At 35.3% G+C, this 105,695-nt stretch overlaps 1 protein-coding gene and 1 long non-coding RNA gene across 6 annotated transcripts; both read right to left on the bottom strand.

Moving 5' to 3' along the window:
* Positions 1-21,204: 21,204 nt before the first annotated feature.
* On the bottom strand, positions 21,205-103,496 carry LOC129260952 (rho guanine nucleotide exchange factor 18-like). 5 transcript variants are annotated; one of them, XM_054898965.2, is made up of 26 exons: positions 102,916-103,075; positions 94,277-94,334; positions 92,540-92,613; positions 86,851-86,909; positions 84,131-84,184; positions 76,839-76,895; positions 71,774-71,918; positions 70,377-70,428; positions 65,082-65,134; positions 64,215-64,388; positions 55,161-55,286; positions 54,728-54,845; positions 54,217-54,278; positions 53,757-53,879; positions 53,268-53,432; positions 51,953-52,136; positions 50,911-51,000; positions 41,432-41,538; positions 38,375-38,453; positions 35,311-35,463; positions 32,377-32,672; positions 31,709-31,787; positions 29,986-30,059; positions 29,699-29,733; positions 27,860-28,082; positions 21,205-27,223 (listed from the first exon to the last, which is right to left on the bottom strand). In XM_054898965.2, exons 1-26 carry the CDS (start codon positions 103,000-103,002, stop codon positions 26,666-26,668), a joined length of 3,285 nt encoding a protein of 1,094 aa, XP_054754940.2. In that variant the 5' UTR covers positions 103,003-103,075; the 3' UTR covers positions 21,205-26,665. The 5 variants fall into 5 exon arrangements, with proteins under 5 accessions (XP_054754940.2, XP_054754939.2, XP_063970580.1 ...); XM_054898964.2 differs by lacking the exon at positions 102,916-103,075 and adding an exon at positions 95,516-97,049; XM_064114510.1 differs by lacking the exon at positions 84,131-84,184 and having other exon boundaries at positions 102,916-103,496.
* On the bottom strand, positions 45,215-48,586 carry LOC135157726 (uncharacterized). Its single transcript, XR_010296703.1, has 3 exons — positions 48,005-48,586; positions 47,293-47,439; positions 45,215-46,660 (listed from the first exon to the last, which is right to left on the bottom strand). It is a non-coding gene; the product is annotated as an uncharacterized LOC135157726 (long non-coding RNA).
* Positions 103,497-105,695: the final 2,199 nt, after the last annotated feature.

Genomic DNA, 105,695 nt, shown 5'->3' with positions numbered 1-105,695 from the left:
TGCAAGGCCTCTCTTATGACACCTAACTCCGCCACCGTAAGTCTCTTTTCAACCAAACTTGGATGGTAGATGTACTTAGGCTACTTGCATGTTATGCTGCAGTCGGAGGTCACATGGTAAGGTCAAAGGACATTTTCAGGTCAACATTAAAGTTTACGTGCAAGACTCTTATGACAAGTGTTATTCCATCCCAGTCATTTCACAATGAAGTTTCGATACAATTCTGTTGCGTGCCCTCGCAAATCACGATATTTCTGGTTATTTTCATAAGTGGGCGAGACAAAATCGCTTTTGCCTTGTTTGTCTGTTATAGTGAATGGAAACTGTTGCTTATAAATGTTGTGATATATCATGCAATTATGTTAAAATTTGTTTAAACATACGCTATGTAATTTCAACAGTTTATTATAGATTTTTTAATGAATAATGAATAGTCAACATGAAAATTTATCCTTGAAGATAGAGGAGTTTTGGCTGGTATTTCATCCACTGGGGAATTCCCCTGCACTAGGCCTATAGGTTCAACGAGCCTAAAACATTTCCCATAGATTTGTTTGTTAAAATGGCACTTTTAAAAAAATTCATTAAAAATAAGGATGAAATTCGGGGGTCAGTTTGTACTACCAGTGGATAGGATATATATCTGACAATCCATATCTGACCAGAAAAGGGTCCCTCGACTGGCTCATTTAAAAAATACATCCGCATTTATACATGTAAAGGCATCTCCTGAGGGATCAAATTCATCACCTGAAACAGTAAAACAGCCGTTATCCTTATCCACCAGTCAAAATATAGTTCCAAACTTGCTGATATTTTGTCCCAATTTGGGAAAAGGAAGTTCAGGAATTACCAAAAATAGAATCAGTGTTAGATGGACAATCATATTAATACACTTTGTCAATCAGCCACATCAAAAAAAAAATTGAGAATGGGTTGGCTCGAATGAATATCTGTAGCCTTCCCGTTGTTAATAGGCCTGTGTGAACTTTATTATATGACATATGACCGTTTCTTTATAAAATAGTTGTTGTTTTTTCTTTCATATCTGTACACTCAATTTATCACAAAGAAATTCATTAAAGGAGAATGAAACTCTTGGAGCAAGTTAGCTTTTGTGAAAGCAGTAAAATCAAAGAATAAGATCAACAAAAGTTTGAGTAAAATAGGACTAGCAATAGAAGAGTTATGAGCATTTGAATGTCGAGATCATTAATGCTATGGAGATCCTCCCATTGGCAATGCGACCAAGATCTATGATGTCACAGATGAACAACTCTCCCCTTTTGGACACTGAAAATATACCCCAAAACATCTCTTTTTGCTCATTCTAATCATATGACAAACAATTCATCAATGATATAATGTTGTGAAACCTCTGTACTTGTCCTCTCATAAAGAGAACACCTCACCTTGTGATAGACTCTATAAAAGTGAGAATATAAGTGAAATAAGTACTAAAGTAATGAGGGAGTTGTACGTGTGTGACATCACAGATCTTGGTCGCATTGCCAATTGGAGCAACTACATGGCATTAGTGATCTCAATATTCAAATGCTCATAACTTTCTTATTATTCATTCAATCTTCCTCAAACTTTCAACAATATGTTTCTTTGATTTTTCTCATTGATATGGATTCAGCTGGTTTCAAGGGTTTCATTCTCCTTTAAATATACAGTTAAGGCCTGAAGTTTACATGCACCCAGGTAATTCAAAGAAAAGTTGACATCATAAAATTTACTGTATCTTAGAAAATATTTGTGCTATGACGAATTTGATATCAAACAAATGAGTATGTTATGCCCCTTCATCACATTGCTTTGTCATCAGGAGCCGAAAAATATTTAGCTGTTATTTTTTCCCTTAAAATCTACATATTTGAGACAAATTAAAAATAAAAACTTGACAAAAACATTTCATATTTGTGCTAGTTACTTCTCAACACAAACATTTCAGATTACATTTTTTTGTTCAGTGGTGAAATATCATGATAGAAAATGTAATATAAATCATAGATTTGACATTTATATATTTCTTTGAAACAATGTTTGAAAATATAATAACAAATAATAGAATAAATTGGGCACGAATATTACTTTTTTTCTTCAAAGAAAATTCCACCTGAAATATAGTTTAATCCCAACGGCATCCCAATCCTGTGAAAGAGCTTGATATGCTCTTTCATTTGATACCAAATTCGTCATGGTAGTATTTATATTTCTAAAGATATAGTAAATTTTACGATGTTTGGCAAACGAACAAATTTTACTGAATTCCATGGGTGTTTGTAAACTTATATATTTTGAACATGCTGTATTGTCTATCAATTTTGTATTTGACTGTTTAAGTATTATAATCTTAAATTGTCATGATGTATATGCAACAAATTTCCATTTCAACTTTTCACAAGGACAATAATTATATTATGACACTTTATAAACATACAGTTGAGGCCAGAAGTTTACATACACCCAGAAAATTTGACACTTGCCAAACTATTTACTGTTTCTTATACAAATATTTGTGCTATCATGACGAATTTGATATTAAACAAATGAGTATGTCATGCCCCTTAATCACATTGCTTTGTCATCAGGAGCTGAAAAATATTAAGGTGTCATTTTATTTCCCCAAATCTTCATATTTTAGACAAATTAAAAATAAAAACTTGAAAAAAACATTTCATATTTGTGCTAGTTGCTTCTCAACAAAAACATTTCAGATTTCACTTTTTTGTGCAGTGGTGACATTTCATGATAGAAAATGTAATATAAATCATAGGTTTGACATTTATATATTTCCATGAAACGATGTTTGAAAATATACTACTGTAACAAACAATAGAATACATTTAGCACGAATATTCCTTTTTTTTCTTCAAAGAAAATTCCACCGGAAATAAACTTTTATCCCAACGGTATCCCTATTGTGTGAAAGAGCTTAATACGCTCTTTCATTTGATACCAAATTAGTCATGGTAGTATTTATATTTCTGAAGATATAGTAAATTTTACGATGTTTGGCAAACGAACAAATTTCACTGACTTTCATAGGTGTATGTAAACTTTGGCCTCAACTGTATGTATCAATGACTTGATCAATTTGTCTGGTGTACACAGTAAAAATTGTGTTAAAAATTTTATACAATGCTGTGTACAATATGTTTAATTCTTTGTAAAAATAAATATTTGAAAATATCTTTGTTGTTTAAGATTTTAAACACTTGTTTAAACTATTAAACAACTACTGTTAAGTTCATAGAGTAAACAGCATTGTATATGTTTAATTTTAAATAGCATTTCTATTGTGTACTATTTCTTTTATAAATGTAGGGCAAGAAAACAATATTATACTCTTAACTTAAATGAGGTTTGAAGTTTAATATCTCTTGTAATTTCCGCTTTCCAAACATAAGTGGTGATAATAAAATTAATGTGATACTTGTCATATTGTAAATAATCAATAAACTAAGAAACTGAATTACAAATTTTATTTGGATTATGATACATTTTTATTTGCCTTTACATGTACAGTATATATTCCATATTCATTGTTTCACTATCCATTTTTTTGTTGCAATGTCTCCATCACCTCTCTGTTTTTTACGGCCCCAACGACAACCCCCTTTTTCTCTATCTGTCCATTTTATATATCACATCTCTTACATTCTTTGTTTTACCTCTGACTTTTTTCTCTAAATTCTTTTTTCTCCCCTCTCCCCGTGGGGCGTAGATTGGTGGCCAGGGAGGGGCAAGAGCAAAAAATGTCCCGGTCATATCATGGAATGAACAGGATGTTTTTTTTAGGGCGAAGCTCAATGCGTGATAAGTTCAAAAAATTAGGGGCGCGCGCAGCAAAATGTAGCTTGATATAAGTCCCGAGCGAGTGAAGCAAGCAAGAAAAAAATCACCTTTCCATGAAAGTCTAATTTTGACATGGTATGCAGAAAATAACACATCTAACATCTTCCTTTCCTTTCATTTTTTTCTTTTTTGTTCTCGGTTGTAGAACTTAGGGGGGGGCCAGTGCTATGCGGATCCCGGGTGCGGATCAGGTTCAGGGCAATGGTGGCAACAGGATTTTTAACCTAGGGGGAGGCAAAAGAACAAAACACAAATATTTTTCCCATTTTACAAAATGGAACGAGAAGCACGAGCTAATTTTTGTTTTAATGTAGGCCCTACTGACTTTAAAATGGACCTGTTAACCCTCAATCTCCCGGGGTATTCTGATTCTTGTCATTCCCGGGGGGGGGGGGGGCATTATGGCCCCCCCTTAAGATCTCAGCCGTGGATAGCGCGATCACAACGAAAATTTGCATGATGGTAGAGAATGACGTAATCTATGCAGTTGCATTGGTAAATTTCACTGAATTCATATATTTTTATTTTATATGAATTAATTATGCTAATTTATTCATGAAATCATACTTTTTGCTCTGATTCACTAAATAAAGCTCCTAGTATGCTATTTTTTGGTGAAAATATTCTTTATAGCATTCCTAACAATTGTGAATGAAAAAAATTCTGGTACCAAGACCGATATCTTATGTATTTTATTGTTTTTTTAAATTTCTTATGTATTTCTTTGTTTTTTTACTTTTTGTTTTTTATTGTTTTTTCAATGGAAATCGTTCCAGACTTAATTCTAATCATAAACAAGGCAAAATTAATTAAGTTTGATCATTAAAAGTAGAAATAATGATACATTTATGAATTTTGGCCAAATACACAATTTGCATTGGATTTGTACATGAAATCACGTTTATGAGCAATTTTGGGTCTGACATGCACTTACATAATGTTGCGTAATGTCGTAACCGCGTACCCGGGCGTCACAAATTTGGTCTCAAAATTTGCGCGAGACTTGAAAGTAAAAAGTCAGTGAGCGGCGAGGTCAAAAAATTTTGCGCAGCAGATATATCGCAAAAATTGTCGAGGGGGGGGGGCCATAATGCCCCCCCCCCCCCCGGGAGAATTAGGGTTAAGGACTAGTAGTTGTTTACATTGGGCCTGCATTGGGTGATGAAGTTGATATCTCACCAAATAAATGATACGAACGCAAAACGCGAGCTGAAAATATCCTGAGATGATAACTGGACGTTCTAACCACTTTTTGTAATCATAGGGCCTAAATGGATGACTATCTAATTGTATCCCCGAACAGAGTTCGGAGGATACTATGGATTTGGCCTCGTCGCGCCGCCGCTGCAGAGATTTCTTGTGAGCGCTCTACCAGCTTCATTTCTTCTCCGATTATCTTCATATTTGGCATGAAGGTCGAGTATGGTATAGCAAAGCCGCCTATTGATTTTGGTGTGGGCAGAGACATCGTTGCCATGGTAACAAGAGTATTTGTGGAAATAGCAGAGATGTCCTTGTGAGTGCTCTACCAGCTGCATTTCTTCTCCGGTCATCTTCAAATGTGGCATGAAGGTCCATTATGGTAAAGCAAAGCCACCTATTGATTTTGGTGTGGGCAGAGACATCGTTGCCATGGTAACAAGATTTTTTGTGGAATAGCAGAGATGTCCTTTTGAGCGCTCTACCAGCTGCATTTCTTCTCAGATCATCTTCAAATGTGGCATGAAGGTCCATTATGGTAAAGCAAAGCCGCCTATTGATTTTGGTGTGGGCGGAGACTAGTCTGCTGGGCAAACCCTTCACTCGAGTTAAGGGTCTGAATGTGCAGCCTACTCATGCCTTGTTTACTGAAGGCCCTCTCAGTTTTGTATGTGCTAGTCTTTGCGTGGAGGCACACTTGTTGATCAAAGTTCCAATCAGGGTCTGTGCCTGCAGACTAGGCGGAGACATCGTTGCCATGGTAACAAGAGTTTTTGTGGAATAGCAGAGATGTACTTGTGAGCACTTTACCAGCTGCATTTCTTTTCCGATCATTTTCAAATGCGGCATGAAGGTCCTGATATGATAACTGGATGTTCTAACCACTTTTTGTAATCATAGGGCCTGATTTCGCTTTTGTGCCCCCTGACCCACATGCCGTTCCCGCATTTCTTTGCATGTTCATGTACTGTAATTTTTTATTCTAATGTAATGTGTATGTACTTTTTGTATTGGTCAAATAAATAATAATATGGTAAAGCAAAGCCGCCTATTGATTTTTGGTGTGGGTGGAGACATCGTTGCCATGGTAACAAGTTTTTGTGGAAATAGCAGAGATGTCCTTGTGAGTGCTCTACGAGCTGCATTTCTTCTCCGATCATCTTCAAATGTGGCATGAAGGTCCATTTTAATAAAGCAAAGCCGCCTATTGATGTTGGTGTGGGCAGAGACAACGTTGCAATGGTAACAAAGTTTATGTGGAATAGCAGAGATGTCCTTGTGAGTGCTCTACCAGCTGCATTTCTTCTCCGACCATCTTCAAATGTGGCATGAAGGACCATTATGGTAAAGCAAAGCCGTCTAATGATTTTGATGTGGGCGGAGATGTTGTTGCCATGGTAACAAGAGTTTTTATGGAAATAGCAGAGATGTCCTTGAAAGCGCTCTACCAGCTGCATTTCTTCTCAGATCATCTTCAAATGTGGCATGACGGTCTATTATCGTAAAGCAAAGCCGCTTGTCGGTTTTGGTGTGGGCGGAAACGTCATTGCCATGGTAACAAGAGTTTTTATGGAAATAGCAGAGATGTCCTTGTGAGCGCTCTACCAGCTGCATTTCTTCTCCGATCATCTTCATATGTGGCATGACGGTCCATTATGGTAAAGCAAAGCCGCCTATCGATTTTGGTGTGGGCGGAGACATGGTCGCCATGGTAACCATATTTTGGTGGAATATTTGGTAAAACGTGTAACTTCTGCTTTTTTTCCAGTTTTTATAACAGTTGGCACGCAGAAGCAATATTAAAAGGTAAAGCGAATATGCCTATCATTTTTTGTGGTGGGGGGGGGGGGGTCTTTATTGCCATGGTGCGTGAGTGTTACCAATAACTTTGACAATCCAATGTATCATTGGTCATTGTTGCCATGATAATTGTATTTATTTCTGTGTGAGCTCTATATATCGCAATGACGGATGACGGTTGGGTTCGGGGGATACATGTGCTCGGCCATGCGACCCGCCGAGCATCTCTAGTTTAACAATTGATGCGTAGGGCGAGCTGAAATTTTTTGATATCCTGAGATGATTACTGGACGTTCTAAGCACTTTTTGTAATCATAATTGGATGCGAGGGCGTAGCGCGAGCTGAAAATTGTTGATTTCTGAAAAATATGAATATGCAGGATGTGTATATCTCGCTAAAAACGAATAATGACAACTTTAATCGCGAAAAGCATATTGACTTGAACAGATAATTTACTTATCTCATTCAACGGTTAATGCGAGCGCGTAGTGCGAACGAAATTGTTAATTTTATAATTATAATGACCTGAAAGATTTATGTTAGTGAAAAAAATTGTTGGGAACTAACAGTGAATGGATGAGAAGATTTTCAAAATTTAGCACTTTGCAGCTTTAGTAGGATGTTTATGACAACATTTACCCCGTGCCTCCCCCTTGGTGCCGCCACTGGTCTGGGGCGGAGCTCCGGAACCTTGTGATATTTTTAAACATTGCAGATGGCCACTTTTTTGTTCAAGTCGCGGGTACATAGACAACACATATGAACTTCAACAAAGTATCGGATAACAAGTGGAACGCCTCTGTCACAGGGGCCGCGGAACCGGGGGGGGGGGGGCTGGGGGGGGGGCTTCAGTCTCGCCTGCCTTATGCGATTAGATATAGCAGCAGTGCTGAATTTGAAAACAGCTATTAAATAATTATTCACAAAAGAAAACACTCATATGATAATAAAATACTCATATGATAATAAAATACTATGTCCACTGACCAAACATGACCATTGACAAGACGTGCAAAACAATAATTCATACTTGATTACCCTTATGTCTATATGTGTCCTGAACTACATGTGTAGATCCATACACTTTCTAAGTCATGCCAATTCAACAAATACCCCCAACACGGCCAAAGTTCATTGACCCTAAATGACCTTTGATATTAGTCATGTGACCTAAAACACTCACAAGATATTCAGGGATACATGGTTACTCTTATGTCCCAAGTTTCATGAAATAGATCTATAAAATTTCAAAGTTATGATGACAATTCAACAAATACCCCCAATATGGTCATAGTTTATTGACCCTAAGTGACCTTTGACCTTGGTCATGTGACCTGAAACTCGGGCAGAATGTTAAGTAGTACTTGATTACCCTTATGTTCAAGTTTCATGATCTAGGTCCATATACTTTCGAAGTTATGATATTTCAAAAACTTAACTTCGATATTGATTCCCCCAACATGGTCTAAGTTCATTGACCCTAAATGACCTTTGACCTTGGTCATGTGACCTGAAACTCGGGCAGAATGTTCAGTAATACTTGACTGCCCTTATGTCCAGGTTTCATGAACTAGGTCCATATACTTATGGACCCAGTTTTGATGACATTTCAAAAACTTAACCTTGGTTAAGATTTCAATGTCGACGACGCCGCCGTCGGAAAAGCGGCGCCTATGCATGCGAGACAATAAACAATATATTTTGAAGCAGCACAACAAAGCAATGTGGTAAAATTTGTAAAGTAGGCATTGGAAATTTAGTCAAAGTAAACATAGAGAGGCTTTTAACGGTAAATCTAGCCAGCGTCAAGCTCTACTTCGGTAACCTAGGACATAATATAGGGAGATATAACTAACCCTTGGCTAAGGATTTTTTTTGTCCTGATTGCGACCATTATTGCATAAAATTAGCAAGCTTGTAATAGACGCCATCCAACTTTCTTCCCGGTCTTTATATTTTTCAATCCTCGGCAGCCCGGTCGTGCTCTTATAAGTTTTTTCTTGTCCCTTTTTCTTCATATTCTGATTTTCCAATTCAGCTTTTGGCTCTGCTTTTATATCCGGTTTCTTGTGCCTCTTTCATTTTGCCGCAATTCTTGCCCGTGCCATTGAGTCATATATTTTCATTTTATATCTCTCTCTTGCTAATCATGCCAATTTATCAGTATTTCAGGAAATTTTGTACTTCCTCACATGTTTTTTCCTTCCTTTTCCCGCTTTCCTTCTATTTTCCCGATTTATGTTCTTTCTTTCCCTTTCTTTTCACTTTTTCCCTTTCTCTTTCACCCTTTCCCCCCTTTTCTGTCTTTCTTTCCCTATTCCTTTCTCCTTTTTTCTCGTTTTTTTTTAATTTTTCCGGTGAAATCCGCCAGGGGGGCAGTTTGCCCCCCTACATTGGCGGCGGAGCAGAGGATTATCTTTTGTGTTTGGGGGGGGGGGGGGACGCGTATTGTTGCGTCCCGGCCCTGTTACACCCACAAATGTAATAATCGCCCACAAATGTAATAACACTTTACCCACAAATGTAATAACGCCCACAAATGTAATAACACTTTACTCACAAATGTAATAATTTCACCCACAAATGTAATAATGCACTTTACCCACAAATGTAATAATTTTTGATCGCCCACAAATGTAATAATGACTTTACCCACAAATGTAATAAATTTGAAGGGATTTTTGGCGAATCCGTTCTAAACTAAAATCCTATAGTAATACGTTCATATAGCTAATATAACACAAAAGTGCAAAGTCTTTTTTCCAGACCCGGTTAATTCCAAAATTATAATATAAGTCCAAAGTCTTTTTCCAGACCCGGTTGTTTCAAAACTGATAGGACACAGTTCGTATCAGTGAATAATAGCAATTCGACTACTCTACCAATTACGTGTGGTGTCCCCCAGGGTAGCCTGCTAGGCCCACTTCTCTTCATTACTTACATCAATGATATTAAAAATACATCAAATTTACTTTCATTTATACTTTTTGCTGATGACTCCAATATTTTCTTTTCCCACGATGATATTAATCAACTCGTTAGAATCGTAAATTTTGAACTAACAAATGTTACAGATTGGATCAAGGCCAACAAACTTTCGCTTAATCACCAGAAGACAAACTACATGCTTTTCAGTAATAAAATCAATACTCTACCTGACAGTATTTTCTTTGACAATTTCGTTCTTAATAATGTTTCCACTACAAGATTCTTGGGTGTCCTTATTGACGACAAATTTTCCTGGAAGCCTCATATCGATAGTATATGTAAAACAATTTCTAGAAACATTGGAATTATCAATAAACTCAAACATTTTCTCCCTTCCCGCACTTTGTTAACATTATATTACACCCTTATTCTACCATATATTAATTATGGAATTATTGCCTGGGGATGTGCAATACAAACACAACTAAATAGAATATTACTTCTCCAGAAAAAAGCTCTAAGAATAATTTTTCAAACACACTTTAGATCACATACTGATATCTTATTTTTTGAAAATAACATTCTTAAAGTAAGTGACATATATCTTTTCGAACTTAGTCAATTTATGTTCAAATTAAGCAAGGACGACCTCCCCGCCATTTTCTCTAATATGTTCCGTAAAAATGCATCCGTACACTGCTACCCAACAAGGCAACGACAATATTATCATCTTCCTTTAACAAGAACTCTATTTGCAAAGAATTCATTTGTCTTCTCCGGGCCTGCCTACTGGAACTCTCTGCCTCAAGATTTCAAAGAATCCCCCAACGTAAATATTTTTAAACGCAAACTGAAAAAAATGTTAATTCTGCAATACTCGCTGCAAACAGGTCAAGCTGTGAACAACTAATTTAATTATACTCGACTTTTGTGTACATGCGCCCATATTATGTACACAAGTCATGTATATTATTTGTTTTATTTTTTCTTCTTAAAATTGCAATTAGCCAAAGTACCTGCTCCTGCTGCCCGCCTTCTTCTTTCTTTCTACTTACTGTACTGCACCCCTCTTTCCCTCCTGTCTTCTCCCCCCCTCTTATAATATTGTAAAACTTAATATTCTCTCACACAATCCATCAGTTACGTTTTTGTCAAGTGCATAAAATTGTTTGTATTTATTTTTAAACAAAGTTATTATTTAGACCCAATATTTATTTGTTGTAATTTTGTAATGGAACTAAGAAAGGGGCTTGCCTCTTGTACAAGCTTTGCTTTTTTCGGCAAGTCCCTCCGTTTTACTTTAAATACAAATGTCATTTGAGATATCTTTATTTACTGAATTATGTTCCTTAAATTTATGAATATGTTATATAAATTATATTTTGTCTGGTAGTATTTTTGACCTTGCTATGTTATGTTCATCATATTATGTACAATTGTAAAACGGAAATAAATAAATCAAATCAAAATCAAAAATAAAGTCCAAAGTCTTTTTTCCAGACCCGGTTGTTTCAAAATTATAATAAAAGAAGTCCAAAGTCTTTTTACCAGACCCGGTTATTAAAAAAGTTATAATATAAGTCCAAACTAAGATACGATAATGATATTCCAGTGGAATAAAAATGAAAATCGAATTTAGTCTTTTCTCCAGACCCAGTTAATTAAAACTGGTGGAATAAATGTCTTTGTTGTTATTTTAACTTATACGGCGCGTATTGTAACCATATGCGCTAAGAGTAAAGTGAGAATCAAGCATAGTCTTTTCTCCAGACCCGGTAACTAGAAACTAAATCCCTATGGTAATGCATTCATATAGCACAAAAGTGCAAAGTCTTTTTTCCAGACCCGGTTAATTAAAAAATTATAATATAAGTCCAAAGTCTTTTTTCCAGACCCGGTTGTTTAAAAAAAATCATAATATAAGTCCAAAGTCTTTTTCCAGACCCGGTTGTTTCAAAAATTATAATATAAGTCCAAACTAAGATTCGATAATGATATTCCAGTGGAATAAAATTAAGAATCGAGCTTATTCTTTTCTCCAGACCCAGTTAATTAAAACTGGTGGAATAAATGTCTTTGTTGTTGTTTTAACTTATACGGCGCGTATTTTGAATATATGCGCTAAGAGTAAATTGAGAATCAAGCAGTCTTTTCTCCAGACCCGGTTACTTAAAACTAAAAACTAAACCCTTTACGCACAAATGTAATAATTTCACCCACAAATGTAATAATGCACTCTACCCACAAATGTAATAATTTTTGATCGCCCACAAATGTAATAATGACTTTACCCACAAATGTTATAAATTTGAAGGGATTTTGGGCTAATCTGTTTTAAACTGAAACCCTATAGTAATGCGTTCATATAGTGCAAAGTCAGTCTTTTTTCCCCAGACCTGGTTATATAAACATTTAAACAATCTTCCAAATAAAGATCCCAAAATCAATTCTTCTTAATGTTGAATAACATAGAAGTTTAGCGTAGTCTTTCCTCCAGACCCAAATATTTCAAATAGCAAATAAAAAATAATAAATAATAATTATAAAAAAAACAAAGACCCCACGATCTTGTTAATGTTAAACAAAATGTAAATATAGCATAGTCTTTCCTCCACACCCAGTTATAAAATAATCATTCAAAAACAAAACAACAACAACCGAAAACAGACGCCGCAATCTTTTCAACATTGAATAGCATCGAAATATGGTGTAGTCTTTGTTCCAACCCCGGTTATTTCAAAATAGCAAATCATAAAACAATATTAACAAAAACCCCACAATCTCATTGATGTTGAATAACTTTAAAATACAACCTAGTCTTTCTTCATGACCCAGTTATTTTAAAATAACAAATCATAAAAAGATATATAATAATAATAAAACAAAGGCCCCACAATTTTATTGATGTTGAATAATATGGAAATATAGCGTAGTCTTCCCTCCAGACCCACTTATTTCAAAATTACAAATCATTTTTAAAGAGTCAACAAGTAACAAAGACCCCCAATACCTTATGAATTTTAAATAACATGGAAATATAGCGTAGTCTTTCATCCAGACCCATATCTTTCAAATAACAAATGATGAATAATAATAATAGATTAATAATAATAAAAAAACAAACGAATTAGGCCCAAGATCCTATTTATGTTGAATAACATGGAAATATAGCGTAGTCTTTCCTCCAGACCCAGTTATAAAATTTATTAAAAACACAACAACAAAACAAAGACCCTGCAATCTTATCAACCTTGAATAGCATGGAAATATGGTGTAGTCTTTGCTCCAGACCCAGTTATTTCAAAATGGGAAATTATAAGAAACAATAAAAACAAACAATATTAACAAAGACCTCACAATATCATTGATGTAGAATAACGTTGTGGTTGTTGTTGTTGTTGTTATCTTGGGTTTTAAGGCACGTATCATTCAGATATGAATATTTACGCCTATGATTAATTTGTCTTTTTTGTGGTATGCGTTATCACAGGGTTTTTTATAGTTTGGAAGATGCTGGGGTCTAAGTTTTAAGATTAATATTTCGCTTAATTTGTATTTTTAAGAGAACAGGGTGTGGGGTAAAGACAACACTCTAAACCCAAGCATTTTAACTGGGTTTAATTTTGAAGATTGGTCTTAGCTTTGATTTTTTTTGTTTATCGTTTAAATAACCGGGTCTAGATGAAAGACTAAGCATAATCATCATCATCATCCGTTTAAGTACAGTCCACCAGGACTGTACACAAGAATAAGGATATGACAAAGTATTATGTTTTTAAGATTGTTTAAATTATTTTATAAATGACTGGTTCTGGAATAAAGACAATGCTCTAAACATGTGCTTTTCCACATGGTCTTAATTTGGAGGATTGTTGGTTCTTAGATTCGTTGTTGGGGGTTGGGTTTTATTGCTTTTTTATTCTTGAAATAAGTGTGTCTGGAGGAAAGTCTACAATCGATCTTTATGTTATTCAAACAGTTATTAGATTATTGGGTATTCGTTTTAGAATATTTGTAAAAACTATTTTATTTTTTCAAATAATAACCAAGTCTGGAGAAAGGATGTTTGCTTTACCCATGCATTATTACAATGTTTTGTAGGGGTCTTAGTATTATAAAGACATATTTTTTTACTGGGTTAACTTTTGAAGATTGGTCTTAGCTTTGAAGTTTTTTTATTTCATTTTTTAAATAACCGGGTCTGGAGGAAAGAGTACGTTTAAAAACTTGTGTTATTTCACAAGAGTAAGAATATGATAGGGTCTTACGTTAGAAGATTTGTTTTCGTAATTTTTTTAATGTCTGGAATAAAGACAACGCTCGAAACCTCTTTTTAAAACAGGTTCTTAGGTTGAAGGATTGTTTGGTCTAAGATTTTGATTTTTTTTTATTAATATTATTAGCGTTATTTTGAAGAAAAAAATTACTGGGTCTGGCTGAAAGACTATGCTAATGGGGTCTTTATACTGTTTTTGTTGTATTGTTATTTATAATTTTGGAATAACAGGGTTTGGAGAAAAGACTTAGCTCGATTTTCATTTTTATTCCACTGGAATATCATTATGGTATTTTATTTTGGACTAAATAACCGGGTCTTGAAAAAAGCTTTTTTAATTATATTATAATTTTTGAAATAACCAGGGTCTGGAAAAATGTCTTTAGGCTTATATTATGATTTTTGAAACAACCGGGTCTGGAAAAAAGACTTTGGACTTATATTATAATATTTGAATTAACCGGGTCTGGAAAAAAGACTTTGCACTTTTGTGCTATATGAATGCATTACTATAGGGTTTTAGTTTTTAATAACTGGGTCTGGAAAAAAGACTACACCTGATTCTCAATTTACTCTTAGCGCATATATTCTCAATTTGCGCCGTATAAGTTAAATCAACAACAAAGACATCAATTCCACCAGTTTTAATTAACTGGGTCTGGAGAAAAGACTAAACTTGATTTTCATTTTTATTCCACTGGAATATCATTATCGTATCTTAGTTTGGACTTATATTATAATTTTTGAAATAACCGGGTCTGGAAAAAGTCTTAAGGCTTATATTATGATTTTTGAAACTACCGGGTCTGGAAAAAAGACTTTGGACTTATATTATAATATTTGAATTAACCGGGTCTGGAAAAAAGACTTTGCACTTTTGTGCTATATGAATGCATTACTATAGGGTTTTAGTTTTTAGTTTTAAATAACTGGGTCTGGAGAAAAGACTAGGCTTGATTCTCAATTTACTCTTAGCGCATATATTCTCAATTTGCGCCGTATAAGTTAAAACAACAACAAAGACATCAATTCCACCAGTTTTAATTAACTGGGTCTGGAGAAAAGACTAAACTTGATTTTCATTTTTATTCCACTGGAATATCATTATCGTATCTTAGTTTGGACTTATATTATCATTTTTTAAATAACCGGGTCTGGAAAAAAGACTGGACTTATATTATAATTTTTTAAACAACCAGGTCTGGAAAAAAAGACTTTGGACTTATATTATAATATTTGAATTAACCGGGTCTGGAAAAAAGACTGCACTTTTGTGCTATATGAATGCATTACTATAGGGTTTTAGTTTTTAATAACTGGGTCTGGAAAAAAGACTACACTTGATTCTCAATTTACTCTTAGCGCATATATTCTCAATTTGCGCCGTATAAGTTAAAACAACAACAAAGACATCAATTCCACCAGTTTTAATTAACTGGGTCTGGAGAAAAGACTAAACTTGATTTTCATTTTTATTCCACTGGAATATCATTATCGTATCTTAGTTTGGACTTATATTATAATTTTTGAAATAACCGGGTCTGGAAAAAGTCTTAAGGCTTATATTATGATTTTTGAAACTACCGGGTCTGGAAAAAAGACTTTGGACTTATATTATAATATTTGAATTAACCGGGTCTGGAAAAAAGACTTTGCACTTTTGTGCTATATGAATGCATTACTATAGGGTTTTAGTTTTTAGTTTTAAATAACTGGGTCTGGAGAAAAGACTAGGCTTGATTCTCAATTTACTCTTAGCGCATATATTCTCAATTTGCGCCGTATAAGTTAAAACAACAACAAAGACATCAATTCCACCAGTTTTAATTAACTGGGTCTGGAGAAAAGACTAAACTTGATTTTCATTTTTATTCCACTGGAATATCATTATCGTATCTTAGTTTGGACTTATATTATCATTTTTTAAATAACCGGGTCTGGAAAAAAGACTGGACTTATATTATAATTTTTGAAACAACCGGGTCTGGAAAAAAAGACTTTGGACTTATATTATAATTTTTTAAACAACAGGGTCTGGAAAAAAGACTTTGGAGTTATATTACAATTTTTGAATTAACCGGGTCTGGAAAAAAGACTTTGCACTTTTGTGCTATATTAGCTATATGAACGTATTACTATAGGATTTTAGTTTAGAACGGATTCGCCAAAAATCCCTTCAAATTTATTACATTTGTGGGTAAAGTCATTATTACATTTGTGGGCGATCAAAAATTATTACATTTGTGGGTAAAGTGCATTATTACATTTGTGGGTGAAATTATTACATTTGTGGGTAAAGTGTTATTACATTTGTGGGCGTTATTACATTTGTGGGTAAAGTGTTATTACATTTGTGGGCGTTATTACATTTGTGGGTGCAACACCCCCCCCCCCAAACCTGCCGTCTTCGCTCCGAGGGGTCTCCTAGCATCCAAATTGGTCGATACAAAACATAAAGAAGATCGATTTTGAACGGATTTTCGGGTCTCTCGCCCCATCCGCGATCTGGCAAAAATTGAACAAAATACGTATTTCCAAAAACTGTCCCCAAACCTGTCGTCTTTGCTTGAAGGGGTATTCTAGCATCTGAATGAGTCAATATACAAAATATAAAGACGATTGATTTCGAGCGGATTTTGGGGTCTCTCGCCCCACCCTCGACCTGGCCAAATTGGCCAAAATATGAGCAAAATAAGTATTTTCCAATATTGCCCCCAAAATCCCCCAAAACCAGCAACCTTTGTTCCGAGGGGTCTTCTAGCATCTGAATGGGTCAATATACAAAATATAAAGAAGAACGATTTCGAACGGATTTTCGGGTCTCTTGCCCCACTTGCGACCTGGCCAAAATTTGAGCAAAATAATTATTTTCCAAAATTGCCCACAACCCCCCCCCCCCCTCACAAAAAAAAAACCCAGCTGTCTTCGCTCCGAGGGGCCTTCTAGCATCCAAATGGGTTAATATTTAAAAAATAAAGAAGATCGATTTCGAATCGATTTTCGGGTCTCTCCCCCACCCTCGACCTGGCCAAATTGGCCAAAATTGAGCAAAATAAGTATTTTCCAAAATTGCCCCCAAACCAGCCCATTTCGCTCCAAGGGGTCTTCTAGCATCCAAATGGGTTAATATTAAAAAAATATAGAAGATCGATTTCGAACGGATTTTCATGTCTCTCGCCCCACCCCCTACCTGGCCAAAATTTGAGCAAAATAAGTATTTTTCAAAATTGCCCCCGAACCCAAACCTGCCGTCTTCGCTCCGAAAAATAGTTAATAGATGGATTGTAAATTGTTAGGCCATGGCAGCCATTTTTACGCAATCTTGGATTTTCAGGTGTCCTGGAGTGCTTATGTTCACTCTTTCCTTTTACCCCCTATACACCATTGAAAACAAGTCTTGTATGCACCGATAAAAGGTCTAGGGTAGATAAAGAGTCAGTTATGTTAATTTTCAGTGAATGGTGGCCATCTTAGACGCCATCTTGAAAATAACCATTTACCCTGATGCGGATTTTGGTAGATTTTAGTATGTTATTCCTGAGATTAAATAGTACCAAAAACAGTTGACAAACATTTTTGTTACAGGTTTTGGGGTTCAAATTAGAGCAAAAAAGGGTGTAGAATGGCGGCCATATTGTTTTTGCCAATTTGAGGATTTTAACATAACAAGTGGAACGCCTCTGGCAGTCTCGCCTGCATTACGCAATTTAATATAGCAGCAGTGCTAACTTTGAAAACTACTATAAAATAATCATTCACAAAAACATCATTCATATAATGACATAATACCACATTCATTGACCATAAATGACATTTGAACGGAGACTAAAGACTGTCAACTACACCCATGTCCACATTTCATTCACTCTATCCATAAACTTTCAAAGTTATTATGGCACTTCAACAATTACCCCAACATGGCCTAAGTTTATTGACCTTAACTGACCTTTGACTTGGTTTTGTGACCTGAAACTCACAGGGGATGTTCAGTGATGCTTGATTACTCTTATATCCCAAGTTTTATGAACTAGATCCATAAACTTTCAGAGTTAGGATGGTAATTCAACAAATACCCCCAACACAGCCAAAGTTCATTGACCTTTAATGACCTTTGACCATGGTCATGTGACCTGAAACTCGTACAGGATGTTCAGTGATACTTGATTACTCTTATGTCCAAGTTTTATGAACTAGATCCATAAACTTTCAGAGTTAGGATGGTAATTTAACAAATACCCCCAACACGGCCAAAGTTCATTGACCTTAAATGACCATTGACCATGGTCATGTGACCTGAAACTCGTACAGGATGTTCAGTGATACTTGATTACTCTTATGTCCAAGTTTCATGGACTAGATCCATAACTTTTCAAAGTTATGATAGTAATTCAACAAATACCCCCAACTTGACCAAAGTTCATTGACCCTAAATGACCTTTGACCTTGGTCACGTGACCTGAAACTCGAGCAGGATGTTCACTAATACTTGATTAACCTTATGCCCAAGTTTCATGAACTAGGTCTATATACTTTCTAAGTTATGATGTCATTTCAAAAACTTAACCTTCGGTTAAGATTTTGAAAATAATTTTCCCAACATGGTCTAAGTTCATTGACCCTAAATGACCTTTGACCTTGGTCATGTGAGCTGAACCTCAGGCAGGATGTTCAGTAATACTTGATCAACCTTATGTCCAAGTTTCATGAACTAGGTCCATATACTTTCTAAGTTATGATGTCATTTCAAAAACTTAACCTTAGGTTAAGATTTGATGTTGACGCCGCCGCCGCCGTCGCCGTCGGAAAAGCGGCGCCTATAGTCTCGCTCTGCTATGCAGGCGAGACAAAAATCAAGGTTGGCAAACAGCATATTTGGACTCAGCGCCCTCAAATTCGGCTAAAACACTCTCAATTCAGCATAAACATGATTTGCCTAAGGCAGTCTACTTTTCTCAAATCTGGACCTGACTACTTTAGATCTTACAGAAAAAATGTCCAATGCTTTTGAAAATAAAAAAATTATGATTGGACTTTTTTTAGACCTTTCGAAAGCCTTTGACTGTATGGATTTTAATTAAGAAATTATATTTTTATGGCTTCCGGGGTATTGCAAATGACTTAATCAGTCAATATTTATCTAACAGGAAACAGTTTGTTAGCATTGGAAATTTTACTTCTTCTAGCAATGCAATTTTCATAGGCATTCCCCAAGGTTCAAATCTCGGCCCTCTTCTCTTTCTGTTATATGTGAATGATTTACCGAATTCTAGTGATATATTAACTTATATTTTATTCGCAGATGACACAAGCCTTTTTGTTTCTGATGATAATCTAGTAAGAGCATCCAATTGCATCAACATTGAGTTACGAAAAGTTCATTCTTGGTTTTTTGCAAACAAAATTACTAAATTTTGATAAAACAAATTCAATAATTTTCAAAACAAAAAATAAATGCCTGGATTTAAGTCAAATTAAAATATATATTGACGATAATGAAATACAAATGACAGAATCTGTAAAATTTCTTGGTGTGAAATTGGACAATAAATTAACTTGGAAAGATCGTGTAGATGAAATTTCTCGTAAGATATCCTGTGTCATAGGAATATTAAGTAGAATTAAACATATATTACCAACGTCAGTTCTCCTGAAATTATATAATGCTATGATCTTGCCACAGTTGAGCTATTGTAACATCATATGGGGAAATTGTCCAAAATACTTATTACAGAGGTTATACTTGTTGCAGAAACGTGCTATTAGAATAATAACAAAGTCACCATACCTTGCCCATACAAACATAATTTTTAAAAATCTCAATATCTTAACAATATTTGACCTGAATGTTTACTGCGTTGCCATATTTATGTATCAGTATTTTAAAAATGTTTTGCCTGAATGTTTATTTTTCAAAGTGTTGTCAATAGATATGCAACAAGACACTATAATGTCTAATATATGGTCTCAACTCGAAATTTGGTTTTCTCGTAACAATTTGAATATCAAAATTTCAAACCAGAATAAACTATTCGGTTTTTACGGAAACAACAATGGTGCTCTTAATTATATTTTTATAATCGTTAGAAAAGAAATTTTTGCAGCAAAATGCAAACACTGTCTTCCAGTTTTCGACCATATTTTGTCTGAAATAAAATCTTATTATGGTATGGAAAAGTATATATATAAAACAAATCTGAAAGAGAAGAAATTCATAAAAAGGTGGTCATCTTTTACTTTATTACATTAAGTATATCAGATATCATTCTAAAATACACACACACATATATATATATATATATATATATATATATATATATATATATTTTGTATGGATTTTTTCTTTCCTTTGCACTTTGATTTTGCTTTTTGTATACAAATGTTACGACAATTTCATGGAATATTGTATTGTACATATTCAAATTGTGTGTCATATACTGTGTTAATTATTTAATCATGTATTGTCAAAAAATATGTATTATAGTGATTTCAATAAAGGACCCCTGTGGAAGGGTTTAAAAAAAAAAAAAAAAAAAAAAAAAAGACACTATAATGATCTATACTTGCCAAAGTACCGATATGATTTTTCTCGTTCCATTATTAATTACAAAGGACCTATGATTTGGAATAATTTGAAATCAGAACAGAAATCTTGCCAGTCAATGTCTCTTTTTAAAAGACAATACAATTCATCTCTTATTAATCAATCGTTCATTCAATAGACTTTCAGTTGCCTGTTTGCACTTTTTGGAATTGGTGTTTACTTAATTTATTTGTGTTATTTTAGGGGACTAGCCTTGATAGGCCTTCGGCCTTTGCTGGTCCCCTGCATCCGGTACATGTATGTTGTGCTTTCATTTGTTGTAATTGTTATCTATAAAATTGTATTTTGCTCTATTATCCCTTGCCTCTATGATATTTTTTAAATATTGTTTTATCATGTTAAATGTATGATTTTATTTTGGATGCTAATAAAAGGCCATATCGGCCAATCAATCAATCAATCTTCACCACTATCATCATCATCATCATCACCACCACCACTATACTATCATCATCACCATCAATACCAAAATCCTCACCAGAACAATCATCAAATGTCCAGATATACGTTTTCTGAATAAAATTCATGACGAAGATTTTTTTCCTTATCTATCTGATTTTATTGCTCAAGTGGCATTCTGTGTGGGAGATCTTTAAAGGAAATAGAATAAAAACATCTTGATTGAGGCTTACATTACCAGAATAATAACAAAGAATATGAGCAAGAACTTCATAAAGTAAACAGGTAATAATTTACACAAAAAATATAAACAGAATACAAATAGTGGCAAAACCAATATCCATCATCCTGTCATTTTATGATGGTATTCTGGTGCCCCATCTTACAAAGATCAACCTCAACTAGGGAAAGCTTATTCAGGAAATGTACATGCTAACCCTTTAGAAATGAAGAGAAGCACATTGAATTTTAAAGACAATGATTCATGTCTGATAAATATATATTTAGAAAAAAACACTTAACAAACATGCATTTTAGATGTTGGGCTTGCTAGCTTTAGCTTTCCATAGTCGTGGTTGATTGGATTAATCACAACACTTTGTAAAACGGGACCCTGGCTCAAGTGTCATGTACTGATGATGTTGGACACACAGACAATATTGAAGGAAATTGGTGCTGGTTGCCTAGGTTATGAGGGCTTAGGCAGATGGATAAACCTAGTTAGATGATGATAAAATAAATAAAGTGAATACAGAGATAATCAAGGATTTTCAAAGGAATTGTTAGCAAGGTAAAGAAGCTGAATCTTCATTTGTAACCCCCTCCTTTAAAAAAATATCCTTTATATTAATTCATGAAGTAATTATTGGAATGTCTTCTAAACAGCACATTTTTAACCTAGCTCATTTCTGAATGGGTGAAAATAAAAACATTTTCAGGAAAATGCTGTCATTCTTGAGACTCCTATACTCCTCAGTCAGATCTGGCAACTTTCATTGGGTTTAATCGGCTGAGATGTACAGGAGTCTTGCTTGACTGTTACTATGGTAACAGTTCAATTATAGAAACTTGTCAGTGCGGAAACCTTTCATGAAATGGTTCAAGGATGTAGGTGTTTAAAATCGATGTTTAAAATAAAAACATGTACCGGTAATTGAATTCTCTATGAAAAAGAAACATTTCAAAATGATGGGAGTACAAAGTATTTTCCTTTGAAGAAGGAATGTTATGAATGTCTGTTTGATGAAAATTACAGCCCAGTGTTGAAACTCTCACAGGTGGGTGTTTCATAAAGCTGTTCCTAAGTAGCTAGTGACTTAAAGAACGACTGGTGATCGTGTCCTGTGGTAAATGACATTCACCAGATTTTCATAGGCATTGATTTAGTACCTAGGAAAGGGTCACCAGTCAATCATAAAGGACATTGTAGCTCGTTACTTTACATGTACATGTAGCTTTATGAAACACCCACCAGGTAAAATAAATTTTGAATACCAAACTTAATCTTAATTTAATATCACCATCATGAAGAACTTATCTTGTGTATTCAGGAGCTGTTTCACACAGGGTTAAAGTGTACTTGACATCATACATGAGCATCAACGTGCACATAACTCCCATTGATGAATATGCAGTGAACATTATCAGTCCAATGGGGTGATAGAATATGCATCACACAGGATTGAAGCAGACTGCAAAGTTACACTTCATTTTTTTTTGTGAAACCAACTCTTTGTTGCATCTGCTATAAAGGTCAGAGATCTTTTGGTTAAGAATACAGCAAAACAAGTCTATATATATGATTTCTATACTTGGACCTGACAAACATGGAATGCTCATAATTTCAGTTACAAAACAAGGAATATATTAAGAATGCAAGTGCAAAGGGCCAAAACATCATATGATTTGTGGAATATTCTTTGTAAAGGAATAAGATATTGATATATCTTTGATGGTTTGTGTGTAAGGTAGATAGAAGGAGCACACATTGAACACGTTTCCTTTAAATCGATAGATAATCTTGATTTTTGGCGTCAAGCCAGCTCTCTAATAAAATAATCACTCTACAAATTTTTAAAGGGTAATAATCAGGTTGCATCTTTTAAATAACTTTACACTATACAATTCAGAGAAAAGGTGCTCTATTCACATAGTGATTAGTAAATTTTTGTACAAAATATCAATACATGTACACCTTGTCCCGTTTACATCAAAGAAACGACTAGTATACACATACTAGACACATACTAGAGTGAATGAATAATGTACATTTCTTACGCATACGTGAAGTGATTCATTTATACAGAAGGTGGTGTTGGCAATTGGTATGGCTTGTGGTATTTTTAAACATGATAAACATTTTTAAAGAGTGCCTTGTAGTTTTTACAACATTGATATAAAACAAAAATAATTCTGCAATTCACATGATAATGCTTTAAATAACCAAATTACGTTATGAGTTCAATTCACAGTGAAGCATATAATCATTGGCCTGAAATCATTCATTGTTGATCTTTTTATCATCACTATGATCCTTGCAAAATATTTGCAAGGAAACCTACCATTGATATTAAAAATATGTACTTCAATATGGTTTCTGGTGATATGTCAGTATAATCTCACTCAATCTTACCAATCATCATATAAAAATCCTAATAGTAATGTGAGAGTAATGATACCAGGTCCTGGTAGCATAAAGCTTTGTGATTAATTGTGGTACTGATTTCTATGATTGATTGCATAGATTATTGTGTATGATCAATCATAGAAATTAGCCTCATGACTAATCACTATGCTTCAATACATGACCCATATAATCTTGTGCAACAGATGACAGATATTCTGCTCCATAAATGATATGAAGTATAAAAATACATTGATATGTAGCATGTTGGTCTCATATCATATCCCTACGTCTGTAGAGACATCAAAGGAATAGCAAGTCAATGAAAATGACAAGACAATATTTCTTCATCAGACATGATAGATACATAGCATTGTGTGTATGGCACAGAGTGAATGATGTACAATAGTCTTAGGAGGAGTAAAAAGAATACAGAGAGAATACATCTTTGGACCATGATATATAGCTGATGACCTTTTTCTACCATGAATTCACAATGTGTATGATACAGTGGATTGAAAAAAAAACTAGAATTGTGTTTAAAATCATTTGGCATTCTTAGAGAGAGGGGGAGAGAGAGAGAGGGAGAGATAGGGGAACTGAGATAGCTAAATGAGCATATACTACAAGTAATAACACTGTACATAAATCCTCCATGCCCATCTTTGATAACCACATTTTTCAGAACACCTCAGTATATTATTTCAACTTCACCCCATGAATTATCTCTTATAAGGCCTGAGGCCTATTGCATAAAAGTTATTATATCCTGTGTAGTGATTGGTTCAAATGGCATCATGTGACCAAATATAATCTATGCTGTTGAAAAAAAATGCCCATGAAGAAAATTTACTATGCCATGACATCAATAATGGATAAGTGCACTATTCCATCATTGAGGTCACACATAATGTGCTGTCTTGGATGCACCGGTGAGTGTCATCTGAAGGAAAAGTAGGTCAGTCAGCAAAACTAATCAGGATTTGTGCAGCGCATGATGTGATCTATATTTTGCTTTAAATTGTGAATGATCCACAAGGACTAGCTTACCAAGATCGTTCAAACTTATTGAAAGTAGGATATAAAACAAATGTACCAGCCATTTTTTCTGAAAGTATAGAGGGAATTATTCATCAATTGCATGGACTGGCAATATAAATAGGAATTGCTAGACCAACCTCAAATAATTCCTCGAAAGCCTGGTATATTTGTATACTAATATTACTATTATGGTAACTCTGCCATCCTATGCTAATTTCAACATAATCCTTGATTCTGATTGGCTGTTGAGCATCATTATCATGGTAATTACCATTGGATGACAAAGTTACTATGTAAGTTAACATTTATACAAGATGACCAAGGGGGGATGTAAGTGTGACAACTGGATGTCAGTTGTATGCTGGTTATAACATATCACTATATCCCGCTCATGAGATATACTCTAAAGCTTATTAGTAAAATTTCGCTCATCAACGTACTGAGCTTTCAGCGGCACCAGCATATGGCAAGCCCTTTTAAAATTTTTTCCCATTCCTTGTTATAAAAAACCTCAATTCTTGATATCAAGAAATCGGAATAAATGTTTACAGCCCTTGCCATGTGCCACATCGCTGAAAGCCCTGTATGTCAAAGTGAAAATGCACTACTAATAAGATTATTTGTCACAAATTGTGCCCATGAGCAGTTTACCTGTTTATCAGTGACTACTGAATGCTCTAATTCCCACAGATTTGTTTATACAGGGCCCACCTGATTCCAGTATGCAATGGATTAAGAGTGACTTTAAATCAGACTTACTCAATTGGAAATGCCCCCTTTACAATGACAGAACCAATCTTCACCTATTACTTGATACCTCTGCTGATGAGTGTCATTTTCATGAGTTGTTTTCCCTTGGTGGTTTATCATAGAAATTTAAAATATACATGTAGTCTTGTGTAGACCAGTCAGCTCACCGATTCCCTTTCTATTGAATTCATTCATGATTCAACATTTGGAATGTCAGATTCAAACATTATCTTTCAGATTGGGAGCAAATAGCAATTAGGGGATAATTGGCAAATGGGAGTAGTATATGCATGATGCAATTTAATATGAAATATGTGAGGAATTAAACCACATGAAATCCGATGACTACAAGGTGATTAATAAAAAATATTGATCCATGCACCAATTTGTACGATACAAAACAACTGAACAGAAAAATGTGGTCTTTTCATATAAAGAATATGACCCTGTTGCTGTTGAATTGTTTGGAATGATTTGAATTCTCATATTTTCTGATATCTATTGCAAGAGAAAGAGATGAACACATGACAGGGAATTAGACTGAAAACAGTCACCAGAAGATTTATAGTCAGAATATCTCACTGATTATTCACACTCCATATGCTTTTAATCACTTGTTTTTTCATGATTTCATTTGAGAGAATACATGTCTGAAAATAATTAACAAGATGAAACATTCAAAAGGATATTGAAGGTGATATACTTAGGCATTATGATAGCTGAAGAGTATAAAAAGGAATACAGTCAGGATACCAACAATATCAAAAGTGGATTTTTTTCTAAATAATCTGTTTTCAAGTTAATGTATTTCAAATGCTCCACAAACACTTATATGTCAAAGGTTGGTAGAGATGATCGGGTGTGTGAATAATTGCAAAAATAGAAAAAATTGTTCCATACACTAAGAAAATATTCAATATCTTACAATGCTGTATGCTTGTAATAAAACATGATGATGTAGTTTAATAGTTGCAAATTGTGAACTGATTTCTAATCCAGCTACTGCTCTGCAGTAAATAGAGTTTAAAGTACTTCTTAAAATGAGGTCCAAGATATTCCAGAATAACAATAATCTTACAAAACAGTTTAGTCCAATCAACTCCATCTCAGCAAGACTTTCACAATATTTCACTGACCGATGCTTTGGATTCAACAATGCATAAAATATCCATCCTCTCAACATCAAAAGAAGATCACATCTGAATCTGACGTTGGCTGCGGCTGAGCATTCGCATTTTTGTTTGGTTTCGACGACGTTGCCGAAAGGGATTCCAGTTTCTTTGGCAGCATTTGTTGGACGACAGCGCTATTGGTACTGGCCAGGCTGTTGGATAGTTTTAACGGTAGTTTCTGCCTGACCTGACCAGAGGTGTTAATCTGATTGGTGGTACTAAGCAGGTGCTGCGGAACATTCCTACGAATAATCGACGATGATGACGTGACTGTTCTATCGCCCTCTTCAGTTCTCCTGGGGCTAGTCTTGGGAGAGGAGTTATAAGCATTCATCTTATCTTGTAGTAGGGGAGAAGGGGCAGAGTTCTTCCTAGCCATGTCCTTGTTTTTATCTCCTTCTTGTGTAATGTAGAGATGATTGTTGGATGGGATCATATCTCCGTATGCTATCCTGGTTAAGTTATGATCATTGACTCTTGGACTACTCTCTGAATGCCTCATCCCTGCATGGTTTGTCTTTCCTGACAAATGCAATGGTGATGATCTTCCTGGCTTCTCACCATTTGCCTAAAGAATGAAGGGAGTACAAACATCATCATCAAGTAACAATCAACACAGAGATGCAGAGTTCATAGATCAGCTATGCGTGGGATTTTTTGTGACTTTGTGTGAGTTCACAGGCATTGTGTATAGCATATGGGGATAGGCCCTGATACATGCGTAAGTCTCATGCATGATGCAAGCTAGAGGCTTGGCATGTCTGTTCATATTGTAAGACAAAGTCAATAGTTCACTAACAAAAGGCCGTAACTAAAGCATGATTTTCTACACATCACATTTATCACGTCTTGCTATAAATGACAAGATTCACGAAGACAACGTCCTGGGCCATAAAGATAGCTGAATCCAAGTCACCATGGTCCCAGTTTATCACCAATGATATATATTTATTTGCCTACTATTATGACAGGGTCTTCATCATCCCAACAAGATCTAAATACATGTAAGTACACAAATATAAATCATAATCATTAATGACAACCTCAAGAAGTGGATGTGGATGGTGGTCATCTGCTCTCACCATGTGATCGGTGAAACAGAGTACTCTCTCTTTTTCTTCATAAATTCTTTATAACAATCACTACATACAACAGAGTAAAATGTACTACTTGGCAACAAGTGACTGATGTTTCAGCAACTTACCTTTGCCTTCTCTGTTGCTGCAACCTCTGTAACTCGTTCATTGGTTGTATTGACCAGTCCTCTGTTGATAGACCCCCTAGTGTCCTGGCCAGCAGGATCCATTCTGATTATGGGTGGACTATCACGCATCTTCTCCATGGGAGACGGACCGGAAGTGCTGATGGTTGGAGTGCTGTTGAATGCCTCAAGTTTATGTTGGGCTTCAAGCAGTTGAGTCTTCAAGCTAACCAGGAGATACAACAACAGTATCAATCAAAACATGGTGTTTAAGTGAAAACCAGATGGGGATTCTGAGAGGGATCAAGGGAGCAATGGTGAGAGCGATGTGTAGTGTCAAGCTGATAGAAAGGAAGAAGACTAAGGTTTTGATGTAGATGTTGGGTTTGGATGAGATGGAGGATCAGATGGTGAAGGCCAACAAAGTGGTATAGGCATGTATTGAGGAGGGATGTTGATCATGTTCTGAGAAGGGTGGCTGCTCAAATTTGAGGTGGCTGGTCAGAGGGGAAGGGGGTGACCAAAGAAGACATGGAAGAAGCAAGTGATGGATGAGAGTACATGTAGGAGTGTTGGGTTGAGGGAGGATGTACCTAAAGCCCATGCAGCGCACGCTATGTGATCCGATACGACATTATTTTTTAATAAATCGCATTTGCATTAAATATTAAAGTTCCAAGAAGCAAAATTATTTTATTTGAAGTTTGGCATAATATTAGGAAAAATAAAATTGTAATTTTGCTTTGGGGCAAGCCCTTTGGTCAGAGTAAAGTCCAAAGTCGGCTTTGCAGCCGATGATGACGTCATTACGATTTGGAATTAAATTTGCATTTATTTCTACAGGGAGGCTCGAACTGGACTGAATTTTGATTTCAGTAGTCCTACCACTATTCTGAACTCTGATCGCTAAGATTTTATTGGTTGGAATGTTCATATCAAATTTTATACAATTTCTTTGAAATTCAGATTGAAATGAATCGCATAGTGCGCTGAGCTTTTGATAGAATAAGGTGAAGGAAGGGTTGAGGATGATTTCTGTGAGTCAGGGACTAAACTAGATTTTAAAACCAGGGGGGCCGTTTCATAAAGCTGTTTGGAACTTAAGAGCTACTTTAAGAACGACTGATGATCCTTTCTTACGCGCTAAACCATCGCCAATTAACATTTTGGTATATACCATTTACCACAGGAAACGATCACCAGTCATTCTTAAAGTCGCTCTCTCATCTTACGAACAGCTTTATGAAACACCCACCTGGATTACTACTACTACACGTACAACTTCTACAATCAATCAAGTTTGGCCATATTCACTCCAAAGGGGGGGGGGGGGCTGTCCTTCATTAGATATTAAATGCTTGCATAGACACCAGTGTCTATTCACAGTGAGTCGATTGAGGAATGTTCTCCTCGATAAAAAAATAGCTCTTGAAGAATAATAATGAGATAGAATATCACATACTGCAGTTATTTCAGTTATTGTAGGGATAGGTTAGTAGAGGAATACAGATAAAAGAGGAAGAGAGGGAAAGAAAGCTGCAATACCTGGAGACTAAGGGATTGTGGGGAAAATTGCAGGATATTACAACGCTCACGTGGTGTAACCAAAAACATCTTTTAAATGCAACTGAATTAATTTTGGTAAAGGTAAGATCTCTACATTTCGTATATCAAATATGTTACACTTTGTAAATCAACTGACCAATGAAGGTTTAACAGTTCTGAGAAACTATTTTGTATATTTGAATATAAATTATTGCATGTTAAATAACTAAAGAACAAGATGAGGCCAACTGACAGGGTTTATATAAACAGTATAATAAAGGAATTTATTTTACTTACGTTTGGAAGGCAGTATCCTGATTGACCGTTATTTTCTAATAAGAAAACATAGAAACATTGTTTTTATCATTCCACTTTCTTCTTTCTTTGACCACAACCAAATTACATTAACATAAACATCTTTTTAGAATAATAAATGTTATGACTGTTTTTAATTATCATCACCATGAAAAAAAAAATTCCAAGTCTATTTATAGATTAATGAATAAAATTCGATCATAAATACATCAAACATGATGCAAACTTCACAGCAACATTTTTTGTGAAACACCCCGTGAGCTACTTACCAATAGAGAGTTGAGATGTTCTAGTATCTGCGTAGCAGCATCAACATGTTCCAAGGCTGATGGATTATCACAGACTATAATACAATTAAGATTTTAAGAAGAATTAAACAGGGTTTAGTGCATCAACAAAGTTTGACTGTGAATGTTTATATTAAAGCTTCAGCTAGATTAAGTACATGTATTAATCCTGAATTCTTATTCACAAGATTAAAGTACCATTAAAGTTCCACAAAAACATACATCTTGAACATAATTATGAGAAGATGACAAAAAATACATAGTTGTAGTGTTTTACAAAGAAATACAATATCGTGAAATATGAGAAACCTATTAAAAAGCAAAGCTTGTAGACATATAGATTCCCAGAAGAAAATAATCAAGGATTAAAAACTCCTAACACAATGAAGCGAGATAAATCAAATGTAGAAAAATAATACATTATAAAGAGTTCTACATGATAGTCACTCGAGCAAGGCGCTTACCCACTAGCGTACGATTGTAAAAGAAATATTTTCAGCCTACATTTAAAAGAACATAAAGAGGGCGCCTCAATTATATGGGTGTCTAAATTATTCCAAAAGGAAGGCCCTGTAAAAGTAAATAATTTTAGGGCAAGAACAGTGCGCACTGGGGAAATGTGGAAATTGTGTACTTGTCGAGTTGGGTAGGAATGGATTTCTTGATTTTGAACAAGCAAATCAGAGAATACACTCGGTAATTCCTGTCTATTAAGTTGATACATAAATATACCAACAAAATAATGATATAAATCGGTTACTTTCAATAACTTGTTTGAATAAAATAGCGGATTAGTATGAGCCAGAAAGTCAGAAGAAATTATCCTCACGGCTCTTTTTTGAATTTTAAGTATGGATTCAAGTTTTGTCTTTGAGGCATTTCCCCAGGCTAAAATTCCATTATTCAGATATGGTAACATTAGAGTAGAATACAATAATTTCAAAATGTGAGGTTTAAGTTTATTAATTACTCCAAGATTTCTTGAGAGCAATTTACAAAGGTGATCAATGTGAACTTTCCATGATAATTTACAATCAATAAAGATACCAAGAAATTTTGTTGATTCAATTTGTTCTAAAACATTACCATTCATATAAACAAACCTGGCAATGTGTGTAATGAGTTGCTAAAAACCATATAATGTGTCTATTTAAAATTTAGGGATAACTTATTAGCTTGTATCCAATCACATACAGAGCATAATTCAACATTTACTCTTTCAAGAAGGATTTGAGGATTGCTGTGTGTAAAAAATAAGCTCGTGTCATCTGCGAAAAGAAGAAATGATAATAAAGAGGATGAGTATTGGAAATCATTGATGTATAAAATAAATAGCAATGGACCCAAAAGGGAACCCTGAGGCACGCCACATGCACTGTGCTGTATTTCAGAATTGGAGTTATTAATGACTACAAATTGAGTTCTGTTTATAAGGTAACTTCTGTACCACTCCAAGGCCTTTCCACAAATTCCATAATGAGAAAGTTTGTATAAAAGTATTTCATGGTTGATCGTGTCAAAGGCCTTGGAGAAGTCCAGAAAAATAAATGATGAAAAATAAATGATGATCCCGATGGTGATAATAATGGTGATCATGATGATAATAATGAAGATGATGGTGATGGTCATGATGATGATGATGATGGTGATGATGGTGATGATGATGATGATGAAGATGATGATGATGGTGATGATGTCCACTTACTTTTCTCTACAGCATCTGCTGATATTGGGCCCTCTGGTAAATCAGGTTTCTCTTTCTCAAGAATGGCTGAAGGAAGTTCCTGTTGGAGAGATAAGAATGTAAACAAATTTTAGCATGCTTAGCTAGCAGGGTTGTCACGATAATAATGATACAGTGAATTGTACACAGCAGATTGCAAGTCCCTATACACTAAAGGTAGAGGAAGAGTATGAAAGCAAAAAATAGCTTAGAAATGAGATGATTGCATGAAACAACAGAGCAGTACAAAATCAAACTAATAAGAGAGAGAGAGGGAAGAGAGAGAGAAAGAGGAAATAGGAATTGTATTGAGGAATAAAAATGAAAGCCGCATATGGATAGAAGTAAAGCTAATCGTACCCACAATTATCATCAAGAATTTAGTGAGGTAAAAACAGAGAACGAAGAGATGTGATGATGACTCAGGAGTGTTTCACAAAGAGTCAAATGTGACTTAAGAGTCATGCATACATGTAAATGCCAATACATGGTTGATAATTATGTAACGTCCAATCTTATTGATTAATATGTAGTAGTGCGCATCCTCAGCATGATTTGACCAATGGGGTGATGCTTTTTATTACTGCACGCAACTTGGAATTAAGTGAGGCTCTAAAGTGAAGTTTCTGTGAACCCCCTGGATATCTTACCACTCCACCCGTGAGCGTGAATGCTCTCCTTCTATTGACATCACTGCCTCTATTCCTGCCTACCGGTAAAGAAGCTTCCCTGACAGGTCTATGACCTGGACTAGGTAGAGGTGATATCAAATCACTAGGAGTCCGCTTATCCTCCGTCTCTTCTTCTTGCTCTCTCTCGTCAGCTTCAGAAGGAGAGCTAAAGTTAGCAAGCTGTTCAGAGGCAGTACCGGTTAGGTTCGGGAAGCTGCTGCTTCTGGTATTGGCCTCTGCTGGGATTACAGCTAAACGCTTCTTATTTGAGTTGCCTGGGATAAAAATCAATCCAAAACAAAATGCTACATGACAACAAGTGGAATGCCTCTGGCCGTCTCACCTGCATCACGCGATTCAATATAGCAGCAGTGCTGATTTTGAAAACTACTATAACTCGCACAAGATGTTCAGTGATACTTGGTTACTCTTATTTCCACGTTTTATGAACTAGACCAATACACTTATAGAGATATGATGGCAATTCAACAAATACCCCCAACGTGGCCAAAGTTCTTTGACCTTACATGACCTTTGACCTTGATCATGTGACCTGAAACTCGCACAGGATGTTCAGTGATACTTGATTACTATTATGTCCAAGTTTTATGAACTAGACCAACACACTTTCAAATTTATGGCTGTAATTCAACAAATACCCCAATTTGGCCAAAGTTCATTGACCCTAAATGACCTTTGACCTTGATCATGTGACCTGAAACTTGCACAGGATGTTCAGTAATACTTGATTACTATTATGTTAAAGTTTCATGAATCAGATCCATAAACTTTCAAAGTTATGATGGTAATTCAACAGATACCCCCAATTCGGCCAAAGTTCATTGACCCTAAATGACCTTTGACCTTGGTCATGTGACGTGAAACTCATGCAGGATGTTCAGTGATACTTGATTAACCTTATGTATAAGTTTCATGAACTAGGTCCATATATTTTCTAAGTTATGATGACATTTCAAAAACTTAACCTTAGGTTAAGATTTTGATGTTGATTCCCCCAACATGGTCTAAGTTCATTGACCCTAAATGACCTTTGACCTTGGTCATGTGACATGAAACTCAGGCAGGATGTTCAGTAATACTTGATTAACCTTATGGCCAAGTTTCATGAACTAGGTCCATATACTTTCTAAGTTATGCTGTCATTTCAAAAACTTAACCTCAGGTTAAGATTTGGTGTTGACGCCGCCGTCGCCGCCGCCGCCGCCGCCGCCGCCGCCGCCGCCGCCGCCGCCGCCGCCGCCGCCGCCGCCGCCGCCGCCGTCGCCGTCGGAAAAGCGGCGCCTATAGTCTCACTCTGCTATGCAGGTGAGACAAAAAGGAAACTCAATGACTTCATTAATGTAAGTACTACATAGACAAAGAATACTTCTTTATTTGGATTATAAAACCAGAATGAAAAAAGGTACTTTCAAGGAGCAAACATCAGACCAGTTGTCAAGCCAAAGACTGACTGACCAACATTAATGAATGAAACAATCTCAACGTGAACAAACGTAAGGATATACATTAAAATAATGATAAAAAACTTGAATTGAAATTACATGCAGACTCAAAGCACCAAATAATCTATGGCCTTTTATTCCCATGCATCCAAAACTTTATAACACAACAAATTTGCATCATGATTCTCAACAATTCTCCAGTTCTACATTTACTTCATCAAAACATCAAATTCTTAATCAAAAATAAAATTTTCACCTGGACTACAAATACGTTTTTCTAGATCAGGTAAAAATAATCAATCATAAAGATTAAGAAGGGTATGATTTTTCTACAAGAACACTCAATTAAAGGGATCATCTGGGCTGAAAATATTTATATCTAAATAAATAGAGTAAAATTTACAGAGCAAAATGCTGAAAGTTTCATCAAATTCGGATAACAAATAATGAAGTAATTGAATTTTAAAGTTTCTCAATATTTTGTGAAAACAGTTATATGCACATCGTCATGAATATTAGGTGGGCTGATGATGTCACATCCCCACTTTCCCTTTTTTTATGTTATTACATGAAATCATGTTTCATTTTTTCATACATGTGTAAATGATGTGTCTCCATTATGATGAAATAAGTTGTGACAATAAATAACTAATGCACTTAATCAGTTGTCAATCCAATTGTTTTAGTTCTTGGTAGAAATTTTTTGAATAAACCTAATTTCATATAATAAAATACAAAAGAACAAGTGGGGATATGACATCATCAGCCCACCTAATGAATATTCATAAAGGCAGACCTAGAACTGTTTCACCAGAATAATGCAAATCTTTAAAATTCAATAACTTTGTTATTTGTTATCCAATTTTGATCAAATTTTCAGCATTTTGCTTTGTGAATTTTACTCTATTTATTGAGAAATAAATATCTCCAGTCTGGACCATCCCTTTAAAATAATAATTTGGTACAATAAAATCTTGTATGAAACATTCAACATTTCCACTACCAGTAATACATTGCTAAATTGGTTAAAGAATATTATTGCAAACATTCATGCAAAAATTGAAAATAAGTTTTATTTTGTGAGTAAATACATTTGTGCATGTGCCTCTTGAGTGATGAAAATGATTTTTATTTGAATGATTTTATATTCAGTTTGTAGTTGGAAATAATGACAGGAAACTTCTTAAATATTAAGATTTGGGTAGTTAAATCTTTCCTTACATTATCATCAATCATTTCATTGCATTAATTATTAAGTATTACACATCTAGTTTTTTAAGAAAATGTTTACTTTAGTGCAGGTGATTAGGATCATAGTGAGAGTTAAAACAAGTTAAGACACAGAACTGTGCCAAGCAGAAAGGCATTAGCAAGGGAAAAGGATTTAGCTATGGGATTCCCTTGCTAACGTCCTTGTGCCATTTACACAACATTAGGACATTCATCTCACCATTCTGTGCACTGTCAAAGCCGCTGAACGTTTCTGCTCTTCTGGGGAGAGAGGAAGCAGTGCCAGCACTGCTCACCATCTCACCTACGCTACTCGCACTCCGACTTACTCGGACACTACCACCACTGTAGACTGACCGGGTCAGTAGGTCAACTAAAACCATCACCATGGAAACAAGACAACAGAAGGGAAGGAGAGGGAGAGATATATATATGTTTATGAACAATTCACCCATGCAATAGTCAAGGTCATCAAACTTCTATATACCAATTTATAAAACCAATACTTTCCTACCAAAGAAAATTCACTTTAAAAAAAGGGCGCAAAAATTCTTCAGAGTAAAACTAATATGGGGCAATATAACAAAGGCTTGCAGTCAATGTCTAAATGGCCATGGTCAACAGCATTATTGCATGTTCATTCTTTTACATACAGACCAGAAATAAATGAGATCTATTCTTTATAAATGAAATCAATCACAAACCTTTGTGATACAGGACCCATGTGTTGAGTGGGAGTTACAACAGCAGTTATTATAAAATGAGGGATTCCAATAGTTAGCAAATGTGAGTGATATATTCAAGCCATTTGCAACAGAATATTCATGTTTCAGAATTCATGATGTGATTTTTGTGCATAGGATATATATAAAAAGTAAATTATAATTTGTTAAAGTTAGAAATAAACTTAACATGTTTATTATATATATGTTACTCACCTTGTTTGCCAATCTTTTATTTTTTCAAGAATAAAAATTGAAATGCACCGTTCTTAAGAAACATGCAAAGTGGATTTTTTTATAAATTTGCTGATGACCTTCTTACAAAAATCCTTAAAACATAAAAATATTGGCAAATAAATAAATACTCCCTTCTAAATCCCAAAGAAAGTATATATAACTGAAAGCTGTTTCATGCTGTCATGCAAAATAATAATATTAAGAAGAAGAAGGAGGAGGGAGAGGGGAGGAGAGGAGGGAGAGGAATATGGGGGGATGAAGAGGGAGGTGAAGAAGAAGAGGAGGAGGAAAAAGAAGAATGGAGATGGAGAAGAAGAAGGAGAAGAAGAAGAGGAGGAGGAGGAGGAGGAAAAAGAAGAATAGTGATGGAGAAGAAGAAATTTTCTAATGATGTTTGAGGAATGAGGAAATAATGAAAGAAAAAAAGTGGGCAGAGTAAGAATTGGAGACTGAGAGTGTTGCACAAACTTGCAATCAATTTATAGTCAATCTTATGTCCTACAGTCAATCATAAGTCTTGACATTGACTTCACTATGGCTACTGGTTGCTTGTCTGCTTCTAACAGAAGGTATAAAATGATAAACCTCAATAAAGATAGATTAATGTGTCAATTGAATATTCACAAGTGGTATTCATTAATGATTGCAAATAAGTATCCCACAACAGCCCTTAAAGAAAAATTAGATATGTGCTGGTGAGAAAGAGAAAAAGATGAAAGAAGTACTGTTTTATGGACAGGTAAAGAAAGACGACAATATAAAAACAGTGAGATAAGGGATAAAAAAATAAAACAAGTAAAGAAAGAAGAAAGGATGGTAACAAGGCAAACGCCAAGCGTTGTCTCGCCTGCATATTGCAGTCATGAAGAGACTGCATGTCAAAACTACATGTATGCTATATGACTTAGATGGACCTCTGTTACGAGTTTGGCGATCCCACCTCGAAGCTATAGAAAGTTATTGTGTGTACAACACAGCAGTGCCAGTCATGGAAAGTTCATTGACCTTTGACCTTAATCAAATTCAACTCACATTCGAACTTGACCTGCACCTTCAAGAGATGGACCTCTTGTTTGAATTTGGCAATCCTACCTCGAAGATATAAAAAGCTATTATGTGTACAACACAGAACAGTGCCAGTCATGGAAAGTTCATTGACCTTTGACCTTAATCAAATTCAACTCACATTCGAACTTGACCTGCACCTTCAAAAGATGGACCTCTTGTATGAATTTGGCAATCCTAACTCGAAGAAAGTTATTGTGTGTACAGCACAGCACAGTGCCAGTCATGGAAAGTTCATTGACCTTTGACCTTATTCAAATTCGGCTCACATTTGAACTTGACCTGCACCTTCAAGAGATGGACCTCTGTAATGAATTTGGCGATCTCACCTCGAAGCTATAGAAAGTTATTGTGTGTACAACACAGCACAGTGCCAGTCATGGAAAGTTCATTGACCTTTGACCTTATTCAAATTCGACTCATATTCGAAATTGACCTGTATCTTCAAGAGATGGACGTCTGTTATGAATTTGGCGATCTCACCTCGAAGCTATAGAAAGTTATTGTGTGTACAACACAGCACAGTGCCAGTCATGGAAAGTTCATTGACCTTTGACCTTTGACCTTATTCAAATTCGACTCATATTCGAACTTGACCTGTGCCTTCAGGAGATGGACCTCTGGTATGAATTTGGTGATCCCACCTCGAAGATATAGAAAGTTATTATGTGTACAACACAGCACAGTGCCAGTCATGGAAAGTTCATTGACCTTTGACCTTATTCAAATTCGACTCATATTCGAACTTGACCTGTGCCTTCAGGAGATGGACCTCTGGTATGAATTTGGTGATCCCACCTCGAAGATATAGAAAGTTATTATGTGTACAACACAGCACAGTGCCAGTCATGGAAAGTTCATTGACCTTTGACCTTATTCAAATTCGAACTTGACCTGTGCTTTTAGGAGATGGACCTCTGGTATGAATTTGGTGATCCCACCTCCAAGCTATAGAAAGTTATTGGGTGTACAACACAATTGTTGACGAGGACGCCGACACCGGAAATAGTGATACCTATGTCTCGCTCCGCTACGCAGGCGAGACAAAAATGGTCAGAGATAATGTGAAATTGAGAGACAGATTGAAGAGTGTAGGGGAGAAAGGAAAGTCTGAGAGAGAGAGGAAATGAGAAAGGGAGAGGTTGAAATACAGAGAGATGAGCCAGATTGAGTAAGAGAAATTGTTGAAGAGAGGGAAGAGAGGAGTTAGAAAGAGGAGGGTCAGAGAGAAAGAGAGGAGAGAGATATTCTTCCACATACCTTCCTTCATTGCAGCAAGGATAATATCTCTTGTCTGGTCAATCCGAGTGTCTTGTTGTGAGATCAATGGAATCTTCAGCTGTCAATCAATAAACAATAAACTCGGTCAGCATAAGATCAAAATATCATATACCTTTGTACAGAGAAGTTACACCCAAAAAATCAAAATGATCTTAAAAAATAAAAAAAAACTGAAATCAGCTAAAAAGCTGAACTTTCACACCCCTGCTTATTGCAAGAAGAGTGGACAGGCAACAAGTTTATACTGTACCAGAAGAATTTTCTTTAATGCATCACAGAAGAAGAGAAAGAGATGAAGGATGGGGAAGGGAAGTAAAAGGAGGAGGGGGAGGAGGAGAGGAGAATGAAGCAGATGAAGGAAGAGCTGGAGGAGGGGAAAGGAAAAAAGGAAGAGAGTGGGGGAGGAAAGGAAGGATGGAGAAGGGGGGTAAAAGGAGGAGGGGAAGAAAAAGGAGCAAATGAATCGGATGGAGGAGCAGATGGAGAAGCTGGATGGAGAGAAAAGGAGGAAGAGAGGGAGAAAGAGATGGAGGAAAGTAAAAGGAGGGAAGAGAGGGAGGAAGAAATGGAGAATAAAAGGAGGGAAGAGAGGGAGGAAGAAATGAAGGAGAGTAAAAGGAGGGAAGAGAGGGAGGAAGAAATGGAGGAGTAAAAGGAGGGGAGAGGGAGGAAGAAATGGAGGAGAGTAAAAGGAGGGAAGAGAGGGAGGAAGAAATGGAGGAGTAAAAGGAGGGGAGAGGGAGGAAGAAATGGAAGAGTAAAAGGAGGGGAGAGGGAGGAAGAAATGGAGAATAAAAGGAGGGAAGAGAGGGAGGAAGAAATGAAGGAGAGTAAAAGGAGGGAGGAAGAAATGGAGGAGTAAAAGGAGGGGAGAGGGAGGAAGAAATGGAGGAGAGTAAAAGGAGGGAAGAGAGGGAGGAAGAAATGGAGGAGAGTAAAAGGAGAAAGAGAGGGAGGAAGAAATGGAGGAGAGTAAAAGGAGGATAGAGAGGGAGGAAGAAATGGAGGAGAGTAAAAGGAGGAGAGGGAGGAAGAAATGGAGGAGAGTAAGAGGGAAGAGAGGGAGGAAGAAATGGAGGAGAGTAAAAGATGGAAGAGAGGGAGGAAGAAATGAAGGAGAGTAAAAGGAGGGGAGAGGGAGGAAGAAATGGAGGAGAGTAAAAGGAGGGAAGAGAGGGAGGAAGAAATGGAGGAGTAAAAGGAGGGGAGAGGGAGGAAGAAATGGAGGAGTAAAAGGAGGGGAGAGGGAGGAAGAAATGGAGAATAAAAGGAGGGAAGAGAGGGAGGAAGAAATGAAGGAGAGTAAAAGGAGGGAGGAAGAAATGGAGGAGTAAAAGGAGGGGAGAGGGAGGAAGAAATGGAGGAGAGTAAAAGGAGGGAAGAGAGGGAGGAAGAAATGGAGGAGAGTAAAAGGAGAAAGAGAGGGAGGAAGAAATGGAGGAGAGTAAAAGGAGGATAGAGAGGGAGGAAGAAATGGAGGAGAGTAAAAGGAGGAGAGGGAGGAAGAAATGGAGGAGAGTAAGAGGGAAGAGAGGGAGGAAGAAATGGAGGAGAGTAAAAGATGGAAGAGAGGGAGGAAGAAATGGAGGAGAGTAAAAGGAGGAAGAGAGGGTATGAGGCAAATGAGCAGGAGTAAGACACACAAAACAAGTGGAATGCCTCTGGCTGTCTCACCTGCATCACACGATTCAATATAGCAGCAGTGCTGACTTTGAAAACTACTATAAATAATTATTCACAAAAAACACCATTCATATAATGATACAATACTACGTTCATTGACATTTGACCTTGATCATGTGACCTAAAACTACTTGATTACCCCTATATCCACATTTTATACACTATATCTATAAACTTTGAAAGTTATGACAGCAATCTAATAACTACCTCTAAAATGGCCAAAGTTCAATGACCTTAAATGACCTTTGACTTTGGTCATGTGACCTGAAACTGGCACAAGATGTTCAGTGATACTTGGTTACTCTTATGTCCACGTTTTATGAATTAGACCAATACACTTACAGATATATGATGGTAATTCAACAAATACCTCCAATATGGCTAAAGTTCATTGACCCTAAATGACCTTTGACCTTGGTCATGTGATGTGAAACTCAAGCAGGATGTTCAGTAATACTTGATTAACCTTATGTCCAAGTTTCATGTTTCATGAACTAGGTCCATATATTTTCTAAGTTATGATGACATTTCAAAAACTTAACCTTAGGTTAAGATTTTGATGTTGATTCCCCCAACATGGTCTAAGTTCATTGACCCTAAATGACCTTTGACCTTGGTCATGTGACCTGAAACTCAGGCAGAATGTTCAGTAATACTTGATTGACCTCATGGCCAAGTTTAATGAACTAGGTCCTTATACTTTCTAAGTTATGCAGTCATTTCAAAAACTTAACCTTAGGTTAAGATTTGGTGTTGACGCCGCCGCCGTCGGAAAAGCGGCGCCTATAGTCTCACTCTGCTATGCAGGCGAGACAAAAACGTACCATATAAAGATGTGGTTAATAAAACAAATTATGCTCAATTTGAAATTATTATTGCCCTATCCATGTTTTGAACTATCTGCTTCTCACATCTTTGTTTGAAATTATTTACTTGCTTCATTTGTTTTTTTACTCACTTCTGTCAACATTGTATGTTTAGAACAACCAGTCTCTATCTGCATCTTAGATATTTAATACTTTCTTGTATCTGTATCTCTTTGCTCATCTTTTTAATCCTTTTCTTCTTCTGCTTTGGAATACATAATAGTTTTCAATCTTTGTAACATATAATTATCCTATTATCTATTGTTATTTTCCACCTTTAACCTTATCCTATCCTGCCTACTCCTTTATTCCTTGCCATCTAAAACTTTATTTCTTAATCAAAACAGTTTTTAATCTATACAACAGGAAACAGATAATTATGCCATATACAGTATGTTATTTCCTATCATTAACCCAATACATTCTGCCCACTGTTCTTGTCCTTGCCCTTTCAAACTTCATGCCGTAGTCTTGATTTGATACTCACCGATCCAAGGGAATCTTCTTTGACAATAAGTTCCTTGAGTTCTCCAACCAACCTCATCTTATCTGAGATGATACTGTTTAGCTCCTTATCTTTAGCGTGCATCATTTCTAAGATATAAATCAAGATATTAGTACACATAAAGTAATATCAAACTTCTGATGGGGGATATGAGAGGTACTTCAAATACTCATGACTCTAATGAGTGACTGTTTGATATCAGTCAGGTTGTATTGAGAGATTGTGCACTAATAATTTCAATACCGTAACATGTTATATTGATAAACCCTTGTACAATTTAGTTAACTTATACAGACCAATAGAAGTTTTGCAATTGTACCATTTATTCTTCTACTCGCCATTTAATAGACAAATGTATATTATTTCACTAATTTTCATTACTTAATATAGCAAATTTGAAATATGCACGCAATTAAGGAATTATATATTTTCATTTGTCCTGAAATACAAGGCAAAAGCGATTTTGTGTCTCGCCCACTTATGAAAATAACCAGAAATATCGTGATTTGCGAGGGCACGCAACAGAATTGTATCAAAACTTCATTGTGAAATGACTGGGATGGAATAACACTTGTCATAGGAGCCTTGCACGTAAACTTTAATGTTAACCTGAAAATGACCTTTGACCTTACCGTGTGACCTCTGACTGCAGCATAACATGCAGGTCGCCTAAGTACATGTACATCTACCATCCAAGTTTTGTTGAAAAGTTACTTACAGTTGCGGAGTTAGGTGTCATAAGAGTCTTGCATGTAAACTTTAACGTTGACCTGAAAATGACCTTTGACCTTACAATGTGACCTCTGACTGCAGCCTAACATGCAGGTCCCCCAAGTCCATCTACCATACAAGTTTGGTTGAAAAGTGACTTACGGTTGCGGAGTTAGATGTCATAAGAGTCTTGCATGTAAACTTTAATGTTAACCTGAAAATGACCTTTGACCTTACCATGTGACCTCTGACTGCAGCATGACATGCAGGTCGCCTAAGTACATCTACCATCCAAGTTTTGTTGAAAAGTGACTTACGGTTGCGGAGTTAGGTGTCATAAGAGAGTCTTGCATGTAAACTTTAACGTTGACCTGAAAATGACTTTTGACCTTACCATGTGACCTCCGACTGCAACTTAACATGCAGGCCCCCCAAGTCCATCTACCATCCAAGTTTGGTTGGAAAAGCAACTTACGGTTGCAGAGTTAGGTGTCATAAGAGAGTCTTGCATGTAAACTTTAACGTTGACCTGAAAATGACCTTTGACCTTATCATGTGACCACTGACTGCAGCATTACATGCAGGTTCCCCAAGTCCATCTACCATCAAAGTTTGGTTGAAAAGCGACTTACAGTTGCGGAGTTAGGTGTCATAAGAGTCTTGCATGTAAACTTTAACGTTGACCTGAAAATGACCTTTGACCTTATCATGTGACCTCCAACTGCAGCATAACATGCAGGTCCCCCAAGTCCATCTACCATCCAAGTTTTGTTGAAAAGCGACTTACGGTTGCGGAGTTAGGTGTCGTAAGAGAGTCTTGCATGTAAACTATAACGTTGACCGGAAAATGACTTTTGACCTTACCATGTGACCTCCGACTGCAACTTAACATGCAGGCCCCCCAAGTCAATCTACCATCCAAGTTTGGTTGGAAAAGCGACTTACGGTTGCAGAGTTAGGTGTCATAAGAGAGTCTTGCATGTAAACTTTAACGTTGACCTGAAAATGACCTTTGACCTTATCATGTGACCACTGACTGCAGCATAACATGCAGGTTCCCCAAGTCCATCTACCATCAAAGTTTGGTTGAAAAGCGACTTACGGTTGCGGAGTTAGGTGTCATAAGAGAGTCTTGCATGTAAACTTTAACGTTGACCTGAAAATGACCTTTGACCTTATCATGTGACCACTGACTGCAGCATAACATGCAGGTTCCCCAAGTCCATCTACCATCCACGTTTGGTTGAAAAGCGACTTACGGTTGCGGAGTTAGGTGTCATAAGAGAGTCTTGCATGTAAACTTTAACGTTGACCTGAAAATGACCTTTGACCTTACCACCACCAACTGCAGCATAACATGCAGGTCTCCCAAGTCCATCTACCATCCAAGTTTGGTTGAAAAGCAACTTACGGTTGTGGAGTTATGTGTCATTAGGTTTGTAACGGATGGACAACGGACAACATTTGGATCCCTATAGGCCCGTTTACACAGCATCCGGCACGGCATACGGCACGTTGTGCCGTTTTCCAGTTTCCACTGCCCCACGGCACGGCAATAAAGCCGTGCTCGGATGCCGTCCGGCAGGCAAAAACCGTCCGATGTACCCAGGAAAACCCAAGGCAAAGTAGCCTGCTTCAGGCGTGGCAAGAAGTAATTTTAAGGGTTTTCGTGTATCTATGTATAAATTAATCTGTCTTGAATTCCACCAAGAAGCCTCAATCAACCCGACAGACTGCTCATTGGACAGACAATATTCTTTCTTTTATTCACTCGTCTATACGGGAATGGATCGTTCTATTTAAATGTTGAATTTTGTCATGATTAATCTTTTATCTTACGCTTTGCTTTCCATACTTCTTTTTCCATTCTCTGCCATTGCCACCTGTTATCTCATTCCTTAGTTTATACATCACATTCTACTGCCATTTCAACTACACATGTTTCTATTGTCTTCTCATTTATATTCAGAACATTCTTCTTCATTCATATCATCCTACCTCATGCTCATTGGTTCACCTTTCACCCTTAGTTCTTCCACTTTTCTGGATTCTTCTATTCTCACTGTTTCTATTAATTAAATTTATTATACGAAGTTATTTCTGAACATATTCGAATACGGTATATTATTTGTTTAAATGTCAAATCCACCCAAGAAAACTGTTGATTTGAATAAATAGAAAAAAAGTCAAACTATAGCATAATACTGAAAAATTTCATGCAGAATCGGATGTAAAATAAGAAAGTTATGACATTTTAAAGTTTTGCTTATTTTCACAAAAGAGTGATATGCACACCTGAGTGACATGCAAATGAGACGGTTCAATGTCCCTCACTATTTCTTTTGTTTTTTTATTGTTTGAAAAATACAATATTTCATTTATTTGACAATAAGGACCAACTTGACTGAACCAATGCTAATTCTACATGTTCAGGGAGTAATTGATTGTTTCTCTTGACAATGAGAAGAAAATTACATTTCATATTTCATATACCGGTAATAAAATACAAAAGAAATAGTGAAGGGATGACGTCATCAGTCTCCTAATTTGCATACTGATCAGGATGTGTATATAACTTTCTTTTTTTTTTATCAAGCGAAACTTTAAAATATTATAACTTTCTTATTTTACATCGGACTTTGATATTTTCAGTGTTATGCTTTTTGGATATTTCTCTTTTTATTTAAATCAACATTTTTGTTGGGGTGGACTTGTTCTTAAAAATCAATGCCAAGTGAGGTCTGGCCCAATAAATCAGAGCAACACTGGACTTCATTTTGTCGAATCTTTACTTTGAGTTTAGTTCAGCTCCAATTAAATTTTAGGTTCTTCTTCTCGTAGCTGTTTGATATTCTTTGAGTTTGCTTGTTAATGACTGATTGCTGCAAGGTCTATCTGTGAAAAATCAGCACTCTACATTATATTTGTTGTTGAAAATAAAAGTGATGCTCATGAATTTATTACAGAAAAAAATAAAACGATATATATATATAAACAAAAAAAATGCATGGGGCGGCAAAAACTTTTTTGAAGATAAATGTATTCTTTTTATTTCACCATCAACTTTCTTTTGTCAGTATTCTTCATGTCCAGGGGCCCATTTCAAAAGTACTTTAACATTATGGCAACTACCATGGAAACCACAATTATAATTGGATGTTGCGCCATATTACCATGGTAGTTGCCATATTAAAGACAATTAGAGTTGTGATAGTTATACCTCTCTATGAAACAGGCCTCAGGAGTGTCATTGCCATTCTGTTTAGAGATAAAATTTAGTTGGTAACATTTTGTCATATTTCAAACAATCCTAGATCTATTTCCAAAATAAAACATTAGTCCAGAAATTACCTGTACCACGTTCCGTCCAGTACCCATCATTTTTATTTTTACAGTAACTGGTTTCATGTGTTGATATTTGATAGTGCATTACTAGTAATCATGTTTATATTTGCATGAACCAAATTTCTGTGATGTGCAAAATGTTCATCTGTGAACAAATCCTGATTTTGAATTCAAGTATAATTTAAGAAATAAATATATTTTTAATAAATGGTGAACATGTTCTGCCAATATTTCCCAGATCTACGAAAGAGGAAGATCATAATCCTTTACAATCATAATTTCTGCAAATTGAGACCAACTTGCAAAAGTAACAATGGGAGACGTTAAAGTGAAAAATTCAAGTGGAAATAAGAATAGCACATTTTATGGTGTAGTTGTTTATAATACAATATCAGTCATTAAAGTTGTAGATTTCCTGCAAATGATTTATTTCATATGGATTTATCAGAAGTCATTCAGATGTAATCATATATACACTGCTTTCCATTTGTTGGTGATGCTGCATGTCTGACATTGCATCTTTTATGTTGAGACTGTTAACAGGTTGTTAGCTCTGGCAAACTACAAACCACTGTCCCTTTGTTAGCTAACAATCGGATGAATATTGAGTGATGTCAGAGGGAATAAGATATCAGCTCTCTTTTTAGCGGTGGAGCATAGCAAGTTAGAACATTTTCTGTTAACTTTTTTTTTAATCTACGAAACATATTTGGATTCTTAAATTGTAACATGTGAGACGTTTATCACATCAATAAGAATCGACTTGGATTTAGATGACACAGAACCTTTAATTCCTATAGTAGTATGTTCAATATTCAGAAGACCAAAATTTAACCTCATTGCAATGGAGCTGGCATTGAGGTAACTTTTATAGTGTGGGACAATGGGGGACAAGCTGGAGAAAAATGGATCTACAGTTATGTTGTCACCATGACTATCGCTGCTTTGAAAATACTGCAACATTGTCTCCTCGATTTAAAGTGAATTTGGGACTTGAAGACTGGACTGTTGCGGACGTGCCTGAGGACGATGACGATGAAGCCTGACCCACATTGTGGACAGATGTCACCATTCTCCTGCTCAGTTTCTTCCTGTTTGGTACAGGCTTCTCCTGGTGTGTCCACATCAAACACAGGATCCAAGATTGAACTTGTTCTGTTGACAGAAAAATCATATATATGTTCAAATTTATTTCATATGTTTTACTCATAATAATGAACACTAAAAAATTGACTCTCATGTACCAAGTCGATACAGTTTGTCTGTTCTTTAATTCATTAATATTCGAAACATCTATAGTTTTATTTTATTATATTATTTTTTTAAGGGGCGGGTTGCTTTTCTGTAAGCAAATGGCTCTCACTTCAAGAAAATGCAACACCCATTAACCTGTACTATTTTGCACAGGTAGTCAAGTACAAATATGATAAATCATATTGAATGAAAATGTGGATGTATATAATAATTACAGGAAACGGGTTGAAGTAAACATGAGAGAATGAGCCAATCATCAATGTATAATTCAAAATGATTTGTATAGTTTGTATGAGAGCTCTCATATCCACCCTGCAGAGTGCACAAAGTGCAAATTAATACCATAGCTGTTGCCCGACCGTTTCTAGCTGTTGCAAGGAATTCCTGTCAGAACCCAGAAACTAAACCTGGGTCAAGTGCAGCACAATATCACAATTCATATTTCTAAAATACATTTCTTTGCATGAATTCAAATTGATATACACATATTCTCTCTTCCCTGGGATAAGAAAACAAAATATTGAATATCTTACTCTCGATTATGTATGTGGGGAAGTAGGAATTCCATTGCCTCACTGTACTTGTATTTACGTGCTGCATTTGAGGGAGCTCCGTCACCACTCTTCCTCTCCATTTTCTGTCGTTTTTTTAGGAAGTTGTCCCTCAACTCGCTACGTCACCTTAAAATAATTAAAAAACAACACGAAATCTAATTCCTATAACCTCTGAAAATTTTCATTTCTGTTTATGACTCATCTCAAGCCCTACCCACCCCCCCCCCAAATATTTAAATGTGAAAATGGACAACATGCTTTTGAAAGTAAAGAATTTTGCCACCTTCATTTTTTTTTGCTTGTAAAAGTGATGTGATATTTATATTACGTATTTGTGAGGGGTTGGTTTATAGTTTTTGGTCCACATCACAAAGCAAGGTCTCTTTCTGCATTTACATGTACATACCCTTGCTCTTGTGTCTCATTTACTTAATTTTTTTTAACACTAGACTATCTTACACATGTGCAAACAATTTTGAAAATGGCCATAATGACCAAAACTTAGCATCGGTATTCATTGAATTACAACAACCAGAAGTTAGCTACAGTTGTTAGATTGTGAACTTGATTTGCTTTCAAACATCCACACACAAATATAACTCTTTTACATTGTTCAATATTTTTCTTCAAATTGATAGTGAAAAAATCGTGAAGTTTGAAAAAAATTAATATGACGTAAAATAATACCAACCTGAGATTACAAACTGACGCCCAATGTCATGTCATACATCATTTTTTACTTCTGTATCCTTGAACATCTCCAATCTCTTGTCATACAGGATTGGATTTTCCTACACTTCTAGGATAAGGGCTTCCTCCATGTTGGTTATCTGTCATGCAAGAAATTCCATATAAATTTTGTTAGCAAATAATAATAATAATAAAGGTTTAAAGGAAGAATTGCAAAAGCAACTAGGGAAAGGCCAGTGCCCAATCAGCAATTTCTTACATTTACATTGTAACTGGCAGGCTTGCTGATCAGGGTCCCATTTTTATAATGCACAAATAGAAATTCTCCCAATTGAAATGTTTTTGCTTAGTTGTAGAGAAAAGTGATCATCTAGAAATTCCTTCAAGAGCTTGAAATAATAATTTTTTATCATTTGAAAAGGACATGTAAACATAGGGTCATGTTAAGAAAAAAAGATAGAGGCACAATTTTTTGCCTCCATGAGAGCCTATAAGCTAAGCCATATAATGTTTTTTTAGAGATGAAATGTTTGTTGAATAAAATGTCAACAAATTATGTCTTCTCTGTATGGTATACGTACCCGATCACTTCAGCTCCCCCCCCCCAAAAAAAAAAATAATAATAATAATAATAATAATAATACTAAATGAAAAATAAACCAATAAAAAAAGAATGGAATTACACAAATAAAGCAATCAAATTTTGGGACAGAAATGTGCAGATTTAAAAGTTATGCCAGCACACAAAGGACATATTTCATATGAAAAAGGGTCACTTTTGTTCTGGGGGATTTTTTTTCGGGCAAGCCAGTGCCAACCCAAACCCCTTCCCATCGCCCCACGATTGAGCTGCCCCTGGATAAAGAAAAGGGCGCTCATTTTAAAATCCTTTACATAATAACAGACTGACAATTTTTGACAAACTAGAAAAAATAACTTTTTTTAAATGCAAAGTTCTCTCCAAAATAATAGTAGCCTAAAGTTAGTGACTAGGCCTAGACTCTATGTTTCAATGAAAACAAGGTCTAACGTTAATTAGCTAGGCCTATGTCATATGGGGAGGATTTAGAGTCTAGGTTTTTACATTATTTATTCGTAGGCCTAGTCTTTTCCAGAGAGTTTGTGGGAAATAACTTAGTTAGCCTTACTTCTTAGCCAAGGACTCCAAAATTCCTACTAGGGTCTAGATCTACTTTCCACCATTTGTTTCGATCTAGAACAGATCGACTAGAGGGTCCCACAAAAATATGGTCAAACTGAGCAATCGGTCTTACTTCTTTCAGTTCAGGCTACCCAAGTTTCACCACTCCAAATCCCCTCTTATTAATTCCTTGCCACCCTCCTATCTGCCACTCTTGCTGCTGACAAAACGACCCAGTGCCTCTCTCATCTATTATAGACCCTACTACTAGTAAAACTAAAGTACTAGGCTAGGCTAGTCTATAACTTAATAATTCATCCCGGAATTCATCATATTCGTTCAGAGGTCTAACTTACAATTTACATGTACTAGTCTTACTAACATTAGACCTATGTCTAGACTCTAGACTACTGACGAGGCCTAACGTTTGACTAACAACAGGTCTAACTTTTGTTAACGTTACTTATAGGTCTACCTAACGTTAGATATAACTATGAGTAACGTTAGGCCTAATGTTAGTTAGACTCTAGTAAGACTAAGTTAAAGATAAATGCCAGTTGTGGTAACGATTTCAAAATGAGTTCGTACAGAATCCAATGAAATGACCACCAAAGTGTCTGTTTGTATAAATAAAAAATATGTGCCAAAGGATTCTGGAAGAAATTGTGTAATTGCTGAGAAATTAGCAAATTATAAGCACGGGATTTGGGTCAAGCGTCGGGCCAACATTCAAAGCAATAATAATACACTGTCCCACGTGCGCTTATCTGTGTTGATGATCTTCAGTATGAACATTTTTCAGCGTAGATTTCAAGATTTCACAAAGTTCAGTTTATGTAACTGTACCAGATCTAGATCCTCGATAATATTGACAATTAAGCTCGGTTTTACACACTTTCTCGTGAAATCAGTGTTTACTGCAACTACTTTCATTTATCTTTAATTTAAGTCTAACTTTCTTTAGTAACTTTAGGCCAGTCTAATATTATCGAGTCTAACATTAGGTCTAACGTTAGATCTAGATGTAACTTAGGCTAGGATAAACATCTAGCCTATCTAAATTAGATATTAAGTTAGGCCTGACGACGTTTTTAACATTTCTAGACGTAACGTACCGTAGTAGATCTTGTTAGACCGAGTCTAACTTACGTTAGATCTACGTTAGATCATAACGTTACGCCCAGATTATTATTTCCGGCCTTATATTATTTGGCCTTATTTTCTTGTGCTCTACTTTCTGGGGCTCAGTTCTACAGTATGCGAAATGACACTTGTTCTTAATTAGTTGCTTACCACACCAAGAATGGCAAGATCAAGTCCTCCTTCAGTCACCTCTCTTCAGCAGGTAATACACGTAGACCTACGTGTATGTGCGATTTTGCATTTAAAACGTAAACTCCCATAGACTATCACTGCAGGCGATTTGTCGCTTGATCAGAAAATATGTGGGCAATGACGTAATTCATCTGGACTGTGATTGGCCAGAAGTGAAAAAACCGTGTGCCGTGCTCTGAAAATGGCTTGCTGATCGATCTGCAAATCCGGCAAATTACGCCGTGTTGTACAATACGGCACGGCACCGTTGAAGTGGAAACAGTTTCATAGGATTTAGTGGGGATCCATTTTTTTTGGCCGTGCCGGATTGCCGTGGTGCCGTGCACGGTCGCCGTGCCGGATGCTGTGTAAACGGGCCTTAAGTCTCGCCTTCACCTCTGGTGGGCAAGACAAAAATTAAGAGTCTTCACTTCAAATCCTTAATTACTTACCAAGAAGTTTCTTCATTCTGAGTGCCCTCTCTTCAGCTTTCTTCTTTTCTTCTTCCTCATTATTATTGTCTATTCCTGAGTCAACTGGATCTAAATGGGGAAAAAGAGCCATTATCAAAAACAAATATGAAGTCACTCATTTTAAGGTCAACTCCACCAATAAAAAGGTCATTGAAAAAAGTAAAGAAAAATAAAAAAGTTTCATTGAAAATGGATGTAAAATTAAAAAAAAAATGTAATGAGATTTTCAAGTTTGCCTGTTTCCAATCAACAGTGATACATCATTGGTGTTATGCAACTCTTTATTTGATTCCTCATGTTAAATGTGAATTGGTGCATGTTTTTTTTCTATATTCAAATCTATATAAAAAGGCAAAAGCGAAGTTCAGCTCTATCTTTCAATATATATGGAGATGGTCTTTTAAAGGTAATAATAGTTTTTTAACAACTTCTGTGTACCAACTATCATTTAAAGGGGAAGTTCACCCCGACAAAAATTTTGTTGTAAAGATAGCAGAAAAAATGATAAAAAATACTGCCGAAGGTTTCTGAACTTATCTAAGAATAAAAAAGTTATTAGAATTTCAATCATTTGATTTGTAACATCATAATGCGAGCAACTTTCCTACATATCATATGATAAATAATCAATGAATGTCATTTTTCTCAGAAAATTGGAAATTGTTTTATTGTACCTTTAGTATAACAATAAACATATCATTTCACACCCGTTCCTAACAAGAAAACAAAACTAAAATTTTTTAAAATTTATGAGTTTTATATTACATAACATATGGGGCAGCTGCTCGTTCATGACGTCACAAATCCAAAACTTAAAATTCTAATAACTTTCTTAATCTTTAATGGATTTTCCTAAAATCTTCATCAATATTTTTATTTTTTTTTACAACAAAGTTTTTTCAAGGTGAACTTACCCTTTAAACAAGTGACTAACAACATTTTAAACCTTGGTACAATAAGATTCAATGCTTCCCAGTGTCTGGTTTATACATGAATGCATTAAAATCTTCAAGAATCTTACCATCTGCTGGACATTGTTCGATGGCTTCTAACAGCCGCTTCTTCCACTCTCCTCGAGCATGTTCAGACGTACACATGACTTCATACATCTCAGGACCAGCCTTGTTCTGACTGATGAGGTAAACGCTCTTTGGATCAATAGCTACATCTCTAACCATCAACTTGAACAGTGGGATCACAGGAGGCTGCAAAAATTTGAAGAAAAAAATTATTTCCATAAGAACATTTCACTTCTCTTTTTTTTTACAGAATTGTAATCCAACAAAAAATTCAACATCATGCAATTCAATGTTATTTATAGAACCTTTAACCCATTAAGCCCTATAACAAGTGATGTGGCTCAGGCTAAGTTCCACTAAAAAATAGTTTTATATTGAAATCAAGATTGTTTAATTGTTTAAAAGCACATGGACAATGGCCAAACAGTGGTATGACAGTGTAAAAACAATGAAATAGTTTGACATTTATGAGATGAAATGGGAAGAATTACATTTCAGGACACACCCCCCCCCCCCTCCTTCTCCAAACAAAACCAACCTTAAATGAGAGACGTTTTCAGCATATATCATAACTTTTGTAACTGGTTTGCTTTATGTAAGAAGTCCAGGAATATAATTGGGAAACAATTCAAGTAAATGTGCAGTTCACATAAATGAGATGTTAATTTTTTTTTTTTGAAGTAATGCAGGCCAGTTATCCAGTAGATAGAATATCATTCATTGTAGCAATATACATACAGAACTGAACAAAAAATACAGAACAATACATACGGCTACAGAACTATTTCTCAGTGACACTTCATCATCCAGAAAGTAAAAGGGCAATATGGCCAATATTATTGAAAAACATTATCATTATTTCATTTTTTTCTGATAGAGTATTGAAAGCACTTTCTGGTGATGTCTCCAAAATGACCAAAATCACTGTATGTTTGTAGAAATATGATAAAGAAAAAAGGGTGAATTGCCACAAATACAAGTTATGGCTAAAAGAAGGCAATATTTAGCATGCTATTATTCCATCCAGAATGATGTGAGAATATGTAAGGGAAAATTTAAACTGTTATAATTGTTGCAATCAATATATCATATTGCCATTTTACGAACAACAATTTGCAGCATTACATTTGCCACATGGCCTACAATTAAATCATATTAGGTATACAAGGCCTAACATGTCTATGAGCATCATTTTATTTCAATCATGACTGGAAATAGGTATGCAGCATTATCATTAAAAAAAGTGTAAATTAATGTAAAATACTATTGGAATATCTTTAAAAGGTTTGATGGAGACAATCAGGAAATGAAACTTACCTTGTTATCCTGTGAGGCGAATGTATACTTTCCATTATTCTCAGTGAGAAGGAGAAGAACATCCGTTAGAAGCACCCCATGAACTTCAGTCAGTTTAGCTCTTGCATTCTTCCAATAAAGTTCACCTTCATGTCTTAGCTTGCGATTTGCAAGTAAATCAGATTTCTGTGTGAAGCAAAACAAATTTGCATAATGGATGACATTTCTGATGTCTAATTATTAGAAATTGTTTCATTCTGGGGAAATCATTCATGTAAATATTTTCATCCTCTAACATATTTTTGTTTCCTTTTTCTGAATTTTGTATTCTTTTAACATATATTACTTCTCAACCAAAGTATATTTTTTATGAAGTTGTGTCCTTGCCTGACTGAAGAAAGAAAGAAAAGAAAGAAAAGAAAGAAAAGAAAGAAAAGAAAGAAAAGAAAGAAAAGAAAAGAAAGAAATCGATTCATCAATTAAAGAATGATTAGATGAATGAATATTTACCTTGAATTTCTTGCCACTTTTGAGCGTTCCTGTAGACCTTGCTTCTGTTTTGTTGTATATCTCCATTAGTCTTTGCCATCGTTCTCTCTCTTGTACTTGCATGTTAACATCATGACATATTGCCTGCAGGAGAGAAAAATGGCAGGTTCACTGAATTTAATTTCACCAACATTTCACGACCTTAAGAATCAAACAATCAACACAATCTTCTTCTTATTCTTCATCCATCTCCTCCTCCTCCATCTTCTCTTCTTCCTTCTCCTTTTCCTTCCCTTCCCCTCCACTTCCCTTTCTTCATCTTCATTCTATTCCTCTCCACAATCATCATCAAAGTCATCAACCTTGTTCTTCTTCACCGCCTCCTCCTTCTCCATATTCTGGCCTCTCCCCTGACCCCTCTCCTCACCCCCCCCCCTCTTCACCATCATCATCACTCTCATATATACAAGATGCTATTTACCTTGACCAATTCCAATGCCCTTGTAAGGTCATGTGTGTCTATTTTGTCAGTGGCTTTGATTGCTGCAGATAAAAATAAAGGAGAGATGAGTAAAATCATAATTCAGAAATCTTGAAAATCCAAATAAAATATATCAATATCATAAATCATATCCTATCATTGTTTTATATCAATACATCATTGCAAAATCTGTTTTAATATTTGATTATTCTATTACTCTGTAAAGCCTACAAGAAAGCAGGTCAATTAAATCTAATTGAATGAAATGTGCATGATTTGAGTACAGACCAAAGGGTATATGATTCCCCCACACATTTGCCTATAATGTCCTTTTATTATACTTTGCTGTGAGATGGAATCATACATAAAATCATATAGGTTATACAGTCATGTAATATAACATTATCAACCTCCGATTTCACAGGAACAGGAACAAATCTTGCCTACAACATTGCAGGGTTTGGAAAGTGCCCTTAACCTAATGACTACATCAAATCAAATAAGAGCGCACCTTTGGTTGGTTTAATGATAGCCTCTATAAGAAGCTGATATTTGGTGAGTCTAGAGCTGACACTAAGAATGCATTCTGGTATGGTCCATCTCCTACATAGGGCATTGGTACTGCATTTCTGGTAGTAAAAACATCAATACATTGGTTATTAGTCATGTAGGATAGCTCACAGATAAATCATTCTATGGTATCTTAGAAAGGAAGAGAAAGAATAAGAGGGGATGGGGGAGAAAAAAAAACTGTGAGAGAAGTGGAGACATCAAACACTGACAAACATGTAAACATTGATTTGGAAGCTCAGTATAAGGTATTAATATTTGTAAAATATTTGCAAAAAAGAGGAAATGGACATATCTTTTTCAAAAGTATGTAAATCATAATGGTCCAGATCTAAAATCATATGATACACAGAATGAATGTGATGAATTCTTACCTTGATGAAAGCCTGGAATCTTTTATCTGTCTTGGTGAGATCTTTATAGACTGCTTTAGCTTCATTTTGTTGACTACACAAACATCCGTAGGCCATCATCATCCTGTCCCCATTCTCACCATCAAACTAAGCATCCAAACAAAAATGAAAAGAACATAATGTATACATCAATCATTTTGCACACAGGCATTTCTGTGATACTGTAATCAATGGGTTTTGTCAACAAAGTTTTTTTCCACGATTCATGAATCAACAAATTTATTCAAATTGAAAAATGGCAAGAACTGAGGAACATGAAAACTATTCTAAAAACCAAAGTTGAACTATGGGCAAGGCTTGCATGATTGTTAACATGAGAAGTTCATCACACGGCTGCATACTTTTGAACTAACTATAATAGGTAGATAAAACTATGGTGTTCAAGGCCTGCATTGATAAAAATAACTTAAACGAAAAAAGAAAAAAAAATGATAACAGCATAAGCACTGCCATTATTTATGAAGTTTGATGGTGTCGCCATGTATAGCGGTCCTTGAAGGACTGACGGTTGTTCTTTTATAATAACCAAGAATATCTATCTAACACTCCTTCTGGCTAATAGTCATTATACTAACCACCATGTGTGGTGATCACTATCCTATCCTCCTTGAAAACATTCAAAGATCTTAATTCAGGGGTTCTCAATAGGTGGCGCGCGCGCCACTTGTGGCGCACCGAGCCTTGCGGAGTGGCGCTTGGGAGCCGGTATAAAAAATAAAGGAAAAATAAGGGAGAAAAAAATGTATCTACCAGTAACCTGGCAATAAGGTTTTGGTGATCATTTTAATACAAAGAGAAAACAAAAACTCTTTACTTGACACTTAATTGCTAATTGATTTCCTCAAATTTTGTCAAATTTAGCACTCGATAACCCCTATTATGGAGGATCGATGGTGTTCTCCTTTTTATTTATTCTACGCTGTACAAAGTTTTTGTGCCGCACAAGTGATTTGAAAACCCCGTTTGTAGGATTTCTATTTCAACGGCGAGAAATTTTGCATTTCCAGAGTATACGTTTTGGTTAAGAGTTAAACATCAAATGATATGATATTCAAAGAACATCCTGATCATAAAAGATTATGAATTTGGGACATAACAAGCAGAAACTTTGTTTCTGAAGCCGATTAAAATCCGATGTTGTAAAAGTGAAATAAATGTATGCTCAGATGCATTGTCTGCCGTGATTGCCTGCATGCACTCTTGCTTAACATGAACTGAATGAATGATACTGCACGTGAGTAATAGAGAGAGAGGGGCAGTTGGGGCGTTAGTGCAGTGCAACGCCTAATTTTCAGCCCTTGCAAAATCGGGGAACGTAGCTTCAACCACTGGCGTACAGATGGGGGTGGCGATTGGGGGGCCCAAGTGTTTCATGGCCAAGAAAAAAAAGGAGAAAGGGAAAGAAAAGAAAAGGGAAAGAGTGGAATATTGTATTATTTTCTTAATATTATGTCAAAATATAGATATTTGTATTGCAAAGTTCAATATTTTTGCTTCAGCTGCCATATCTAGCCCCCTCATTTTTTTTTTACTCATTACGCCACTTGCTTCAGCCAATATATCTGGGGCAGAACAGTCTGAACTAGTGGTATCATTGGTATGTTGTGAAAAAGTCACTGGTCATTTTTCTTTTAATATTGATTTTGTGTAGTTTGTTGGCATTTGTATTTCTTCTGTTGATATTAATTAGAGCCCCTCTGGGCAATTTAAAAGGCCTCATATTCCAAAACGTCTGGGGGCTCTGCCCCCTCGACCCCCACCAGGGGCCTCTGAACCCCCTCCGCTGATACATTGCTGGTTTGCGCAATGGACAGTGGAGCATTACAGATTCTCAACATGAAATGTGGCGCTTCAAAAAAAGTAATTGAGAATGGCTGTCTTAATTACTATTGATAAAGGAATCACAGACATACAGATGGGGTGGCGAGCTTTGGGGGCCATGCCTCCCTCCTCCCCCCCCCCCCCCAAAAAAAAAAAGGGGTATCACCAAGAAAAACAAAAGGGAAAAAGAAAAAGAAAAAAAAGGAAAAAGGGGAAGATGTGATGTTATTTTCTGAATAATGTTAAAATCTATCATTAAATGTATTTCAATCTAAAAAGGTTGATATTTTAAAACAAATTTTGTCATAGATACCATGTTGTACCCCCACCCCTCAATTTTGGCTTAATACACTAATGAAAGGAATATCAATTTTGATGCCCCAGACATTTATTCTCTAATACAATTAATATTTTTATAGGGAAATGTAGTGAATCAAGTTGAAGTAGGACATATTGCTACAAATTACCACATGAGCCTTAATATCTCAATTAGTCAGAATCACATCACAGTGTTAGATTTCTATGAAGGCTATATTTAGAATCAACTCATTTCACGAGGGGGATTTAGTGGATGTCTTCTTCAGCAATGTTTTGCATTGCAAGATTGATATACATGTTATCAGAGTTCATTTAGATGTCAGTTATTTGAACAAAACTCTTTATTCTTTCTTTAAGAGAGAAATGAGGTTTTTGTCAGTATACCACCAATGTTAAATGTGCTGACATAGAGGGTATATAAAAATAGATTATCAATCAATTTGGAGCAAATGTAAAGATTATCATTTCATATAATAAATTACAAAAGAAAAAGAGAGAATATGATGTTATCAGCTCACTCACTGCATAAATTGTAACATGATAATACACAACAGTTTCATAAAATTTTAAGTGCTTCGTTTGTTTCAATTTTTAAATCTATTTATTCACACTCATGTTAATTTTTGACAGGAGTACCCCTTTAACTATGTTATCTTGATCTAGTAGAAAAGTTATTATGATTGCAAAATTTCATTTCATGATTTTGATGAGAGTAAAAACATTTTGCAAAGGTAATTATAGATGAAAGTTGTATATATTATAGGAGAGTTAACTAACCAACACTGTGAATAGTCTCTTATTGACTGTGTGATATAAATAGATAGTCACAACATAGACCTATTGAGATATTTTTCATAAAATACAGAGAATAAATGAGCCTATATTATTACATTTGCAATAATAATAATAATAATAATTGGCATTTATATAGCGCTTTATCAATCTACAACTGTTCAATGCGCTTCGCAATTATTATTACCCGGTCACTGGATTCATAGCATTTCAAGCAGCCTGTTAGGCGCAAACTTGCTAAACCAATCACAATGACGGTTGTTTCCTACTGGTACCCAATTAGCACCTGGGCGAGAGTGGCAAAGTGTGGATTGACGCCTTGCCAAAGGACGCTAGACCATGGTGGGGTTCGAACACACGACCCTCTGATTACAAGGCGAGAGTCAGAACCGCTACACCACCGTGCTTCCACAAGGGGAACTATTTTGAGAGGAAAAGTACCTGTTTTGGTTCTGGGTATTATAATTAGTGTGGTATGGTAGTATAGAGTAGTGGATTAGTGCGTTATAATTCAAGAAGGGAGCTCTCTCTCTATGTTTAAGGTTATTTTAAGTATGAGTGTTCTCTACATTGGTCTGTACTTTTTGATGAATAGTGTAATTGTGTTTCGATTGGCATGTACTTGGTGTTGGGTGTATGCGTGTGTCTGGTATAAATGGGAGTGTCTTTGGTGTGGTCCTGTGAATGTGAGTGATTGTTGTTTGGAGCGTGGTTATGCCTGTTCACGTTTAAATCTGTTACTTGGTCAGTTTCATTTGCATATTTTTCGGGATAGGGTGTTTAGGCTTCAATAGTAGGTCGTATTTTACTTTATTAACTTTAAATGTCATAGGGCTAAGAGATAGGATTAAAAGGAAAAACATTTTTTAATTTTGCAGAGATAAAGGCAGTAACATAGTATTTTTACAGGAAACATATAGTACTGTAGAGGTGGAAGAAAAATGGAAATCAGAGTGGAATGGTCAATTATTGTTCAGTCACGGAACAAATCATAGTAAAGGTGTTTTAGTTTTGATTTCTCCAAATATAAATATGAAAATTAAAATATGAGTATTGGTGAAAATGGAAGATATATTATAATGAAATTAGAGAATCAGCAATCTACTTTTTTACTAGTGAATTGTTACTTTTCCACTAGGGATAAAGAAAAGATGCAAATGGAATTTTTAGATGAATTGGAAAATTGTATTTCAAAGCTTTATCGTTCCGGAGATACAATTATTTTAGGAGGAGATTTTAATATGATAATGAATGGGGATTTGGAATATATGGGGCCTCGAAAGTCTATTAAAAATAGATTTAACGAAAAGTTCGAAGACCTCCTGGACAGATTATTTTTAGTAGATGTATGGAGAAAAAGAACCCAGAAAAAAAAAAATTCACATTTAGACAAAAGTGGCCGGTCGTTCAAAGTCGGTTGGATTATTGGTTCGTTTCCTCTACATTACAGGATTCCGTTAACTGTTGTGATATTATGACATCAATTACTCAGGTGTACTGCTTCAATTACGTAACTATGTAAATGCTCCAGACTTTGGGAATTCTTATTGGAAATTCAATAACAGTTTGTGCGTAAATCAAGAATTTGTTAGGATGTTTAAAGATAAAGTAGTTGAATTAAAAGCAGAATGGATTCCAAAGATAAAGGATAAATTACTGTTATGGGATTTTTTGAAAATAAAAATGAGACAGTTTATTAATACTTATACAAAAGAAAAGGCAAAGGTCAGAAAAAATGAAATTAAAAAAATAGAGAAAGAAATAGAAGAATTAGAAAATAAACTTTTGTCTCAGCCATTGAGAAATATAATTGATAACATTGATGAGAAAAAATATAATTTGAATAAGTTATATGATTATAGTTGACAAGGTTTAAAAATTCGGTCAAGGGCAGTTTGGTTTGAGGAAGGAGAACAAAAAACAAATATTTTGAACAGTTATTGAAGTCTAATAAACGGAAAAGTGTGATAAAAGAATTATATGATGACGATGATCATATCATTAAGGATAGAAAGGAAATATTGAAGAAGATTGGAACGTATTATGAAAATTTATACTCATTGAGTGAAGCTATTGTTAATGAAAATTCTTTGTTCCTTAAGGATATTCCTCAATTAAGTAAAGAAAGTTGTAATATATGTGAAGGTAGAATAAGTATTCATGAATGTTATTAAAATAAATGAAATATAATAAATCCCCTGGTAACGATGGTTTTACGGTAGAGTTTTATTATACTTTTTGGAATTTATTAGGGGGACTTTTGGTAGATGTTTTAAATGAAACATATGAAAGGGGAACACTGACAACCTCACAAAAGCAAGGTGTGATAACGTTATTGGAAAAAAAAGGTAAAGATCCATTATATGTCCAAAATTTTGGACCAATTACACTTTTAAATGTGGATTACAAAATATTGTCAAAGGTTTTAGCAAAAAGATTAAAAGGTATACTAAATGAGATAATTCACAATAATCAAGTTGGTTATGTAAAAGATGGAGATGGTGTAAGATTAATAGATGATATTTTATATCAATCTAATTTTTAAAATATTGGATATTTAATCACTGTTGATTTTGAAAAGGCCTTTGATTCTGTTTCACATGATTTTCTTTTTGAGATCCTTAAACTATTTGGATTTGGGCACTCTATAGATACATATTTACACTTACCTTCTTCTCTTAGTTTGTTAATTGCTTTATCATATGTCTTTTGCACATTATCAGTTGTTCCCCATTCTTTTCCTTTTTTCCCCACTCTTATGCACCAGTTTGTTATGCATTTCTTTGTAACCTGTTTGACCCACCTCTCACTAATTCTCGCTACCCCAAATAGCGATTTCCCCGAGATCCGGGAAAATCCCTGTAACGCGCATTGCATTATGGGATAGCTTTTCGGTATTACAACTTCCTGCTCGGAAGTCCAATGCACTGTTTTGCCATTCAGATCAACAGTGCCGTCATGCACAACACAACGTTTCTTTCGCTCGGAAAGGTTCGTGATCACAACCCTCTCTTTCACGATACAGTTTAACAGCCTTTTCTGCTTAATTAAGTCACTAATTCTGCCCGAAGCTTTCCATTGCAAGGTATTCCTCTGTCAGTTAAGATTTTTTTAAGTTCCGAAACTGAATTTATATCCATTTTGTGGTCGACAAAAAATTGAACGGAATGAATGCTGTATATATTTAGCGTCTAGTCGAATACGATCGTGATGTCAGGCCGGTCGCTAAATGCAAAATTTTTAGATATTCATTTTTTGTTTTATTTTTTTATAACCAAATAAAAACATGAATAAAATTTATTTTCACGTGAAATCTATTTTTCATTTTTATTTATAATTCAAATGGAATCAAAACTGACCAAATTGAATAAAAAGTATTATAATCTGTACATATTACGCTGATTGGCATCGATTTCAGCGTGGTGAAAAACTCAGTATCGCGAACCTCGCGCGCACGAGCATGACTCTGAACCGGAAGTGGTGATGACGACCCGACGGAGTGAAAATTATCTCGTCTCGCGCATTATGAGATTTTTTTTCCTATTTGGGGTAGCGAGAATTCTCTTTTTATTCATCTCTTCCTCATACCCTTTGTCACTGTTTTGTTCCAGATCCTGTTTGATGTTGCCTGCCTCATTATCTTAATCCCTCTTGGCTTGAGGTCTTTTACTGGCCTTACTTATACTAACTTCCCTTTGTGTCTGCCTACTCCTTTTCTTTCATCCCCTTCACTAACCTGATTGGTCTTCTCTACTCACTAATGCCCCTTTTGTCTCCTTGTTTCTAGTGTTGCTGTAGCTTGTCTGTGGTCTATATTATGGTTGTTCCATTTTATATGTTTGTCATTTTGCTAGGATCGAAAGCTTAGGTCCCTTTTGACTTTCTAAAGAAATACTTAGTAAAATAAAAAGACTGTTGGGATGGTGGAAACAAAGGGATCTCTCACTTATGGGGAAAATTCACTTGTTAAAAACATATGCATTGTCAAGGTTAAACTTTGTTTCGTCACTAATAGTGGTTCCTCAGTGGTTGTATGCTGAGGTCGAAAAGATCACATTTGAATTTTTATGGTCAGGAAAAGATCGGATAAAGAGAATTACAATGTACCAGGATTACTCACAAGGAGGTTTAAAAATGATGAATTTTAAGTTATTTGTAAAGTCTCAACGTTTAATGTGGCTTAAACAATTACTTTACGGAGAACGGGATGCAGGATGGAAGTTGTATTTTGATTTTTGTTTTCGATCAGTTGGGGGGAGATTTCTGTTTCTATGTTACTTTGACACTTCAAAATAAAATATAAAAATTCCCAAATTTTATTCAGAAATGATGAAGGCTTGGCAAGACTTAAAGAAATATCGTTATTCTGAAGAGGAGGTTAACCCTATTATATTCAATAATCAACATATTTGTATAAAAGGTAAAACAATTTTTGACAATGATCTTTTCAATAAAGGAATATTTAGCGTTGATCAAATCTTTGATAATGGCCACTTGAAGCCTGTGACTTTTTTTCAAAATCTCGGTATTACCGCAAATCAACTTCTCCAAATAATAGATATTGTGCACGTTATACCAGCAAGTTGGAAAAATTTTAATGGTTCAATAAAGTTTTAAAAAATTGATTTCGTAGACTTTGGGATAAGTATGAATATTGGAAAACAGGAAACAGCTTTTGAAGTAATTAAATCAAAAACAATTTATAACTTGTTTATTACCAATCTACAAGAACTATACAAATTAACACTCAAGGATGGTCACAGTGATTTTAATTTTACAGATGTAGAAATTTGTAAATTATTTGGATATATCAGGAGTACAACTCTTATAAGAAAACAAAGGGAGTTTCAGTTTATGCTTTTACATGGAGCAATATATACAAAAGAACATTTGATGAGATTTGGTTTCATGGGAGATAATTACTGCTCGTTTTGTTGTACAAAAACTGAATCGTACTTTCATATACTCATAGATTGCATAAAAGTTAAACCTCTGTGGAAATTTTGTATTGATCATTTTTGTTTAGCTGAATTAAGAACTTTGAATTGGAGGGAAATATTCTTAGGATTACCTGGAAATTCTTGTAGAATTAAATGTGTCAATTCTGTTATTCTTTTTATTAAATATGCAATTTTTAATTCCAGAGCTGAAGGACGGGTACCTTCATTCATTAAAATACACAAATATATTACGAGTTGTATAGAAGAAGAAAGTCGCCTGGCAATGAAGTCAGGCAAGTTAAGTTTACATTTACAGAAATGGGATGAACTGAAAGTGAAAAGAGATTTGAATGTGAACAGGTGGGATGTGTCTAGTGTGGTGCGAGTGTGAATCCTGGTGTAATGTTGATGATTTTCTTTTTTCTTTTTTTTTCTTTTTACTAGTTCCTTTCAATTTCCCCTTCTCTTGTATCAAATTGATTTGCAGGTTCTTTTCTTTCTGTATCCTATTTCGCCAAAATGTTAAACGTTATATGCAGATTTGTATATATTATGTTTGTTTACGTATGCATGGTATGTGCATGTGTGTATGGGTGTTAGGGTGGGTGTGTGTATGTGTGTATAATTATGTTAAGTTATGTTGAAGCTTGATGTAAAATGGGATGCAATGATAATACATGTAGGTTGATTTCTGTTCTCCTGCAAATCATTTAATCATTTAGTCATTTAATATAATTATTACTAAAATACATAGAGGGTTGGGGGCTCAGTTAAGTAAGTTTTTTTTAGATATAAAAGTATAATTGTAAGGAATTTCATTCTGTCCTTATTTGCTTCAGTTTTTGGTGAATATATATGTATTACTATTTTTTTTTGCATATCCTTGTTGATATAAAATGAAGATTTGTAATTTTTGGTATTTATCTGGAGTTTATGTAATTCATTTGAATGAAATCCTTAATAAAAACATGTTGAAAAAAAAATATCACAAAAAGACACTGCTCAGAATGATGCATCATGGGTAAGAAACCTAGCCAGATATGGATACTTGAGGACTTGGGCTATTAAGACTGCTGGTTGGTGAGCCCATTATAATGCTTGTTATTGCCAATTTGAAGATGATAAAGATCTATGCATGATTTACCTGATCAACGAGGATATCTCCTATTCTCTCAATGACTTCAGCTTCCTTCTGTCTCTTCTGAAGTCTGTCATAGAACTTTGAAGCAATATCAACGATCTCATCTAACATAGGAAATACTTTCTTAATAAGTCCCTGGTCCATGTGCAGTTCATTCTGCATCCCATAACTGAAAATCTAGAGAAAAGGATAAACAGATCAAAATTCAATTCAATTCAATTTCAATTTATTAGTCTATTTGGGCATTGCAAAAAAAAAACTATTTGAAATCAATTGCATGTCAATTTTAGTCCTCCAATCAATCATAAATCTAGTAATTAATTGCACTTGATTGTTGGTCATATTATTGCAACAAGTAGTTATAAGCAATTCGCTCTAGTTACAATTGATATATCAATTTCTATCATAAACTTGCAATTGATGGCAAGTATTTTCTAGCAACACTCTTACTATATACAATACTTACATAGAAATGCCAAACGTACTATACCTGTATGTAAGTACCATCTGCCCACTAGGCACCCCCCCCCCCCATTTATGGCAGCCATGTTTTTGTTTCAATATCACAGATAATATACTTTTTTTAATATAGAGTTTCATTGCCTCAAGGTAGGGTTTCATAAAACTATTCATAAGCTCTGATTTGATACAGCCCTGTTTAGCTGGTTTATTGCAACCGGTAGAGGATAAATGTCATCAGCCACTCCAAAATCCAACAATAAGTCACCAGGAAGGTTCTCTATGAATAATCAGGATAGTATTTTGGTTTTTCAATAAGAACAAAAATATCCATAGAGTAATTCTTATTTTTCATACTGCCAAAATTTTGAGTTGTAGAGATAACTAAAGAGATGATAAAAGATGACCTACCTTCTGCATGATTTTCAGTGTCCTTAAATGATGCTTTTCAGTCTTGATAAATTCTGTTTCAAAGAGAGAAAACAAAAAGGATGAAATATTAAAAACAAGTGGAATGCCTCTGGCCGTCTCACCTGCATCACGCGATTCAATATAGCAGCAGTGCTGATTTTGAAAACTACTATAACTCGCACAAGATGTTCAGTGATACTTGGTTACTCTTATTTCCACGTTTTATGAACTAGACCAATACACTTATAGAGATATGATGGCAATTCAACAAATACCCCCAACGTGGCCAAAGTTCTTTGACCTTACATGACCTTTGACCTTGATCATGTGACCTGAAACTCGCACAGGATGTTCAGTGATACTTGATTACTATTATGTCCAAGTTTTATGAACTAGACCAACACACTTTCAAATTTATGGCTGTAATTCAACAAATACCCCAATTTGGCCAAAGTTCATTGACCCTAAAAGACCTTTGACCTTGATCATGTGACCTGAAACTTGCACAGGATGTTCAGTAATACTTGATTACTATTATGTCCAAGTTTCATGAATCAGATCCATAAACTTTCAAAATTATGATGGTAATTCAACAGATACCCCCAATTCGGCCAAAGTTCATTGACCCTAAATGACCTTTGACCTTGGTCATGTGATGTGAAACTCATGCAGGATGTTCAGTGATACTTGATTAACCTTATGTATAAGTTTCATGAACTTGGTCCATATATTTTCTAAGTTATGATGACATTTCAAAAACTTAACCTTAGGTTAAGATTTTGATGTTGATTCCCCCAACATGGTCTAAGTTCATTGACCCTAAATGACCTTTGACCTTGGTCATGTGACATGAAACTCAGGCAGGATGTTCCGTAATACTTGATTAACCTTATGGCCAAGTTTCATGAACTAGGTCCATATACTTTCTAAGTTATGCTGTCATTTCAAAAACTTAACCTCAGGTTAAGATTTGGTGTTGACGCCGCCGCCGCCGTCGCCGTCGGAAAAGCGGCGCCTATAGTCTCACTCTGCTATGCAGGTGAGACAAAAACTATCTCATGATACTTCATAGGACTGGGGTATAATGGAGGGGGGTGGGGGTTAGTGTATCCTCTTTAATGTTGTATGGTATCTATAATATCTCCAGTACTTCATCATATTTTGGTTAGGAAAAACAGTGATTTTATTGCCCAGCAAAATGGCTGACAACTACCAGAAATGTATTAATATATGGCTTTGTGCAAAATCAATCTATAAGTGGGAGGTAAGTTCATCAATCAGTTTTATTTTATTCTCTTTAATCTATAAAATAACAAAAGATCATATTTCGTGTGTGAAACTAATGTTGTTTGTCAAAGTTGGAAGATCAATGACTGAAATGCTAGCAATTGTTTGACCTTGTAATGACCTTGCGGGGGTCAAATACAAAGGGTTGCATGAATATTCCCAATGGTGTAGTAAATGGGTTAAAGAAGACAATGCAAAGATATTTGGTGGATAAAAAAAATAAATTTAACTGTGAAATTGCATTTCTGTGGTTACATTTCAGAAGGACATCTACTTAATATAAAGTATAAATAAAGTATTAACAAATAGCTGTGATTTCACAGGAAAACAAATAATCTGCAAAATCATTATGGAAGGAAAAGTAAATAAAAATATCCTTTCACAAAATGTTGAATCCAGGTGAACAGATACAATTAAAATAATAAAACTCTTTTGGGAATAAAGAGCATTATGCTTTAATTATATTGACATTTTAAGTATTCAAGTCTTAGTCTTATTGATCTATGAATTATTTTTTTTTTAATCTGCATTTCAAAATTCATGTGCGTAATTTGCACATTTATGGTCAACAAAATCACAGTGATTCTCAGTGATTACAAACTTCATTTTAAACAATACTACACTGGGTTTTTTTGTCCAAGATCTCACTTGAAGATTTAAAGGGAAAGCAGTTTTCTAAATGTCTGTTACTTTTTAAAGAAACAAATTCATTTCTGCATACATCATACATCAATGCATTTTGTAACTATTAGCTTGGATATTTACTAGTCTAAAACAATGCTCCCATATCATATGGAAACCTTCATCCATCTAGCATTCACAACTGGATTTATGAATTCATAATCACACAGCCAAATTGTTAATAACTGAGTATGAGGTACATTGTATAGATCTGGCCAAAATTTGGCAGTTTGGCTACAGGCACTTTCAATTTGCAATGTCAGATGAAAATAGTACTACTATTTCCTTATTTATTTTTTTCTCGTATAGGCAACCCTTAACAGTTCAAATAATAAAGTTAAACACAGTAGAATTACAGAGAACAAGTATCAGATTTCTAATTGTGACCATTGGGAGTCCATATCAATAAGTGAATTTGGAAGGCAACATCTTGCCAGATTTCATTTCAATGAACTCCATTTCCTTTCACTGACTGTGCCTTTCCTTGCATTTATCTTCTTCTATCTGAACTCATTTTCTATTTTTCTAAATCCATTTTTATCATATTTTCCTATTATGAACATCTAGTATATGTTCATAGCCCTCTGATCAGTATTAAAATGATAAAAAAAGAATGTTTGCAATGTTAATAGCTATCAAAGTTTTGATTTTCACATAATAAAGACTATCAGATTACAAATCCATATATGGCATGAAGATAAAAAAAGAAGAAGATTTCTTTGAACTAGAATAGTAGAATATAGAATCGCAAACATTTTGCAAATATTTTCCTGTGGTATAACATTACCTTGAAGTCACAAAATAAGAGCAAATTATTAGTCACGTATATTTTTCATCTTAATATTACTGGAAGAATGTCTTATTATCATCACTTGATAATACACTATTATTTAAATTCTCTGCAAAGATGATACAACGGTTTGTCCTAGGTATCTTGTCAAAAGTCTGTCCCATACTTTGCAGAAACCCCACTATAAGGATACTACATATATGTGTATTTTCATAGCGGTTAACCTACATTCCCCATTGTTTGTCTCTGATGAAGTGTGAGAATTGGAAATTAGAGGTCGTTTGCATAATTAATGCGCAAAAGACTTTAAATAAGGTACCTTAATACTGTGAACATTTGAATGAAATAATTCCAATTGGATTGGAATTTCGTCTGACTTGTTGAATTTTTTTTATCAAGTGAATTAATTCCCTCAAAACTCCAATCAGATACAAATATAACTAGAACTTTAATTCGTCATGAGGACGAATTAGGTGATCTGTCTCTGATTTTCATGATCACGAATATAATCACCATGTTTATTGAGATCAATACGATGATCATATTGAAAACTGAACTTTTATTACGAAAAGAACATGTTGACTACTCTTGAAAAGAGGGAAATGAGAAGTTTTGTGAAAGAGGTGTAGGTGATACACATGGTACATGTTATATTACAAGGGTTTTTAAACTATTTCATTGTGCAATATTTTAATTTACATACCTTGTTATGGTCATAAAGGACCATTTGTGAAATGTTGAAAAGAAACCAGAAAAAAAAAATCTGATGTTCACCCCTGGGCTCGAACCCTGGACCCTGGAGACGCAAGTCTGATGCCTTACCAATTGAGCTTCACTATTTCCCATAGACTTTACACATAAGCAAATTAAGAGGATCTCAAATCCAATTTTGCAAGAGAAATACGGGCATGATCCCGGCATCTGATCGGAAAATGGAGACCACACTTGCGATAGCTTAGAATCTCAGCTACAACATACTCCAAGCTCAGAGACAACCGACAAAAAGAAATCAATTTTGTACAGGCATGTTTTTGCACATATATTGTCTATGGTTAGTGCGCGTGCGCGAGCTGTAAACTTTGGAGGCTAATTCCGTTATTACTTGTCTTAGAAGGTTGATCAAGGTATCAAATTACTCAGAATGATATTATCAATGCATTGATAATATTTAAAAAATGGCTATCCTATGTTGTATAGTGGCGTTACGCGCGAAATTTTTTTGAAATGCTTAAAATGACCTGATTCATACTCTACTTTGGTCAAAAAGTGATTTTGAGCATTTTAAAATTTTGACGCGCGTGTACGTGCACGTCGTGACCCTTACATGACATTTGATGACATGGACAGTTGACCCTTGACCTGAAGTTAATGTGATGTAAGTATTGTTGACTTTTGATGATTGATAATGAAGATATGATTGATAATGTGAATTTACAAAATGGCGTCTAGATGACGTCATGATGACCTTTTGACCTTGAACTGGTGTCATACAGATGACATGATAAGTCCCCATAACTGATGATATTTTGAAGAAAATTGATGATGTAGATTTTGAGATTTTATGGTAACAAGAAAAGGGCGGAAAAATAAAAATAAATAAAGAAATAAATAAATAAAAAAGAAAATTCGTACGAAATTAATAGTTGATCTGTCGATTGACAGATCACCTAATAATAAAAATAAATAAATAAAAAAGAAAATTCATAGAAACATAAGAGGTGATCTGTCAACAGACAGATCACCTAATAATAAATAAATAAAAAAGAAAATTCATACAAAATTTAATAGTTGATCTGTCGATTGACAGACCACCTAAATATACAATAGATACAAGATAAAAATGAAGATACTTAAACTGTCAACTATGGAGTAATGTGGAGATGTGGAAAATAAATTGTGATGTATTGTTATAATAAGATATTTTATTTGACAACATTGGTTGGTATATATCACTGGCCAGGCAGTTAATACAGCACTGGCTACTAAAGGAAAATGAATAAAAGAATAAAGGTATAAGTCTTACAATTAATACCAAATTTGTAAATAATTACTGGTGGTTTGTTTTTGCAACAGAATGTAATAAACTGATTGTGAGAGTAAACAGCGGTCCATCAATACTTATTTACTTCTAAGCAATTGAAAGTTTCTTGTAACAGATCTTTGATTTTTTATTTTAGAGGGTTTCTTTACTAAAAACTAGATCATTTTTCAAAACTTTTTTCAATCTAATTACAATGTCACTTCCAAATGCGTACATATGAACAAAGGTAAATTCTGATTCATCAATCGTATCTAGTCAGATCATTGTCATGTCCGAGTGCATCTCTGAGCTAATTTCCCTCAAACAGTTCTTGAACTATGGAGAGGGGAAAAAATGGCAAAATATCCGGCAACCACCCAGAGTGGGGGAGGCACAAAAACCTTCCTATATTTCTTGAAATGATTGAAGCATCTCATTAGCATGTAATATTGTTGGAAAATAAGGTTGACAACTGCAATTTATAGTATGTGACCATCAAGGAATCCGATATACTTACCAAAGATTACATCCTGACGTTTGATTTCTTTACTACTCATCTTCTTCATGGTCTATTACAAAGAAAATCACAAAAAAACAATTCAATATTCTAAATATAAAACGATGGAACGTGACTGATACAACTCAAGCATTTCCATTTAGAGGAGAAATAAAAAGGCGCTTCAATATGTTGCGGTGTCTCATGAGCTTTGCTATGTCAGTACATAATACAACCTCATAAGGTATACCCGAACTCTCATTGTGTTATGACTGACAGAGGCATGGGGATAAAAAAGACATCCAAATAATTTCACCTAAAGTAGGAAAAGAGTAAATGCATTCACATACAATAAATATATAGATGAAAGTAAAACAAAGTACACTTTATAAAAATAGCACAGATTCATATTTACCTGCACAATGGCCACACACAAATATGTTTTATAGCGCTATACTACATGTGATGAAAATCTACATTAAAACCTGCATTGAATCTTTCCCTATAGCCTTCAAACATGTTCCCCTCCCATATGTGAGATATATAAATGTAGACTCTAATTTGAGTTTGAGTCACATAAGATCTCATATCTTTCTCAGTCACAGCCTGACCTAGATTATGATATTAAGACAAGTCTCCTAGTTCCCAAGTCATTAGACATTCTCTGGCTTATCTCGTTTTAACACGCATCAAGGCCTCACTCTTTCTTTTTCTTTTCAATATTAAGTTCAAAATATGGATCTATTTATTTAGCATATTAGGTTTATTTAGATGAGGGATAACAGTTTATGCTTTCAAGGTTTCAACAATATTGACCAGAGGAAGGGATGCCTAGTATTAAGATACAAAATTGCTCATTTTTAGACCTATTTTGTATACAGAGCTGTCTTCAATGTCTTGCAATGTTTACAAACTTTGGCAAATGTATCCGTATTTGTGATGTGTAACAGAATACAGCTTTCTATAAAAAAGAACCTTTCTGAAAACTACAATACATGTAAATAATTGTAAATAAAGAAGTTTGTCTGAAGGAATTGTAAAATGGAATTAGGCCAACTATGTGCAACTTCTAGCTGCAATTGAATAACTTTTTCCACACTTTAAAAGAAATAAAAGGCATTTTTAACCAACATCTACAAATAATACATAAATGGGAGTACATGCAAAGAGTAAAACATTTCAAAAACCAACACTAAAATACTATACACAAATAAGCACTTATTACTATAACTGGCTATCAAACATGAGTACTTTTTCACTAGGGAAAAGGTCATGTAAGATCAACCTGGGTCAGTCAAAAGTCAAATAAACGCTTCTTCAGTTTCAATTCCTGTAAAACCTTTATCAAATGTTTTTGTTTAAAATTCACATCAAAGATAGTGTAAAGCTGAAGGGTCAAAGTTCAAAGGTGACCATACCTTCTTTTCTGCCATGACACTCCATGACTCTGGTTCAGGTCCTTGAGTGACCAAGTCCTCATCTTCCATAAACTCCCATGTCTCCGTTGATGCACCAACCTCATCCAATGACTCCACAGAATAACTGATGTTGTTGTTACCAAGTCTAGAGGAGTGAAATAAAAAAACAAGCATTTTAGAACAACAATCAAAATATGCATTGCTTGTAGGTCATTGTAAAATGCTGTAGTTCTCCAAGAAGTTTGGTACTAAAAGAGGATGAACAGCAAGAGAACAAGAAACAATTTCCACATAATACATGACTGGCATGCTTGATGAGAAACTCAAGCAAAATGTTCAATTAAGCCTGATTACAAAATAAGATTTAAAATCATTAAAGAACACCCAAAATATTTCAGCTGTAAGAGATCTCAACAATTAGTATACATTTTAATCTTGGAACGCAACAAAACATTTACATATTCATCACATTTGACACGTTGAATCACTTACATTCTCATATTTGTTTTATAATATACAATAGTCATTTTCAGGATATCTTTTTGCGTTGTGCAGTGAATCCCAGTAGAATGAAAATATGAAGTCATAAATCATACACACCAACTAATGGATTGCATTTGCTAAACAGCTTTAAAGTCTACATGTATGTACCCTTCAGACAGATATTGATAAAGTTGACATTATCTGATGGCCATGTACAACAAAGATAAACAAAGAAATAAATGTGATTCAAGATAATATTTTCATCATTCTCAACAGGCCAATTTTATCTTCCAAAATATCATGTTTGACTTTTTATCACAGGATGAGTATAATCCAGTTTCCTTTCACACTGAATAATCAATAATGAATAAACACATAATCATTATTACACATCAAATGGTTTAAAAACGATTATTCATGTTATTGAAATATTTCAATATTCAATCCACTCTATCAAAACAAAAATATTTTGAAACTTAATTTAATGAAACATTAAGAAAACTTATATCAATTTTTAAAAATATTTTTCAATATTCATAAAATCCTGAATCATACAATGAATGAATCAAATCATAAACGTATATGTTCTCTTTTTACACATGTAGTTAATGACAAATAGTTTGCCACAAGACTGACAAAGGCTTGCCAGACATGGCAACTATAATCTGTCCTATTTCATTCTACTACTGTACTACAATCATTTGTTATATGCAGTTTAAAGAAAGTTTTAGATACAAAAAATATCCCAGATATCAAATTCAAGAGTGGACTATATTTTGTAGGACATTTTATAATACATGCAATAGTAAAAACAGTTTGATATTTGGAAACTGAATAAAAGTTTCTTTATCCTCTGGGAGAAAAAAAAAGTATCTTGCTTCGAGACATTTCTGCTTTAATGTGCTACTTTACATGTTTACTCTTAAAGAAATTAAACCTTATTAACTTTTCATAGGGTTCAAAGAACAGAAATGTGAGTATGGTATTGCATCTACCAATGTAAATACCATTTCATAGAAGATTGAATATTGATTACTAGATAATACTATTTGATGTAAAAATCCCAAGGGATTTTATGGGTGGGGGTAAGAAAATTCTGAGCCAATTGTTGAAAACACTAATAAATCATAACTTTGTTCACACATATATGTGTGATATAGATATACTATCACAGTTGGTGTCGTCACCATTAATAGTTAATTTTGTTGTTATATCACTTCCATTACTAGTATATATCTCACTTTTATTATGAAAATACTTACCGTTATTTTCTTATTTACGAGATAACTGGATATATTAATTTGATTTGCTAGTTCATTACGATTAACTTGCACGCCAAATAAAAGTACACAATTTTTCCTGCTCGCGCGCAGCATCTCCCTACGCACACACTATCCCAAGATCATCCCGCAAATTGGCGTCCATTTCCTCTTATGAGCCTGAACGCAAGACATGCTGCCATGCAAGGCGAGGGGCTGGTGGGAGGGTTCAAATGAATAAATCCAGTTATCTCATAAGTAAGAAAATAAAGGTAAGTATTTTCATAATTTACTGTCAATAACTGGGATATATTCATTTGATTTGCTCGACCAACACGGATTCAACGTGAAGGGAGGCATGTCTAGACTAAAGAAAAGTGCGCAAAAAATAGGGAGATGAAGACACGAAGGCCGCTGCCTTAAAGACAGAGGAGAAAAATAAGGCCTCATCCGAAGGAAGGTACTTTAAGTACAAGGAAGTGAAGGAATTAGGAGAGCGCCAAAAGGCGGTCCTCAAGATGTCATCTACGACGATACCATTGAACAGGGAAGGGAGGGGAAGTGGAGGCAACCCGTCTGTGAGAAAACGAATCTGACGGTTCGGAACTCACAAAGATTATTTGAAGAAAACGTGAAAAAATAACACGAAGGCTCCGCGCAGAGAGATATAAAAGGAAATCAATCTAAAACCGAAAGGCAAAGGATTGAAATAAAGAATAAATGCAAAGACAAATATGCTAAAAAAAGGACACTTTATAAATGCAAAATGGGAGTGTTCTTAGCTAACGTCTGATCACGGCGGCAAGCGAAAGTAAAAGAGGAAATGGACGCCAATTTCCGGGATGATCTTGGGATAGTGCGCGCGTAGGGAGATGCTGCGCGCGCAGGAAAAATTGTGTACTTTTATTCGGCGTGCAAGTTAATCGTAATGAACTAGCAAATCAAATGAATATATCCCAGTTATTGACAGTAAATTACTATAATATATATTTATTACTAGTTTTATCAAAATTATCAGTATCATCAAGAAATTTGTTATGCCAATGAAAAGCGCTACTTTGGAAATGCATTGCACTACTAATATTTAAATTTGATGGTCTGGATATTTCATTCAATATCTAATAAGTTTACCATATATATCATTGATCTGTCATTTACATATAAGAAATCATCAGAGAAATTTGAAGAAAGTCTACTTAGATTCAGTTCTATATATTTTATTCTTTATACAACCACATTGTCATGCATTGTAGAATTATGTCTGGTATGATAAAGGTATGGTGGACTGCTGTTGTGGCCTTTCATTCTGTAGTTTCTATAGGCCATTGAATAAAGAATGAATCATACACTAACTGTGAGTCACAAAAAATTCTACCATAAGAAATAACGTATCACACAATTCACGTTTAGTAGTATCCTGGCTCAGAAGTTCATTAGAAGTGTACTTTTCAAAGTTCATTATTACTCATTCCAGGCAGTCGCTACCATTGGTTTGCAATAATGGCAAATTTCAAATGAATTTAATCTTTCTTCTCTATATATGGCTACAAACAGACTAAATTTAAATAATTAAATGCAAAATGGAAGCATTGAAATTAAGGAGATAAAACAGATACAGGAAACATAATGAAGGTCAGATCAAGGAACGATCTGAAAATAGATGGGAAGCAGAATAGAACTTTGTAAGATTTAGCTCTAATTATGATGTATATTCACTGGGTAATTCTCAAATGAGAAAAGTGATTTTCCCCCTTAGGCCCCTGACTAAATCTGCCACTGCAAACTAATTTTTTGTAGCCTATATCTATATATCAAAAGCGTTTGTTGAATAAGGACCCTCTACATTGATGCTTTTATGTGTCTGACAGAATCACAAACAAGGAGTCTTGGGGGGGGGGGGAAATCAAACTTTAAGGACAAAATATAAGTGTGAATAATTATATTCATTGATATCAGATATGAGGGTGGTTGCTCCACAAAGCAGTATGTAAAGTGACTTTACTTTTATAACATCTCCATATTTTTCCTGATGCATCTCGGAGATGGGTTACAATATAATCACATTTTCCCACCTACTAATAACTTTTCATCCAAAATAAAGATGATTTCCAGGGTTTCTTAGAACAAATACATAAACTCATAAACATATTTCATCTAAATTTGATAATTTTATTAATCAGCTTCTCACAAAGTTAAACGATCCCTTTAACTAAGGTGACATTCTAGTAACCCTAATAAAACTCTGACAAAACACCTTTTACATTCAAATAAAAAACATTTATTTAAGAATTCTCAATCTAAAGATCATATTCCGATGGTAATCACAGTGACTGAGAGTCTGATTTCGCTCCCAAGAATATGCTCCAGTTGTTCATTATGACATGTGTAGCTTTATAAACAGCTATATGAACTTTGTCAGAAGTCTGAGCAGCCATCTTTCCTACAGGTATCCTGAAACCAGCCTTTCATTGCGAATCATCACTGTCACCAAAGAAAAACACATAGGGACTGCAGGAAGGCTGCCATGCAAAGACACATAGCATTGTTAAGAGGGAAGTTCACTCTGAAGAAAAGTTTGTTGTAAAAATAGCAGAAAAAATAATAAAAAATATTGGTGAAGGTTTGAGGAAAATCTGTTAAAGATAAGAATTAGAATTATAAGTTTTGGATTTGTGACGTCATAAACGCATAGAGACGTCCATGGGCAGTGATATGCACTTTACAAGCAACGTCGTATTATTATTATTAAACGAGCAGCTGCCCCATATGTTATGTAATATAAAATACATGAATTTCATTTTTTAATGGTTCCTGATGAATTATTTTTGTTTTCTATTCATGATCAGGTGTGAAATGATTTGTCTATTAATATACAAAAATGTACAGGGTAAAAACCATTTACAATTTTCTAAGAAAATTAGATTTCAAAGTCAAAAAGGGGCCTAAGCTTTCGATCCTAGCAGAATCTTCGTCGGAGGCAAAATGACAAACATATAAAGTGGAACAACAAAATTAGATTTCGTTGATTTTTTACCATTCGCTATGTAGGAATGCTGCTCACAAATGACGTCACATATCAAATTATTAAAATTCCAATAGCTTATCAATTCTTTGATGGATTTTTCTCAAACCTTCGGCAATAATTCTTATAATTTTTTCTGCTATTTTCACAATAAACTTTTTGTCAGGGTGAACTTCCCCTTTAAAGGAGAATTCCTGCTAAATGACATGGAAAAGACTTTTGACAAGTTACCTTATGAGACAGTCTATTGTAATTACAACTCTCAACAAAAAAAATTCTTTGAGAAGGGGATTTGACTTACCCAGTTTTAGGAGGGCTTCCAGGTCCGCCATCATTCTCCTCATTCTCTTCGATGGTCCTGCCAATACCAAGAGTAGCAATGTTATCAAAGGAAAATGAAAGCCGGTGGGAAAGCTTTGGCACCGACAACATGGTTCCTACTACCATACAGGAATGTACGGTAGGGGGAAGGTTTCACAGAATTATCGAAAATGGACTCAGGAGATCGACCAACATTTTTCATCAGACACAGAGAAAGAGTTATATCTAACTTTTCAGTGAGTAAAATACCAATCATGAATGACTGATGAATTATGACGTCAAAGATATATGTTTTTATTCTTGAAGATGCAGTAGGAATGTGAAAACATAAGTGTCTTTAGTGTAGACAGACCAATCCTCATAGAATGCCAAGAACAGGCCAAGCTGTTTAATTCTGAATTAGAGTAATGAAACAAATATTTGGGGGAGGATAGATAGAATAAGCCGCTACAATGATGACTGTGGATTGGGTGAAACTTGGTGAGTTGTACACAGATTAGTTTGTGTTACTTTATTGTATTCTGTCCAAGTTGTTTGGTTTGCATCAATATTGACTCCAGCTCATGCAGACAGAAAAAAATATATTTTATCCTCTGACGTTTATCCTCTGACGTTTATCCTTGTATTTTGTTCATCCAAGAAAATGAGATCATAAAAAGGAACATGAAGAATTATAATGGAAAGATTGATGCTTTGACTAATCCAATTACATCCAGATTGGAAGTGATACATCCCGAGTTATAATCCAAGTATTGTCCAATTATGAGTTATAGTGAAGAATCGGCAACAAACGGCCACCATCTACAGCTGTAGGACCTCCATGCCTTGCCGCTTTCAAACAAGTATGTCCAAACTAAAATACCACATCCCGCTAATGTATATTGAATAGTTTATTTGATAAATATAACAACTGTGAAGTATTTTGGTGGTATAATAATGCCTCCTCTATGACGTGTTGACAGTGTACTATAGTAAGGCACTGAAGCAGGATATTTACTTCTGGTCTTTATAACCACATCATATTATTAGCATTGTGTGCAAAATCCTCAGAAAAAATGTTTTTTTTTAACAATTCACTCCCTCAGCCTCAGTGACGAACTGCCAGTACCTCAGACATGCATAAACTCCATACAGAAGCACAGTATGAAGGAGAGCAGAAATCAGAGACCAAATGAGAGTCTAAAGATCACAGAGGTTTATGTTTCATCAGGGACCAGCAAAACCACTCCAAAAAATTGAGTTGCAAGTCCATAACCTATTGCCTTCTTCAAGCAGTCATAAAATGCAGTAAAAAAAAAAAGAAGACAAATCACAACGTCAGTTATTTCTTTCCTCATCAATAGCAGTTAAAAAATAATAATCCTTGTTAAAAGTCCAGAGTCCGGCTAACTTTCAGAGAACATCAACACATTGGAGCGTCCTAAATTTCCCCCTTTGGTTTAAAAAAAAAGAGAAGTAACTTTATAGGATGGATCATGTGTCAGTTTGTATAAACTTGCTGGCTGGACTACAAAAGGTTAGCATTGCTTTATGTATAAAAGGTTTGTAACAAATTATCCATTCCTCTGTCAAAGGTCTTCATTCCCTTCTATCTCAGGATCACATAGCCATACCTGCATCTTAGTGTGTATACACGATCATGTTTCATTCTTTCCCTTCTGCCATTGATTCAGCAATGGAGATAAGCCTAAATAATTCAGTTATCAGAAATAAGTGAACATTTGTGTTGATTTAGGCTCAAAATCACTATTGCTGCTTGAATCCTTTGGAGCAAAGGTTATTTTCAATCAACTCCCTTCAATTTCCTGCTTGTTTAAGAGTGTAAATATGATATCATAAAATGCTAAATGTAAACTTGATCATGCCATAAAATGAATTCATTATCTCCATTCAGTAGACCTTCCACTACTCAAAAATTCCAAACTCCAAATACAGTTTTCTAATTATCTCACATGTAAATTTCTTATTTGTTTGGCTCTATAATAAATTGCGGAAATGAACAGATAATGTAATATAGTGATATGGCTAAACACTTGCAAGAAATTAAACCCTATAAATTCTTTTTTTTTAATGCATCAATATGTAATATTTTTCTCATAGATATTAAGTAATGTATATAAGCACCTCCAAAAGGATATGAGGTTGGAGTGAAATATTTCAGAATGTATACTATTACACCTTTTCCAAAAATACTCAATACAAAAGTTATGATTAATAAAAATAATAAAACTACTACTACTATTATTATTATTTACTACTACTACTACTACTACTACTATTACTATTACTACTACTAATAATAATGTACCCATTCATATCAGTTGGGTTGACTGCAGCACATTAAGGATCAATTTCTCACAGCAAAGGTTGGGATTTGAACCCAAAACCCTTTGTGTCAAAATCCATAGACTAATCCACTTGGCCAAAACGCTCTACATATATCATCTATCAGTTACCTTTATCTTCATATGATGGGTCCCATGAGAAAAGGCTTCAGACAAACAATGAAGAATGATGACTTACTATATACAAAATACTTGTATTTTTTCTTGATTAATAAAAACTTCAGAAATTATCATTTTTTAATTGTTGCCTCTACTTTACTGATATACCACTAACGATTTAAAGTATAGTTTACAAAAGGTAATAAAACAAAACCAGCATGCAGCACAAATATCGCTAAAAAAATGATAATGAGCCCTAATTCATCATTAGATGCATCTTTACTTCTATTGAAGACTTCATGCACATATACAACTATAAGTATACCACATTATTCACTTGAGACACACCTATCATTTTCTTTTCTTGGCAGATAAACAAAACCCAGATCGTCACTTCAAAGGAGAGATGCAAGAAACTTGTAATCAATTTCAAGTCTATTTTTTGTCCTAAATCAATCATCTTGCAATTAATTGCAATTTTGTGAGTGCTTGCAATTTTGTTTCTTGAAACAAGTAGTGCGAACAGACTTAAAACTAAAAATGTATCAATCAATTGTAAAATTGCCACACAATATTTTGTAACTAATTGCAAATATTGTGTTGCACCACCCTTAAGTCAATAAAAACAATACACAGTGAGCACTGACAATCCATCAATAAAACAACATGTAATGACCAAGAAAACATAAACAACTTTCAACAAAGCATTTGACAAATAGATTCTCAAAGGTTATACAAATAAATAAAAGACACATACATGTACCTTGGTCAAGTAATTTGGGACCACATTAATCTGTTCAACTTAAAAACTTAGAAGTTTACTACTATCTTTATAATTATTATTAATTTCACTGCTCTTTAAATAACACGTTTAGCATAATCTGGTCTTTAAAAAATTGCTTCGACTATAAGCTAAAATTTGAGATCAGATGTGCAAAAAAAATCAAATCTGAGCTAAAGAAGAAAAAAAAATCATTAATGTTTGTGAGTATAGCCCAAGACATTCCTTAGAGGCAGTGCTGCAAAGTAAAGAAGCTTTTGCCACAAGCAAATGATAGGCAGTATTCATATATGCATGCATTGCCAAACTAAGTGAAATTATATGGCAAAAATATGAAAATGATGAATATTGTGCATAGAAATACTGAACAAAGTGTTCACAATCTACTTATTATACCAATATAAAATAAAATTAAAATACATGAGGGTGAATCAAGAGATGTTAGAAATCACACCTTGGCTAAACATAGTTTAGTATGCTTGCGTGTGGGTAATGTTCCTGTTGTGATTTTTAAATACCTTGTTTGTTTTTTTTCTTATAGTTATTCCATGTTTGAGTAAAATATCATATGCAGGGGCCCCTGATTACAAGCTGTGCTTCTTTGGGGTCCCAAACCTGTCATTTGTTTCAGTTCTTTATAATGTAACCATTTATTTTGTTTGTACTTTGTTCTCCTTTGACTGGTTTGAATAAATTCAATTCAATTCAATTATCTTCAACCTTATGACCCAGTCAAACTATACTTAAAGGATAATAGAATAAACCTTCCTTTGGTTACGGTTATCAAATCAGAGCTCCAAGTACCCCCTTCTCTCTCTACATATTTCCCTTCTCTCAGTGAAAAAGGGGAATATAAAATCTAAAGTAAGGAACATATATTGATGATAGAACAGCATTCTCATCTATCTAACTTCCTGAAATACCTAAATCAACTCAAAAATATTATTCAAAACAGATACTTAGTAAAACCTAGTCAGATCTTGACCCCTACTTATTCCCTAAAATATAATTAGGAGACACTTAATCTCTTCAACAACCTATTTAAGCAATGACCCAAAACCAAGTATTTACACTGAGTTAGATTCTGTCAATAATTTAGATCCATTTCAAGACCTTCAGCTATCTGTTTCAATGTTCTAATATAGATTTCAACAGTATTATGAACCTGCTGGACTGTGGTATATACCTTTCCAAACTAAATGTCAACATTGAGCCTGAGGTATGAACTGCCTGGTATGAACCTTTCTGGCAGAGTTTTTATGACATCTACATCAAAGAATTTCAAGAATGTCTACAGACGGTCAATAATTACTGAGCTCTAATCTTATTATCTGGTTTGATATCAGAACAACTTCTGTATCAAGAATACACGATGTGGTTACTATGTATAAAACTTAAATAAAAACAAAAAACAATGTGATTTTCTCGCAGTCTGATCTAATAGAGTATGGTAATTAAAAGGTCATATTATGATGTTCAGATATTCTACTTGGAATTCACATGCATTCTTGTGGATAGAGTGATCTTGTTTAATGAATGTCTAATTGTCTTTGTCTTTTATAAGTACAATTGAAATAATTAGGGGTAAAGAATTTATATCAATTATAACGACCTGGAATTCAATTGAGAGCATCGTCCAAAGACATATTTCACAAACAGAAAAGTCTTTTTATCCTGGCAAAAATAATATTTGTTCACATCAACATACAGCAAACCCATGCAATTAATAGCCAATATATCAACATAAAAGCCAAATGAGAGTACATTGCGAATTAAAGTACACTCTCAAATCACTTTGTGTAGAACATTCAATGGCAATACTTCCCAAAATTCCATAACGAGATAAAGACACAGACACATAGAAAATACATAATTACAAGGGAAATCTTTGTACATGTACAGTATATACCCTGTTAAACCCCTGCAAAAACTTAAACACTATCCAATCAGGCTCACAAATGTTCAAATCAAACGCAATGTTTATTGATGAAATGTGCTGAAAAAAAATATTCATAGCTTTATATACAATTACACAATCATACAAACACACAAGCTATCATGGATGTCCCCCCCCCCTCCCACCCCTGGAACTGTTCATTTTTAGCACAATCCAAAAGATCCCTCACATCAAAGGCACCCTTTAGAGGTATCTCACTGAACGGCGAATGTATACAAACGTTGCAAATTCTGAATTCGCCAACTTTTTGGTGAGTGTTGCAAACTCTTACGAATGTTTGACAAAGTCTATTTGGGAACTGCTTCACAATGGGGACAATGTTTGAAAACGTTCGACACACAATTTTTATTAGCGGATCAATTTCATACAGGGGTAATATTGGTTGGGCACTATCATTGGTGAATTAAAAAGAACCTCAGTGACACCATTTACAACCGTTTGCAAATGGCAGCAACTGTTTACAGAAAAATAGTCCGGGGGGGGGGGGGGGGGGGGTACTCGACCAAAAAATTAGTAGGTATGTGCCGAGGGCGAGACAAAAAACGGGGGCCTTGGAGCGGGCTTATTGTAAAAAGGAGGGTCCAAGGAACAGGCTTCGGAACTACAAATGTTTGTGAAAACGGGGGTCCTTGGAACGGGTCGCCTGCGTGTGAGTGCGTATGCATCCCTATGGAACAGGCATACGTGCATGCAGCTAGCCCGGCGGCACGGGCGCCGGGTGCGCTAGCGCAGAGGCGATGGTCGAACAGCGGCCGCTTTTCACCAAAATTGCAGCTCATTGTAGCAGATCAATGCAGCCGGAACGGCGTAACGGAAAATATGCGAAGCTTTGGAGCGGATTTCTTTCTTTTTTTTTCTCGAGAAGAAAATGCTATGCTTTGGAGCGGCTTTCTTTGTTCTTTTTCTCAATAAGACAAAAATGCTATGCCTTGGAACAGAAATTTGAATGTAAAAATGGGGGTCCCCTCCGTGGCACATAACCACTATGCATTATATACTGAGTGCCCCCCCCCCCCCCCCCCCCGGGAAAATAGTTTTGCAAAGATATTCTGAACACAATAAAAACTGTTTGCAACAATGAATGTTTTTGCAACCTTTTATGAATCCTGGTGAAATATCCAATGTGCTACATTCGCGAGCATCAGCCCCTCAATGAGATACTCCTTACATTAAGGATCAAGTATCATAATGAGCATACCCTAAAAACAGAATTTGAAAGCCTATGCGGGAACACCATTTAATGCAGAAATAATCAACTTAACATCACCACAGAGTTAATGTCTTGTAACAGTAAATAATACATTTTGTTACGATACCGAAGGTTGAATGAAAGATCTTTGTAAATGTGCTAAAAAGAATGATATGTCAGGTTGGGCACTCATTACACTCACTAAGCTATAAAAGTACATCTAACGAGCAGAGAAGGGTATATACATGTATCTATGATTCTAACAATGACTCTAACACCCTCCTGTTTTTTACATACAATATGATCTAGGCACACATAAACAATGGCTGACACTTATCATGCTTTGTAAATGTAATATGTTAAGTGAAAATAATCTAAGCAGGGTTACATGTGAATAAGAATAAAGGCTATAATTATGTCATCATACTTAGGACAAAGAAGCTGCATTAATATGGGACACATGTAGCCTGGCTTTGAAAGACACTGTCATAAAATATAACCTTCATGTACAAATCTGGGTGAACCAAACTCCTTTATAACAGTTCTTAAGTACTGTTTTAGTGAAGTCACGAGGATAGTCATGTAAACTACGAAACCATCACTTCAAACTCTTTCATAGAATTTTTTCTGTTTACCATCAATTCTGTAAAAAAAAATTATTATCAGCTCAAATATAATAATTCTGTCCATTTTAGGTCTATGAAAGGTTTTCACCAATATTCATTTTAGTCTCTTTTCCTTTCTTTTATAATAAAAGATAAACAAAGGAGTATCTATGGCCTACCGAAAAGCCAGATCACAAGTTGGGAGTTGATATTTACATGCAGGGAAGCAAACTAAGACTAAGGAGAAACATTTACAAAAAAAATATACTATAGGCATGCCATCATATAGGACTTACTTCACCCCCAATTTTATGGCGACTCGGTTCCAGTGCCACTTGCCCAGCTCAATACTGGTTCAATAGGGTCAAAGGTCAAACAAAAGGAATTGGGTGGGGCAAAGTGAAGGAGGAGGTGGAGCCAAATAAGAATGGGCGTGGCCAGTGGTGGTCAAAGAGGAGGAGTATCAGATGAAGGTGTATGAGAGCGGTGGTATTGTTTTAGATCAGGTTGTGGGATTGTAGGAGATTGAGATATATGGATAGAGAAAAGGATAAGAGTGGGGGAAAAGTGGGAATAATAAACAGATTAATACTACATAAGTTTACGTGTAAACTACTGTATATAGTTAGTTAACTATAACATAGGCCGAGATATGACTGCAGGAAACAGGTTACAAGGCATTACACTTTGTAATAACTAGAGTGTTAAAACCGACACCACTAGGTGTCTCTAAAAGACCACACCATAGGTGTTAAGATTACACCCTAGGTAGATTTACAAAATGACACCAAATTATAACCAAAGGTGTATTGGGTGTTTAACACCACAGATCTTACACATTGTAAAATAACAGGTTTGGTCCTCTAAGCACAATTGTTAAACACCAGTTTCACAGTGCATACTAGTTCTAAATCATTGAATCTACCCATTGAGTAATTCATAATACTAAATGAATTAATAAAACATTTCATCTATATGTGATTACTGAATAATAATTTACATACTTATGATCAAACCTCTGATATCACTCAATCATGTCACCATTTCTATTACTATTTTCATTTTCCAAGCATCTATTCACTACCTCAAATACACAAACCAATTAATCACAACATACTGTATAACAGATATAAGCAATGAACCAACCTAAAAAGTTTAATGTTCCATGAGTAGTTTATACTACCACCCAACCCACCTCAATCAATTGACATATTAATGAAATCACCTATACACACACCAAGCAAGCTCTACAACCCAGTAGGCTTGGTAAGTAAATTACAATAGAGTGTGGAATGGAATGTCAAATTCTATTCCCGTGTATCAAGAGCATTATCGCCAGGGATCCAAATTAACATCCATAATTTGCTAGGTGTGAATTTCAATGGAAATTAAGATGATGCCATGTTATGATTTTGCAATCAGCATTAGCTTCTCCAACATGTGTGCAATTATTAGGAATTATATCACTTTAATGAAAAGCAAGAAAACAAAAATTCTTCATTTTACAAGCACTTCAAATTCGAATTCATCACAATTTTTCTCCCTTATCTTCATATTCAAACGAACAGTTATGATTTCAAAGAATGTGGACAGTGATTGATGCCAGTGTCACAACATTGAATGTTGGCATGGTTAATAAACTCTTCAAATATCTTGGCAAGAACTCAAACTTTGTTAAATAAAGAGGGTTTTTATCTCCTTGATCAGGATAACTGAACTATCCTGTCATAGGTTTGTTAAATGAATCACAAGAAATACTGACTCTACCTCCGTGGAATTCTATCATTCTGACCAAACAGGCAATGACATATTACTTGCTTCAGTGCAAGAATCACTTCACTAATTCTTTTTGCACCCCCTATCCCTTTGCTTTTCTCTTATTTATTTTGGTATATATGACATGACGCATAGACATGAGATACTGTTTCAGTTTAAGTATCCTACATAAAATTGCCTTCTTTTTGGCCCACACAATTCATGAACTAATTTTGCAAACTTTGGCAAATTTTTGAAAAAAAATGAATTTGGTCCAGACTCCTTTGAAATCTCTGAACCAATACTGAGAAAATTTAATATGGAATCCCTCTGGACATTACAACTTCTTAAAAGGTTGGGCTTTAATTAATGAAAGAAATATAGTTCACAAGCACCCAACACTGAAGTAAAAAGATCTAAGCAATAGTGTTGAAAGGAGAATTAATTAGCCTAATGAAAGTTGTATTTAGAATCATAGATGCGTAGCATTTGCTCTTCTTTATGAAATAAAAATATGATCAACATGCCATGTCAAAAATGATCTTAGAAAAAAAGGATCAAATTGAAAGAAATAGAGATGCTAAGTCCACTGTAAATCTGCACAATGACAAGTGCCTACAGAATTTCATATTTTCAATTTCAAACAAAAAATGTTGTTGGGAATTTCATGAAAAAAAACAATCAAATGGCCATTTCTATCCTAGATTATTATTACGTGTCTATTATCATTCCAATCACACAAAATATACCACAAGGTAAACACACCTTAATAGAATCTTCTTAAATAAAATTTGTAATCTTTAGAAAATAAGAACAGGGTCATCTTATATCTAAAAAAAAAAGATACATGTATCAATGTTAAAGTATATCACTGGGCCCCTCTGGTGATATGGTATGATTTTGTTTTTCATAACTTGTTTCCATGACTTATACCCTGGTCACATTTGTTCTACGGCGGCCGTACGGCGAGTCGAAAACAGCCGTTTTAACATTCTGTTTGTACTAGCTACATATATGTGGTTTTAGTAAAAATTAATTAAACGGCTGTTTTCGACTCGCCGTACGGCCGCCGTAGAGCAAATGTGACCGTGGTATAACTGACCCATTTTTATGACTTACAAACTTGCTCCAATAACTCACAATATTCAAGCTGTGGAGTGAGTGTAAAGTCAAGTGAATTAAATTGAAGGTACAAGTTATGAAACTTAAGTTTAGACATGTTCATTTATTTTTATTGGGGAGAAATATGAATTTAACTTACCCAGCATTACCAAGAGGTGACCGCACATCAGATGAGCTACCCTGAGACTGGAATGGCATCTAATACAGATAAGAAAGAAGATATGACATTTACTATCACCTATTCAAATCAGAATTAATCAATTCAGAAATTTTATGATAATCAATAGTCAAATAAATGAACACAAAGAATGATATTATGCTTTGTGATAATATACAATGAAGGAGTATTCTTCCCAGGTAATACTCAATGCAGAAAAGTAAAGCAGTATTTCTCTGTGTCTAAATACATGTGTTAGAACTATCATTTCATTTCATCGTTACCTAAGATAATAAGTTTGTTGGGTGAGAAGCATATCCACCATGGTGGTTCATAAATGACATTATATAATTATCTAATATGAGTTTGTTTTGCGAGACACCATTCAAATTGTTGTTTTTCACATATGGCCTTACAGCTGGAGTTACTTCAAAGATGAGGCGGATGAAATTTACTTCATGACGACAGCAAACATACTGTTATCATAACATATTTCATCAAATCATTTTATCACTATTTTATATTTGATCATTATTTAAGATTAAACATCTGTAAAGGGAGCCATCTAAACCTTCTCAAGTTTACACCGGCAGGGCAGTAGACTGCATAATGCCAGCGTGCTGCTCTCGTGTCAAGGAGAGTGCCGCTCTGAACCTATCTGCTGTCATAGGGTCCAATGAATTCCAAGCTTTGATTGTTCTTGTAAAGAATGTATTTTTGTAGGTTTCTGTAAGTTCATGTCTTCCCCTTTTTTTATATCAATATTCTGGATCTTAAACATCATTGTCAGTCTACTCTTTTCCCTTCTACTTTCCAGTGTATTGAGTTGGAAATCTTTAAACATTCCGCTAACGCTACTTTTACAGCTGTAATCTCCACAGCATGAATAATAATAATAATTGGCATTTATATAGCACTTTATCAATCTACGACTGCTCAAAGCGCTTCACAATTATTATTACCCGGTTACTGGATTCATAGCATTTCAAGCAGCCTCTTAGGCGCACACTTGCTAAACCAACCACAATTATGGTCGTTTCCTACCAGTACCCAATTAGCACCTGGGTGAGAGTGGCAAAGTGTGGAAATGACGCCTTGCTAAAGGGCGCTAGGCCATGGTGGGATTCGAACACACGACCCTCTGATTACAAGGCGAGAGTCAGAACCGCTACACCACGGCGCTTCCACATGAACAGGCTGCCTTGCGTTGAACCCCTTCTGGATATCTTACTTGACCGACTTTATGTGGATCCCATGAACAAGTGGCATACTCTAAACTGGTCTAACTAATGATTTATAGGCTATGACTTTGACATCCCTCGGACATAACCATAAATTCCTTTGAAGAATGCAAAGAGTCTCGTAAGCTTTGTTGGCTGTTTTGTCCACTTGTTCCCTCCGTAATAATTTATTGTCCAGTTGAACCCCCAGATATGGATGAGATGATTTCTAACACCTGCCCACAAACAGTATAGTCCCTGAGAGGATGTGATTTCTTCTTTAGACACTGTCAAGACGGTGCACTTTGCAGGATTGACAACCGCGTAGCCAGGATTTAATTTTGGAGGGGGCGGTAAGTGCACGCAAAGCGTGCCAACACTTAAAGAGCACGCGAAGCGCGCTCCCTAGGGTGTAGGGTGCAGGGAGGGGGGAGTTGCGCGAAGTTTTTGATATCTTATCAAATTCAAATCAAGAGAAGGCGTCTCTTGCATCTCTTGTACCCGTATCAACTCAAATATTGACTTAATGTGATTTTAAGAAATAGTTTTCTAAAGAAATTATGAGAGCCAAAAAATGGGAAAAGACTGAAGAATTCGAAATAATTGCTCTTACCGCGCGAAGCGCGGAAGCTTAAAACGTTTTATAAAAATAGAGAACAGAAATGATAGGCCTCTAATTGTGCCTACCTTGGTCACATCAGATTTGATTGTAAAAAGTTTATCCACATTAAATTTTGTAAACTCAAGTCGCTAAACAGAGCTCAGAGTAGTAGACAGGTATATAAAGGAAGGAATTAGGCCCTATTCCTTCCCGCGAATGGTGTTGGAGCTCTGAATTTTAAAAATTTTTTGTTGGAAACCTGTTTTAATTTTGATATTTCTTAGATTATATATAACTCGATTAAGAAGAAAAAAGAGCTAGAAATGTGAAAGGGATGGTGCATGCTAGAAGAGTTACTTTTCCTTTCCCATGCTCACGAAGTACGAAAACCTCTGTGATTTATTTTGGACGAAAAAAAATTGTGTAATTTCGCTCATATTAAGCGCTTCCTTTTGTTTAATAAACTTCAGTGATAATCAAAATGTCAAATCAATGGCGCAAAACAAGACAGGAGATGGATGTGCAGCGATATAGAATAAAGTTTAGTATCGTACATACTCTTGCATTTAGCACGGCACGAATTTAAAGGGGTGGTCCAGGCCAGCTCCAAAAAATATTTAGCCCGTAGTAAATAATTACAGGAGCCATTTCAAAAAGTATTATCTCCTTACTCGACTTTGGAGATTTTTAAGAGCATTTCTTGTAACGGTTATTTGGGGCAAAAAGAATTAAATTTCGCGCACATGTAGCGAGATCGGTCACGTGACTGTGACGTACCATCTCCACTTTGGTTTCGCAACAATCCAGCGCGCGACGTCTCACAGCTGCAATATGCCTATGTGTCAGGCATACGGCTGCTCGGTTCGGCCGGGAGAAAATAACCATAAAAGTGCGTTTTCTATACCAAATCCGATCCGAGATCGAGAGAGATGTGCCCAGTGGCTTCACAATATTGGGACTGACAAGTTTGACATAAAAACATACAAATATAACGCGAGTAGAGTCGTTTGCGAGGACCAAATGCTCTCTCTGGCCGTCGGCATCACCGGGCAGTTCCCGCACCGACACCAGTCATTTCTCCCCACTCGATCGGCCGCTGGCTGCGGTACGATCGGATCTTCCTCCACCTCTTCTTCTTCTATTCTTCGACGGTTCTCCAACTCTTCCGCATTCCACCTTGGTTGGAATGCATATCTTGCAGGACCCGACATATTAATTGTTCAAATTATGAAATAAACGGCGAGAAACAAACAAATTGTGAATTACAGGGTCGACGGTGGCTGCAATCAATGCAAGTCGAAAACTACATGTAGCTAATACCGTACGTATGCGGCCGGCGCTGATGATCTATACGCATACGTACGAGCGATAGCTAGCTAGCTAGCTAGCTCGCTCGCGCTCGTAGCAGCAGCCAGCGAAGCCAAAGTGGAGATGCTACGTCACAGAAAAAGCTGCGCATTGCATTCTGGGATCGTACAGACTCGTGCCAGAATATGATTTTGGCAAAATTGAAAATTCAATAAAAAATAACTGTGCCTCTTATTTCTTAAAAAAAATATAGTATAGGAAAGAAGGTTTTTGTCTATCTAGTGGATATAAATTAAACCTGGCCTGGACCACCCCTTTGAGCAGATGTTTTGCCAAAAAATACTTGCTGAAAAGCGAAAGAAAATAGCATTTGGGGATTCGGGGAAAGATGGTAATCCGTAATGTTTACCCGCTCCGAACAGAAGAGCCAAAATTTTGTGTCAATGCAATATGAAAAAAAAAAAACTTTTCATACTCTTTACATCCATGAATACTTTATAACTTTTGGCAAGAATATACGATTCCCACACCCGAGAAGGGTAAAAACAGAGTAAAAACAAGGTGTGGGAAACAAAAGGGAATGGCAATCTGCGCAGAAGCAAAATTTTGTATGAAGAGATCCAGAGATCGAAGAACGTCTCCTTTAGGTTTTATTATTTTGACAAAAAAAGAAGGAAAAATAAAGCTATACCTTTCTTCCCTTTCCTTCTTTTCCTTTTTCTTTTTCTCCTTTTCCCTTTCTTTTTGTTTCTTTTTGGGGGCGTTTGGGGGGGGGGGGCGACCGCCCCCCCTGGCTACACGCCTGCCTGAGGATTGAAGCTTATCTTCTACGTACTTTGCCATTTTTCAAGAGGAGGGAGGTCACCCTTGCAAGTTGCACAATGACATACAGTGTATGTTCCTCCATTTCAAAAGGGGTATACAACAAGCAAACAAGCATTCATCTGTGAACAACCTAGCCTGACATTTTAACTTTCAGGCATGCTGTTGATATACATATGTCAGGAACATCAATGGTCTGAGAACTGCATACACTGTACATGTAGATCCACCATCCTCCTATTCATTCTTCACATGTAACTGATTTTCAAGTGATTTTGCATTTATTAACAAATGAGGCTAACAATAATTACTCCATGATGATAGTTGACATATTTCAATCTAATGAGAATCCAAATCCAACAAATATACATGTAGTACTCAAAGCATTCCAATCTTACTAGGTCTATTTCAATTACTGATTTCAAATACAATATTCAGGAGCATGCACTTTACACAAATGCTTCCATCCATTTCACTATCCATCCATTTAATCTGTTTAAGATAAGATAAGTTTATGATTTTCCTTGACATATGTGAATGATGCCTATAATATCTTACCTCATCGACATCATGCCAAGCCCAGCTACGCTCCATGGCATAACCAAATCAAATCAGACTTGACTAATAGAGCGTATTCAATAATCCACCACTGAAAATATCCACCATGCTCATATCCAGATATTCACATCATGAGATATCGTATTCTAACTAATCCATAATAAAAATGTCTACATCATTATTGCGTCAAATACAGAGTACATGATGATTTATATGTATGTTCAGCAGAGCTTTCATCCCAAATTTTTACAATTTGTATTGATTTAATGCCATGAGAATTTGCTCACAATATACTCATTGCCATGCAACAAAAATAGGACACAGCTGTCTACCATATCTATAGTTTTCAGGCAAAAAAAATCAATACAACATATTGGGTTTTGTTTATCATGCTGCCATCTTGTTATAAAACAATACTTGCCTCTCTGTTCACTTAATTTCATTACTAGTTGATTGATCTAAAGCATTATATCCTTTCTCAAGTTTGGGTAAATCTAAATGTTATTAACTTTCAATGCTCGAATTCATTAAAGGGATGGTCCGGGCTGAAAATATATCTTAATACATCGAATAGAATTCACTGAGCAACATGCCAAAATTTTCATCAAAATCAGATAACAAATAATAAAGTTATTGAAGTTTCAAGTTAGCGATATTTTGTGAAAACAGTCGTCATGAATATTCATTAGGTGGGCTGATGATGTCACATCCCCACTTTCCATTTTCTTATGTTATTACATAGAATCATAATTATTTCATACTTGTGTGAATAATATGTCTCCCTTATAATGAAATCAGTTGCAGCAAAAATATCGAATGCACTAAATCAGTTGTCAATCCAATTTTTCTAGCTCTTGGAGGAAAAAATTTGAATAAACCTAATTTCATATAATTAAATACAAAAGAACAAGTGGGGATGTGACATCATCAACCCACCTAATGAATATTCATGACAACTCTTTTCACAAAATATGGCTAAACTTTAAAATTCAATAACTTTGTTATTTGTTATCCGATTTTGATGAAATTTTTGGCATTTTGCTCAGTGAATTCTACTTTATTTATTAAGCTATAAATAGTTTCAGCCTGGACCATCCCTTTAATTAGGTTTTTAAAAAAAGAGCATTTAGACAAACTTGAAGAATATTCAATATTTTCTTACCGGTTGGAATGGTTTAGTTGAATTGAGGATTGAGTTTGGTCTTGTTTTCTCACGCATAGATTGGGAATACCCCACTGAAGATGTAAAAGGAAGGAATACAATATTATCCATAATTCACAGATTAAAGTAATTAAATGTCATTCTCACAGCTAAAATTTATAGTAATGTTATAGAAATATATATGGTAGTAGTATGTAGTAATAGTAGTAGTAGTAGTAGTAGTAGTAGTAGTAGTAGTAGTAGTAGTAGTAGTAGTAGTAGTGGTGGTGTAGTGTATAGTAATACCAGTAATAGTAGTAGTAGCAGTAGTAGTAGTAGTAGTAGTAGTAGTAGTAGGAGGAGGAGGAGGAGGAGGAGGAGGAGGAGGAGGAGGAGGAGGAGGAGGAGGAGGAGGAGGAGGAGGAGGAGGAGGAGGAGGAGGAGGAGGAGGAGGAGGAGGAGGAGGAGGAGGAGGAGGAGGAGGAGGAGGAGGAGGAGGAGGAGGAGGAGGAGGAGGAGGAGGAGGAGGAGGAGGAGGAGGAGGAGGAGGAGGAGGAGGAGGAGGAGGAGGAGGAGGAGGAGGAGGAGGAGGAGGAGGAGGAGGAGGAGGAGGAGGAGGAGGAGGAGGAGGAGGAGGAGGAGGAGGAGGAGGAGGAGGAGGAGGAGGAGGAGGAGGAGGAGGAGGAGGAGGAGGAGGAGGAGGAGGAGGAGGAGGAGGAGGAGGAGGAGGAGGAGGAGGAGGAGGAGGAGGAGGAGGAGGAGGAGGAGGAGGAGGAGGAGGAGGAGGAGGAGGAGGAGGAGGAGGAGGAGGAGGAGGAGGAGGAGGAGGAGGAGGAGGAGGAGGAGGAGGAGGAGGAGGAGGAGGAGGAGGAGGAGGAGGAGGAGGAGGAGGAGGAGGAGGAGGAGGAGGAGGAGGAGGAGGAGTAGTAGTAGTAGTAGTAGTAGTAGTAGTAGTAGTAGTAGTAGTAGTAGTAGTAGTAGAAGTAGTAGCAGTAGTAGTAGAAGTTGTTGTTGTAGTAGTGTGAAGTAGTAAAAAATGTCATAATATTGTGTTATCATTTAGTCTCATATAAGTAAAAAAGTAATGTGAAGTAGTAAAAAAGTCATAATAATAAAGCAATATTGACTGGCCTCGGGGCGATACGACATATATCGCCCAAACTAGATTTATATCGCCCGAGTCGTAGACGAGGGTGATATCTATTTAGCGAGGGCGATATATGTCCTTTCGCCCCCAGGCCAGTCAATATTGCTATTATTAACCAAATCAGACATCTAGAGCGAAAATCGTTAAAATTTAGATATTTTAAATTTTTAGAATGAGAATCTAGTTTATCATGTTGAGCAGACTGGGCCTCTGAACTTTACCATTGTGACATAATTGAAATGACGCGTCCCTGGCCTAGGGACGCAGTATCCAGCGTTGTCTTAACTTGATTACCATTATGACGTATAGCACTGCGCGGTTCAAGGACGCGTTTGCACGCGTAAAATACCCGGATATTAGCGCTGCCTTTTATTGCCCGCTACATTTCCACGCATTTTCTCATTGACTTTCCTGAGCGGGCAATAAATTGGGCCCGTGGATAAACAATTGGAATTTTATTGACCGGCCATTTGATCCCAGTCTTAAGCAGGCAACAATGTTTCAAAGTTGCCCTGCTCAGATGTCTGATACGGTTAATAATGTGTTATATAATATGCCAATTTATATTTTCACTATATATATTATTGATAGAATAGAGAATCAATACTTACATCCACCACTGCTTTTTATCAGCTTGTCTCTCATCACATTACCTGTCCCTCGAGATAACTGCAAAGTAGACATTCAACTTTGTTTTAATTCAATCTTTAAAAAAAAAATATTTGAATTCAATTCAAGTCAAGTCAAATCAATTTCAATTCATTAGTTTATGATGTACATGTACGATGTATACATATGTTTCCTCCACTGGCTTATAAATGCACATGTACCTATAAACAAATATTTTTGTTTGAAATAACTAACAAAAATATGAAGAAAAAGTTACATAACATTTACAAATTAAGAGCATGAAAAGCCAGTGGTGGTCAACATAGTGAAATGGTAAGACATCTAGTATATGGAAAATTAATTACTTCTTTGCAATTTGAATCATGTATTTTGGTACAGTGACTTAGTTCAAATGGAAGCAAAAAAGCAATGTTGAAAAGTCAAATTGTAAACTTTATTACTGGTGTTTTATTTTAATATACAGGCCACTACGTATTCTACCATCTGTATGAGCCACATGTTCATAGTATTCTTTCATTTTATTGAAAGACATGTACATGATAAAAACATCTCCACAATGGTGAGTCTTTCTTTTGTCTCCTATGATAAACGTTCATATGGGAAAATCCACTAAATATATACAGAGTCCAGAATTTCAAGTCATACTCTACTATTATCACTCCAAATAAAATAATGATATCTCTATATTGAAATAAATAAGTTAATACAATCGCAATTCGATCAAAATATGAGTAATCAACTAAGTGTTGTACTATAGCAAAGGAAATGCCATTTCTATGCTTATTCTTATATCAAGCAATTTTTCTTTTATTTCATTGATATTACTTTAACAGATCTTGGGTGGTTGATGAGTAAAACCCCCAATGAAAATGTGCAACTGAATTTAAGCATAATATCACTTACAAACAGGTCTTTAATTAATTTTTCCTGGCACTAAAACAGATTATTCAAATACCTTGATAGTTTGTATACTGAACAATCCATATAAATTAGTATATGACATTAATTCACATCATCACCTTCTGTGTAACATCTGTTACCAACACATTGTCATTTGCTATGAGTGCTTACAAATGCAGTTTGAGATATCAACTGTCCCAAATTTTTCTTCCATATTAGTAACTATTTATTTATTGCAAGGAAAAAGAATTAGACAACTAAGTTATTTTTGTACAACAAAACCAAAAACAGCAACAAGGGGGTTGCATTTGGAAACTTACATCAAACTGATAATCATGTGCCCAAGTATTATGCATTACACGCATATTCCGTCTGTTGTTTTTCCGTTTCACAGAACCGTTATTGATCATCATATTACAGTTGATTTACTTTCTACATAGGAGTTTGGAAACCTTGGAAAGATATTCTACAACTGCACTGACAAGTTGCTGCCGATTGTTTTTTTTTTGTTACTACAGAATGCTCATCTTTGCTTTGTTATCATTTAAATACTCAGTGACTCAACAAAGTCCTTCAATTTGTATTGATGATATCCGGGGTGAAAACTCTTCCAATTTCTTGAAGGACATCATCAACATTAACATAACAAAAGATTCTTCGAGACAATCCACCAATATTCATACTTGAGGAAATATGTAGACAAGGCACAAACATTGACCATGATAAATCTCAGTTCCAACTTGCAGGATAGAAATATAAATCCAGATGATTTGACAAGTTATGATATCTTCAGGACAGCGTCCAATGTCTTGAGAAAGGTAAAAAAGAAATACTTCCTGTATATTGACAGATGTCTACCAGCCAAGGACTACTACAGGAAACTAATATGTTCTCACAAGATCAGATCAGCATTTCAACAAGCGTTGTCCAATGTATTTCTCTCTAACGATAAGAAGTACGGTTGCCATTGTCCAGTGTATTACTACCGTAAACCATCGCGAAAAGCGGCCACTTCCTGTCGAATAGGGAATGCTTAAACCCATTACAACAGGCTTGATCAGATGATATACCTACCCATAGGTATTGTTTGCATGACTCGTCCAGGAATTAGTTCAAGTCAAGTTTACGGTTAAATTCTGTCGCGTAAGGGGAGGATATTACAAATATCCAACCTGTCAAATCTGATTATTGCTGCAACTGATTCGGTGAAAGGGAGAACAACGACTGTGGATGCTGGGCTTCTATTTATACCGTTGAAAATTTGGCAAGAGGGTGACATAATCAGTCAGGAGGCTTTATTATTCCTTGATGGATAAAGATACTGTACAAGAGCTCAAGAGACATATGTCTTTTGGTGGTTCAACAATGTGTTAGAAGCTTTTGCTACAGGTGGCAATGTACAGTAGGTTTCTTAAGTTACTGTCAGAAAAACTTTGATGAGTGTGGAGGAATCTAGAATATAGCTTTGCTTTCGCAAGACATACATGTGAGTGATATCACTACCAGGAAAGAATCCATTCCCAAAAATGTCATCCATCCATTCTCCTTGTATACTGCTTTATGGAGTAGAACTTACCAATGCAGCGAACTGAAGAAGTGTTAGCAAGTGTCAAAGACACACAAAGAGGTGTTGAAATATCCCTCAGGGAACTTATTACCCAAGTAAATCATAATGCAAAAACAATATAAGCCGACTCTCTCAATGGTCCACTTTGAAAATGAAATGCCTGATCAAGCTCCAGCCGAGAGCATTTATCCATTTACCATACCAGAGCACTGATATAACAATAGCGAACCATAATCAGGCTATCGTTAAAAACAATTACACTCCCATCAACCACCCTGGTCAGGAGTGTAAATAAGGTGATGGTCATATAACAGGGCAATAAGGCAAGAATACTGTTTCTATACAATAAGCTTCTGGGAATTAGATTTAATTTGATAAAGGCTACATGGTGTGTTGTGACGTCAAGCCGTTATGTCTACGTTCCATGGGCAGAATGCAAGGCAGACCCAAACAGTTACCCTTACCCCTTCTTCTTCTTCTTCCTCTTCCTCCTCTTCCTCTTCTTCCTCCTCCTCCTTCTCCTTCTTCTTCCTCTTCTTCTTCTTACCACCTTTGGGTTGGATTAATGTAGACTGGGTGGATTAAGGAGGCCATCATTTAGAGGATTGAAAAGATTACACTGACAGATGATTGCTCTTCTCATTGAATAACTATGCATTTATATTTCTTGATGACCAATAAAATTGTTCAAAAGTCTATGAACCTTTCCAGTATCGATCCTTCTGCCATCTTATTTCTAAGCCATTTTTGAGATACTACATGAATTATTTGTTCATCAAACTTTTAAGAATTCTTCATTTCAGAAAAACACACAACTATATTTTTCAATATCACAAGAAGTTTCATCTCCTTATATCATGTCTTGAAATCACATTAATAATGGTATACTAGTCAGGGAAACGTACAATGCACCAAGTATGGAACTTGCAGTGCTTTACGAGTCCTTGCCCTTCTTCACTACTGAATAACATTTTATTTGACTTGTTGCTACTGATAAAAACATCTGGTGTGAAAACCCCCTTCAGACATAAGAAACTTCATCAACTGCTTGAAACGATAATCCTATAATTCAATTTCTTAAGATTAAATGTATATTGTAATGAAAAAAAAAAACAAATACAAAATGGAGATTAAAAGATTTATAAATATGAAACTTTTGGCATGAGGATAAAACCGTACACACATTTTAGTCCTTGTGTACATTTATTTCATTATTTTTTCAAAAGTTTCACCTAATAAGCATGTTGATGATGATGAACAGCATTCATATAGTGCCATTTACCTGTAAAAAATATTCAGTGGTGCCTACTCCCCACTATGTCACACATTATTCACAAAGTTGCTGGAAAAGCTGGGTCCTTAGTTCAGATTTGAAGGTCTTATTATTGTGACAATTACGAAGTTGAATTAGTAGAGAATTCTACGGATGAGGAGCAACTGATGAAAACTGATGACCAAGTATATCAGCAATGGAACCATAAAGCAGACTATAAATACCACTAAATCAATACTTTATTATCTTCCAGCCAGTATTTTACAATTCTTAGGTCTATCACTGGCCATTTTACATGGTGCTTCGTCAGGCAGAGTTTGTCCAATTTCAAGATTCTAGCCAAATCAGCCTTCTTAGTAATATCTCTTTAGATTCAAGAAACCCCATCTCCAAAATCCCATCGAGAAAAGATTCTTGCTTGAGCATGGAATATGATGTTGGGCTGCAAAGAATGGTTCTATGTTTGAATAAATTGCCATGGAATGGTATGATAAAATGAAGAAAAGAGAGCAGAAATATGAGTGCATCTAAAGGAACAGCACGTTATTTTGTTAATAATCATATGTTAAAGAATATAAAATATCTGATAATTGTGTCTGTTAGTTACCTATTAAATTTTAAGAAACAGCACGCTATTTTGCAAATAATCCTATGATAAAAATGTAAATGTATGTAGATGCAATAAACACTTATTCCTGAGAAAGTCAGTATTTAAAAAAACAATGTTTATATAATCATAAATTTAGGTCTGATGCAGTTGAACTTTGTAAAATCCTGAAATCTAAGATGAAGAATGATTACACTGAAGATTGCCAACACAGATTAGCACATGTGGGACAGTATATTGTTTATTGCTTGGAAAAAGACCCAACATCTGGCTGTTATATCATTTTTAATTTGGCCAATCTCAGCAATTACACAATATCTTCTAGAATCCTTTTGCATATATTAATTCATCTATTCATACGGACACTTTGGTGGTCATTTCATTTGATTGGAAACAAACTAACTTTGAAATCATTACCCCAACTTTCATTTATCATAAATTAAGCCAGCAAAATATCTGATATTTGGGTCTCAATTACAAACAATCTTGAGGCTGTGCAGATCAGGAGAAACTAGCTAGATAAGAAATAGCAGGAGAATTTGAAAACTTGGGTACAGGTACAGATAGTACTATTGAGACTAAATCCACATTTCAGGACAACCTGTCATGTATTTTCAGCCCGGAAATGATGTTTCCATCAAAGCCATACAACAACTAATTATTCATAGGGAATAAGAGACAGATTGATATTTAGGATCTCAGATTATTTTAAGTTCATGTGTAGAAATATATCTTCTAATTGGAAGGAACAACGCCTTGGCTAATTATCCTTCTTGTTTTAAGAATAAGAAAAACATCCTTTCAGCCTCATTAAAAGTCAACAAATATTATTCTTTCTTCGACCCCATTTTCATCTACTTTCTTGAGGACTGGACCAGTTTAGATTGCTTCACTAGCATCCTCATCACCATCTCCTAAACTGTCTTCCTGAACCTCTAAACGGAAAATGGTCTTGTTGCTATGGAAACGCTCTCAGTGGGGTCACAGGGTTCATGCCAAAATTATAACTGCAGCATTCTACATACAGTGTGTACTGAGTAACCAGACAACATGCAAACACTCTCCTACTTCCAGGCGAAGATCGCTTATTGAAGAACAGTTGTCTTCACCAACAAGGCAACGAGGCAAAGAGGTCTTCAAAACTACATCACAAGGTAGATTTCCAAACTAGTTTGGAAGACCACTACCACTTAAGATTGTTTCAAAGGCTGCTTCGAGCATTCCCATTTCATGTTAAACTAGTTTCCACTATTTAGTTTAAGCCGTAGATGACAACAGAGTCTTAGTTGGGAAACTCCTGATATGATCTGATATTAAAATAATTTTAAACTATATTTGAAATAGGGAAACTTCTTAACTTTCTGTATTATTGAGAAGTAAATCACAATAAAAGAAACTATCAACTACAATCATTATAAATATCAAATCACATCAAATACCCAAATCACAAAGTTGTACCTGGCATGTTATCCTTAAGCAAGAAACTGATCCACAGTATATATTGAGAGTGGATATTAAAATGATAAAGAAACAAGTGGAACGCCTCTGGCAGTCTCGCCTGCATTACGCAATTCAATATAGCAGCAGTGCTTCCTTTGAAAAACAGCTAATGAATAATTATTCACAGAAGAAAACATTAATAAGATAATAAAATATTATGTCCATTGACCCAAAATGACCTTTGACCATGATCATGTGACCTAAGGATTGTGCAAAACTATCATTCATACTTGATTACCCTTATGTTCATGTTTCATGAGCAAGTACCATAAACTTCCTAAGTTATGATGCCAATTCAAAACATACTCCCAACACGGCCAGAGTTCATTGACCTTTAAATGACCTTTGACCTTGGCCATGTTCCTGAAACACACACAGGGTATTCAGGGATACATTGCTGCTCTTATGTCCAAGTTTCATGAACTAAATCCATATATAGAATTTTTAAGTTATGATGGTAATTCCAAAAATACCCCCAACATCACCAAAGATTGTTGACCCTAAATGACCTTTGACTTTGGTCATGTGACCTGAAATTTGCTCGGGATGTTCAAGGATAATTGATTGCTCTTATGTCCAAGTTTCATGAACTAGATCCATAAAATATCAAAGTTATGATGACAATTCCTCAAATACCCCTAATATGGCCAAAGTTCATTGACCCTAAAAGACCTTTTACCTTGGTCATGTGACATGAAACTCACACATGACATTCAGGGATACATGGTTGCTCTTATGTCCAAGTTTCATGAACTAGATTCATAAACTTTTAAAGTTATGATGACAATTCCCCAAATAACCCCAACATGGCCAAAGTTTTTTTACCCTAATTGACCTTTGACCGTAATTATGTGACATGAAACTCAGGCAGGATATTCAGTGATACACTATTACCCTTATGTCGAAGTTTTATGAACTAGGTCCATATACTTTTGAAGTTATGACAACATTTCAAAAACTTAACCTTGGTTAAGATTTCGATATTGATTCCCCCCAAAATGGTCTAAGTTCATTGCCCCTAAATGACCTTTGACCTTGGTCATGTGACCTGAATCTCAGGCAGGATGTTCAGTAACACTTGATTACCCTTATGTCCAAGTTTCATGAACTAGGTCCATATACTTTCTAAGTTATGATGACATTTCAAAAACTTAACCTGGGTTAAGATTTCAATGTTGACGCCGCCGCCGCGCTCTGCTATGCAGGCGAGACAAAAAGCAATTTGACACGTTTTAATAGCAACTTGTAATTCAGTTGATCTTCATTTTTGTTATATGAATCACCAATAAAAAATACTAACATCCGAATAGGAATTTTTCAGTCGAATATTTAATGATATATTCGCATCAGTCTTGATGTATGTCTATTTTGAAGTTATGAATTTTACCCCGTTGTCTATAATAGCTCATTTTAGGGGGTAATAAATTACACATTTCCTCTCAATAAATGACTTCCTCATCAATTAGGAAGCATCTCCCTACTTTAACTCCAGGGTGAGAGCCCTCAACTTGATGTGTTTGATGAATGATTTTCAAGAATTACCATAGCACATTCAAATCTGTTGATTGCACCATACAGAAGTCACTCTCCCCCATTGCAACCAAATTAACTGATCATTCTAAATTTGTGCATTAATTCATGAATTACATCTAAATTCATTATAGTTCTGTAAAAAAATATACATGTATCTAATAATTCTAAATCAAACACATAGGCTTATTGAGTCAAGTAAATCTATATTATTTGACTGTTAATGGGTCCACCACAGCAACATCTGGATAAGATTAAATGTAGAAAAATCTGACAAGTATAATGATTTGAATCGTATCAACATCAGAAGTAAAATATTTATGATTTTTTTTTGGACTCATTTTCATTTATAAACACAGTAATATGCACAGCACATTTGGAATACAAATGAGGACACCAATGATGTCACACACTATTTTCTATTTTATAATAAATATATACATGGTTCGACTCCTCTGTGTAATTGTCATAGCGGTAAAACAAAAATGAAATATTCTTTATTTCATATAATAAAATATAAAGTAAATATTTGAATCATGTGTGACATCATCAGCTCTCATTGGCATACTGACCAGGAAATGCATCCAACTGTTAATAAGTGAAATTTGAAATTTCATAACTTTATTATCATACATGTACATCTAATTTTGATCTAATTATGATGAAATTATCAGCATTGTTCTTGTTTGATTTTTATGTTTATTCAAATCCAGTTTCTTTTTGTGATGGAGTTGACCTTAAGTTACAAATAGTGCCCCCTCTCAACACATTTTTAATGAAACTGTCTGTTGAACATATAATGCCATCAAATGACAAAAAGAAATCACGTACAACAACAATGAAACGTGAGCAACTCTGTGGAATGAGTTTCTTGGTAAATGAGGAAAATTTGTCATTGTTTTACCTGGAAATATATAGAGAATACTTGCCTGGGAAATGTCTATATTTCAGAAATTGGGGGCTATGGAACTCTACAAGTCACTTTTCAATAGGTATTATAATTCACAATGTTATTAGTAGAACCCAATAAATATTACACAACTCTGCTTACTCTTTTCACATTAGGAGTTCAGTGTGCTTAATTCAAAAATTAATAATAATCAATAAACATGATAATCCTTTTTACACTAAAGAAATCAAACTAATTTTTGTAAAAATTGAAAAGTGAGGTTCCTTTTGTTGTGTGTGTTCATAAGAAGTGTTGGATGCATTACTTTTTGAGAAAGGGTGATTATATACTTACTGATTTTGATATTCTGTTCGTATGAGTAATCTTTTGGTATAACCCATTAGTACTATCCATACTAAGTTTGAGTTGTGGCTGAAACATTGAAGACGGCTGCTCTTTCTAACTTCTTTTTACAAAATTTGGAAGAACATCATATCATATCTTGCCAAAACGAACAACAATACTTTAAAAAATCTCCTTTTCATCAATAAAGAATTCACACATCGTACACAGCAGGTTCCGATTCTTTATGTCCATGTCAAATAGACACTCAAAGACAAAATCAATAGTATCATATCCAAACTGGCTAAAATCTTCTTATTTGAATTCCTCAAAATGACTGTATATCCATATCAATGCCAACAGTTCATATCAACAAAATCTGAAAATACATGTAAGGCAACACATCGCCAACTTCTTCCAAATAATCCTTATGAAAAAAAAAGGAAACTCCAATTGCTGTTCACGAAATTTAGGTGGCACCAACATAAACATTGGACCAGAACCACTTTCCTCAGTGAGGTCTTGGTCCTTTACCAAAGGACAGTGTACATATAAGGGGAGAGAAGCTACAAGACTGAAAAAAGAGAATGAATGGAAGGGCTACAGCCAAACCATTGATTTATTATAAGATGAATACATTGTGCATCCAGCAGCTACTGTTAAACCTCACATCTTTAGTCACTTGTTAATCTCTGATATTGATTTTTTCCCCTTTTTTCTTTCAGGTTTCTCTTTCATTCTCTGTTTTGCACTGTCATTGTATACTGGAGCATTAATTGCGCATCCCTCACCCAACCTCAGGACCGTTAAATTATGTCTACATCCATTGGCCCATATTCTGAAGTCCTGGTTTAACTTAGGCCACAGTTTAATTGTGTGTCAAAATTATAGGAAGCCCCCCCCCCCAAATATCTTTACTTGGCCTTTTCCCCCCTCTTGTTTTAATGATGGAAAAGACTCATTTGGTAATTATTCCCAGTCAGCATTTGTGTCAATTGAGCTAGTAAATTGATCTTGTACTGTTAGAGATACCTGTCACCATTGGCTATCAATGGTTAAATCACATCTTTAGATCAGAGTTTACTTTAAACCCAAGCTCAGAATATGGGTCAATGAGTTTCATGTCATAAGGCAGTGCTGCACCAGCTCGAGTTTGCTCAATCTCCAGATTTTAGCCCGATCAGCCCTCTTTACGATTAATCTTGAGATTCCAAGAAACCCCATCTCCACCATCGCAAGAAGAGCGATTCGTGCTCGAGTGAGGCATCAATGAATTATGGTGTGACACCATGAATAAATAATCCTGAGTGCGTCTGCACCTGCGAATTAGCAGGATAATTTGTAAAATGGCACGCTATTTTGCAAATAATCCTAAGTTGACTTGGGATTGCAATCTCGAGATTAATCCAGCAAACTAGCGCGATAATTTTGTTGAGATTGTTAAGATCAGGATAATTTGCCGGATCAGAAATAGCATGCTAATTTGAAAGCTCAGGCTGGTGCAGACGGCCCTATAAGGATTACATGCAGAGATAATCTGAGATACATGTTTGCACACCCTGAATTACATAATCACAATATCTAGGAGTTGTAGAAATGACATTCTTGCTAATAATTATATGGTATCAAGGTGGTGTTCACTATTTGTCTATCATAAGGTCAGACATTACAAAGACTAGTAGCCTTTTCACACATGAATCTTGAATCATCATTGTAATGATTGCAATTCGTCTTTAGAATCATTGGACCTTTCACACAGAAAATTTGTAGTGTAATCTGAGTGAAACTTAAGTGGAATTCACCTCCAGAGTAGAATTTGAATTTGTGATTGTGATTAGCATTCGAGATTAAAGTTTGGTTTCACACGTGCTAGAAATTCGTCATTAGCCTTATTTTTCACTGGAATCATCATTCAAATTACAAATTTTTTTACCATGTGAAAGGGCAGTTGGTGAAGTAGCAGACGGTCTAATGAAAATCAATGGAAGGCAGGAGTAGTGTTATAAAAGAGGATCAATAAACAATGCTTGGGGTATGTTACATGATGAAAGAGGTGATGCCAAACCTCTATTCAAATCTTGACTGGTATCATGAATAATTGATCTCTTAAATTCAGGTTACCAGCAATCCTCTTTAATTGACTATTCCTAAACAAAATGGCCTCCAAGTAAGATAACCATGAATATGTATGAGGAATTTGGGTGCACTCAATCAACCGGGGATTCCCTGAATCAACTTTATAAAGCTAGAATCCAGCAGAAATATGAATCACACACGATCACTGTGGGCTAAAAAGGCTGAATTAATTGTGTAATTTGGCCATTCAGCCTTTTTTTCATTAGATTTATTCCCCCAGCACAGTTTGAACATAGAAGAATAAGTCAACTTAAGAGTGTAAGCGATGAATTCATTCAAATGTTAATGTCTGTGGCAGGGATGTAATCGAGGCCGGAAGTCACAAGGCCACTGGAAATGACCTTCTCACTTCAACCTTGTACACATTACTCAGCCCAAGGCCAAAGCCAAGGCCGGCCTCCTCATCTACATCCCAGGTCAGTGATTCTCCAGAATCCCCAATAATACATCCATTTGATTGCTTTTTGAAAGACATACATTCTTAGAACCAACTATAAATTGCCTGAATGCACCAGTGAATTGAACTAAATGTCTGCAAAAACCATGTTTCTCAGGTAAAAAATATGCCGAATGGATACAGCCTAAATTGAGAAAGGACAAGCCTAGCCTTGGACCACTACTGTGCAGAACTGAGCTATCTCCCAAAGGGGTGGGAC

This window comes from Lytechinus pictus, unplaced genomic scaffold, assembly GCF_037042905.1.
Source record: "Lytechinus pictus isolate F3 Inbred unplaced genomic scaffold, Lp3.0 scaffold_19, whole genome shotgun sequence".
Taxonomy (NCBI): Eukaryota; Metazoa; Echinodermata; class Echinoidea; order Temnopleuroida; family Toxopneustidae; genus Lytechinus; species Lytechinus pictus.
This window is presented reverse-complemented; position numbering and strand designations above follow the sequence as displayed.

What these genes read in the sequence shown, in the direction of transcription:
- LOC129260952 (XM_054898964.2), bottom strand. Translation starts at nt 95,608, where the DNA reads ATGATGATCAATAACGGTTCTGTGAAACGGAAAAACAACAGACGGAAT. An exon ending in GTGTCATGGCAGAAAAGAAG is followed by an intron (nt 70,429 to 71,773) that starts GTATGGTCACCT and finishes TCTTTGTAATAG; the next exon opens with ACCATGAAGAAGATGAGTAG. An exon ending in TATCATTAAACCAACCAAAG is followed by an intron (nt 54,279 to 54,727) that starts GTGCGCTCTTAT and finishes TTTTATCTGCAG; the next exon opens with CAATCAAAGCCACTGACAAA.